Source organism: Dendrobates tinctorius, unplaced genomic scaffold, assembly GCF_039654945.1.
Source record: "Dendrobates tinctorius isolate UK_male_01 unplaced genomic scaffold, ASM3965494v1 ptg000196l, whole genome shotgun sequence".
NCBI lineage: Eukaryota > Metazoa > Chordata > Amphibia > Anura > Dendrobatidae > Dendrobates > Dendrobates tinctorius.
This window is the reverse complement of record NW_027361863.1, coordinates 6,919,158-7,063,336: the sequence shown is the minus strand read 5'-3', so window position 1 is coordinate 7,063,336 and position 144,179 is coordinate 6,919,158.

The window sequence follows — 144,179 nt, the reverse complement described above, 5'->3', positions numbered from 1 at the left end:
AACTTATCTAGATGTGTGGTGAGCACTTTGAACCCCCAAGTGCTTCACAGAAGTTTATAACGCTTGGACGTGAAAATAAAAAAATCATTTTTTTCCACAAAAATGATATTTTTGCCCCCAATTTTTTATTTTCCTAAGGGTAGCAGGAGAAATTGGACCCCAAAAATTGTTTTGCAATTTGTCCTGAGTAGGCTGATACCCTATATGTGGGGGTAAAACACTGTTTGGGCGCATGGCAGAGCTTGGAAGGGAAGGAGCACCATATGACTTTTTCAACTCAGAATTGGCTGGAATTGAGATCAGATGCCATGTTGCATTTGGAGAGCACCTGATGTGCCCAAACAGTGGAAACCCCCAATTCTAACTCCAACCCGAACCCCAACACACCCCTAACCCTAATCTGAGCCCTAACCCTAGCCCTAACCCTAGCCCTAACCCTAGCCCTAACCCGGGCCCTAACCCAAGCCCTAACCCTAGCCCTAACCCTAACGGAAAAATGGAAATAAATACATTTTTTCAATTTTATTATTTTTCCCTAACTAAGGGGGTGATAACGGGGGGTTTGATTTACTATTTATGGCGGTTTTTATGTTTGGCGGCTGTCGCACGCTAAAAGACGCTTTTTATTGTAAAAATAGTTTTTGCATCACCACATATTGAGAGCTATAATTTTTCCGTATTTTGACCCACTGAGTCATGTGAGGTCTTATTTTTTGCGGGACAAGTTGACGTTTTTATTGGTACCATTTTCGGGCACGTGACATTTTTTGATCGCTTTTTATTCCGATTTTTGGGACGCAGAATGAACAAAAACCAGCGTTTCATGAATTTCTTTTGGGGGGGTGCGTTTACACCATTCCGCGTGCGGTAAAATTGATAAATCGGTTTTATTCTTCGGGTCAGTTACAGCGATACCTCATTTAGGTCTTTTTTTATGTTTTGTCGGTTTTATGCAATAAAAACTATTTTTGCATCGCTTTATTCTGCGAGCTATAATTTTTTTATTTTTTCGCTGATGATGCTGTGTGGCAACTCGTTTTTTGTGGGACAAGATGACGTTTTCAGCGGTACCATGGATATTTATATGCGTCTTTTTGATCGCGCGTTATTACACTTTTTGTTTGGCGGTATGATAATAAATCATTATTTTTTGCTTCGTTTTTTATTTTTATTTTTTAAGGCGTTCGCTAAAGGGGTTAACTAATGGGACAGTTTTATAGGGCGGGTCGTTACAGATGCAGCGATACCTAATATGTGTACTTTTATTGTTTTGGGTTTTTTTTATTTTCAAAAAATGAATTTATTGGGGAATATTTTTTTTTTTTTACTAATTATTTGGCGATTTTTTTTTTTTTTTTTTTTTAATTATTTTTACTCTTTTTTTAATTTTTTTTTTACTTTATTACATAGTCCCAGGTGGGACATCACTGTCCTGTGACAGATCACTGATCTGTCACATCACAGATCACTGTGAAAGATCAGCAATCTGTCACAGGCATTGAAGAAGACTTCCTCTTGCCTGCGCTTTGCAGGCACTGAGGAAGCCAGCTTCCTGCAGGCCCCCGAAGGCCCCCGTGGAGGAAAGGAGTCCCCCGCAGCAGCACTGCACATTGCGCTGCCGTGGGGGGCTCAGGGAAGCAAGGAGGGAGCCCCCCATCGGCTCCCTGCCGATGCTTCCGTTTAACTCCCGGTACACCGCGATCATGTTTGATCGCGGTGTGCAAGGGGTTAACGTGTCGGGGGCGGTCCGTAACCGCCCCTGACACATTGTGCCGGGTGTCAGCTGTGATAATCAGCTGACACCCGGCCGCGATCAGCGGCGCTCACCACGTGGGCGCCGCTGATCGCGGTAGACGTACTATCCCGTCCATGGGCATAGGGGCCCGGGTCCCATGGACGGGATAGTACGTCGGATGTCAGGAAGGGGTTAAAGCACACTGTCTACACAGGCAATAAAAGGAAGCGAGTCTCCAATATTTCGTCTTCAAAAGGAGATTTGTTTTAGATAATCGTAAATAACTAAAACAAAAAAAAAAATTCTCTTTAACAAAATTACATCTAATGAAACTTGCAAAACCGTACTACTGTTCGGAGCATTAGTGGCTCCCACAAACCGCAACCGCCCTGGAGCCGGAAAGGAGATTTGCCTTGTTCAGCTGTGCCGGACTGTAAATCTCGGAAATGTAGGTTGTAGATCATCCTGACAGCGCACACATAGCAAACAGCAGAATTATTTTAATTTGCAACTGGAAGTGTCACAGTTGGTTAATGTGCATTGTATGTGTCCAGGAACGGGGTGAGGAAAAATACAAGTTCTGTGCCGTCTAAATGGGTGTGCTGGAACAAACAGCTGGAAGACGCGGGCCGGTGGAGCTAAATGGCCCCAATTGCTGCAAAACTGTCAGCGTGTTTAATGTCGAAATAATCCATCGGTTCAGGCTAAATGGTAACGCTAGACGCTCACACAGCATATTGTTTCAAATGTAACTAGGAAGATTAACATGATTCATAAGACCGAGTTTCTTCCAAATACTTACAAGATATGGTTTAGCCTAAAATTTGTCAATTTTCAAAATATAAAGTTGTTCTTAAAGGGTTTGTTTCGTCATACACATGGATGACATTCAACACTCACAGGTGCCCTCCTACAATATTGTATCAAGGCATAGAATTCTTTTTAAATTTTAAATGTTGTTAAAGGTCTAACCCATACATGTAAAACTCAGGCCCCCGGGCCAAATCAGGCCCGCAGTGTAATTATATGTGACCTGTAACATAAAGCCTAATTTGTACTGGAGGTGGCCCGCTAATACTTCATATCGCTACCCATCTCCTCCTACTTTGTCATAATCTGCCACCACACCTATACTGTCCTCATACACGTTAGCAGGGTGCGCAATGAGACATGTAGCTAAACCCCCTGTCTTCTTGAAGAAAAAGAGGCTGTAAAATTGTAACCTTCTTTTATTGATTGCAGATGTGACAGGAAAGGGTGAAACTATAGGATGCAATAACAGGAGCATTTCAGAATATATAACTGCACAGAGCATAAAATACAGATAGTCTGCAATAATGTCACGATGACCTTATGCCGGTAACTGAAACTACAAGACGCGGCACGTGATACTGTCTTGTGTGACACGGCCAGCCGGCCAGTACTGCAACAACAAGACACGGGGAAAGGGGAAACAGTTACAATGGTGGGCCCTGCGATAGGGAATGGGGATGTGGAGACCTCCTGCACTCCCCTGAGTAAGTGTCCCTAACGCTCCTAACGTTCCCTATGCCGGTTCCGCACCGGGCGCCGATCAGGAACCTGTATCCCTAGCACACCCTACACCTATCCCTTGCTAGGGAGCTGGGTGGCATAGGCACTGGCCCCACCGCTGTACTAATACACACTTAGGAAAAACACAAACAGGGAAACACCACTTAGCTTTACTCTGCTGCACTTGCTCCTGGCAACAGAGTCCACCACCAGAATGCAGCTCGCCTCCTGAATAGCTGCCACCAAGCTCTGTCAGAACTACAAGGAAATCCCCTCTGACTCCTTCCACACCAGGGCTAAGACAATGCTGCAAGGATCACTCTCCAGCTCCTTCCTCTCCAGCTCCTTCCTCCACCACGGATGGTTGAAATGAACACTATCACCAACACTGATTGCAAGACCTGTGACTCTTTTATAGCAGAGCCAGAGCAATCACACCTGCATTATAATCATGTGCACAAACTAAAGAAACCAGAGTGCAATGACGTTCACACCACAGGGGGCAAATTTAGAACAAAAGACACCAAAGTGCAATAATCCTAATGGCCACTAGGGCAAAAACCAAACTTAAGCACAGCTTAAGAAAAAAAAGGTTACCTGTGCTTTTTATCAGTCCTGATCCAGCATGGATCATGACAAATACACAGTAACATGAGGTAATACATAGGTTCCATGAGGTAATACATAGGTTCCATGAGGTAATACATAGGTACCATGAGGTAATACATAGCTGATGATTTCCTATTTAATATAACAAACGTTATAAACACAGGATTAGAACACCTAGATAGTGCTTACCATCTATGCTTAGAGCAGGCTGTTTAAGAAGCATGAAGAACACGAATGGTATAGTTTCTCCTAAGACACATGGAGGAATAATGGCTGCTGTTCCCTTCACAGTGTCATAAACAAGACTATGATGTAACAGGAACAATCCCACAATACATTGCAAATTAAACTAGAATCTATGCATTAAACGGCCAGCAGGTGGTGCTGTTACCTTACAGTATGAAATATATGAAGGATTAATACACACAAAAATACAATGTCTGTAATAATCGAAGACATAAAAAATGACTAGACCTTCTAGACAGCAATTATATGGCTGGACAGAAAACTCCCCGCTTGACGTCAGCTGACGCCACTATTGTATTTATTAGACGAGAACAGCAGAACGAGTTCTACTGGCCTGAGGAACAATTTGGTCTCGCCTTGTTTTCCTATTTTTACTTCCACCTTACATACGATTCCATCCTTACTTGGGAATGTCTGGGTAATGAGACGTAATGGCCATTCATTTCTTCGAGACTGACAGTCTTTCATTAGTACTATATCGCCAGGCTGGAGGTTAGGCTTGCTGGTTTGCCACTTTCTCTGTTGCAGAGTAGGCAGGTACTGTTTTTTCCACTTGTCCCAAAAGGCATTGGAGAGACTCTATTTGTCTCCATTGACTCCTGTAACGGTCTTTAACATTAAATTCTCCAGGTTGAGAGCAATTAGGGTCGGTCTTCTGCGTAAGCAGCAGGGCTGGGGTGAGAACAGTTAGGTCATCAGGATCACTGGAAATTGGAGTCAACTGTCTGGCATTTATAATGGCTGACACTTCGACCATGAATGTTGTCAAGCTTTCGTGTGTCAGTCTTGCAGATCCTTCCTGTAAGAAGATTGAATCGAGGATTCTCCTTGCGACACCTATCATTCTCTCCCATACACCTCTCATGTGTGAAGAATGTGGTGGGTTAAAAGTCCAAGTACACCCATGTGCACTTAGGTATTTTTCTACATCATTCATATCCAAGTTGGAAGAGAGTTGCAGTTCTCTTGCTGCGCTGAGTTTCCTCAGAACACTATCTTTTGGTATTGGTCATTGATTAGTTAAACAGTCGATTTCTTTGGCATAGTTTTCCCGTTGTACAGCTCGGATAATTGTATTCTTCGACTGCTCTAGCTGTAGAGCTGTGTGGACGTGTTTACCATGGTGCCAATGGTCCTCAAAGTCTTGAAGTGTAGGTGCTAACTCTGCATGACCGTTCTTACATATCTTCTCCATGAAGGTTAAGAAATGGTCTTTCATCTTTGGTCTACTACAGAAGCTGTGCATGAGGGAGACAAAGTGTTTGTAAACTTGTTCTCTGTTGTTAGGCAAGCGTTGTCTTTGAGGCTTGAAGGGTAGAGATGCAATCCAGCTCTTCATTTTGTCCTGCACCATTCCTTGCTCCATCATCTCTAGGAACAGTCTATCTTCAAATGACATTGCTGTATGATTATCTTCTTTGGTCTTGTGGAAGACCGTACACCCAAGGTGATCTTGGTCACAATTCTGAATGCAATCATCATTGACACGACTCGCTAAGATACTTTGTGCTGAAGTGCTGTGTAGCAACTCTTTTATGAAGTAGTGATTTTCACATGGTTGAAGGAGAGATGGACGTCCATTCTCGAGAGTACTGGTAAACATGTTGTTAACCACTGTCGGCTTGTGTACACCTTCTAAACAGTCCTCTCCTACAATGACCCACCCAAGGTCAAGTCTCTGAGCATATGGAGAAATGAGTGAGCCATTGATCTGTTGTCTAACCTTGTGAACTTGTAGAATATCTCTCCCTAGCAGCAAGATTATTTGAGCCTCTGGGTCGAGGTTGGGAATCAGGCATTCTATACGCTTCAGATGACAATGATACGATGCCACTTCAGGCGTTGGTATCTCTTACCTGTTGTCAGGAATCTGGTTACATTCCAATATGGTTGGTAAGGGCAGACGCTTTTGGCCATCTATAGACTAAACTACATAGCCTGTTGCTCTCCTACCAGCTGTCTCTACTGTACCTGCACAAGTTTTCAAAGAGTAGGGAGCACTGGGTCCTCTGACGCTAAAGCTATCAAAGAAGGCAGACTTGGCTAATGACCTGTTACTCTGATCATCTAAAATCGTGTATACTTTGATGGCTTTGTCCTTTTCGTCTGCTGGGTAGACTCTCACTAGGGGAATTTTAGAGCAGGACTTGCCTCCTATGAGATTTCCACAAACTTCTGTACACTTAGAAGTAATGGTTGGAGTGTCAGTATTTGAGTCATTCAGCTCCCCGCTATGCTCTTATGGCAAAGCATCCGATGGTGGTCCAGGGTGTAGAACTGAGCTATGTTCGGTGCTGTCACATTCGGTACACCTTGCATTAACCTCACAGTCCCTGGCGAAGTGGAATGTTGAAGAGCAGCATTTGTAGCAGATGCGGTTCTCCTTAAGGAAGGCCTTCCTTTCTTCCAATGACTTTTCTCTGAAAGCTCTGCACTTAAGTAAGGAATGTGGCTTCATGTGTAAGGGACACTGCCTGCTTGGGTCCTTGGATTTGTCTTCTCCTTGACTGGAGCTGAACTCTTTGCGAACTGAACCTGTGGAAGAAATGTTAGTTTTGTGGACCTCTACAGTTGTTCTACGAGGTTTACTAACAGAGTTATTGGCACATGACAGCATTAAATCAAAGCTAGGATCATTTCTAATTTTTGCTTGTTCTGAGACAAAATCTACAAACACATTGAATGGAGGAAATGGTACATTGTAAGTCTGTTTATACCTAGAACCATATGTAACCCATTTGTCTTGCAGGTTATATGGGAGTTTTTGAACTATGGGGTTCACACCTCTAGCAGTGTCGAGATATGTCAACCCCACACGATCTCCTTCTGCTTTTGCTACACACAACTCCATTAACAAGTAAGTTAATTCTCTGAGCTTTGAATAATCCTTGTTCGCTATTTTAGGAAAGTCCTCTATTCTTTTAAACAAGGCACTTTCTATAACCTCTACTGAGCCATAGCATTCATCAAGTCTATTCCAAATTCTTTTGAGGCCGACATCTGGATAATTTACATTAATGTCTCTGATTCTCTTCGCGTGTTCTGCAGACTCACTTCCTAGTCATTTTACCACGAGATCCACTTTTTCACTACATGATAGACCTATGTCTCTTATGGTATTTTTGAAGGAGGCGCGCCAAGCCCTGTAGTTTTCAGCGCGATTGCTGAACTTTACAAGTCCCTTAGTGCCCAACTCACGTCGAGCAAGGAACTTGGCAAAGTCCATCGTGGCTTGATTGGCACTGATGCCAGCTGATGGAGTGTTGTCAGAGTACATGTGTGCTGTGCGATCATACATATTAGATGTCTCTGGTTTGGTCCAACTGCTGTAGTACCTTTCTGAAGCAAAGGGATTCTCTTTAAGCCGGGACAGATTCCGGATCTTCTGTTCTGGAGAAAGATTATTGTAGTCAGTATCATCCCAATGTGTATTTCCTTGCTTTTGGTAGGGAGACTGATAGTTGGCTTTCTGGGGGTCTGAATTATCTGGTTGGCTTGGCTTGTTGACAAAATGCTCTGTCTTCGCCTGTGGGTCTGGATCGTCATTTGATTTGGAATGCTGATGGACGTACTCTGCAGTACACTGCAATGGATCGTGAGTAACTTGCTGTAGGCCTAGCACACTGCTGCGTCTGCTGTGTTCATCATCAGAATATACGGCAGCTTCTAAGGCTTCTGCTTCTGCTATGGCAGCTGCTGTTTCTTTTTCAATAGCAAGTTTCTGTAATGTTGCTTCAAGGAGCGCTTTCTCTGCATCCAGGCATGCTTGTTGGCGTGCTTTCTCTGCATCCAGGCATGCTTGTTGGCGTGCTTTCTCTGCATCCAGGGATGCTTGTTGGCGTGCTTTTTCTGCATCCAGGGATGCTTGTTGGCGTGCTTTTTCTGCATCCAGGCATGCTTGTTGGCGTGCTTTCTCTGCATCCAGGGATGCTTGTTGGCGTGCTTTCTCTGCATCCAGGCATGCTTGTTGGCGTGCTTTCTCTGCATCCAGGCATGCTTGTTGGCGTGCTTTCTCTGCATCCAGGGATGCTTGTTGGCGTGCTTTCTCTGCATCCAGGGATGCTTGTTGGCGTGCTTTCTCTGCATCCAGGCATGCTTGTTGGCGTGCTTTCTCTGCATCCAGGGATGCTTGTTGGCGTGCTTTTTCTGCATCCAGGGATGCTTGTTGGCGTGCTTTTTCTGCATCCAGGCATGCTTGTTGGCGTGCTTTCTCTGCATCCAGGCATGCTTGTTGGCGTGCTTTCTCTGCATCCAGGGATGCTTGTTGGCGTGCTTTCTCTGCATCCAGGGATGCTTGTTGGCGTGCTTTCTCTGCATCCAGGCATGCTTGTTGGCGTGCTTTTTCTGCATCCAGGGATGCTTGTTGTAGTTTCAATTCTATCTCTTGCTCAGCAAAGGTGCTTCTTGCTTTTGCCGCTTCAGCTTTTGTGCGGGCAATAGCGGAGGCATTGCTGATGGATGATGTCTTGGAGGAACCAACTTGTGACCTCGTCTTGAAAGAGGATGCTCATCCTTGAGACATTCAACAGTTAGGCGACCGTTGGGATATCCCTTTGTCGGCTCTGCGTGGATAATGGCGGGCTCCGTATGGTCCGATTATTCGGTCCGACCGTTAGGAGGTTGCTTCAATATCCGTATGCAATAACCATATGCTTGGATAATGGCGGGCTCTGTAACGTCAGATCTTCTGAGCTTGTTCTCAGCAGTTGTTTCACTATACTTTCCTCATACACATTAGCAGGGTGTGCAATGAGACATGTAGCTAAACCCCCTGTCTTCTTGAAGAAAAAGAGGCTGTAAAATTGTAACCTTCTTTTATTGATTGCAGATGTGACAGGAAAGGGCAAAACTATAGGATGCAATAACAGGAGCATTTCAGAATATATAACTGCACAGAGCATAAAATACAGATAGTTTGCAATACACAGAAACATGAGGTCATACATAGGTACCATGAGGTACTACATAGCTGATGATTACCTATTTAATACAACAAATGTTATAAACACAGGATTATAACACCTAGATAGTGCTTACCAACTATGCTTAGAGCAGGCTGTTTAAGAAGCATGAAGAACACGAATGGTGTAGTTTCTCCTAAGACACATGGAGGAATAATGGCTGCTGTTCCCCTCACAGTGTTATAAACAAGACTATGATGTAACAGGAACAATCCCACAATACATTGCAAATTAAACTAGAATCTATGCATTAAACGGCCAGCAGGTGGTGCTGTTACCTTACAGTATGAAATATATGAAGGATTAATACACACAAAAATACAATGTCTGTAATAATCGAAGACATAAAAAATGACTAGACCTTCTAGACAGCAATTATATGGCTGGACAGAACAACGTCCACTCCAATGATGCAGTACACCCATTCCCTCCCTTGTAAACGCCTCCAACGTCTCATGTCACTCCCTTGATAACGCTGCACTGTGAACCCTTTTGTCTCCAAAATGTGTCGCAACCCCAGAGCGACAGACAAGGACTGCCAGCTGGAGCTTTACTGGAGGCACCTAAATCCACAGTCCAGGGGCTGGGCACCAAGAAGGGTCAAAGCCAAAAAGGCTGTGATCAGGAAACAACTGGAGGAGGACCGCAAGGAGGACAATGATCACTTCTCACAGCTGGACCGGCGAGCACAGAAAGATCACTGGGTCAACTTCATCAGATAGTAGCGTCTCAACACCGAAAACGTGGCCAAATTTTTGCTGAACTCCTGGTAACCTGGTGGCACTGAGAACTTGCTATGAATATGATGTATAGACGTTTATTTAACCACTTAACGATTGCCGAAATGCCTTTCAATGGCAGCAGTTAAGGGTACTTATTCCTCAGCCCTAGTGATGAGCGAGTATACTCATTGCTCGGGTTTCCTCCGAGTATTTTAGCGTGCTTGGAGATTTAGTTATTGTCGTCTCATCTGCATAATTAGTGACTTGCAGACAGGCTGAATACATGTGTGGAATGCCTGTTTGATAGGGAATTTCCACATGTATTCAGCCTGTCTGCAAGTCGCAAATTATGCAGAAGAGACGGCAAAAACTAAATCTCCGAGCACGCTAAAATACTCGGAGGAAACCTGAGCAACAAATATACTCGCTCATCACTACTCAGCCCTGCTTTATTAACGGTGCTGAAAAATAAGGCTGTAGTGCCTCCCTATTGTCAGAAAATCTCCAGGGGTAGCGGAGACCCTGGAGAACATGATCAGGGCCGGTTTTTATGGTCCTCTGTCATGTGATCGCCGTTATTCACTGAATAACAGCAATCGCAAAAAAAAAATCTGATTTAAAATTAATTTCTCTCTCTTTTGATTTAATCTAACATATCAGAGAAGAGAGGAATGGGGTTCCCTGAGCCCCCTATGATACCCCCACCATCTACAGGCCCTCCAGCTCTGTCTCCCGGCCCTCTGTATCATCTTCCTGCAAAAAAATGGTGGGTGCATGAGCAGTGTGCCCACCAAAATCTGCCGGCCGGTTCCCGGCAACAGTAGGTGATTTTTCCTATTGGTTCCTTTTGATCACTGTGATATACCCTATCACAGTGATCAAAATAAAAAAATAATAACTCAAACCCTCTTTCACACTACCTAAGATAAAAATGCTAAAATCATTTTTTAAAAATTTGTTGTAATCTTTGCAGTTAGGGTTGAGGTTAGGGTTGTGGTTAGGGTTGTGTTGGGGTTAGGGTTGTGTTAGGGTTTAGGTTGGAGTTAGGGTTGGGGATAGGGTTGTGTTGGGGTTAGGATTGTGGTTAGTGTTGTGTTAGGGTTAGGCTGTGTGCACACGCTGCGGAAAAGGTGCGGATTCATCCGCGCGGATTTTGTACAATCCGCAGGTGAAACCGCAGGTCAAAAGACCTGCGGTTTTACCTGCGGATTGCTCTGCGGTTTTGCCCTGCGGTTTTTCATCTCCTCAATGGAGGAGATGGCAAACCGCAGGAGAATCCGCAGAAAGAATTGACATGTCAATTCTTTCTGCGGATTGAAAACCGCAGATAATCCGCGCGGAAAATTCCGCACCGTCTGCACTGCGGTTTTTGATTCCCATAGGGAATCATTGTACTGTACACCGCAGCAGAAACTGCTGCGGGTCCGCAGCGGCCAAAACCGCTGCGGAACCGCAGCAAAATCCGCAGCGTGTGCACACACCCTTAGGGTTGGAGTTAGGGTTGGGGATAGGGTTGTGTTGGGGTTAGGGCTGTGTTAGGGTTGTGGTTAGGGTTGGAGTTAGCATTGGGCATAGGGCTGTGTTAGGGTTGGGGATAGGGTTGTGTTGGGGTAGTGGTTAGGGTTGTGTTAGGTTTTGAGATTGAGTTAGCGTTGGGTATAGGGTTGTGTTGGGGTTAGGGCTGTGTTGGGGTTAGAACTGGGGTTTTTTCAAAAGTAAAAAAAATGATATGGCAGCTAGGGTTGAGCGCAAGTGCTCGCTACTCGAGTTTGTATCAGATGCTGGTGTATACAAGGGAACCGCAAAACATGCAGGGCAGGGACTTGAGCATGTCACTCGAGCACCCACTATATTTGGTGCATACCCGTGCGCCCGATGCAAACTGGAGTAGCGAGTACTTGTGCTTAACACTAATGATGACATATTCAATAGGATGACCTAATGTTATCAAGTTCCATGTCGTACCTTTGGGTTAAAATGTGGGATTAAATCATTGAGGGGTGTAGTTGTAAGGGGTTGGAGATTTTACCCCTTTAAAGCCCCCATGTTGTTGCTAAATATGTATATGTGTTTATACTGTTGTGTAATATCGTGTTTAATGTGTATATTTCATGTTGCTGTATTATCCTTGTATAATATACTGTTCTGTTGCTGCACCATTTACATGATAGGGACAGTGCAGTCTGTGATTGGGCCACTAAATGGGGGCACTGAGTCCACTACTTGGTGGATATAGCTGTAGTACACATAAGAGTAAACTGTAGGAGGGGTTAGCTGGGGAATAAGTCAGGAAGATCTTCCTGTAGTAGTCAGTCAGGGGCCTGACCCCTGTGTGCTTGGGTGGGCTATATGCCCAAGCTGCATAACTACCCCGTAATGTTAAAGCATATGCACAGTCATCCAGGGGGTACATAGAGAAGAACAAGGTACAGCAGAACCAGCAGTAGAGAGGAAAAGAAGGAAGTATAGGAAGATTGAAGGTCACCGTAAAAGTGTACGGGCAGGTCACTCCAGAATGTGCTGGATAGCTACGTGTGCTGAATCTCTGATGTCTGGGGAGAAACAGGCAGGAGAGTGCTTCAACGTGGTGACACTTTACAGGGAGGATATTGAGGAGCTGTTTGAGACACTCTGTCCCGCGGAAACAGTAATGCAAGGAGCAGTGAAGGGAAAGATGAAGTAATGTGCCATCTTTATTGTGATGAAAATGCTGTGTCCTGAAGTAAATAAATTTGTTCAGTTAAGAGATGCCCTGGACTGTGTCTCTACTCATTGGGATCCAGGATCAGCTTCAAGTCAGCGCAGCAAAGAAGACATTGACAGCACCGTGAGTACTGATTGTGCCATGCTAGAGAAGAGGTACTGATTTCCTGTAGAGGGAGGCCAGGATATACAATGCCTGAGATACTCAGCCACGACTACTGCCCTGGCCAACCTTTACATAGTTTCCAAAATGGTGTCAGTTGTGGGGAGTTTCCACTGTTTAGGGATATCAGGGGCTCTCCAAACCTGACATTGCATCCGCTCTCGATTCCAGCCAATTTTGCGTTCAAAAAGTCAAATGGCGCTCTTTCCCTTCCAAGCCATAGGGTGCACCCAAACAGTGGAATTCCCCCCACATTTGGAGTATTAGTGTACTCAAGAGAAATTGCACAACAAATTTTGGGGTCCATTTTCTCCAGATATCCCTGTGAAAATAAATAAGAAAATTTTGGGTCTAAAGTAGAGTTGAGCGAAACGGGTCGAAAAAATTCAAAAGTCGCCGACTTTTGGCAAAGTCGGGTTTCATGAAACGAAACCCGACCCTAGGATGAGGTCGGCTACGAGGTCGGCGACTTACGCGCCAAAGTCGCATTTCAAAAGTTTGTTTTGCGCTCTTTTTCAGCCAATCAGGATCCACGGACACTGTGGGCAACGTGATGACATAGGCACGGGTCACCACCATCTTTCAGAAGGGCATGCAAGTGATTGGCTTGCTTTGGTGGGCGTCACAGGGGGTATAAAAGGGCGTGCACGCCGACCGCCATCTTACTTCTGCCGATCTTAGTATAGGGAGAGGTTGCTGCTGATTCTGTAGGGAGAGCGTTAGGCAGGGAAGAAGACAAAAAAACTGCTTCTGCTGCTAGCGATTTGGCCTGCACAACACACCAGTCACTGTGTGTGCAGTGCAAGGGGAGGCTATATAGTGGTGTATCAGTGGTGTTGGTTAGAGTTGAGCGAAACGGGTCAAAAAAATTCAAAAGTCGCCGACTTTTGGCAAAGTCGGGTTTCATGAAACGAAACCCGACCCTAGGATGAGGTCGGCCACGAGGTCGGCGACTTACGCGCCAAAGTCGCGTTTCAAAAGTTTGTTTTGTGCTCTTTTTCAGCCAATCAGGATCCACGGACACTGTGGGCAACGTGATGACATAGGCACGGGTCACCACCATCTTTCAGAAGGGCATGCAAGTGATTGGCTTGCTTTGGTGGGCGTCACAGGGGGTATAAAAGGGCGTGCACGCCGACCGCCATCTTACTTCTGCCGATCTTAGTATAGGGAGAGGTTGCTGCTGATTCTGTAGGGAGAGCGTTAGGCAGGGAAGAAGACAAAAAAACTGCTTCTGCTGCTAGCGATTTGGCCTGCACAACACACAAGTCACTGTGTGTGCAGTGCAAGGGGAGGCTATATTGTGGTGTATCAGTGGTGTTGGTTGTTGGGCTGCCTTTTAAGGCTTCCTGACACGCTGGCATTGCTGTTTACCCACTGCTCCGCAAACTGCTTTTTTAAAAGCAATCCAATCTCCCTTATCCTCTCGTCACCTTGGTCACAGGCAGCTGTGCCATCGAGCGTGTCACATAGCGCTCAGATATCAGTGGGCCGCACACAATCCACAAGTGTCCACTGTCCACAAGTGTACGCAGAGATTCAAAATCTCCATTATCCTCTCGTCACTTTGGTCACAGGCAGCTGTGCCATCGAGCGTGTCACATAGCGCTCAGATATCAGTGGGCCGCACACAATCCACAAGTGTCCAGTGTCCAAAAGTGTACGCAGAGATTCAAAATCTCCATTATCCTCTCGTCACTTTGGTCACAGGCAGCTGTGCCATCGAGCGTGTCACATAGCGCTCAGATATCAGTGGGCCGCACACAATCCACAAGTGTCCACTGTCCAAAAGTGTACGCAGAGATTCAAAATCTCCATTATCCTCTCGTCACTTTGGTCACAGGCAGCTGTGCCATCGAGCGTGTCACATAGCGCTCAGATATCAGTGGGCCGCACACAATCCACAAGTGTCCACTGTCCACATGTGTACGCAGAGATTCAAAATCTCCATTATCCTCTCGTCACTTTGGTCACAGGCAGCTGTGCCATCGAGCGTGTCACATAGCGCTCAGATATCAGTGGGCCGCACACAATCCACAAGTGTCCACTGTCCACAAGTGTGTGCAGAAATTCTAAAACTCCCCTGTCCTATAGACACCTTGTACCTTGTTTTACATTACTATATAGTTTGTTGGATTTTGTCTACATTTCTACCAAAAATGAGGAAGGCTGGTGGAAGAGGCCGTGGAATTGGGCGGGGGTTGGCAGCTGGTAATGATGGTGTTGGTGGTGGATCTGATGGTAGTGGCAAGAGCAAAATAGGACCGAATGCAGGAGGTGCTGACCCTGCGTCATCGTCTGGCTACATAAGGCCTCGAACGCTTAGTTTTCTAGGAGTTGGCAAACCGCTTTTAAAGGCAGAGCATCAGGAAAAAGTTTTGTCTTACATTGCTGACTCAGCCTCCAGCTCTATCGCCTCCTCTTCAGTTGTAAAAAGTAAAAGCACTGAGTCGTCATTGGAGGCTCATGTTCATGAACCACACCTTTCCTTGTGTCCTTCACCCCAACCAAGATTGAAGGATGACGCAGGCCATACTACTGATTACTCCATGGAGCTGTTTTCACATACCATGCCTGGATTATCAAGTCAAATGGTGAATTACCCAGGCCAAGATGAATCTGACATGGAGTGCACTGATGCACAGCCGCTGATGGATGATTCTGCTGGTACATTCACTCAGAGCACTACATTGTCCTCGCAGTGTACAGAGCCAGATTTTGACCCTGATGAGACTCAGGTGCCCCTTCCCGCACACTATACCACCATACACGGTGACACAGAGAAAGGTGCACATGACATAGAAGAGGAGGTGATGGATGACCCAGTTGTTGACCCAGATTGGCATCCATTGGGGGAAGAGGGTGCTGCTTCCAATAGCTCAGATGAGGAGCATCCACAGCAGACATCGACATCGCAACAGTTGTTATCTGGCAGGCCCGGAGCACTCCAAAGACAGGTTCCAAACATCAAAAGAGTTGCTGGACAGCTTGTCCAGAGGGTCAAAAGATCACAGCGTGCTAGGCCGCAAAATGTCTGCCAAAGTAGGAAGAGTGCAGTGTGGCACTTTTTTGAACAAAATCCTCATTATCAGGCCAAGGTTATCTGTAAGAAGTGCGCAAAGACCTTTAGCCGAAGGAAAAATCTGAAAAATTTGAATACCAGTTGCATGCTTAGACATTTAACCAGCATGCACTTGCAAGCGTGGACACAACACCAAACCTCAAGTGCCACATGTGCAACTGATCACAACGAAGGTAGTCAGCAACGCTACATTGTTTTCCCCACTGTAAGCCCACCGGTTAGCACAGCAGCAAATGTTGAGGTGTCGTTGCAAGGCCACAGCAGTCAGGGAATCCCACTGTTATATCAACGAAAGACTGATTCTAGGCCATCAGAAAGAACACCAACTCCATCACCATCATCAACCCTCTCTCAGTCCGCCCTGTCCACCGCTACTTCCACCATATGCAGCTCTCAAGTCCAGCTCACCCTCCCAGACACTATGAGTAGGTCAAGAAAGTACTCAGTCTCTCATCCGCGTACACTGGGTTTGAACGCCCACATTGCCAAACTAATCTCGTTTGAGATGATGCCCTTTCGGTTGGTGGAAAGCACAGCTTTCCGCGAGCTCATGGCCTATGCAGTACCACGCTATGACCTACCCAGTCGCCACTTCTTCTCTCGCAAAGCCATCCCAGCCCTCCACCATCATGTGAAAGACCGCATTGTCCATGCACTCAAGCAGTCAGTGAGCGGAAAGGTGCACCTCACAACTGATGCATGGTCCAGTCGGCATGGCCAGGGCCGTTACGTGTCCATCACTGCGCACTGGGTTAATGTGGTGGATGCAGGGTCCACAGGGGACAGCGGTGGTGGGACAGTGCTGCCTAGCCCACGGTATAGGAAACAGTTGGCTGTAGGCGTTCGACCCTCCTCCTCCTCCTCCTCCTCCTCCTCCAGAAGCGACAGCTCGTCCACAGAGCGCAGTCGTACGAGCACTCCATCTGCAGCTGCCACTGTTGCACACGATGTGTCCCCCTATCGAGCAGCTAGTGGAAAGCGTCAGCAGGCTGTGTTGCAGATGATGTGTTTGGGCGACAGACACACCGCCGAGGTGCTGGCCGAGTACTTGAAGTGACAAACTGAGTCATGGCTGGGCAGTGTACATCTTGAGGCAGGCAAGGTAGTTAGTGATAACGGCCGTAATTTTGTGGCAGCCATAGCCCTTTCAAAACTCAGCCACATACCTTGCTTGGCTCACACCTTAAACCTGGTGGTGCAGTGCTTCCTCAAAAATTATCCGGAGTTAACAGCCCTGCTCCAGAAGGTGCGAAGACTGTGCGCGCACATCCGCCGGTCGCCTGTACACTCCGTTCGTATGCAGAAGCTGCAGCGATTGCTCCACCTTCCCAACCACCGCCTCATTATCGACATTGCAACAAGGTGGAACTCCACCCTGCACATGGTGGAGCGGCTGTGCGAGCAGAGGCAGGCCATAATGCATTTGTGGGAGGATACACGGCCAGGCACTTTGAGAGCAGACATGGAGTTGACAGGCGTGCAGTGGTCGAAGCTGAAAGACCTTTGTAAAGTCCTTCAGTGTTTGAAGGAATGCACACGGCTGGTAAGCGCAGACGACGCCATCCTAAGCATGAGCATCCCACTTATGCGTCTGCTCATGCAAACTTTGACGCACCTTAAGGAGCAGGCGTCTGCAGCCAATGTTGATGAGGAGGAAGAGGAGGAGGGAATCCTTGATGACATTCAGCCATTGTCTGCTCAGGGACCTCTCCTGGACGAGGTGGAGGAAGAAGAGGAGGAGGAGGAGGAGGATGATGGGGATGATTACTTAGGGGAGGAGGATGCATCTCGTGGGGCAAGTGAAAATGTTGGCGTGGCAAGGTCTGGTACAGGGTTTGTGCGTGACTGGAGGGATGTGGATTTGCCAGAAAGTGCTCCTCCACCCAGCACTCGCAGTGTATCATTGACACCGGGAACATTGGCCCACATGTCAGATTATGCCTTGCGGATCCTAAAAAGGGACCCCCGCATTGCCAAAATGATGAACGATGACGACTACTGGTTGGCCAGCATCCTGGATCCACGCTATAAAGGCAAATTACAAAACATCATGCCACAGGAGAACCTTGACCTAATATTGGCTAATAAACAAGCAACTCTGGTAAATCGGTTGCTTGAGGCATTCCCAGCACACAGCAGCGGTGATGGTTCTCACACGAGCCGTACGGGCCGGGGGCAGCTTGGCAGAGGTGTTCGTGGTGCACACAGCAGAAGTGGCGTTGGAGACAGGGGTTTCATGTCAATGTTGTGGACTGATTTTTCAAATACCGCTCACACAACTGGTAATACTGCATCGATGGAAAGTGACAGGAGACAGCAGTTGTCAACTATGGTTACAAACTACTTTTCCTCCCATATCGATGTTCTCCCACACAGGTCATTCCCCTTTGACTATTGGGCCGCTAAACTGGACACCTGGCCTGAATTGGCCCAATATGCCTTACAGGAGCTCGCTTGCCCAGCTGCAAGTGTGCTATCGGAAAGAGTCTTCAGTGCAGCTGGATCAATCCTGACAGAAAAAAGGACCCGTCTGTCAACCCAAAATGTGGATGATCTAACCTTCATTAAAATGAACCACGCATGGGTTTCCAAGGATTTTGTCCCACCTTCCCCTGATGACACATAGGGTGACAGAAAAATGGCTTGCTTTGGTCCACCTCTTCCTGGTACTTCACGTATTTCGCCTTTTGCATCAGTTGAATGTCCAACATCAACATATGCCACTTTCTAAAACTCCCTAACTGTGCTGCCTCCCCCCCCATGGCCGGGGTCACCACCTAGCGCACGACACCGTGCGAGTGCCGTTGCCCTGGACAGGTGGGTAGGCCGACTCTTGGGCGCGGGCACTGGCACAGGGTCCCTCATAGTGCAATCAAGTGTCTCTGACGGTGGTGGTGCACACCCGCCGTCAGACACACCGCTGTACTATGAGGGGCCCAGTGCCAGTACCGACGCCCACGAGTGGGCCCCCCTTGCTTGGCCAGGGCCCCAGCATTTGCAATCTTTACCTCTTCCTGCTCCTCCGCTGTGTAATCTGGGCCGTCAAATCCATACTGTGCCTAACACCGTCTGAGCCTGTCTCATGCTGTATAGACATATATTTTGAATGTGTACGCTATCCATACATGTTATCCGGGGATACGGTACCCCTTCTAACCTTTGTGCAATGACGTGCAATCCATACTGGGCCTAACACCGTCTGAGCCTGCCTCATGCTGTATAGACATATATTTTGAATGTGTACGCTATCCATACATGTTATCCGGGGATACGGTACCCATTCTAACCTTTGTGCAATGACGTGCAATCCATACTGGGCCTAACACCGTCTGAGCCTGCCTCATGCTGTATAGACATATATTTTGAATGTGTACGCTATCCATACATGTTATCCAGGGATACGGTACCCATTCTAACCTTTGTGCAATGACGTGCAATCCATACTGTGCCTGACACCGTCTGAGCCTGCCTCCTGAGACATATATTTTGAATGTGTACGCTATCCATACATGTTATCCGGGGATACGGTACCTCTTCTAACCTTTGTGCAATGACGTGCAATCCATACTGGGCCTAACACCGTCTGAGCCTGCCTCATGCTGTATAGACATATATTTTGAATGTGTACGCTATCCATACATGTTATCCGGGGATACGGTACCCTTTCTAACCTTTGTGCAATGACGTGCAATCCATACTGGGCCTAACACCGTCTGAGCCTGCCTCATGCTGTATAGACATATATTTTGAATGTGTACGCTATCCATACATGTTATCCGGGGATACGGTACCCCTTCTAACCTTTGTGCAATGACGTGCAATCCATACTGGGCCTAACACCGTCTGAGCCTGCCTCATGCTGTATAGACATATATTTTGAATGTGTACACTATCCATACATGTTATCCGGGGATACGGTACCCCTTCTAACCTTTGTGCAATGACGTGCAATCCATACTGGGCCTAACACCGTCTGAGCCTGCCTCATGCTGTATAGACATATATTTTGAATGTGTACGCTATCCATACATGTTATCCGGGGATACGGTACCCCTTCTAACCTTTGTGCAATGACGTGCAATCCATACTGGGCCTAACACCGTCTGAGCCTGCCTCATGCTGTATAGACATATATTTTGAATGTGTACGCTATCCATACATGTTATCCAGGGATACGGTACCCTTTCTAACCTTTGTGCAATGACGTGCAATCCATACTGGGCCTAACACCGTCTGAGCCTGCCTCATGCTGTATAGACATATATTTTGAATGTGTACACTATCCATACATGTTATCCAGGGATACGGTACCCCTTCTAACCTTTGTGCAATCACGTGCAATCCATACTGGGCCTAACACCGTCTGAGCCTGCCTCATGCTGTATAGACATATATTTTGAATGTGTACGCTATCCATACATGTTATCCAGGGATACGGTACCCTTTCTAACCTTTGTGCAATGACGTGCAATCCATACTGGGACTAACACCGTCTGAGCCTGCCTCATGCTGTATAGACATATATTTTGAATGTGTACGCTATCCATACATGTTATCCGGGGATACGGTACCCCTTCTAACCTTTGTGCAATGACGTGCAATCCATACTGGGCCTAACACCGTCTGAGCCTGCCTCATGCTGTATAGACATATATTTTGAATGTGTACGCTATCCATACATGTTATCCGGGGATACGGTACCCCTTCTAACCTTTGTGCAATGACGTGCAATCCATACTGGGCCTAACACCGTCTGAGCCTGCCTCATGCTGTATAGACATATATTTTGAATGTGTACGCTATCCATACATGTTATCCAGGGATACGGTACCCCTTCTAACCTTTGTGCAATGACGTGCAATCCATACTGGGCCTAACACCGTCTGAGCCTGCCTCATGCTGTATAGACATATATTTTGAATGTGTATGCTATCCATACATGTTATCCAGGGATACGGTACCCTTTCTAACCTTTGTGCAATCACGTGTAATCCATACTGGGCGTGAGAATGGCTGGCGAGCTGTTAAGCAAGCTACAGCACCTGTCCAGACAAGTACAGGGATTCCCTAGCGAGGAGACTTATTTGATTGTTTCCAATGTTGGGACAGCAATTTTTGGGGAGCACTATCCTCTGGAGAATGATAGATGGGGCCCACCATACACTGGAACATTCCAAAGGTGGACATCAGACACTGGAGCAGCATTTACAGGGCCCATTATACACTAGAGCATTAGAAATGGGGCCCATTATGTTTGGAGCATTATTTGGGCCCATAAGACAGTGGAGCTTCATCCATGGGGACCAACATATACTGTAGCATTATGTGGAGCTCATCATATACTGTTTCAAACATTATATGGGACCAATGATTCTGTATGGAGAAATAGATGGGCCTCGTCATGAGATGTAAAAAGTGAGGTATTTTTCATTGGACTATACCGCTATTTCTCTGCCGTATCGGAGCATGATGAGTTGTGGTATGTGTTAAAGGGGCGCTCTTTCGCCCAGGGCACATGAAAACCTGGAGCCAGCCCTCCCCCCCCACAGTTTGTAGCCAAATAACCCCCATTTTTCAGTGCGTAACTTGTATTATGAAGTTAATTAAGGTTGACAAGCTTAAGAAAGAAGAATTGATGCTTTTGGCATTCAAATGGGCACTGTAGGTGTGTTTCCTGTCCTCCTCTCACTGCCGACTTTTATTCCCCATTGACTTACATTGGGTTTCGTGTTTCGGGACGACCCCGACTTTTCCCTATAATCGGACGATCTTGCTCGACCCGACTTTTGGAAAAGTCGGGTTTCACGAAATGAAACGCGACCCTAAAAAACCAAAAGTCGCTCAACTCTAGTCTAAAGTAAATTTTTGTGAAAAAACTTAAATGTTCACATTTCCCTTCCACGTTGCTTAAGTTTTCGAGAAGCACCTGAAGGATTAATAAACTTCTTGAATGTGGTATTGAGTACCTTGAGGGGTGCAGTTTTTAGAATGGTGTATTTTCTATCGTATAGGACCCTCAAACTCATTTCAAATGTGAGGTGGTCCCTAAAAAAAATGATTTTGCAAATTTTGTTGGAAAAATGAGAAACTGCTGGTCAACTTTTAACCCTTATAATGTCCTAACTATATATTTAAAAATTGTGCTGATGTAAAGCAGACATGTGGGAAATGTTATTTATTAACTATTCTATGTGACATAACACTGATTTAAGGGAACAAAAATTAAACGTTTGAAAATTGTAAAACTTTCAAACTTTTTGCCAAATTTCTGCTTTTTTTCACACACGAACTCAAGTCATATCGAAGAAATTTTACCACTGTCATGAAGTAAAATATGTCACAAAAAAAACTTTCTCAGAATCAGTGTGATCTGTTGAAGTGTTCTAGAGTTATTACCACTTGAAGTGTTCTAGAGTTATTACCACATAAAGTGACAGTGGTCAGAATTGTAAAATTTGGCTTGGTCATTAAGGTCAAAATTGGCTCGGTCACTAAGGGGTTAAATAAATGTCAAGGTTGGCCGGTGACTTTTTCCAAGTTTTTAATTTTGGCGCACTGTGTATTTGAGTTTGACATCCCTGCCAAATGGAGCCTAAAGGCTCATTTACACTGCCCGATCCACCAATTATCACTCGAAGCAAGGATCACCGAGCTACAACTTGTGTTATGATTGGGTCACCGAGGAGGAGAGCAAGCCCAAGCTAAGCCACAGAAAACCAGAGAGGTTGGTAACTAAGCGGATTGCAGACCCCTGATCCTATCCACACACCTAGTAGTAGCCGTGGAGCGTGTCTACGATGATCCTAGATGCCTTGGCACAGCCAGAGAACTAAATAAGCCTAAAGCAAGAAAGGGGAAATCTAAACTGCCCCAGAGCAGACCCCAAAGGAATAGATAGCCCCCAAACATATATTGTTGGTGAGACAAGATGAAAACATAAACGCAAATAGACTGAGCAAACGATGGGGCCCACACTGACTAGACAGGACAGGAAAGGAAAGACACTGTCTGCAATCATGCGAAAAACCCTGCAAAAAAGTCCAACACGTCTGATGCAAACAATACTGAAATCGCACGACTTCGCCCACTATATCAGCACTCTGGTCTGTTCTGAAAGCAGAATCAAAAGAGGCCAATCTAATAAGGGACAAAAACAAACTGGCACAAGCAGTAACATATGGATGGTGATTCAGTACAGCCCCAGCCGGAGCTGGCTGACCCACACAAAACTGAAATAGACAAAACCAGATCAAATGTAAAAAGAATAGCAAATGAACACTTAGCTGAACATGCAGGGACTGAGCTGGAAACTAAGACCTCAGAAGGCAGGAAGAAAATCACTAGCAGGGATAGAGGGAGTCGGCTGTCTTAAATCCAGTCTGAAACCCCAGATCTCCAATCGTCGTCCTCATTATCAGGTGGTAAGCCTCTGTTAATCAGATCAGCTCCATTACCTCCAGTAACCACCAGATGGAGCCCATAAGAGAACTCGCCACCCCTCTGTCAATTTGACCAGCTCCACAACCTTCAGTGGTAACCAGAGGTAGGCCAGAAAGCGAATTCACAACAGTCTTGCCTACTTTTGACACATCATACAAAGAGAAAAATCACTGGAGAAGGACGATGGCTTGGTACTATCAAGATAACGGCTGAGAAGACCCTGATGGACCTATCTAGGCTTGTACAAGATCGATCTTCCTACAAAGCATTCATTCATCAAGTCACCATATATCGAGACTGAGGCTGATGGTCATTAAATACGGTAGCTATAAATTAGACCAATAATCAGGAGTCAAGTGATCCTATGATTTCTCATTCACAATTATAGCCAATAATAGCTGTCTACCAATTGGTGGTCGTTTCATAGCATGTTTATGATGTAAATGTGCTGCTGAGAACGATGATTTGTAAGGCTAGTTTCACACTAACGTTTTTTTGCGCTGCGTTTTTGCGCAGTGCAAACGCATACAAAAAATGCATCATGCATTTTGTATGCGTTTGCTGCTTTTTTGCGCACGTGTTTTAACCATTTTTAGCCATTTTTACTCTTCCATGCGCACATCTGCGTTCCCATATACTGTAATGTGTTTTTTTGCGCATTCCGTGCGCATACGTTTTTTTTGAGACCGGTCGGACGGACCAAAAATGCAACAGGTAGCATCCGGCTCTTTTAGGCGCACACTACAAAAAAAGCATGAGCACGTAAAACGCGTACAATTGAGTGCAAACGCTAGACCATGCGACCCCATGTTAAAGATAGGGGAAAAGGACGCATGCGCATGTATGCGCAAAAACGCAGCGCAAAAAAAACGCTAGTGTGAAACCAGCCTAAGAAGACTTTAAAAATCATTTCCCCCTAGGATCAAGCATCTAAAGAATGCGTGTTCACAATAATCGGCCAGTGTAGATACACCCTATGTCTACATAAAACATATCTCCATAACATTATCAAGACTAAAGAAAAAAATTAAACATTCCCAGGAAACAGTTGCTGGTAAATAATCAAATCAAGTGATTGACAAATGGTCTGGTTAGGGCCTGGAAGTGGTTAGATGTGCAGCTGCTCTGATGATCAATCTTTTAATAGAAAAAAAACAAACCAAAAAAATTGTGTCACGTAACCTTCGTAATAGGGAAAAGGGATAATAACAAGAAAAAGAGCTCCTGTGTCCTTTTATCCAAACCCACCCCCCCTCTCCCCACTGGATGACTGTACAGGGAAGAAATGAAGACTATGATTGGTAAACTAAAAGATGTGATAACATGAAGACAAGTGCTTTCCATATCAGCCCTTGAAGAATAAACACATGTTGCTTATATATCAGCCTAATATAAACAAAGCAGCAAATCACAATGAGGTGATTATTATGGGGGACTTCAACTACCCCGACATAGACTGGGAAACTGAAACCTGCGTATCTCAGAAAGGAAACCAATTTCTGTCAGTGACCAAGGATAATTATCTGTCACAACTTGTGCAGGGCCCAACTAAGGGGGTTTTACACATAGCGATATCGCTAGCAATATCGCTAAAACGTCACTGATTTTGTGACGTTATAGCGATATCGCTAGCGATATCGCTATGTGTGATACTTACCTCCGACCGGCTCCCCCGCTGTCCATTGCTGATCGCGCGCGATCGGGCGGCTCCATTTCTCGTCGTCAGCTTCCTGCTGTGACGACGAGCGACGCGTGGAGGCGGGCGGGAGGACGTCAGGATCGCTGTGTGTGAAAGGTGAGTATCGTGCGCTGTGTCGCTGCTGCATCGCTATGAGGTCTTTCTATGTGAAAGCTCGCTAGCGATCATTTAGCGATGCACCAGCGATCCTGACCGGGTCGGATCGCTGGTCGGATCGCTGGTGCATCGCTAAATGTAAAAGGGCCTCTAGACGGACAGCCCTTCTGGACTTAATTTTAAGCAACAGGCCAGTGTCACGGCTCCTCCTCACCTATTTGCGCGCTCTGCCCGGCGCACTCCTGCTTTTCAGCGTGTTCCCGCGCCCGGCCTCCGGCTCCCTTGGCGTCGGGTACGTGCACACAGCGCGCGGCCTCCTGGGTAGTGTGACGCGCTGGGCCCGCCCCCAACATGGCGGCGCCCACCGCTACATATGCTCGGCGTCTGCTCTGGTAAGGCGCCTGGTTATCATATGTGGTGATGCTGTCTGGTGCGGCATCCACTGTGTTCTCAGGCCCCCTCTCGTCCTCTGTCTGTGCTGTGTTTAGTTCCTCTGGTTCTCCCTTGTCTGCTGCCTTCTTCGTCTCGGCCAGTCTCTCCTGTACTCTGCACTCCAAGTCTCCCTAGTGCTTTCCCTCCTCTGTCCTGCCTCCTGCTCTCCCCTCTCCATCTCTGCTGTCTGCCTTCCTACGCCTTGTACTTCATCGTGCTTCTTTGCCTTTACAGCATCCAGTTCTGTGCTCCCCCGACTCTCCGGTCCAGTAACCCTCTTGGTCTCTGCGTTGCCCGGTGCTCTGCTTATCGGACACGTCTGTGCCTTCTTACCCTCTATTGCCTCAGTTGTTCCTTTGGTTCCGGCTGTTGCGGCTCTATCCCCTGGAGGTCTGTCTCTAACACTCACTGTATAGGGGGTGGTCCTCACCTGGGCACTCGCCCCCAGGGGCTCTGGAGCCGTGACCCAGAGGGTCCACTTTCAGGTACATCTTTATTTTTCCTCTTAACACCGTAACAGCATAACCAGGCCATGGACCCCGCTGGAGCCACGGCCGCTCAGAAAGAGTTTGTTTTCCTTCGGGAGAACCAGACGCGCATGATGTCCTTCATGAAATCTATGGACTCGCGTCTTTCCACCATCCAGTCCTCTGACCCTGGAAACGCCGCCCAGTTGGCTGGCTTGCAACAGGAATTGGCTCAGCAGCGAGACACCCAGTCGCATATTCTCAGCTACATGGCTTCGGTGGACAGTCGGTTGCTTGCTTTGCACTCGGCCGCATCTGCTCCTCCTGCTTCGGGTTCCCATCCTCCTCCACGGTTATCCAAGCCACCCCGATATAGCGGAGACGCCAAATTATGCCGGGGTTTTTTTAAATCAGTGCCGTCTCCATTTTGAACTGCTGCCCCAGCAGTACCCCACAGACCGAGCCAAAGTGGCCTTCCTCATTTCTCATCTAGAGGGGGACGCTTTGGCTTGGGTCAACCTGCTCTGGGAACGTGATGACCCAGTAGTTACTCAGCTTTCCGTTTTTCTGGATACCTTTCGTCGAGTTTTTGACAAACCAGGCCGTTTAGCCTCCACCACTGAGGCTTTGTTTAACTTATGTCAGGGTTCTTTAACTATGGGCCAGTATGCTATCCAGTTTAGGACTCTCTCCTCAGAGTTAGGTTGGAATAATGATGCCTTGGTGGGCGCTTTCTGGCGAGGCCTCTCAAGTCGTATAAAGGATGAGCTCGCTGGTCGTGACACCCCAACAGCTCTCAAGGATTTGATCTCTTTAGCTACCCGAACTGATCTCCGCTTTCAAGAGCGTGCCAGGGAGAGAAGGGTCTCTCGCTCATTTTCTTCTGTCCACAGGCCACCCAGTCCTCGACTTAGGAGTCTCCCTTCACCTCCGGCACCCGAACCTATGCAGGTGGATCGCCTGAAGCTCTCTGACCAGCGTTGTAGGGAGAGGAGCCTCCACGGTCAGTGTTTCTACTGCGGTAGCGGTTCCCATCTCATTCGAACTTGTCCAGAACGTCCGGAAAACTTCTCCACCTAGGCTAGATAAGAGAGGCCTCCCTAGGTGTATATGGTACCTCTCTCCTTCTCACTTTGTCTGTCCTCTTGCATGTTGGCGGAAAGCGGGCTTCTCTGGTGACCTATGTGGACTCGGGTGCCGCCGGGAATTTTATTAGGCTAGAGGAGGTTAACAAGCTTTCTGTTCCCGTGAGGACCGTGCAAAAACCACAAGTTCTCGCCTCCGTAGATGGTTGACCCCTGCTAGAGACTGTTACTTTAGTTACTCATGAAGTGGAGTTGCAGGTGGGGGCACTGCACAAGGAGAAAATTACGCTTTACGTGTTAGCAAGTATGTCTCACCCTATCCTGCTTGGTCTTCCTTGGCTGTGGCTCCACGAGCCCACCTTAGATTGGCATAGTGGCAATGCGCTGGGGGGGGGAGTCTTGTCAGGCTCGGTGTCTGCTGTCAGTGCGTCCCGTAGGTGTCACTCATCCTCTTGTTCCCCATGGATTGCCATCGGTGTACCATGATTTTTTGGATGTTTTTGACAATAAAGAGGCTGAGACTCTTCCTCCGCACGGTCCCTACGACTGCCCCATCGAGCTCGTTCCTGGTACCATTCCGCCTCGTGGTAGGATTTATCATCTCTCCCCGGCTGAGACCCAAGCCATGTCTGAATACATCCAGGACAACTTGGCCAGAGGCTTCATTCGGAAGTCTTCGTCCCCTGCAGGAGCAGGCTTCTTTTTCGTAAAAAAGAAAGATGGGTCCCTGCGCCCGTGCATCGATTATCGTGGCTTGAATCGTATCACGGTGAAGAATAAACCATTCATCTCTGAGCTTTTTGATCGCTTGTATCGGGCGTGTATGTTCACTAAGCTTGATCTACGAGGGGCCTACAATCTGGTTCGCATACGCTCCGTGGATGAGTGGAAGACTGCGTTTAACACGCGAGATGGACACTACGAGTATTTGGTTATGCCCTTTGGGCTTTGCAACGCACCTGCAGTATTGCAAGAACTCGTTAATGATGTCTTTCGAGATCTCCTCTACTCCTGTGTCATAGTCTACCTAGACGACATCTTGGTCTTCTCTCCTGATCTGGCCACACATCGCCGAGACGTCCGCCAAGTCCTTCTACGTCTCAGAGAGAACCACCTTTTTGCCAAGTTGGATAAATGCCTCTTTGAGCAAACTTCATTGCCTTTTCTTGGTTTCATTGTTTCGAACTTGGGATTAGAGATGGATCCTGAGAAAGTATCGGCAGTTCTCAATTGGCCACGTCCCCTCGGAGTCAAGGCAATTTAGCGGTTTTTGGGTTTTGCCAATTATTATAGGCAATTTATCCCTCATTTCTCTTCTTTGTCTAAACCCATCTCAGTTCTTGTCCGCAAAGGGGCCGATCCCAATCTTTGGCCCTCTGAAGCAGAGGCTGCCTTCGAGGCCCTGAAGCAAGAATTCGCTAAGTCTTCTGTACTTCATCGCCCGGAGGCCAGCAGGCCATTCATCCTCGAGGTTGACGCATCCTCGGTGGGAGCTGGAGCAGTTCTCCTGCAGAAATTCTCCTCGGGCCGCACTCTTACCTGCGGATTCTTTTCTAAGGTTTTCTCCGCTCCCGAACGTAATTATGCCGTTGGAGATAGAGAACTCTTGGCCATAAAGATGGCTCTTGAGGAATGGCACCATCTTCTCGAGGGTGCTCTCCATCCGTTCATCATTTTCACGGATCACAAGAATTTGGCCTATCTTCAGTCCGCCCAGAGGCTCAACCCTCGACAGGCCAGATGGTCACTGTTTTTCGAAAGATTTGACTTCGAACTCCACTTCCGACCCGGGGAGAGGAACATCAAGGCGGATGCTCTTTCACGGTCCTTCCTGTCTATTGACAAGGAGGAGGGTCCAATCCATCTCATTGACCCTGCCAAGATCCTTACAGTGGCTCCAGTAAGCCTGGTCTCCCCACCATCTGGCAAGACCTTTGTTCGGAGTGGAGATAGATTAAGGGTTCTACGCTGGAGTCACTCATCAAGATTTTCTGGACATGCCAGAGTTAACAAGACTCTCTCGCTTGTCTCCCGCCATTACTGGTGGCCTTCGCTTTGCAAAGATGTCCAAGACTTCATCGTCTCCTGTCCTTCTTGCACCCGGAACAAGGTTCCCCGGCATGCTCCTGCGGGACTCCTGCATCCGTTACCTATACCTGCAAACCCATGGACTCATATTGCCATGGATTTTGTCACTGACTTGCCTCCTTCGTCTAGATGTACTGTGATATTGGTGGTCGTGGATCGATTTTTCAAAATGGTCCACTTCATCGCTCTGCCTGGTCTACGTACCGCTCCCGAGTTGGCAAAGATCTTTTTGCTTCACATTTTTCGCCTCCATGGTTTCCCTCAGCATATTGTCTCAGATCGAGGAGTCCAGTTTACCTCCTGTTTTTGGCGAGCTCTCTGCAGATTGCTGAAGATAACATTGGATTTCTCCTTAGCCTATCGCCCTCAGTCGAATGGTCAAGTCGAGCGAGTCAACCAAGTGTTAACATCTTACCTTCGGCATTTTTCCAATGCTCATCAAGACGACTGGGTCTCTCTCCTTCCTTGGGCGGAATTCGCCTACAACAATCATCCAAGTGAAGCCTCCTCCAAATCTCCCTTTTTTGTGGTTTTTGGTCAACACCCTGGCATTCCTCTTCCCGTGTCCCCCACCTCGGGTGTGCCGGCAGCAGATTCCTTGTCTGTGGACTTCTCTCAGATTTGGAGGGAGACCAAAGTGGCTCTTGAGAGTGCCAGCCTCAGAATGATGCAGTATGCCGACAAGAGACGGCTAGACGTTCCCCCGTATCGCCCTGGGGATAAGGTTTAGTTAGCTTCACAACATATCAGGTTGAAAATTCCCTCCTACAAGTTAGGTCCACGTTACATTGGTCCCTTTGAGGTCTTAAGCCGCATCAACGATGTGGCCTACAAGTTGAGATTACCCGCCTCACTAAAGATTCCCAACACCTTCCATGTATCTCTCTTTAAACCAGCCGTGTTTAACCACTTTCATTCTACACCTTCTCAAACCTCCCAACCATGTAGCTCGGATAGCACCTTTGAGGTACGAGATATTTTGGCTATGAAGACTGTTAAAGGAAAGACTTTGTTTTTGATTGATTGGAAGGGCTTTGGTCCTGAGGAGAGATCATGGGAACCCCAGGAGAATATTGATGCTCCCCGCATCATGAGACGGTTTCTCTCCAACGTTAGGAGGAGGGGGCGTAAAGAGGGGGGTACTGTCACGGCTCCTGCTCCTGCTCACCTATCTGCCCGGCGCGCTCCTGCTTCTCGGCACGTCCCCGCGTCCGGCCTCCGGTTCCCTTGGCGTCGGGTACGTGCACACAGCGCGCGGCCTCCTGGGTAGTGTGACGCGCTGGCCCCGCCCCAACATGTGGCGCCCACCGCTACATATGCTCGGCGTCTGCTCTGTAAGGCGCCTGGTTATCATATGCGGTGACGCTGTCTGGTGCGGCGTCCACTGTGTTCTCAGGCCCCCTCCCGTCCTCTGTCCGTGCTGTGTTTAGTTCCTCTGGTTCTCCCTTGTCCGCTGCCTGCTTCGTCTCGGCCAGTCTCTCCTGTACTCTGCACTCCCAGTCTCCCTAGTGCTTTCCCTCCTCTATCCTGGCTCCTGCTCTCCCCTCTCCATCTCTGCTGTCTGCCTTCCTACGCCTTGTACTTCATCGTGCTTCTTTGCCTTTACAGCATCCAGTTCTGTGCTCCCCCGGCTCTCCGGTCCAGTAACCCTCTTGGTCTCTGCGTTGCCCGGTGCTCTGCTTATCGGACACGTCTGTGCCTTCTTACCCTCTATTGCCTCAGTCGTCCCTTTGGTTCCGGCTGTTGCGGCTCTATCCCCTGGAGGTCTGTCCCTAACACTCCCTGTATAGGGGGTGGTCCTCACCTGGGCACTCGCCCCCGGGGGCTCTGGAGCCATGACCCAGAGGGTCCACTTTCAGGTACATCTTTATTTTTCCTCTTAACACCGTAACAGCCAGATAGAATAACAGAAGTACGAGTCAATGTGCACCTAGGGAACAGTGACCAGTTCCACAATATAATACAATTCCACTTGTCCTTCAGTAAGGTGCCCTGGAAGGGGGTAACGAAAGCGCTGAATTTCAGGAAAGCAAAGTTTGATCAGCTTAGAGAGGACCTTTGCCGAATTGACTGGGACAGTGACCTCAAAAATAGGAGCACAGAAAATAAATGGGAAATATTTAAATCAGTTTTACACACCCACTGCGAGCTAGCCATACCGTACAGAAATAAAAGGGCTAGGAACAGGAGAACACCAATGTGGCTAAATAAGGATGTAAAAAGGGCAATAAATAACAAGAACAAAGCATTTAAGAAGCTAAAACAAGAAGGCAATGAAGAAGCATTAAAAAGTTATAGAGAAAAAAATAAAATGTGTAAAAAACAAATACATTTAGCAAAAGTGGAAACTGAGAGACTCATTGCTAAGGAAAGTAAAACAAACCCCAAACTATTCTTTAATTATATAAACAGTAAAAAGATTAAAATTGATGGTGTCGGCCCTTTAAAGAGCAATGAGGGTGAAATCATAGAGAGCGATGTGGGAAAAGCAAATGTTTTAAATACTTTTTTCTCAACAGTGTTCACAAAGGAAAAGGATTTGCCAGGGGGAATGCAGAGTGATAATGTAAACTCTCCATTAAGTATTACCTGCCTAACCCAGGAAGAAGTGCAGAACCGCCTTAGTAAGATTAAAATTGACAAATCACCAGGCCCTGATGGCATTCACCCTCGGGTATTAAGGGAGTTAAATAATGTGATAGACAGGCCTCTATTCCTTATATTTAAAGACTCTATAGAAACAGGGTCTGTTCCTTTTGATTTGCGGCAAGCAAATGTGGTACCAATATTCAAAAAGGGGAGTAAAAGGGAACCTGGAAACTATAGGCCGGTAAGCTTAACATCTGTTGTGGGTAAAATTTTTGAAGGGTTTCTAAGGGATACCATTATGGAATATCTCAATGTTAATAAATGTTTAACTCCATATCAACATGGATTTATGAAGGATCGCTCCTGTCAAACTAACCTGATCAGCTTCTATGAGGATGTAAGCTCTCAAATGGACCAAGGAAAATCATTGGATGTCATTTATCTCGACTTCTCTAAAGCATGTGACACTGTCCCACATAAAAGATTGGTAAGTAAGATGAGAAAGCTTGGGCTAGGGGAAAAATGTGTGTAGATGGGTAGGTAGCTGGCTAAGTGATAGAAAACAAAGAGTGGTTATTAATGGTGCATACTTAGACTGGGCCAGGGTTACTAGTGGGGTACCACAGGGTTCTGTATTGGGCCCCCTACTATTTAATATATTTATTAATGATCTAGTGGATGGCTTACACAGTAAAATATCAGTATTTGCAGATGATACAAAATTATGTAAGGTAGTTAACACAAAGGAGGACAGTTTGCAACTACAGACAGATTTGAGTAAATTGGAGAATTGGGCTGAAAAATGACAAATGAGGTTTAACACAGATAAGTGTAAGGTTATGCACATGGGAAGGAGAAACAGATGCTATAATTGCTTACTAAATGGGAAACTGCTGGGGAAATCAGACATGGAAAAAGACTTAGACATCTTAGTCAATAAGAAGCTAAATTGGAGCGCCCAGTGTCAGGCAGCTGCCACCAAAGCAAATAGGGTCATGGGATGCATTAGAAGAGGTCTGGGGACACGAGATGAAAACATAATTCTCCCTCTGTACAAATCAGTCGTCAGACCACACTTGGAGTATTGTGTGCAATTTTGGACGCCGGTGCTCAAGAAAGATATTACTGAACTTGAAAGGGTTCAAAGGCGGGCTACTAAAATGATAAATGGAGTTGGTTCACAACAATACCCAGAAAGGTTATCAAAATTAGGTCTATTTACTCTAGAAAAGAGAAGACTTAGGGGAGCTAATATATATGTACAAGTATATCAGAGGGCAATACAGAGATCTCTCCAATGAACTGTTTGTACCAAGGACTTTGACAAGAACAAGGGGGCATTCTCTTCGTTTGGAGGAAAGACAATTTCTGCACCAGCATAGAAGAGGGTTCTTCACGGTAAGAGCAGTGAGGCTCTGGAATTCTCTTCCTGAGGAAGTGGTGATGGCCAACTCACTGAATGAATTTAAGAAAGGAATGGATGCTTTTCTTGTGAGTAACAGTATAGAAGGTTACGAATAACAGAATATTATAGGTAGATGGTTGACCAAGCTTAGGGGAAGGAATTTTTTTTCCCTATGGAGAAAATTGGCTTCTACTCTGTGGGTTTTTTGCCTTCCCCAGGATCAACAATGCAGAACACCTGCACTAAAAATAGGCTGAACTATATGGACATAAGGTCTTCCTTTAGCCTTCAAAACTATGTTACTATGTTACAATGTTAATGGATCAAGGGACTTGTAAAGTGGCAACTGGTTTTCAGAGCCAGAAATGTGCTGTGAGATTTTGTCACTTCTTCAGTAGGGGGCAAATAATGAACACAGGAAAACACATAAAATCTGTAATGCATCCTCATCCTCAGAGTGGTGTCGAGAAAATGAGCTTTTTTTTTTCATATGTTTGCATAGTATCAGTTAGACGTTTTTTCATAATGTTGACGTGGAGAAATTTTCTAATGAATCTAAATGCAGGCAAAACTCTATTTTTCTTATACAAATTTTCAATTCCTTGCATTGTTTCGCATAACCAGAGAATAAGTTGAGAGAAAGCTCATGCAAACAAATTTCTCCTATCTCATAAACTCATTAAAAAGTGCTTCAATTGGGTCATTTGTAGAACAAAATGGGTCAAGATGTGTCCCCATTATGGTGCCCAATTTTACCAACCAGGGCATGGTTGTTTATGTTTAGCCTCCACACTCTTGAATAACCACCAGGGGACATCCCCAACCTCTTATTTGCCAACAATTCAGTTCCCCAGGGGTGGGGCATCCTGAGCAGTTTTTAATTTTCAGTAGTAAAAGAGGTGGAACCAACCACATCTGGGCAAAAATTCTACCAGTCATATGGAACTCCGTTATAATACTTATATTATTTCATCTGTTGATACTAAGGTCCTTTTCTTAGGGTGTATTAAGGATTATGTCATTTAAAGGGATTGTGTATCTTGATTGATACACAATAAATGTTTCTTTGTGCCAATAATACAGGTACTTCTCACAAAATTAGAATATCATCAAAAAGTTTTTATTTCAGTTCTTCAATCCAAAAAATGAAACTCATATATTCTATAGAGTCATTACAGAGTGATCTATTGCACGTGTTTATTTCTGTCAATGTTGATGATATTGGCTTACAGCCTATGAAAACCCAAAAGTCATTATCTCAGTAAATTATAATACTTTATAACACCAGCTTGAAAAATTATTTTAAAATCCGAAATGTTGGTGTTGCACCCTCCAACGCTCACCTGGGGACCTCCTCCTCCCGGCGCCCTCCCTCTCCACTCTCGCACCGTCCCCTGTCTGGCTTTACAGGGTCACGATGCGTCAGAGGCCCGCGCTTGCGCGCTCGCCCTTCCCCGGCCGCTGGGCATCCTGGGAGTACGTGACCCGGTGGCTCCGCCCCATCATGGTGGCGCCCACCGGGTATTTCTGCTTGGCGTCTTGGCAGGTAAGACTCCTGTTTGTCATTGTCCGTGGCGCTTAGCAGTCCTTGCGCAGCGTCACCCCCGGCTCTCAGGTCCCTGCGCACCCCCTGTGCTGTGCTCTGCTCTCTGCCTTGTTTCTCGTCTGGTATTCCTGTCCGGTGTCTCCCTGCTATTGCTTCCCCCTCCGTTCTCCCGTCCTACCTTCCTCTCCTGGTCCTCTGTTCGCCATCCTGTATTCTCCTGTGCCTGCTTCCCGCCTGTACCGCTGCTTCTGTAATTGTCTGTCTTCCCCCTATCTTGTGCTCTGCCAGAACCCCTAGGTCCAGTGTCTCCTAATCTCCTTGTGTCCTTCTTCCATTCCAGCTATTGGCCTTGGCTCCGTCCTGATCCTTCCCGGTTCCCACAGCCTGTTTCCTCCTGCCTTGGGTCCACTCAATCCCTCGTATACCCTCCCACACTCTGATCTGCTCTCCTGTATACCCCCCGGGTCGTCCCTTTGGTTCCGGCTGTCATGGTTCCATCTCCCTTGGGCCTGCCCCTAACACTTCCTGTATAGGGGGTGGTCATCACCTGGTCCGCTCGCCCTCGGGGGCTCTGGAGCCACGACCCAGAGGGTCCACTCTCGGGTTTCTACCTAGAACCCTAACAGATGGCCTACTGAAATGTATGTTCAGTAAATGCCTCAATACTTGGTCGTGGCTCCTTTTGCATCAATTACTGCATCAATGTGGTGTAGCATGGAGGCGATCAGCCTGTGGCACTGCTGAGGGGTTATGGAAGCCCAGGTTGCTTTGATAGCATCCTTCAGCTCGTCTGCATTGTTGGGTCTGGTGTCTCATCTTCCTCTTGACAATTAAGGTCAGGCAAGTTTGCTGGCCAATCAAGCACAGTGATACTGTTGTTTGTAATCAAGGTATTGGTACTTTTGGCAGTGTGGACAGGTGCCAAGTCCTGCTGGAGAATGAAATTTCCATCTCCAAAAAGCTTGTTGGGAGAGGGAAGCATGAAGTGCTCTAAAATTTTCTGATAGACGGCTGCGCTGACTTTGGTCTTTATAAAACACAGTGGACCTACACCAGCAGATGACATGGCCCCCCAAACCATCACTGACTGTGGAGACTTCACACTAGACCTCCAGGAGCTTGGATTGTGGCCTCTCCACTCTTCCTCCAGACTCTGGGACCTTGATTTCCAAATGAAATGCAAAATTTACTTTCATCTGAAAACAACACCTTGGACCACTGAGCAACAGTCCAGTTCTTTTTCTCCTTGGCCCAGGTAAGACGCTTCTGGCGTTGTCTTTTGGTCATGAGTGGCTGACACAAGGAATGTGACACTTGTAGCCCATGTCCTGGATACGTCTGTGTGTGGTGGCTCTTGAAGCAATGACTCCAGCAGCAGTCAACTCCTTGTAAATCTCTCCCAAATTTTTGATTGGCCTTTTCTTCACAATCCTTTCAAGGCTGCGGTTATCCCGGTTGCTTGTGCATCTTTTTCTACCACACTTTTCCTTCCACTCAACTTTCCATTAATCTACTTGGATACAGCACTCTGTGAACAGCCGGCTTCTTTAGCAATGACCTTTTGTGGCTTACCCTCCTTGTGGAGTGTGTCAATGACTGTCTTCTGGACATCTGTCAATTCTGCAGTCTTCCCCATGATAGTGGAGCCTATGGAAACAGACTAAGGGACCTTTTCAAATGCTTAGGAAGCCTTTGCAGGTGTTTTTGTTAATTATTCTAATTTACTGAGATAATGACTTTTGGGTTTTCATTGGCTGTAAGCCATAATCATCAACATTAGCAGAAGTAAACACGTGAAATAGATCACTCAGTGTGTAATGACTCTATAGAATATAGGAGGTTCACTTTTTGTATTGAAGAACTGAAATAAACTTTTTGATGATATTCTAATTTTGTGATAAGTACCTGTATATCACAAAATTTTTTGTCTAGTATTGAAACCTCCAATAGAATTTTCATCCACTAACAATGTTTTAGCCCCTCCATTATTAATGGACCCATCCATCACTTTAATGCAACTTGTATATTTAACAGGCGACTCATGAGACCTAATGCAGTGGTGTTGAGGGTCTCCACAGAGCACACACAGTGCCTGCTTCTGTGAACGGAAACCGCTTACACCAACATAACCTTTTAAACTGTGACCCTCACCCTATACTTTAATATTTGTGGCTTTAGTTCCCATTTGCTGGGCTGTAATTTCTGCTGGAATTGCTGATTGATGGTGATTTTGCACACGGTTGCACTTTATGGCGAAGCTTCACACATATCTCATTGTTAATGTAGTGCAACAGATGTCATGGAGAAACATCCTACATCGATTATATTTATGGCCATGTGAACCGCACAGCCTTGTCCTATGGCGAGCTGTAACACCTTGAGGCAAAGCTACAGAATCTCGACAAAAGGAACTTCCACTATCAAATGTATGTGTACAGATGCTGATCATAAGACATAAGTCACTTTTAAGGAATTTTTTTTTTCCAATGCCAATTAATTTGGGGTGAAATTTACCAAAATGTCTCACAGAATGGGCACAAATCAGCGGAAGCTCAAAACAACATGAGAACTTATAGAAACACTGATGGTCAGAAGAGCGTCATACAGGGAGGAAGGAGACACCGTTATTGTGGCTAAAGAGGAAGATTGAAAATATCAGAAATGAGATTTGATAAAGTGTCAATACCAGCTGAATATTAAAATTAGAGCTGCAGTTTGTATGAAACCAAGTTGTCAAAGAAAGTAGAAATCTGTATGTACACTGGGTACGGAAAGTATTCAGACCCCTTTAAATTTTTCATTGCAGCCATTTGGTAGATTTAAAAAAGTTAATTTTTTCTCATTAATGTACACTCTGCACCCCATCTTGACTTAAAAACATCCAGAAATGTACAATTTTTTGTTAATTTATTAAAAAATAAAAACTGAAATATCACATGGTCATAAGTATTCAGACCCTTTGCTCAGTATTGAGTAGAATCACCTTTTGAGCTAGTACAGCCATGAGTCTTCTTGGGAATGATGCAACAAGTTTTTCACACCTGGATTTGGGGATCCTCTGCCATTCTTCCTTGCAGATCTTCTCCAGCTCCATCAGGTTGGATGGTGAACGTTGGTGGACAGCCATTTTCAGGTCTCTCCAGAGATGCTCAATTTGGTTTAGGTCAGGACTCTGGCTGGGCCAGTCAAGAATGGTCACAGATTTGTTCTGAAGCCTCTCCTTTGTTATTTTAGCTGTGTGCTTAGGGTCATTGTCTCGTCGGAAGGTGAAGCTTCGACCAAGTCTGAGGTCCAGAGCACTCTGGAAGAGGTTTTCATCCAGGATATCTCTGCACTTGGCTGCCTTCATGTTTCCTTCAATTGCAACCAGTCATCCTGTCCCTGCAGCTGAAAAACACCCCCCATAGCATGATGCTGCCACCACCATGTTTCACTGTTGGGATTGTATTGGGCAGGTGATGAGCAGTGCCTGGTTTTCTCCACACATACTGCTTAGAATTATCACCAAAAAGTTCTGTCTCCATCTCATCAGACCAGACAATCTTATTTCTCATAGTCTGGGAGTCTTGCATGTGTTTTTTTAGCAAACTCTATATGGGCTTTCATATGTATGGCACTGAGGAGAGGCTTCTGTCGGGCCACTCTGCCATAAAGGCCCGACTGGGAAGGGCTGCAGTGATAGTTGACTTTGTGGAACTTTCTCCCATCTCGCTACTGCATCAGTGGAGCTCAGCCACAGTGATCTTGAGGTTCTTCTTTACCTCTCTCACCAGGGCTCTTCTCCCACGATTGCTCAGTTTGGCTGGATGGCCAGGTCTAGGAAGACTTCTGGTGGTCCCAAACTTCTTCCATTTAAGGATTATGGAGGCCACTGTGCTCTTAGGAACCTTGAGTACTGCAGAAATTCTTTTGTAACCTTGGCCACATCTCCGCCTTGCCACACTTCTGTCTCTGAGCTCCTTGGCCAGTTCCTTTGACCTCATGATTCTCATTTGGTCTGACATGCACTGTGAGCTGTGAGGTCTTATAGAGACAGGTGTGTGCCTTTACCAATCACGTCCTGTCAGTTTAATTAAACAGCTGGACTCCAATGAAGGAGTAGAACCATCTCAATGAGGATCACAAAGAAATGGTCAGCATGTGACATAAATATGAGAGTCTGAACAAAGGGTCTGAATACTTATGACCATGTCATATTTCAGTTTTTCATTTTGAATAAATTTGCAAAAAAAATTGTTTTTTTCAGTCAAGATGTGGTGCAGAGTGTACATTAATGAGAAAAAAATGAACTTTTCTATTTACCAAATGGCTGCAATGAAACAAAGAATGAAAAATTTAAGGGGGTCTGAATAGTTTCCAAACCTACTGTATCAGGCAAAATTTAAGCGGAATTAAAAAAAATTAAGTAAACTAAAATTGAATTTTTTATTTTTATTACATTTTTATTTTTTGTATTAAAAAATTGCAAATGTCAGAGTAATTTATGAAGAAAGCAAGAACTACAGAAATGTAGGTGGAAGAGGCACTCAGATACAGCCTGTATTAGACATAAAGGTGGGCCTCATACATGTTATGTTCAAATTGTCATGTAGTGGTTCTCCTAGACTCATAAAGGCTATGCAATAAATGCAAAGCCTTCCAAAAATTACAAGCAGGGTCATCCATACACCCAGTCACAAACTGTAGTACCTCATTCAAATATTGTGAACAAAGTGTAGTTGTGATATTTCTACACTCATAACAGCTTTGTACACAATGCAAAGCCAGAAAAAAATTATAAGGAGTGTCATCCATACACCTTTGAAGGCATCAAATGGAGTGCCTCTTAAAAAATTAAAGTATAGTTGTGGCACATTTACACTCATAAAGCCTTTGCACATATGTAAAGCCAGAAAATATTTATAAGGAGGGTCATCCAGTCATCCATAGACCTTTGAAGGCAACAACTGTCAATCATCAATCAACTATTTTGAAAGTATAGTTGTTGTACTCCTACACTCTTAAAGGCTTTGCACAAAGCTCAAACTCAGGAGAAAATTATAATTAGGGTAATACAATAATCCTCTTCAGGTGTCCACCTCTTCTTCTCCTTCCTCGGCAGGCAGGGGAGACTGCCTCCATCTGGTTCCAGGAACCCAAATCCCAGATGACTCAGCTGTAGGTGACCCATCATCTGGTAGTGATGGAGCCCCCCACATGTAGAAATGGATGACAGCCCTCTGTGTCACCTTCACCATCACCTGCTCTGGCATAGGTGGTGGGGAACCCCAAGGACAGTCAGATCTCTCGGAGGGTGATAGCCCATCTCAAGTTACCTTGAAGAGCCTCTCCCAGGCCCGTTAATTTTCCAAGAAGGCTTCATCCTGCTCCTTTCCTTCTCAGATCACAACCACCAGCAATGTCGCTCTTCCATTTTGGGGAATGTGTCCTTGGTTCCAGCCATTGTCTCTTGCAGCCTTCGAGCCAAGTGTTCCATCTCTACTGTCCACTAGTTGAACAAGATGATGGGTCCCAAACTCTTCTATGGAACTCCATTTCCGCTACCGATCATATGTAACGACCCCCTGGGATGCCAATTCTCGATACCTTGTGGCTAGCGGGCCAGCTAGCATAGCCCTGGCTTACCTCCTTCTCTCTTCCGACCAGCCAAGGCCCTGCAGTCCGCTCACAAGTTGCTGGATCCTGCTCCGATATTCCTCCAGTTGCTCCCTTGGGAGCCTCATAGGATTCTGCCATCTTTGTCACCTTGTCACCCGCTAAGCACGTTACACTGTATGGATTACTAATTGAATCCAGAAAGACATTTGAACGCTTTTTTGAAGTGTTATATACCATCAAAATGTAACTCAAACTCCGTAATACTCTATGGATGACAAATTCAATCCAGAAAAACGTTTAAATGCATTTTGGAGTGTTATATACCAGTAAAATGTAAAACAAGGGATGTAATATTCTATGGTTGACAAATTCAATCCAGAAAAAATTTTGAATGCTTTTTGTGTTATATACCACTGAAATGTAACACAAAGCACGTAATACTTTATGGATGATTAATGGATTCCAGAATAATTTTTGAACTTTTTTTTGAGTGTTTTACAGTGGGGAAAATAAGTATTTGATCCCTTGCTGATTTTGTAAGTTTGCCCACTGACAAAGACATGAACAGTCTATCATTTTAAGAATAGGTTAATTTTAACATTGAGAGATAAAATATCAAAAATAAAATCAGAAGATCACATTGTATAAATTATACAAATTTATTTGCATTTTGCAGTGAGAAATAAGTATTTGATCCCTCTGGCATACAAGACTTAATACTTGGTGGCAAAACCCTTGTTGGCAAGCACAGCAGTCAGACTTTTTTTGTAGTTCATGATGAGGTTTGTGCATGTCAGGAGGAATTGTGGTCCACTCCTCTTTGCAGATCATCTCTAAATCATTACGTTTTTGAGGCTGTCATTTGGCAGCTCAGAGCTTCAACTCCCTCCATAAATTTTCTATGGGATTAAGGTCTGCAGACTGGCTAGGCCTGTTGTGAGTTCATTTTTCCCTTCACCATTGAGGTCTGATGAACTCCCTCCTCTGGTGAAGGAAGATAGTGAGGTTTATTACCAAACACATGGGCAGCTAGATGATGACTGGGTGGCTGGAATTGAGGACTGGATATAAGGCTGCCGACGCCCTTCTTCCTGGCTGGTGATTTTCCTGCTGGATTCTTGGAGACCAGTCTGATTCCTGCATCTCAAAGCTAAGTTTTATGCTTTTCTTTGTACTCTTCAGTTTTGTTTTTGCTTTTGCCTTGTTTTTTGGGAGTTCTGCCAACCCCGGCCGGGGGTTAGCTGAACTCCATTTTTGTCTCTGATCTGTTGATATTTTGCTCTGTCTTCAGAATATACCTGAGTGCTGATATAGTCTTTTGAAGCCTAGCGACTTCAGGGCCTGTTTTTCCTATCAGTCGGTTGGCTCATTTTGATAGGGTTTTTGCGGATGGCAGACAGCAGCTTTCCTATCCTGTCCTATGTAGTTAGCTTGGGCCCCATCATTTGCTCAACCTATCTTTCTATCTGTGTTAGTGTTTTCATCTTGCTTCACCGTCACTATATGTTGGGGGCTGCCTATTGCTTTGGGGTCTGCTCTGGGGCAGTTTAGTTTTTCCCCTTTCTGTCTTTAGGCTATATAGTTCTCCGGCTGTGATCGAGGGGTCTAGGGCACTGTAGGAACCCCCGATGGCTACTGCTAGTTGTTGTGGATAGGTTCAGGGGTCTGCAATCCGATAGCTGCCAACCTCTCTGTTTTTTCTGGACTTAGCTGGTATTTTGTTTTTTCCTCCTTCGGTGACTCATCATAACATAGGCCACTCCATAGCCTTAATGTGCTTCTCTTTGAGCCACTCTTTTGTTGCCATGGCTGTGTGTTTTGGGTCATTGTCTTGCTGGAAGACCTAGCCACGACCCATTTTTAAAGTCCAAGCAGAGGGAAGGAGGTTGTCACTCAGTATTTTATGGTACATGGCTTCATACAGTCTCACATTGATGTGGTCAAGAAGTCTGGTGCCCTTAGCAGAGAAACACCCCAAAACATAATGTTTCCACCTCCATGCTTGACAGTGGGAATGGTGTTCTTTGGGTCATAGGCAGCATTTCTCTTCCTCCAAACATAGCAAGTTGAGTTAATGCCAAAGGGCTCAATTTGTGTCTCCTCTGACCACAGCATCGCTCCCAATCACTCACAGAATCATCCAGGTGTTCATTGGCAAACTTCAGACGGGCCGGTACATGTGCCTTCTTAAGCAGGGGGACCTTGCGGGCACTGCAAGATGTTAAAACCTTTACAGCGTAATGTGTTACCAATGGTTTTCTTGGTGACTGGGGTCCCAGCTGCCTTGAGATCATTAATAAGTTCCCCTCATGTAATTTTAGGCTGATCTCTCACCTTTCTCATGATCAAGGATAGCTCACGAGGTGAGATTTTGCATGGTGCCCCAGATTGATGTTGATTGACAGTCATTTTGTATTTCTTCCATTTTCTTACTATTGCACCAACAGTTGTCACCCAGCATCTTACTTATGATTTTGTAGCCCATTCCAGCTTTGTGCAGGTCTATGATCTTGTCCCTGACATCTTTATAAAGCTCTTTGGTCTTGCCCATGTTGTAGAGTTTAGAGTCTGACTGATCAATTGAATCTGTGGACAGGAGTCTTTTATAAAGGTGACTATGTAAGATGCAGGTAACAAGTTGATTAGAAGCATCTAACTGGTCTGTAGGAGTCAGAACTTTTTATGGTTGGTAGGGGATCAATTACTTATTTCTCACTGCAAAATGCAAGTAAATGTATATAAATTATACAATGTGATTTTCTGCATTTTATTTTTGATATTCTATCTCTCAATGTTAAAATTAACCTACCCTTAAAATTATAGACTGTTCATGTCTTTGTCAGTGGGCAAACTTACAAAATCAGGGATCAAATAATTATTTCCTTCACTGTATATACCACCATAATGTAACACAAAGCACATTATACACTATGGATGACAATATAGTCAATGTTTTCATTTAAAAAAAAAGAATGTGGTCACATGCAGCAGCTAGATATTTAGCAATGGACTGCAAAGCCCTAAGCCCTGCCTAGAGGCAGTATTCTGCTGCTCTCCCTGCTCCTGCAACTGTTCATAGGCTAAATGAAGAATGTATCTGATACAAACAGCAAACCACAGGATTAGCTTGTAGCAGGACTGTTAGTATGCGAATCAGCACCAGTATCAATACTAGAGGACTCTGATTAGTTATACTGTGCATACATAGGCCTGGATAACTGCTCTAACCCTACAATCACAACTGTTCCTGAGTTGTGCAATGGTGTCAGTGTGCTGTGCATGGCAGAGCGTGTCCTTTTATAACCTCTGATGGGGTAATGAGGCCAGCCAATCACAGTAATGCCACTACCAAGACAGCTATGGCATTACATGACTGGTAGGCAATCTCCATATGCTTATTGGTTGTGTAACAGGCGCCAAACATGTGGGGTGGGGATTTGGGGTTCAAATCCAAGCACCGGCTTAAGCTGGTCGAGTGCCGAGCACCCAGATACTCGAGAGATGTCCTAGAATCACTGAGCACGCTCGCTCATCAATATGATGATAATGTGTTCAAACTTTAAAGAGCTGCGGAATATGATAGCGCTATATAAAAATAAAATTATTACAAAATAAAGATTATTTATTATGCCCCCACACTTTGATGCCCCCATACGTTTTAATTAAAATCAAAAACATTATATACCCACCTAATCCAGAATTCTAATGAGTCATTTTGCAAAGCGCCGGAGCACACACTGAACATCAGAGTCCCCTCGCTGCGCGATGACATCACCGCGCTGAACGTATCAGGTCAGGCATCCGGTGGAGCTCCTAGTACCCGCATGCTCCTGAAGCAATTGCTGTTATTCTATTGAGTCACGCTGGGCCTCGGTGAGTGAGTGCTGGCTTGACTGATGTATATACAGGGGCTGGGCTGATGTATATACAGGGGCTGGGGGCTGGCTGGGCTGATGTGTATGTGGCGCCCCCAGGAGTATGGTCGCCACAGTAGCTTTGCCTTCCTCCAGGGGAGGGTAATGCCAGGCTTGGAGGCAATGATGGGTCTATCTCGCAGTCAATCTATGCATGCAACACAGTTCCACTCCAGGCCAGCAGGAGGAACTCTGAACCGGGATTAAAGGGAGGAGTGCTCTCTGAGGGCCAAGAGGAAGGAGTGGTCAGTTAGTTAGTCTGTGGAGGGTGAAATGTGCAGATGTGGAGAGAGAAGCTGGAGGTTGAGCTAGGAAAGGAGAGCTCCCTCGCAGTGAGAGTGCAAGAACTGGAGCCTGGTCTCCATGGCTGTACGGATACTAACGGTCCTACAGCAGATACCAGAGGAGTAGGAGGCTGTATTTGCCCTACTCCCATCTAAGACTTGAGGCACAACAGCAGCTTGGATAGAGAGCCAGGACTCAAGAGAGGAGTCCCCGAGAGAGGCAACAGCTGTCTGCTGTGCAAGTAAGGTTCTTGGGAACATCTGACAGAAGGAACTTCAGAGTAACTTAGTACTGGAGTACTTCATTCAAACAAGCGCTAGGAAGGAGACTGCACAGCCCGTCTGCTGAGAGAGAATCCCTGAGTTGCTTCCAGGCTAGCCTGCTCCGTTACTATCTGTAATCAGGACCCTGGACTGCAGTTATCAAGTAAAGGTACAGAAATTGCACCCCGCTGTGTCTTGTCTGCTTCCTACCTTTCCGGCACTGCTACATCACCGTGCCATCCACCTCTACACTGCCCTGGGACTATAGCTTCACCTGTGGGGAGCTTTTGCACCCTTGCTGCACCTACCATCAGTCCCAGCGGATCTGCATGCAGCGTCGGCTTAACACCTCCCTTGCCGAGCACCACAGGTGGCGTCACGAACTATTCCATTCCGTTAACTACATTTCCCCATTACTTGGGCGCCCAGGGCCACGGACCGGGTCACTGCTGCTGTGACACATTCCCCTGACACCGGCCCAGTACCGAGTACCCCACAGCCCTGGGAGGGCGACCCAATTTGGCATCACGAACAGGATTACGGAGCCCGGTATCCCTGGGTCCTGTGCGCCATAGACTGTGTTTGTGTAAAAGACTGTGGGAAATTGGCGCCAATTGCCGCCATTGCCGCGCTGCTTGGCGTGCGCGGGGTGAAGAAGGGGCAGGCCTTCATGGGCGGAGCCTGCCGCAGAGCGCGAAGAAGCGAAGTGCCGCGCGGGAAGAGAGGACGGCACGCGAGAGAAGGAGGAGCTGAGGCCTACAGCCCGGAGCGTCGGGCCTGTGAAGCGGCCGCCGGTGAGCTCCCATAACTCCCGGCTCTGGCTAACGTTAACTAGGGGGGCGAGAGGATGTCCGTGCCCAACGGCGATGCAGCGGCAGGTGCCAACCCCGCAGTACCGCCAGGAGGAGCGCCTGCCACAGTGGTCTCCATAATGCCGCTGTCTATGCCCTACATACCGGGAGCGGCCTGGCTACCGCAGTACTCAGGTGAGTCAAATACCATGAGTGAATTTAAAGAGAGACTGTGCAGTTTGTTTAAAGCATACCCTCTGACTGAAAGCCAGAAAGTGAATATCCTGATTGGACAGCTAACAGGTGCAGCACAGAGAGAAGTGAAAGCCTGGCAGGACACTGATAGAGAGACTGTTGCAAAGATCCTGGCCAAGCTGAGGAGCACCTTTGACACACACTGCAGCTGAAATCAAGATGAGGTTCTTTGGCTGTAAACAGAAGGCGCAGGACAGTATCAGGGATTATGCTCTCAACCTGCAGGAGACATTGCGAGTAGTTAAGCAAGTTAATCCTGACAGTGTGAAGGAGGAAGATAAACTGTTAAAGGAGCAGTTCATTGAAGGACTCCTAACCAGTACCCACAAAGGACAGTTGCGTATTATAACCCTGCAAAACCCTGATCTGGACTTTGCTGATTTTAAGGACAGGGCTATTCGGGTACTGCAGGAGTCGACTGACAGCCGTCTAGCGCCCCCTAGGCGCCCAGCGATAACCTACCATCAGGAAGCAACATCTTTTCCTTCCATCCCTGTGGAGGCTGATGCACAGACTCTGGATAAAGATCCAACTGAGGAGCTGCATCTTCAAGTCCAGGAGTTGACCAAAGGGATGGCTGCACTTACCAAAACCGTGTAGTCCCTACAGGTGTCCTCCAAAGAAAAGATCCAGCTTGCTTCCAGTCCAGAGGATGTCCCGTGGCTCCAGAGGAGGAGAGCCCAGCCATTTCGAGGGAGGAACAATGATCGCTATGACTAGGACGGACGTCCCATCTGTCGTCGCTGCTACAAGGCCGGTCATCTTGCAAGATATTGTCCTTTAAACAAGCAACCCCTGGGGCAGAGGCCCAACCCCCAGGAATAGGATCCCCAGGCCCAAGGAACTGGAGAGCCAAGTATGTGGGAGAGAGACCGATCCTTCCTGTGGTGATTGACGGCATCCCCATGAACGCTTTGCTGGACACTGGCTCCCAGGTGACCATGATGCCGTACATTCTGTGCAAGAGATATTGGGCTGATTCAGAGCTTACCCGTGGCCCAACTGATGAACTGACAGTAGTTGCTAGTAATGGTCAGTCTTTACCGCAGATAGGATGTAAAGAAATTACTGTCAAAGTGGGGCGGGTAGAGCTAAAGTCTCAAGGTTAATAGTTGTTGATATTGACCAAAGTGAATGTAATCCCATGATGACTCATGGTACAAATGTAATTGAAGACTGTCTGTCCGAGGTTATTGTCTTGTTGCAACAGGTGGCTGAGACTGCTGGTTCCGGAGAACGAGTCCTGCAGAAGGAGATCCGAGCTCTGATGCAAAAGCAACAGGTAGAACTCTCTGGTGGAGAGATTGGCAGCGTCAGAGTGAGTGATGCTTTTCCCATTGCAATAGCCCCCAGATGTGAAATGTTGGTATGGTGTCGGGCAACTATAGGTCTTAGAGGGAGAGATTACCAGGCGTTGGTAGAACCAGTATACTCCGAGAGCAGGCCGACTGTCCTGACAGCCAGAGGGGTGGTTGATGTACGAAAAGGGAGAGTACCTGTACGTCTTTTAAATTGTGGGGAAGAGGAAGCCACAATACCTCGGTACGCCACAGTTGCTAAGCTGCTCACCGTTAGTAACAACTCTTTGCAGGCAGCGGAACCCTTGGTCTCATCCTATCAGGTGGAGGACAATGGCTCTGTGAAGCAGCCAGATGAGTGGTGTTAGCAATTGCAGGTGAGAACTGACTCTACACCTTCATACCAGAAAAATGGGGTTTACAGAGTGACACAAGAGTATGAGCGGGTATTCAGCAAACACCCACTGGATTTTGGGCAGGCAAAAGGGGTTCAACATCATATCCCCACGGGAGACCATCCACCCATAAAGGAGAGGTACAGCCCTATACCCCCAAAACAATACCAGTGTGCTAAGAGTATGTTGAGGGAGATGAAGGCGGCAGGGGTCATCAGAGACAGTTGTAGCCCCTGGGCAGCTCCAATAGTGTTTGTAAAGAAAAAGGATGGTAACCATGAGAATGTGTGTTGATTACAGGAAAATTAACAGCATTACACATAAAGATGCCTACCCATTACCTAGAATTGAGGAATCATTGGCTGCACTTAAAACTGCTAATTACTTTTCCACCTTGGATCTCACTAGTGGGTATTGGCAGGTTCCCGTGGCAGAGGCAGACAAGGAGAAAACAGCATTTACCACTCCAATGGGTCTCTGTGAGTTCAATTATATGCCATTTGGGCTCTGCAATGCTCCAGGAACATTTCAACGGCTGATGGAGTGCTGCCTGGGACACATGAACTTTGAGACAGTCCTGTTGTACCTGGATGATGTCACTGTTTTCTCCAAAACCTATGAAGATCATCTGGAGCACCTGGCTGAAGTGTTTGAAGCTTTGTCCAATTTTGGCCTGAAGGTGAAGCCTTCCAAATGCTTCCTCCTGAAGCCTAAGGTACAGTACCTTGGTCATGTGGTCAGTGCAGAAGGTGTGGCACCAGATCCTGATAAGGTCACAGTCATCCGGGACTGGCTGAAGCCCAGTAACCTTCATGAAATACGCCAATTCCTAGGACTGGTAGGCAACTACCGAAGATTCATCAAAGGCTTTACTGAAATAGCCACCCCAATGCAAAATCTCCTGGTGGGGCAGTCCAAGAAGACCAAACAGAAAAATTCCACCTTTGAATGGACTGAAGAGTTGGAAAGGTCCTTCACGAGATTGAAGATGGCTCTCACAGGAGACGAAGTTCTGGCCTACCCAGATTATGACAAACCCTTTGTGCTGTACACAGATGCCAGCAACGTGGGACTAGGAACAGTACTGTCGCAGGTCCAGAATGGGAAAGAAAGAGTGATCTCCTATGCCAGCAGGAAGCTGCGCCCCACGGAAAGGAACCCTGATAATTACAGTTCTTTCAAGCTGGAGTTCCTTGCCATAGTCTGGGCTGTCACCGAAAGGTTCAAACATTACCTAGCCTCTGCCAAGTTCACTATCTTCACGGACAACAATCCGTTGATGCATTTGGACACTGCAAAACTAGGTGCACTGGAACAGCGATGGATGGCTCGGCTATCGAACTATGAGTTTACCATCAAGTACCGGGCAGGGCACAAGAATGCCAATGCTGATGCGCTGTCCAGAATGCCTAACCTACCAGATACCGGAAAGACCCTGAGGCTCTTGAAGAGATAGAGCTACCTCCCTTCCACCGGCCACTTGCGGCCCAGTGTGCTCAAGGAGTGAGAAACAGATGGTCTGGCTTGAACCCATTGCCCCATCATGATTGGGCAGAAGCGCAAGATAGTGACCCTACAGTCCACCTGGTGAAGGAGCTGCTGACACGAGCTGACTCACGTCCAGATTCGGATGCTCCTGAAGAAACTCAGCAGTTGTGGAAGGAGAGAGGCCGGCTGTTCACTTATGAAGGGAAGCTGTGTCGGAGGAGTATCAAGGCCCGCACTCATGACCTGGTTTGGCAGGTGATAGTCCCAAAGAGAGAGGCATCAATGGTCCTGGAAGCATACCACAATGGAGCTGGACACTTCGGATGGAAGAAGTTGGAATTATTACTCCGATAGAGGTTCTACTGGGCTGGTATGAGGAAAGCCATTGAAAGGTGGTGCCGGGAGTGTGGACAATGTAACCTGCGCAGAAAGGATCGGGACAGCCAGAGAGCTCCTCTGCAGCCAATCATCACCAAACAGCCCCTTGAGTTGGTAGCCTTGGACCATGTGAAGCTGGTTCCAAGCCGGTCAGACTACATCTATGCTCTTACCATTGTGGACCACTACTCAAGATTCCTGGTAGTTGTGCCTGTCAAAGATCAGACGGCCAGGACAGCAGCCAGAGCATTCCAACAGCACTTCTGTAGACCACATGGATATCCTGAAAGAGTGCTGACAGATCAAGGTCCAGCTTTCGAGGCAGAAATGTTCCAAGAATTCTGTAACCTGTATGGTTGTAAGAAGATCCGGACAACACCGTACCACCCACAGACTAATGGCATGTGCGAGAAGATGAACCAGGTAGTGATTGACCTCCTGAAGACTTTGCCCTTGGAGGAGAGGAATCTGTGGCCAGAGAAGTTGCCCGATCTGGTGGACCTCTAACCATATCCCAGTGAACTCCACCAACTGTACCCCAGCCTATTTGATGAGAGCCAGAGCTGGTAAGCTGCCTATTGACTTAGACATGGGAGTCCTGACACTTGAAGTAGCGTCACCAGATGCTGATTGGGACACGGAGAGGCAGCAACAGTACCGGAGAGTTCAAGAATGCGTGGAAAGGAGTTTGGCTCATGCAAGGCAAAAGCAGGAGAAGCTTTACAATCAAAATGCACCTGCCGTTCCTTTATCGCCGGGGGAGCAAGTCTTGAAAAGGAAGAGAAGATTGCACAAGTTGGATGATCAATGAGAAGCTGAACCTTATACCATTCTGCCCTCGAACTTCAATATTACTAAGGTATGCCTTGTTAGTAAAGATGGAGGAGCGGTATCGAGAGATCACTTGAAGTTGTGTCCTGACCAGTTGAAGGAAAGGAAAGAAGAACCAGATAAAATCCAGCCCATAGTGGAAGAAGAGAAGGTCAGCACAGTGCTTGGAGAATTCCCTGCGAATTGGACTAAAGTGAACAATGCTATAGTGGTGCCAGTGTTGCTGTTTCCCCAATAGGTAGCACAGGAAGATGTGACTCAAGAGAATCAGGAAAATCGGGTAGCAGATGCCACACCAGCAGTGGAGCCAGAGAACCCTCGTCCTGCCAGTGGTGAACCTGTTGTACCCTTGGTGAGTCTAAGAGTTCGCAGTCAGTCTAGTATCCCTGTGTTACATAGAACCCCCAGTGGTGTATCCAGTACATTACCCACTACACCAGTCTTATGCAGGTCTACCCGCATTACACAAGGTATACCACCCCTTAGATATCGCATGTAGCAAAATAAATGTAAATGTTGAAATTGTGTGTGTAAGGCCTGGATCATACTTCTGTTTTTTAAAATCCGTCCAAATCTGTTGTTTTCCGTTAAAAAACGGATCCGCCATTTTTTTGGAGGATCCGTTTTTTGGTCCCATAGACTTCCATTAGCAGTTACCGCGGATCCATCAAAAAACGGATCCGTTTGCATCCGTTTGCGGTAAAACGGAAACGGATCCGTTTTTTCACACAAAATCGGATGCAAAAAACGGATGGCGGATGCCAAAAAACGGATGTGTGAAACAGGCCTAAATATGTAACAGTTTTTCAAGCTTTGTGCCTACAGGTAACCTGTAAGAATTTCCTTTGGAATTTATTTTATGGACACTGAACCTCAGGACTTGTGTGTGGTCAAAAACTTTCACCATTTGCCCAGGAATGGACCATGGACATTGATGCTTGGACTTGCCATCATAGGACCATTTTTGAAGCACTTGGTTTTTGTACATTTTTCATTTTTAAATCTTGTGCAATTGTTATTATTGTAACTGTTTATATGTTCATGGTTTTGTTCAGCCTAGGAGTGCTGACTTGCACTAGGGGGAATGTGGTGCCCCCAGGAGTATGGTCGCCACAGTGGCTTTGCCTTTCTTCCAGGGGAGGGTAATGCCAGGCTTGGAGGCAATGATGGGTGTCTCTTGCAGTCAATCTATGCATGCAACACAGTTCCACTCCAGGCCAGCAGGGGGAACTCTGAACCGGGATTAAGGGGAGGAGTGCTCTCTGAGGGCCAAGAGGAAGGAGTGGTCAGTTAGTTAGTCTGCGGAGGGTGAAGTGTGCAGACGTGGAGAGAGAAGCTGGAGGTTGAGCTAGGAAAGGAGAGCTCCCTCGCAGTGAGAGCGCAAGAACTGGAGCCTGGTCTCCATGGCTGTACGGATACTAACGGTTCTACAGCAGATACCAGAGGAGTAGGAGGCTGTAAATGCCCTACTCCCGCCTAAGGATTAAGGTACAACAGCAGCTTGGATATAGAGAGCCAGGACTCCAGAGAGGAGTCCCCGAGAGAGGCTACAGCTGTCTGCCATGCAAGTATGGTTCTTGGGAACATCTGACAGGAGGAACTTCAGAGTAACTTAGTACTGGAGTACTTCATTCAAACAAGCGCTAGGAAGGAGACTGCACAGCCCGTCTGCTGAGAGAGAATCCCTGAGTTGCTTCCAGACTAGCCTGCTCCGTTACCATCTGTAATCAGGACCCTGGACTGCAGTTATCAAGTAAAGGTACAGAAATTGCACCCCGCTGTGTCTTGTCTGCTTCCTACCTTTCCGGCACTGCTACATCACCGTGCCATCCACCTCTACACTGCCCTGGGACTATAGCTTCACCTGTGGGGAGCTTTTGCACCCTTGCTGCACCTACCATCAGTCCCAGTGGATCTGCATGCAGCGTCGGCTTAACACCTCCCTTGCCGAGCACCACAGGTGGCGTCACAAACTATTCCATTCTGTTAACTACATTCCCCCATTACTTGGGTGCCCAGGGTCATGGACCGGGTCACCGCTGCTGTGACACATTCCCCTGACACCGGCCCGGTACCGAGTACCCCACAGCGCTGGGAGGGCGACCCATATACATAGGGCCTGGGGGCTGGCTGTGGCTAGGCTGATGTATATACAGGAGCTGGTGGCTGACTGTGGCTAATGTATATACAGGGGCTTGGTGCTGGCTGTGGCTGATGTATATACAGGGGCTGGGGGATGGCTGTGGCTGATGTATATACAGGGGCTGGCTGTGGCGGGGCTGATGTATATACAGGGGCTGAGGGCTGGCTGTGGCTGATATATATACAGGGGCTGGTGGCTGGCTGTGGCTGATGTATATACAGGGGCTGGCTGGGCTGATGTATATACAAGGGCTGGGGGCTGGCTATGCTGATGTATATACAGGGGCTAGGGGCTGGCTGGGCTGATGTATATACGGGGCTGGCTGGGCTGGTGTATATACAGGGGCTGGGGGCTGGCTGTGGCTGGGCTGATGTATATAGAGGTGGTGCTGGGCTCAGTGGGCTAGGGCTGGACCTGGTGATGATGTGTATACAGGTGGTGCTGGGCTCAGTGGGCTGGGGATGGACCTGGTGATGATGTATATACAGGTGGTGCTGGGCTCAGTGGGCTGGGGCTGCACCTGGTGATGATGTATATACAGGTCGTGCTGGGCTCAGTGGGCTGGACCTGGTGATGATGTATATACAGGTGGTGCTGGGCTCAGTGGGCTGGGGATGATATATACAGGTGCTGAGACTAGTGGGCTGGGGCTGGTGATGATATATACAGATGCTGGGCTTAGTAGGCTGGGGCTGTGATGATGTATATACAGGTGTTGGCCTCAGTGGGCGAGGGCTGTGATGATATATATACAGGTGCTGGGCTCAGTTGGCTGGACCTGTTGATGTGTATACAGGTGCTGGGCTCAGTGGGCTGGGGCAGGTGATGTATATACAGGTGCTGGGCTCAGTGGGCTGGACCTGGTGATGATGTGCATACAGGTGCTGGGCTCAGTGGGCTGGGGCAGGTGATGTATATACAGGTACTGGGCTCAGTGGGCTGGACCTGGTGATGATGTGTATACAGGTGCTGGGCTCAGTGGGCTGGGGCTGGTGATGATTTATGTACAGGTTCTGGGCTCAGTGGGCTGGGGCTGGTGATGATGTATATACAGGTATTGGACTTAGTGTGCTGGTGATGATGTACATACAGGTGCTGGGCTTGGTGGGCTGGTGATGATGTATATACAGGTGCTGGGCTCTGGTCTGGGGCTGGTGATGATATATACAAGTGGTGCTGGGCTCAGTGGGCTGGACCTGGTGATGATGTATATACAGGTGGTGCTGAGCTCAGTGGGCAGGGGTTGGTGATGATATATACAGTTGGTGCTGGGCTCAGTGGGCTGGGGCTGGTGATATATACAGGTGGTGCTGGGTTCAGTGGGCTGGGCTGGTGATGTATATACAGGTGCTGGGCTCTGTGGGCTGGGGCTGGTGATGATGTATATACAGGTGGTGCTGGGCTCAGTGGGCTGGGGCTGGACCTGGTGATGTATATACAGGTGGTGCTGGGCTCAGTGGGCTGGTTCTGGTGATGATTTATACAGTTGGTGCTGGGCTCAGTGTGCTGGGGCTGCTGATGTTATATACAGGTGTTGGGCTCAGTGGACCGGTAATGATGTGTATACAGGTGTTGGGCTAGTGGGCTGGGGCTGTTATGATGTATATACAGGTGTTGGGCTTAGAGGGCTGGGGCTTGTGATGATTTATATACAGGTGCTAGGCTCAGTGGGTTGGGGCTGGTGATGATGTATATACAGGTGCTGGGCTAAGTGGGCTGGGGCTGGTGATGATGTATGTACAGGTGCTGGGCTCAGTGGGCTAGGGCTGGTGATAAATGCAGGTGGTGCCGAGCTCAGTGGGCAGGGCTTGGTGATGATATATACAGTTGGTGCTGGGCTCAGTGGGCTGGGGTTGGTGACATATACAGGTGGTGCTGGGCTCAGTGGGCTGGGGCTGGTGATGTATATGCAGGTGCTGGGCTCTGTGGGCTGGGGCTGGTGATGATGTATATACAGGTGGTGCTGGGCTCAGTGGGCTGGGGCTGGACCTGGTGATGTATATACAGGTGCTGGGCTTAGTGGGCTGGGGCTGGTGATGATGTATATACAGGTGGTGCTGGGCTCAGTGGGCTGGGGCTGGAGCTGGTGATGTATATACAGTTGGTGCTGGGCTCATTGGGCTGGTTCTGGTGATGATATATACAGTTGGTGCTGGGGCTGGTGATGATGTATATACAGGTGCTGGGCTCAGTGGGCTGGGGCTGGTGATGTATATACAGGTGCTGGGCTCAGTGGACTGGGGCTGGTGATTATGTATATACAGGTGCTGGGCTTAGTGGGCTGGTGATGAGATGTACTGTATATACAGGTGCTGTGCTCTGGGCTGGGGCTGGTGATGATGTATATACAGGTGCTGGGCTTAATGAGCTGGGGCTGGTGATAATTTATATACAGGTGCTGTGCTTAGTGGGCTGGGCCTGGTGATGTATATACAGGTACTGGGCTCTGGTCTGGGGCTGGTGATGTATATGCAGGTGGTGCTGGACTCAGTGGGCTGGGGCTGGTGATGATGTATATACAGATGGTGCTGGGCTCAGTGGGCTGGTGATGAGATGTATATACAGGTGCTGGGCTCAGTGGCCTGGGGCTGGTGATATATACAGGTGGTGCTGGGCTCAGTGGGCTGGTGATGTATATACAGGTGCTGGGCTCAGTGGGCTGGGGCTGGTGATGATGTATATACAGGTGGTGCTGGGCTCAGTGGGCTGGGGCTGGACCTGGTGATGTATATACATGTGGTGCTGGGCTCAGTGGGCTGGTTCTGTTGATGATATATACAGTTGGTGCAGGGCTCAGTGTGCTATGGCTGTTGATGTTATATACAGGTGTTGGGCTCAGTGGGTCGGTAATGATGTGTATACAGGTGCTGTGCTCAGTGGGTTGGGGCTGGTGATGATGTTTATACATGTGTTGGGCTTAGTGGACTGAGGCTGGTGATGATGTATATACAGGTGCTGGGGCTGGTGATGTATATACAGGTGGTGGTCTCAGTGGGCTGGGGCTGGTGATGAGATGTACTGTATATACAGGTGCTGTGCTCTGGGCTGGGGATGGTGATGATGTATATACAGGTGCTGGGCTTGATGGGCTGGGGCTGTGATGATGTATATATAGGTGCTGGGCTCAGTAGGCTGGGGATGGTAATGATGTGTATACAGGTGCTGGGCTTGGTGGGCTGGGGCTGTGATGATGCATATATAGGTGCTGGGCTCAGTGGGCTGGGGCTGGTGATGATGTATATATGATGATGCTGGGCTTAGTGGGCTGGGGCTGGTGATGTATATACAGGTGGTGCTGGGCTCAGTGAGCTGGGGTTGGTGATGAGATGTATATACAGGTGCTGGGCTCAGTGGGCTGGGGCTGGTGATGACATATATATACACAGATATATATACAGGTGCTGGGCTTAGTGGGCTGGGGATGATGTATATACAGGTGCTGGGGTCAGTGGGCTGGGGCTGGTGATGATGTATATACAGGTGCTGGGCTCAGTGGGCTGGGGATGGTAATGATGTGTATACAGGTGCTGGGCTTGGTGGGCTGGGGCTGTGATGTATATACAGGTGCTGGGCTCAGTGGGCTGGGGATGGTAATGATGTGTATACAGGTGCTGGGCTTGGTGGGCTGGGGCTGTGATGATGTATATACAGGTGCTGGGCTCAGTAGGCTGTGGCTGGTGATGATGTATATATGATGATGCTGGGCTTAGTGGGCTGGTGATGTATATACAGGTGGTGCTGGGCTCAGTGGGCTGGGGTTGGTGATGAGATGTATATACAGGTGCTGGGCTCAGTGGGCTGGGGCTGTGATTATATACATACAGGTTGTGCTGGGCTCAGTGGTCTGGGGCAGGTGATATATATATATATATATATATATATATACAGGTGCTGGGCTTAGTGGGCTGGGGATGATGTATATACAGGTGCTGGGCTTATTGGGCTGGTGATGATGTATATACAGGTGCTGGGTTTAGTGGGCTGGGGCTAGTGATGATTTATATACAGGTGCTCGGCTCAGTGGGCTGGGGTTGGTGATGAGATGTATATACAGGTGCTGGTGTTATGAATGAGTCACCGTAGGAGGCAAAAACAGAAATGCTAGCTAAGTCCAGAAAACCAGAGAAGTTGGCAGCTATCGGATTGCAGACCCCTGAACCTATCAACAACAACTAGCAGTAGCCGTGGGGGGTTCCTACGATGCCCTAGACCCCTCGATCACAGCCGGAGAACTGCCTAGACTAAAGACAGAAAGGGAAATCTAAACTGCCCCAGAGCAGACCCCAAAGCAATAGGCAGCCCCCAACATATAATGACGGTGAAGCAAGAAGAAAAAACACTAACACAGATAGATAGAAAGATAGACTGAGCAAATGATGGGGCCCAAGGTAACTAGACAGGACAGGATAGGAAAGCTGCTGTCTGCAATCCGCGAAAAACCCTATGAAAATAAGAGCCAACAGACTGACAGGGAAAAAGGCCCTGAAGACGCTAGGCTTCAAAAAGACTATGTCAGTACTCAGGTATTTTCTGAAGACAGAGCAACCGACAAAAAAGGAATTCAGCTCACCCCAGCAGGGAATGGCAGAATCCAGAAAAGCAAGGCAAACTAAAACCAAAACACAAATGCAAAAAGGCAAAGCAGAAAACTTAGCTTTTGGGGAGCAGGAATCAGACTGGTCTCCTAGAATTCCACATAGAAATCACCAGCGAGGAGGAAGGGCGTCGGCTGCCTTATATCCAGTCAGAGATCCCCGTCGCCCAGTCATCCTCTCCCAGCTCAGGTGCTTGGTAATCAGCATCACTACCTTCCTTCACCAGAAGAGGGAGTTCATCAGACCTCAATGGTGAAGGGGAAAATGAACTCATAACATGCTGGGCTCAGTGGGCTGGTGATGATGTATATATAGGTGCTGGGCTTAGTGGGCTGGGGCTAGTGATGATTTATATACAGGTGCTGGGCCCAGTGGGCTGGGGCAGGTGATGATATATTTATACAGGTGCCGGGCTTGGTGGGCTGGGGATGATGTATATACAGGTGCTGGGCTTATTGGGCTGCGGCTAGTGATGATGTATATACAGGTGCTGGGCTTATTGGGCTGGTGATGATGTATATATAGGTGCTGGGCTTATTGGGCTGGTGATGATGTATATACAGGTGCTGGGCTCAGTGGGCTGGTGATGATGTAAATAAACAGGTATGGGGCTCATTATACTGTATGGAGCAGTTTCATTCACCTTTTTCATTCTAAAATTTTACAACCTGAACGACCATGGCTTGCTCCCCCCAGGTTTGATCCTGGGTACGACCATGTTTTCTACATCTGTGTTTCTCCAGAATAAACTTTAGTAACTGAGTGATTGGATTCTGTTTGCTCCATTTCTTGATAACCTTAATGGCTGCTGGAATATTGGCAGCGGCAGCGACTGGCACCGATCCCCGTGTGGCAGCAGGTTGTATGGATCAGCATGAGACGATGTGTTCTGGTTTACAGGGGATGACTCTGCTGCCATTACCGCACATCTCCGTGTTCACAGACGGATCACAGATGACGATTTTCATGCTCATTAAGGAAATATTTAGTGGTTTATTACATTCTCTATTATCACTACTGAGGACACAGAAAAGGCTCAGGCTATGTAGCTCATCCCCTATGGGAGCACAGGGATGCCCACCCTACAGTATTTTCTCATTTTTACTTCACCATGTTATAACAGCCATATGCTATCTACATATCCGTCGCTCTGACTGTTTGTCTGTCTGTCTCTCTCTGTTTGTCCGTCTGTCTCTCTCTGACTGTGTCTTTGTCTCCCTTTCTTTATTTCCCTTTCTCTTTCTCTGTGTCTGTCTCTCTGTGTCTGTATCTTTGCCTCTCTCTTTCTGACTCACTATCTCTGTCTCTCTTACTGTGTCTGTATCTCTGTCTATCTCAGTCTGTCTCTCTCTCTTTTTTTTTTGTCTCTCTCCATGTCTGTCTATCTCTGTTTCTTTTTGACTCTATCTCTCTCTCTCTGTCTCTCTCTGTCTGTCTCACTCTTTCCCTGTCTCTCTGTCTGTCTCACTCTGTTTATCTCTCTGTCTGTCTATCTATCTCACTGTCTCTTTCTGCCTCTCTATCTCTCTCTATATCTGTCTGTCTCTCTCGGTGTACGTATCTCTATCTCTCTCTGTCTGTCTTTCTGTCTCTCTGTCCGTCTCATTCTATCTCTCTTTCTCTGTCCATCTCTCTCTATGTCCATCTGTCTCTTTCTTTCAGACTCTCTCTCTCTGTAGTTCTCACTGTGTCCCTATCTCTATCGCTCTCTGTCTGTCTCTATCTCTATTTATCTAGCTCTTTCTATGCATGTCTGTCTTTATGTCTTTGTCTCTGTTTCTCACTGTCTATTTTTTTCTGTCTCTCTATGTCTGTCTGTCTTTCTCTCTCTTTGTCTCTATGTCTGTCTGTCTCTCACTCTTTCTCTCTGGCTCTCTCTTTGTCTATCTCTCTCTGTGTCTCTCACTCTCTCTCTCTCTGTGTCTCGTAGGATTAATAATTTAATTTATATTAATATTAATAAAAGACTGCGCAACACTGTCTATTGTGTTCGGCCAACTATTGTTTCTTTTACTATCTCTGTACATACTTTTAGGGTGTGTGCACACGTTGCATTTTTTAAGCGGTTTTACCGGCAAAAACGCTTAAAAAATGCTTACAAGAAGCATCCCATTCATTTGAATGAATTCTGCACTTTTTGTGCATATTGATGCGTTTTTTTCCCAAAGAAAACGCATCGCGGTAAAAAACTCAGCATGCTCATTACTTTCGCGGAAAAATCTGCATTTCTAACTAAATTCTATGAGACTGGTGATGCTCCGGAAAAAATCGCAGCAAAAGCGCGTGGAAAAAAACTCGCATTTTCTAGGAAGGAGTCCGTTTTTTTGTCAGGAATTTTCTGCATACGTGGGTACATAGCCTTAAGTGTTCAACTTATAACGATACTTATGTATTTTCTGTGTGTCAAGACATTTATTTAATATTTTATTAAAAACAGTGTTGATTTTGTTTTCATGTTTGCTTGTTTTTTTTTGCTCCTTGTTACTTTATTAAAGTTTCTTAATCTATTCAATTACTTTTTAACCCCTTCCTGACATCAGACGTACTATCCCATCCATGGGACCAGCCCCTATGCCCATGGACGGGATAGTACGTCTCAGCGATCAGCGGCGCCCACGTGGTGAGCGCCGCTGATCGCGGCCGGGTGTCAGCTGATTATCACAGCTGACACCCGGCACAATGTGTCAGGGGTAGTGTTGAGCATTCCGATACCGCAAGTATCGGGTATCGGCCGATATCAGCGGTATCGGAATTCCGATACTTAATTCCGATACTTTTTTCATATCGGATTCCGGGATCGGAATCGGAATAGGAAGTTCCCATCATGCTATGAGCCTGCTTGCTTTGATTAAGCCAATGGGAATCCTCCGAAGTGTGGGCACATCCTGTTAGGCATGTAGGCATGTTAACTATTGGCATGGCTGTGATTGGCTGCCGAAATGATGTCATGATGCACTATAAAAGCCACCGCAGCCGCCATTTCTGGTCACTCTGCTGTGAATTCAGTTAGGGACAGGCTGCTGTAGAAGACTGTGAGGGACAGTTAGAAATAGCGATTCTAAAAACAATATTGTGCTTTATCCAGGCTACATAAACCACCACTGTAGCTTGCTTTTCCCTAGCAGCGCTGTTTTCACAGCTGTCTGCAAGGGCTGTGTGAGTGCAGCTCACGCTGTGGAGTGGGTCCTGCAGCCACGTCAGGCTGTAGGCCACCCAGTGTGATCACTGCTGCCTCATACATCTTTTATTTTTTGAGCTGCATTTTTTAAATAATTTCAATCTAGTGTGCTTCCATCCGTATCCATATACGTTGGTTGCAAACACTAGTAGTAGACAGCGGAGCCTTTCTGCAGCCTTTCAGTGCTAGTGTCCACTTTGCTGCACTGTTCACGGCTGTCTGAGAGGTCTCTGACTGTGTGTGAGTGCAGCTCATGCTGAGTAGTGTGTCCTGCAGCTACGTCTGGCTGTAGGACGCTCAGCGTGCGTCACTGCCTCACACATATTTTTATTTGAGTGCAGCTCATTTTTTCTTCTATTAGTGTGCATCCATCCGTCTCCATCTACGGTGGTTGCAAACACTATATAGGAGTACACAGCGGAGCCTTTCTGCAGCCTGTCAGTGCCAGTGCCCACTTAGCTGCACTGTTGACGGCTGTCTGAGAGGTCTCTGACTGTGTGTGAGTGCAGCTCACGCTGAGTAGAGTGTCCTGCAGCTACGTCTGGTTGTAGGACGCTCAACGTGCGTCACTGCCTCACACATATTTGTCTCTGAGTGCAGCTCATTTTTTCTTCTCCTATTAGTGTGCATCCATCCGTATCCATCAACATTGGTTGGTTGCAAACACTATATAGGAGTAGATAGAGGAGCCTTTTTTTCTGGCTTGTGCCCTGCCGGCGCAGCCAGATTAGTATTACCCAATTTTTTTGGAGCCTCATCTTTTGCATTGTAGGTTACCTGCCTGCATTGTAATAGCTCCAAAAAGTTGGTGATACTATCAGTTTCAATTCTTTGTTCTCATACTTTGAGTTTGTTTCAAACAAAGAAACCACATAAAAAGTTCACCAAACACTACATTTTGAACTTGTGTAGGCCACATCAGCTCCTATTAAAGACTAGTCCACACACACACACTTCATAAAATTAGTGTTTCTTGTACCTGTAACCAGCTGTTCAGGAATAAGCACACTAAGGCCCCCCTTTGTCCTTTTTTGCCTATCTTAAGCAGTCTTGCAAGATGAAGAAGGCAGGGAGTAAGGCGCGGGGGCGTGGGCGTGGGCGTGGAGTTTCAGCAGGGAGAGGACGTGGGGATTCTGCAGGGAGAGGACGTGGGGATTCTACAGGTAGAGGACGTGGGGATTCTGGGCCTGCTGCGGGCACCAGTGGATCAGCATCCCCCAGTTTTAGCAGGCAACAGTCCTTTATGCGCAGCTTTGTAGGACCTCAACGTACCCCACTGCTGCGGGAGGAACAAATTGAAGCCGTTGTCGGATGGATGGCAGCTAACGCATCGACTTCAATTACTTCCGCATCCTCTCAGGGTCAGAGCACCGAAGAGCAACCATCTGTCTCTTCACCACCTGCCAAAGTGCCCAGGCAGTCAGAGAGACATGGACAGGAGCCATCACAATCTCTACTTCTGTTCTCGGAATCTGTTGGCTTGGAAAGAGGGGGCCAGCCAAGCAGCATTCCTGAATGTGAAGAAGAGGGAGTATGCAGTGATGCGCAACTTCTTTGTCCCTCTGAATCTGAAGAGGCGAGTGGGCCAGTGCCTATGGTCAGCACACCTCAGTACGCATCAGATGATGACGAGACTCAGTTGCCACTTTCTGGTGCGTACGGTGCTGGCGAGACAACCCCGGAGAAGCAGCTGTTTGAAGAGGGGAGGGAAGATGATGAGGTCCTTGACCCATCATGGCGTGAGCAACAGGAAGGTGGTGGGAGCAGCTCGGAGGAAGAGATTCCCCTACCGGCCAAAACAGGAGGCAGAGGGAGGGGGAAGACTTGGTTGCCTGTACCCTCCACTTCGGCACCCGTTAGGAGCATTCCTCCTTCCAAAGGCAAACCGGGCGCTCACAAGAGTTGCAGTGCGTGGTCCTTTTTTGACACAGTTGCAGATGACATTTGCTTTGTCAAATGCAAGCTGTGTCATCAGAGAGTCAAAAGAGGGAGAAATGTCAGCAACCTCAATACCACAAATATGTGGAAACATGTGCGCACCAAGCACGAGTTGGAGTTGCATAGACACCCTCAAGACGTAGGCCAACGTACAGCACCACCTACCACCTCTTCAGTTCGTGTTGGGCCCTCTTCCTCCAGCTCACACACTGCTGGTTCGGCTTCCTCACAGGATCGCCAAGGAAGAACCTCTGCCACTGTTGTCCGGAGACCCTGTCAGATTCCACCCATAACAGCACGTTCCCATCCATCACAGCCATCGGTAGCACAGGCATGGGATAAAAGGCGCCCTTACTCGGCAAACCATCCCCGAGCACAGTCTCTGAATGCTGGCATTGCCAAACTTCTGGCAGTTGAAATGCTGTCATTCAGGCTGGTGGACACTGACACCTTCCGGGACTTAATGGCATTGGCAGTCCCCCAATACAACGTGCCCAGCCGCTTTTATTTCAGCAGGCGAGCCGTCCCTGCCCTGCAGAAACATGTTGAGGGCAAAATAAAACATGCGCTACTAAACGCCGTTAGTAGCAAGGTCCACCTGACCACCGATGCGTGGACCAGTAACCATGGACAGGGACGATACCTTTCCCTCACTGCCCACTGGGTCAATGTTGTGGAGCCGGGTACGGATCTGGAGAGTGGCGCTGTACGTGTTCTTCCAACGCCACGGATTGCAGGACTCCAGTCTGTACACATAGACTCCTCCTCCTACTCAAGTTCCTCAGAAACAGCAGAGCAGGAGCCTGTTACGACCGATATGAGCACAGCCGTGGCCAAACGTCAACAGGCTGTACTCAAATTAATTTCTTTGGGGAATCGAAGCCACACAGCGCAGGAGCTCTGGAATGCTATCAAGCTGGAGAGCGATGTGTGGTTTGGGCCAGCGAATCTCCAGCCGGGCTTGGTAGTGTGTGACAATGGCCGAAATCTGGTGGCAGCTCTTGGCCTAGGCAACCTCACACACATCCCATGTCTGGCACATGTTCTTAACTTGGTCGTGCAGAGCTTTCTGAGGGACTATCCGGATCTTGATGCACTGTTGCACAAGGTCCGCATAGAGTGCGCTCACTTGCGACGTTCCAGCACGGCAAGATCGCGCCTCGCTGCTCTGCAGCGACGATTTGGCCTTCCAGAACATCGCATCATATGTGACCTACCCACCCGGTGGAATTCAACGTTACATATGTTGGAGCGGTTGTGTGAGCAGCAGGCAGCAGTCATGGAGTACCAGCTGCATCAGGCGCAAACAAGTCGCACTGTGCGCCGTTCACACTTCAGCACCATTGAGTGGGCCTCTATGAAGGACATCTGCCTCGTTTTGCGTGCCTTCGATGAATCCACGCGGATGGCGAGTGCAGATGATGCACTAGTCAGCATGACTGTCCCCCTTATCTGCCTGCTTCAACAAACACTGCAAGCACTAAGGGATGAGGTTTCAGAAGAGGTGGAGGATGAGGAGTCCCAAATGCCATCTGCTTCTGGACAGTCTGCGCTACGTGTTTCCTCACAAAGGCCTAGGCAGGGGACACTTTGTGAGGAGGATGAGGAGGAGTCGATGGAGGAGGAAGACATCTCTCCAGAGGAGGGAGGTACACAAACCTCTACTCAGTATGTACAGCGAGGGTGGGGTGATGCAGAGCAGGTCGAGGTCACGCCTCAAACAGGGGACAGCGGTTCTTTGGCAGTTGGGAGTCTGCAGCACATGGTTGATTTCATGCTGCAGTGCCTGAGAAACGACCGCCGCATCGCCCACATTCTCGTCTCGGCTGATTATTGGGTGTACACCCTCCTAGATCCTCGCTACCGGGACAGCGTACAAAGGCTCATACCAACGTTGAACCGGGAGCGTAAAATGCGGGAGTACGAAGAGTCACTGGTGCAGTCCATAATGTTTTCCATTCCACCCGACAGCATTGTTGCAAGTGCTTTACAAAGCAGCTCTGTGCGTCGAGGCAGTGGAGGAAACTCTGCACAAAGAGGGAGCAGAGGCAGTGCCGCAGCACAAGGCAAGACCACTATGGCCCAAATGTGGCAAAGTTTTGTGTGTCCACCACAATTGTCTACACCATCAGCGACGCCTCGAGTCAGCAGGAGGCAACGCTTCCGTCAGATGGTGTCAGACTACATGTCTTGCCCTGTCGCTGTACTCCCAGATGGCTCTTCCCCCTTCAAGTTTTGGGTCTCTAAGCTGGATACATGGCCAGAGCTTAGCCAGTATGCATTGGAGGTGCTGGCTTGCCCTGCTGCCAGTGTATTATCGGAACGTGTCTTTAGTGCCGCAGGTGGTGTACTAACAGACCGTCGCACGCGACTATCTTCCGATAATGTTGACCGGCTGACTTTTCTGAAAATGAACAAGGCCTGGATCTCCAAAGACTTTGCCATTCCTCTTACAGACTAAATTAGTGGTTGGCAACTGTATCCAGGTCTGCTGGTGTGTTCATTTTTCTACCACCTGAACTATAATCCCTGTGCTTCAACACAGCCAGTTGTCGCTCAGATGTGTCGTCTGCACAGAGAAACACACTAGCTCCTGTGTTACTGGGGTTCAGTAATGCCAGCTGATCCCCTGCTGTGTGGACGGCAGAGTCACCAGCTCCATCAACATTCAAACCACTACTGATTTTTAACCGTGCCCAACTTAGGTCTCTGGCTCCACTGTCTCTACTATTTCCCCTGACCTCCAACCCCGCCATCTACATCTCTGAAGTGGCGTCAGCACAATCTACACTTGTTCCTGTGTTCCTGTGGCTCAGTCCCATCAGTTTATCCCCTGATGTGTGTCCGGCAAGGTCTCCTGCTCTGTCCACATTCCCATAACCAGTAGTGGGAATGAGGACAGAGCTGGCGAACTTGCCGGACAAACATCAGGGGATCAACTGATGGGACTGAGCACCAGTAACACAGGAACAAGTGTAGATTGTGCTGACGCCACTTCAGAGATGTAGCTGGCGGGGTTGGAGGCCAGGGTAAATAGTAGAGACAGTGGAGCCAGAGGCCTAAGTGGAGCATGGTTAGAATCAGTAGTAGTCCACAACCTCCATAAAAACCGCTGCCCATTGGCCTCTGCATGCGGCATGCGTAATCCTGGGCACCAACAGCGTCAGTTGGTGTTCAGAAGTGTCGTCTCCACAGAGCCAAACACATTCGTTCAAGTGTTAGTGGGGTTCAGCACTGCCAGCTGTTCCCCTGCTGTGGAGATGGCAAGTCTCCTGCTGCCTTCACCTGCCCAAATCCAGTAGGCCCCAGCCTGCTCCTCGCCTAATCCTGGGCTCCAACAGCGTCAGTTGGTGTTCAGAAGTGTCGTCTCCACAGAGCCAAACACATTCGTTCAAGTGTTAGTGGGGTTCAGCACTGCCAGCTGTTCCCCTGCTGTGGAGATGGCAAGTCTCCTGCTGCATTCACCTGCCAAAATCCAGTAGGCCCCAGCCTGCTCCTCGCCTAATCCTGGGCTCCAACAGCGTCAGTTGGTGTTCAGAAGTGTCGTCTCCACAGAGCCAAACACATTCGTTCAAGTGTTAGTGGGGTTCAGCACTGCCAGCTGTTCCCCTGCTGTGGAGATGGCAAGTCTCCTGCTGCCTTCACCTGCCAAAATCCAGTAGGCCCCAGCCTGCTCCTCGCCTAATCCTGGGCTCCAACAGCGTCAGTTGGTGTTCAGAAGTGTCGTCTCCACAGAACCAAACACATTCGTTCAAGTGTTAGTGGGGTTCAGCACTGCCAGCTGTTCCCCTGCTGTGGAGATGGCAAGTCTCCTGCTGCCTTCACCTGCCAAAATCCAGTAGGCCCCAGCCTGCTCCTCGCCTAATCCTGGGCTCCAACAGCGTCAGTTGGTGTTCAGAAGTGTCGTCTCCACAGAACCAAACACATTCGTTCAAGTGTTAGTGGGGTTCAGCACTGCCAGCTGTTCCCCTGCTGTGGAGATGGCAAGTCTCCTGCTGCCTTCACCTGCCAAAATCCAGTAGGCCCCAGCCTGCTCCTCGCCTAATCCTGGGCTCCAACAGCGTCAGTTGGTGTTCAGAAGTGTCGTCTCCACAGAGCCAAACACATTCGTTCAAGTGTTAGTGGGGTTCAGCACTGCCAGCTGTTCCCCTGCTGTGGAGATGGCAAGTCTCCTGCTGCCTTCACCTGCCAAAATCCAGTAGGCCCCAGCCTGCTCCTCGCCTAATCCTGGGCTCCAACAGCGTCAGTTGGTGTTCAGAAGTGTCGTCTCCACAGAGCCAAACACATTCGTTCAAGTGTTAGTGGGGTTCAGCACTGCCAGCTGTTCCCCTGCTGTGGAGATGGCAAGTCTCCTGCTGCCTTCACCTGCCAAAATCCAGTAGGCCCCAGCCTGCTCCTCGCCTAATCCTGGGCTCCAACAGCGTCAGTTGGTGTTCAGAAGTGTCGTCTCCACAGAACCAAACACATTCGTTCAAGTGTTAGTGGGGTTCAGCACTGCCAGCTGTTCCCCTGCTGTGGAGATGGCAAGTCTCCTGCTGCCTTCACCTGCCAAAATCCAGTAGGCCCCAGCCTGCTCCTCGCCTAATCCTGGGCTCCAACAGCGTCAGTTGGTGTTCAGAAGTGTCGTCTCCACAGAGCCAAACACATTCGTTCAAGTGTTAGTGGGGTTCAGCACTGCCAGCTGTTCCCCTGCTGTGGAGATGGCAAGTCTCCTGCTGCCTTCACCTGCCAAAATCCAGTAGGCCCCAGCCTGCTCCTCGCCTAATCCTGGGCTCCAACAGCGTCAGTTGGTGTTCAGAAGTGTCGTCTCCACAGAGCCAAACACGTTCGTTCAAGTGTTAGTGGGGTTCAGCACTGCCAGCTGTTCCCCTGCTGTGGAGATGGCAAGTCTCCTGCTGCATTCACCTGCCAAAATCCAGTAGGCCCCAGCCTGCTCCTCGCCTAATCCTGGGCTCCAACAGCGTCAGTTGGTGTTCAGAAGTGTCGTCTCCACAGAACCAAACACATTCGTTCAAGTGTTAGTGGGGTTCAGCACTGCCAGCTGTTCCCCTGCTGTGGAGATGGCAAGTCTCCTGCTGCCTTCACCTGCCAAAATCCAGTAGGCCCCAGCCTGCTCCTCGCCTAATCCTGGGCTCCAACAGCGTCAGTTGGTGTTCAGAAGTGTCGTCTCCACAGAGCCAAACACATTCGTTCAAGTGTTAGTGGGGTTCAGCACTGCCAGCTGTTCCCCTGCTGTGGAGATGGCAGTCTCTCCTGCTGTCTCCGCATTACAAAGACAGTAGGCCTCTGCCTACACCCTCCTATTTCCTGGGCTTCAACACAGCCAGTTGTAGTTCGGAAGTGCCGTCCACACGGAAAGAGATACTTGCTCCCGTGTCTCAGTGGGGTTCAGTAACGTCAGCTGATCCCCTGCTGTGTGGATGGCAGTCTCTCCTGCTGTAAACTCATTCAAAATACAGTAGGCCTCTGCCTACACCCTCCTATTTCCTGGGCTTCAACACAGCCAGTTGTAGTTCGGAAGTGCCGTCCACACGGAAAGAGACACTTGCTCCCGTGTCTCAGTGGGGTTCAGTAACGTCAGCTGATCCCCTGCTGTGTGGATGGCAGTCTCTCCTGCTGTAAACTCATTCAAAATACAGTAGGCCTCTGCCTACACCCTCCTATTTCCTGGGCTTCAACACAGCCAGTTGTAGTTCGGAAGTGCCGTCCACACGGAAAGAGACACTTGCTCCCGTGTCTCAGTGGGGTTCAGTAACGTCAGCTGATCCCCTGCTGTGTGGATGGCAGTCTCTCCTGCTGTAAACTCATTCAAAATACAGTAGGCCTCTGCCTACACCCTCCTATTTCCTGGGCTTCAACACAGCCAGTTGTAGTTCGGAAGTGCCGTCCACACGGAAAGAGACACTTGCTCCCGTGTCTCAGTGGGGTTCAGTAACGTCAGCTGATCCCCTGCTGTGTGGATGGCAGTCTCTCCTGCTGTAAACTCATTCAAAATACAGTAGGCCTCTGCCTACACCCTCCTATTTCCTGGGCTTCAACACAGCCAGTTGTAGTTCGGAAGTGCCGTCCACACGGAAAGAGATACTTGCTCCCGTGTCTCAGTGGGGTTCAGTAACGTCAGCTGATCCCCTGCTGTGTGGATGGCAGTCTCTCCTGCTGTCACCTCATTCAAAATTCAGTAGGCCTCTGCCTACACCCTCCTATTTCCTGGGCTTCAACACAGCCAGTTGTAGTTCGGAAGTGCCGTCCACACGGAAAGAGATACTTGCTCCCGTGTCTCAGTGGGGTTCAGTAACGTCAGCTGATCCCCTGCTGTGTGGATGGCAGTCTCTCCTGCTGTCACCTCATTCAAAATTCAGTAGGCCTCTGCCTACACCCTCCTATTTCCTGGGCTTCAACACAGCCAGTTGTAGTTCGGAAGTGCCGTCCACACGGAAAGAGATACTTGCTCCCGTGTCTCAGTGGGGTTCAGTAACGTCAGCTGATCCCCTGCTGTGTGGATGGCAGTCTCTCCTGCTGTAAACTCATTCAAAATACAGTAGGCCTCTGCCTACACCCTCCTATTTCCTGGGCTTCAACACAGCCAGTTGTAGTTCGGAAGTGCCGTCCACACGGAAAGAGACACTTGCTCCCGTGTCTCAGTGGGGTTCAGTAACGTCAGCTGATCCCCTGCTGTGTGGATGGCAGTCTCTCCTGCTGTAAACTCATTCAAAATACAGTAGGCCTCTGCCTACACCCTCCTATTTCCTGGGCTTCAACACAGCCAGTTGTAGTTCGGAAGTGCCGTCCACACGGAAAGAGATACTTGCTCCCGTGTCTCAGTGGGGTTCAGTAACGTCAGCTGATCCCCTGCTGTGTGGATGGCAGTCTCTCCTGCTGTCACCTCATTCAAAATTCAGTAGGCCTCTGCCTACACCCTCCTATTTCCTGGGCTTCAACACAGCCAGTTGTAGTTCGGAAGTGCCGTCCACACGGAAAGAGATACTTGCTCCCGTGTCTCAGTGGGGTTCAGTAACGTCAGCTGATCCCCTGCTGTGTGGATGGCAGTCTCTCCTGCTGTCACCTCATTCAAAATTCAGTAGGCCTCTGCCTACACCCTCCTATTTCCTGGGCTTCAACACAGCCAGTTGTAGTTCGGAAGTGCCGTCCACACGGAAAGAGACACTTGCTCCCGTGTCTCAGTGGGGTTCAGTAACGTCAGCTGATCCCCTGCTGTGTGGATGGCAGTCTCTCCTGCTGTCACCTCATTCAAAATTCAGTAGGCCTCTGCCTACACCCTCCTATTTCCTGGGCTTCAACACAGCCAGTTGTAGTTCGGAAGTGCCGTCCACACGGAAAGAGATACTTGCTCCCGTGTCTCAGTGGGGTTCAGTAACGTCAGCTGATCCCCTGCTGTGTGGATGGCAGTCTCTCCTGCTGTCACCTCATTCAAAATTCAGTAGGCCTCTGCCTACACCCTCCTATTTCCTGGGCTTCAACACAGCCAGTTGTAGTTCGGAAGTGCCGTCCACACGGAAAGAGACACTTGCTCCCGTGTCTCAGTGGGGTTCAGTAACGTCAGCTGATCCCCTGCTGTGTGGATGGCAGTCTCTCCTGCTGTCACCTCATTCAAAATTCAGTAGGCCTCTGCCTACACCCTCCTATTTCCTGGGCTTCAACACAGCCAGTTGTAGTTCGGAAGTGCCGTCCACACGGAAAGAGATACTTGCTCCCGTGTCTCAGTGGGGTTCAGTAACGTCAGCTGATCCCCTGCTGTGTGGATGGCAGTCTCTCCTGCTGTAAACTCATTCAAAATACAGTAGGCCTCTGCCTACACCCTCCTATTTCCTGGGCTTCAACACAGCCAGTTGTAGTTCGGAAGTGCCGTCCACACGGAAAGAGATACTTGCTCCCGTGTCTCAGTGGGGTTCAGTAACGTCAGCTGATCCCCTGCTTTGTGGATGGCAGTCTCTCCTGCTGTAAACTCATTCAAAATACAGTAGGCCTCTGCCTACACCCTCCTATTTCCTGGGCTTCAACACAGCCAGTTGTAGTTCGGAAGTGCCGTCCACACGGAAAGAGATACTTGCTCCCGTGTCTCAGTGGGGTTCAGTAATGTCAGCTGATCCCCTGCTGTGTGGATGGCAAAGTCTCCTGCTGCCTACACAGTCGTACCACTACTGATTTTTAACCGTGCTCCAATTAGGCCTGTGGCTCCACTGTCTCTCGTATTTCCCCTGTCCTCCAACCCTGCCAGTTACAGCTCCGAAGTGGCGTCTGCACAATCCACACTTGTTCCTGTGTTACAGGTGTTCAGTCCGATCAGTTAATCCCCTGATGTGTGTCCGGCAATGTCGCCTGCTCTGTCCACATTCCCATTATCGGAATGTGGACAGAGCAGGCGACATTGCCGGACACACATCAGGGGATTAACTGACCGGACTGAACACCTGTAACACAGGAACAAGTGTGGATTGTGCAGACGCCACTTCGGAGCTGTAACTGGCGGGGTTGGAGGACAGGGGAAATACGAAAATCAGTGAATCCACAGGCCTAAGTGGAGCTTGGTTCAAATTAGTAGTCTACAACCGATCTTAAAATTTCTTCAATGCAGCCTAAGCCTGCTCCGTGCTTGTCCCTGGGCTTCAACACAGCCAGTTGTTGCTCGGAAGTGCCGTCTTCACAGAGTAAAACACTAGCTCCTGTGTTTGTGGGGTTCAGTAACGTCAGCTGTTCCCCTGCTGTTTTGATGGCAATCTGTCCTGCTGCCTCCCAATTGACAGCACATCAGGCCTCAGCCTGCTAAGTGCTTGTCCTGGGCTCCAACATCGCCAGTTGCTGCTCATAACTGACTTTGGCACGGGTACTCCCTCCTGCCCAGCTTGGTTCCAGCCCTGCCTGCTGTTTCCGGGAAGTGTCAATGTCAGTTTGCCACCCCAAGTTGCCATGTCGTGTTGCGGTTGGGTTAGCCGAGGCTAGGGTGCCAGCAGTTTAGGTGCTTCCTATGTGGACTGCGGGTTCTGGTAAGAAAGGTTTGTTCCATAGTGCCAGTAGGACAAGCACCCCCTGTAGGACTGTGTGATTCGGTAACTGCGGCCAGCTTGCGGCATGCCAACTTTGCTTTTCAGGGGTAACTTCTGATACCCCTCCGGGTTCCAGCACCGTCAGCTGGTTCTCATCAGAGCCTTTGGCCTAGGTGCCTCCATCTCGGTATCCGAGTTCCAGCAACGTCTGCTGGTCCTTGGTAGTGCTTTGTAGCACAGGTACCTCCTGCTTAGTAACCGGGTTCCAGCACCGTCAGCTGGTCCTCGGTTGTGCCATTGGCTCTTATTCCTTCTGCTGCCCCTCCGGGTGCCAGCACTGTCAGCTGGTCCTCGCTATTTCCATTTGCTCTTGCAGCTTATGCTACCCCTCCGGGTTCCAGCACCGTCAGCTGGTTCTCGTCAGAGCCTTTGGCCTAGGTGCCTCCATCTCGGTATCCGAGTTCCGGCAACGTCTGCTGGTCCTTGGTAGTGCTTTGTAGCACAGGTACCTCCTGCTTAGTAACCGGGTTCCAGCACCGTCAGCTGGTCCTCGGTTGTGCCATTGGCTCTTATTCCTTCTGCTGCCCCTCCGGGTGCCAGCACTGTCAGCTGGTCCTCGCTATTTCCATTTGCTCTTGCAGCTTATGCTACCCCTCCGGGTTCCAGCACCGTCAGCTGGTTCTCGTCAGAGCGTTTGGCCTAGGTGCCTCCATCTCGGTATCCGAGTTCCGGCAACGTCTGCTGGTCCTTGGTAGTGCTTTGTAGCACAGGTACCTCCTGCTTAGTAACCGGGTTCCAGCACCGTCAGCTGGTCCTCGGTAGTGCCATTGGCTCTTGTTCCTTCTGCTGCCCCTCCGGGTGCCAGTACCGTCAGCTGGTTCAAGAGGACAAAGAACAGGAAGACAACCACCAAGATGCAGAACAACAAGAGAGAGAAGACAAAGAAGCATAAAAAAAACAAAGCAGAAGAACATTAAGCATAAGACTAATACTCTGAGCAAATGATATTATCTTATTTATAAGCAGAAGAAGACTAAGCAGTGTATGGGGGTGAGTCCGTTCCTCCTCGTGGTGCCCCTGGAAAAGGCCTGCTTCTGCAGGCCAAACTGAACGCGGACAAATCCTGTTGTAAATCTTTTGTGACAGGCAGAACGGAAGGTGTAAACTTCTAACTTTTCTAGATAACAACTACAGGAATGCCTGACACAAACAAGAATATGATGAAGAAGAATAGGAAGAAGATGAAGAAGCTGAATATGTAGAATAATAATTGTTGAATAAGAAGAATATGAAGAATGTAAGAAAAGGAAGAAGAAGAAGAAGAAGAAGAAGAAGAAGAATGTAAAAAAAGGAAGTAGAAGAAGAAGAAGAAGAATGTAAAAAAAGGAATAAGAAGAAGAATGTAAAAAAAGGAAGTAGAAGAAGAAGAAGAAGAATGTAAAAAAAGGAAGTAGAAGAAGAAGAAGAAGAATGTAAAAAAAGGAAGTAGAAGAAGAAGACATACATGTCTGGCAAAATATAAATGAGGCTAACATAGTCAATATCTTTGTAACTCCTAACATCTTTAAAAAAAAAAGTTTAATTCCTGCTATTCCATTTGATTGGGCTAAACCTCTATGGCTTTAATGTCTCCTCCACCTCCCACAATACATTCTACATTATTCTTAGTTGTTTTTCTTCATGTAGAATTAACCTACAAGGAAAGAAAGGTTTTTTTTTAATTCCGATATTTTGGCCCCATTGACTTGCATTGGTTCCCGGTATCGGAATCGGCGATACCGATACTTTTTTTTAAGATCGGCCGATCCATTCCGATCCGATATTTTCAAGTATCGGCTGGTATCGCTCAACTCTAGTCAGGGGCGGTCACGGACCGCCCCCGACACGTTAACCTCTTGCACACCGCCATCAAAGATGGCGACGGGGGCCTGCAGGAAGCTGGCTTCCTCACTGCCTGCAAAGCGCAGGCAGTGAGGAAGTGTGCAGCAGTGCCTGTGACAGATTGCTGATCTGTCACAGTGATGTGACAGATCAGCGATCTGTCACAGGACAGTGATGTCCCACCTGGGACTATGTAATAAAGTTAAAAAAAAAGTGTTAAAACAATTTTTAAAAAAATCGCCAAATAAATTAGAAAACAATAAAAAATTCCCCAATAAATCCATTTTTTGGAAATAAAAAAAAACAAACAATAAAAGTACACATATTAGGTATCGCTGCGTCCGTAACGACCCGCCCTATAAAACTGTCCCATTAGTTAACCCCTTTAGTGAACCCCTTAAAAAATAAAAAACAAAGCAAAAAATAGTGATTCATTATCATACCACCAAACAATAAGTGCAATAACGCGCGATCAAAAAGACGCATATAAATATCCATGGTACCGCTGAAAACGTCATCTTGTCCCGCAAAAAACGAGCTGCCACACAGCATCATCAGCGAAAAAATAAAAAAGTTATAGCTCGCAGAATAAAGCGATGCAAAAATAATTATTTTTTATATAAAAGTTTTCATTGCATAAAACCGACAAAACATAAAAAACGACCTAAATGAGGTATCGCTGTAACCGTACTGACCCGAAGAATAAAACCGCTTTATCAATTTTACCGCACGCGGAACGGTGTAAACGCACTCCCCCAAAAGAAATTCATGAAACGCTGTTTTTTTTTCATTCTGCGTCCCAAAAATCGGAATAAAAAGCGATCAAAAGATGTCACGTGCCCGAAAATGGTACCAATAAAAACGTCAACTCGTCCCACAAAAAATAAGACCTCACATGACTCTGTGGGTCAAAATACGGAAAAATTATAGCTCTCAATATGTGGTGAAGCAAAAACTATTTTTACAATAAAAAGCGTCTTTTAGCGTGTGACAGCTGCCAAACATAAAAACCCGCCATAAATAGTAAATCAAACCCCCCGTTATCACCCCCTTAGTAAGGGAAAAATAATAAAATTAAAAGAAAATGTATTTATGTCCATTTTCCCATTAGGGTTAGGGCTAGGGTTAGGGCTAGGGTTAGGGCTGAGATTAGGGTTAGGGGTGTGTTGGGGTTAGGGTTGTAGTTAGAATTGGGGGGGTTCCATTGTTTAGGCACATCAGGTGCTCTCCAAATGCAACATGGCATCTGATCTCAATTCCAGCGAATTCTGAGTTGAAAAAGGCAAATGGTGCTCCTTCCCTTCCAAGCTCTGCCATGCACCCAAACAGTGTTTTACCCTCACATGTAGGGTATCAGCCTACTCAGGAAAAATTGCAAAACAACTTTTGGGGTCCAATTTCTCCTGCTACCCTTAGGAAAATAAAAAATTGGGGGCAAAAATATCATGTTTGTGGAAAAAAATGATTTTTTTTATTATCATGCCCGGGCGTTATAAACTTCTGTGAAGCACTTGGGGGTTCAAAGTGCTCACCACACATCTAGATAAGTTCCGTGGGGGGTCTAGTGTCCAAAATGTGTCAGTTGTGGGGAGTTTCAATAGTCTAGGTACATCAGGGGCTCTCCAAACGCACATGACACCCGCAGACCATTCCATCAAAGTCTGCATTCCAAAACATCACTACTTCCCTTCCGAGCCCCGACGTGTGCCCATACAGTAGTTTTCTCCCACATATGAGGTATCAGTGTACTCAGGACAAATTGGACAACAACTTTTGGGGTTCAATTTCTCCTGTTACCCTTGGGAAAATAAAAAAAATTGGGGACTAATTGATCATGTTTGTGGAAAAAATACATTTTTTTTATTTTCATGCCCGGGCGTTATAAACTTCTGTGAAGCCCTTGGGGGTTCAAAGTGCTCACAACACATCTAGATAAGTTCTTTAGGGATGTAGTTTCCAAAATGGTGTCATTTGTGGGGAGTTTCCACTGTTTAGGTACATTAGGGGCTCTCCAAAGGCAACATGACACCCGCAGACCATTCCATCAAAGTCTGCATTCCAAAACGTCACTACTTCCCTTCCGAGCCCCGACATGTGCCCATACAGTAGTTTTCTCCCACATATGGGGTATCAGCGTACTCATGACAAATTGGACAACAACTTTTGGGGTCCAATTTCTCCTGGTACCCTTGGGAAAATAAAAAAAATTGGCGACTAAAAGATCATGTTTGTGGAAAAAATAAGAATTTTTTATTTTCACGCCCGGGCGTTATAAACTTCTGTGAAGCCCTTGGGGGTTCAAAGTGCTCACCACACATCTAGATAAGTTCTTTAGGGATGTAGTTTCCAAAATGGTGTCATTTGTGGGGAGTTTCCACTGTTTAGGTACATTAGGGGCTCTCCAAAGGCAACATGACACCCGCAGACCATTCCATCAAAGTCTGCATTCCAAAACGTCACTACTTCCCTTCCGAGCCCCGACATGTGCCCATACAGTAGTTTTCTCCCACATATGGGGTATCAGCGTACTCATGACAAATTGGACAACAACTTTTGGGGTCCAATTTCTCCTGGTACCCTTGGGAAAATAAAAAAAATTGGCGACTAAAAGATCATGTTTGTGGAAAAAATAAGAATTTTTTATTTTCACGCCCGGGCGTTATAAACTTCTGTGAAGCACTGGAGGGGTCAAAGCGCTCACCACACATCTAGATAAGTTTCTTGGGGGGTCTAGTTTCCAAAATGATGTCATTTGTGGGGGGTTTCCACTGTTTTGGTACATCAGGGGCTTTCCAAACACGACATGGTGTCCGATCTCAATTCCAGCCAAAAACGTCAAATGGCGCTGCTTCCCTTCCGAGCTCTGCCATGCACCCAAATAGTGGTTTACCCCCACATGTGGGGTATCAGCGTACTCAGGACAAATTGCACAATAACTTTTAGGGTTCTGTTACCCTTGGAAAAATAAGAATTGAGGGTGAAAAGATCATTTTTGTGAAAAAATATGATTTTTTAATTGTACGGCTGTATGTTATAAACTTCTGTGAAGCCCTTGTGGGTTCAAAGTTCTCACCACATATCTAGATAAGTTCCTTGGGGGGTCTAGTTTCCAAAATGGGGTCACTTGTGGGGGGTTTCCACTGTTTAGGTACATCAGGGGCTCTCCAAATGTGACATGGCGTCCGATCTGAATTCCAGCCAATTTTGCATTGAAAAAGTCAAACGGCGCTCCTTCCCTTCTGAGCTCTGCCATGCGCCGAAACAGTGGTTCCCCCCCACATATCAGGTATCAGCGTACTCAGGACAAATTGCACAATCCAATTTCTCCTGTTACCCTTGGTAAAATAAAAAAAATTGAACCTGAAGTATTTTTTTTGTGAAAAAAGTTAGATGTTCATTTTTTTTTTAAATATTCAAAAAATTCCTGTGACGCACCTAAAGGTTTAATAAACTTCTTGAATGTGGTTTTGAGCACCTTAAGGGGTGCAGTTTTTAGAATGGTGTCACTTTTGGGTATTTTCTATCAAATAGACCCCTCAAAGTGGCTTCAAATGTGATGTCATCCGTAAAAATAAAATAGTGTTGCAAAATGAGAAATCGCTGGTCAAATTTTAACCCTTATAACTTCCTAGCAAAAAAAAAATTTGGCTCCAAAATTGTGCTGATGTAAAGTAAACATGTGGGAAATGTTACTTATCAAGTTTTTTGTGTGCCGTATCTCTGTGATTTTTAAGGGCATAAAAATTCAAAGTTGGAACATTGCGAAATTTTCAAAATTTTCGCCAAATTTCCATTTTTTTACCAAATAAACACAAGTTATTTGAATGAAATTTTACCACTAACATGAAGTACAATATGTGATGAGAAAACAATGTCAGAATCATCAGGATCCATGGAAGCGTTTCAGAGTTATTACCTCATAAAGGGACAGTGGTCAGAATTGTAAAAATTGGCCCGGTCATGAACGTGCAAACCATCCTTTGGGGTTAAAGGGACAATTTTACTACTAAAACTAGCGATATCACCTTATAGGTCTTATTGCAACAATAAAAATGATACCTGTCTTGTAGTAATCGGATGTGCCAGTGCTGAGAAATCAAGCTTGGAAGCAACATGCAAATTAGCCTGGAAGTGTATGTAAATGTTGCCACTCCCCCAAAGCACTTCCAGGTCTAATTTGAATTCTTCATTCGAAGCTTGATATCTCAGCATTGGCACATCGGATTTCTACAAGACAGGTATCATTTTTATCATTGTACTGGTACCTATACAGCCAGACTACTTGTTTTAGTAAGAAAACGATCATAATGAATTCCTTTAAAATATTTCCTTTGCTCTAGAGTTAAACAAAACAACCGGCGGTTGAGATTTCTCCATTACTCCTATCTGCAATGGGAAGAGTCACAGCACAGGGAAGAATCGCAGATGTGTACTGCGCCTCATGATAAGTGACATCCCCCAGCTCTCCGTATTTACAGCACTAGGGTTAAAATAGAAAGCTGATGCTGGTTCCTGGAGCCTTCTGCATGATGTAGTGGCTGAGCGTCAGGTCCTGGCACCACTGCCATGGACTGCAGCATTTGGCTAGGAAAGCGTAGAGTAGAATGGATGCTCAAATGAAATGCCAAGGGAGAATCCAGACCAAATGGTTGGCGAGAAAACGGGCAAGCGTGGCCAATAATAATTCAGAGCTCAGGCTAGGTGGATATAAACAGATAATGAGCTCGGGATCCGAACCAAAACACAAGCTAAAATCAGTAAGCTGCTACAAGAAGGAGGATTGTGAATAACCAGTCCTCGAAGAGCAAAAATCCGTGACACGTGTCAGCGGTCAGGCTAAACACTTGGCGCCCGCCTCCTTTAAGAAACAGAGAATCAGCCTTCGGCTTGGACTTCCCAGTGGATGCATCTGTTTCTAGATCTGTTTGTACGATGTAAGATGTGCCGGATAGAAGAAGATAAATACAGACAGTTGCAAATAAAATTATTTTTATTTTAAATCCGGCTTATTATCAAAATTTATAAACTTTCTTCTGTTTACAATAAACTAATAAAACAATAGTAATGCAGATAGCAAAACGCAACTAATATCACAGGTAGCGTCTCCAAATTCAGCTCAATAGACCACTGTTAGGCTATGTTCAGATGTTGCTTTTTTGCTGCATTTTTTTTATTTTGCAGCCAAAACCTGCTCTCTTTGGCAGTAAAAAAGCTGCTGACAAAAAGCAGGTTTTGCGGCTTTTTTTTTTGCTGTATTTTGGTGCAGATTGTCTGTGTCATTTATCTACAATACATGTTTAATAAAGTTAGTTTTATTCACCAAAATTGCTGCAAATATATAAAAAGAAAAAAAATACCAAAAACCAAAAATGCATAGTTGCGTCATTGCCAGTGTTTTTGCACTTTCTCATTAATTTTTCTGGGTACAAAAACACTGCAAAAATGCTGAAAAAAAATGACATGCTGCAGATTTAAAAAAAAAAAAAAAAAAAAAAAAATGCAGCAGCTTTCCAGTGCAGTCAGGAAAAAAAACAAAAAACAAGCATTTGCAGGAGATTTCTGAAATGTTGCAGCTTTTGCTGGTTCTGTGAAAAGCAGCTTTTAATTTGCATAAACTAAGCTGCAAAAAAGCATAAAAAAACGCAACATGTGAACATAGTCTAAGAATTGATGCAAAGTGCCGGTCACTAGGTGTCTCCCTCCTGTGTAACTTGCTGTTTACTGCCTGTTGTCGGGTGTAATCCATCTCTAGCAGAAGAGAGGCCGAGATGACTTTATTTCTCCACAAAAAGTTGGGTTGAGTCTTTGCCATGACTATGTGCTGAATCACAGACAGGAGAGCAGAAGAAGACAGAGAGGTGAACTTTCTGTGCATAGAAGGCAAGCCACTAGACAATGCATGCTGGGAAAGTAGGAGGAAGGAAGCTCCCACACCTATAGTGCTGGCAGAATTCCTCTGAAGAAAGACTACTCGATCTGATAGAATGGACAGTACATTACAAAGCAAAACAATCTAGACAGCACCAGTATATATTAGACTGCACCAAATAGATGGGGGATGAAGCAGAAATATAATTCTTTGACTCTGGTTATCTGTTAAATGGCAGTCCCTTTAATAGGTTGGGACCTGGCCCTTACACACACACCTGAAACAAATGAAGCAAGAGGCCAGGCACCTCCACAGGGCGGTTGGGGTCTTGTCACATCTGCCATCCGACATGCTACTTTTGCAGCCTCCAGAAACACGTGGCGGCACAATATGACCCCGAATTTCAGTGACTGCTGCTGGTGACAATGTTATTGCAGAATCTGCACAAAACGTCTGGAGTCTTGTGAGGAATTAAAGTATAAGCCGGCGCAGACAATAGTTTTCAAGAATTTCATCTATTCCCATAAGCTGTTAATATGTTTATTTCATGATTTTCTGTTGTCTCTATGGGAACTAGGAAAAATGAGCTCCTAGCAGATGTCCAGAGTGACCAGGGTTTGGGGGATGTTTTACTACTATTAGTAGTGCGAGCTGCAGATTTAACACTTCTAACAATGGAGCTGGGTGCACCGAGAGCCTGGAGCCTGGAGCCAAGACCACGAAGCCTGGAACCTGGAGCCAAGATCACGAAGCCTGGAACCTGGAGCCAAGATCACGAAGCCAGGAACCAGGAACACGAAGCCTGGAACCTGGAGCCAAGATCACGAAGCCTGGAACCCAGAGCCATGAACCCAGAACCAGGAACCTGGAGCCAAGATCACGAAGCCTGGAACCTGGAGCCAAGATCACGATGCCAGGAACCAGGAACACGAAGCCTGGAACCTGGAGCCAAGATCACGAAGCCTGGAACCCAGAGCCAGGAACCCAGAACCAGGAACCTGGAGCCAAGATCACGAAGCCTGGAACCTGGAGCCAAGATCACGAAGCCTGGAACCTGGAGCCAAGATCACGAAGCCTGGAACATGGTGCCAAGATCACGAAGCCTGGAACCTGGAGCCAAGATCACGAAGCCAGGAACCAGGAACACGAAGCCTGGAACCTGGAGCCAAGATCACAAAGCCTGGAACCTGGTGCCAAGATCACGAAGCCTGGAACCTGGAGCCAAGATCACGAAGCCAGGAACCAGGAACACGAAGCCTGGAACCTGGAGCCAAGATCACGAAGCCTGGAACCCGGAGCCAGGAACCCAGAACCAGGAACGAGGAGCCAGGAACACGATGCCTGGAACCCGGAGCCAGAAACCAGGAGCCAGGAACACAAAGCCTGGGACTTGAAACCTGGAACCCAGAGCCAGGAAACTGGAGCCTGGAACAAGAAGCCAGGAACCCGGCCCTTCTCATACCAGAAAAATGGATTCACTCCAAGCAAATCACAAAATATTTGTATTCCGGGGAATCAAAATTTTTGGTCAAATATAAAACAAATTTAATTTGCCTCCAGTTGTTTCTCTCATCTCTATTTCACTTCCATGGATAAAGTCGAATAGAGACATACAGCACTTTATTATTTAGGGTATTTTTCTTTTATATTATTATATATTACAATATATTATTTTCCTTTTCTTTTCATCTTTTATCTCTTCTGTTGTGTTGCTCTCTATCCCTATTTTTCTCCATCTTTTTTCTTTTTTTGTGTTTCTTTTTATCTCTTTTGCTATGTTGCCCGTTATCCATATAATTATTATTATTATTACAGTGCCATTTATTCCATGACACTTTAGGCCTCTTTCACACATCAGTTTTTTTACATCAGTCACAATCCGTCTTTTTTGAAAAAAAAAAATTATCCAGTGAATGATGCCACTGGATCCGTTTTTTTTTCTCATAGACTTGTATTGGTGACGGATTGTGACGGATGGCTGTCCATTTCATCTGTCGTTTGACGGATCCGTCATAAATTCTTTGCCCGTCAGCCGGAGGCAACGGACAAAGTAACGCTTTTGTGTTTGTCGAAAAGTCAGACAGCAACGGATCCAGCGCCGTCCGTCGTTGGCTATAATGGAAGCCTATGGGCGCAGGATCCATCAAAAGACGGAATCCAGCGACGGACTCCGTTTTTTGCAACTGAGCATGCCCGGAATAACTTCTATTCCTTTAACCCCTTTCTGCCATGTGACGTACTATCCCGTCCATGTGCCCTGGGACTTAATTCCCATGGATGGGATAGTACGTCACAGCGATCAGCGGCGCCCACTTGGTGAGCGCCGCTGATCACGGCCGGGTGTCAGCTGACACCCGACATGTTAACCCCTTACACACCGCGACCAAACACGTTCGCGGTGTACCAGGGGTTAAAGGGAAGCCTCGGCAAGGAGGGGGCTCCCTCCATGCTTCCCTGAGCCCCCCCACAGCAGCGCAATTTGCAGCGTTGCTGCGGGTGGCTCCATCCCTGCAGGTCCCGGAATCCAAGATGGTGACGGGGACCTTCGGGGGCCTGCAGGGAGCTGGCTTCCTCAGTGCCTGCAAAGCGCAGGCAAGGAGGAAGCCTTGTGCAGTGCCTGTGACAGATCGCTGATCTGTCACAGTGATCTGTCACATGACAGTTATGTCCCCCCCTGGGACAATGTAATAAAGTAAAAGAAAAAAAAAAGTGTAAAAATAATTTTTAAAAAATCGCCAAATAAATTAAAAAAAATATATATTCTCTAATAAATTCATTTTTTGGAAAAAAAAGAAAAAAACAATAAAAGTACACATATTTGGTATTGCCACGTCCATAACGACCCGCCCCCTAAAAAACTGTCCCATTAGTTAACCCCTTTAGCGAACCCCTTAAAAAATAAAAATAAAAAAACGAAGCAAAAAATAATGATTTATTATCATACCGCCGAACAAAAAGTGCAGTAACGCGCGATCAAAAAGACACATATAAAAAATCCATGGTACCGCTGAAAACGTCATCTTGTCCCGCAAAAAACGAGCCACCACACAGCATCATCAGTGAAAAAATAAAAAAGTTATAGCTCACAGAATAAAGAGATGCAAAAATAATTATTTTTTATTTAAAATTGTTTTCATTGCATAAAAGCACCAAAACATAAAAAAAGACCTAAATGAGGTATCGCTGTAACCGTACTGACCCGAAGAATAAAACCGTCTTATCAATTTCACCGCACGCAGAATGGTGTAAACGCACCCCCCCAAAAGAAATTCATGAAACGCTGGTTTTTGTTCATTCTGCGTCCCAAAAATCAGAATAAAAAGCGATCAAAAGATGTCACTGCCCGAAAATGGTACCAATAAAAACGTCAACTCGTCCCGCAAAAAATAAGACCTCACATGTGGTGATGCAAAAACTATTTTTACAATAAAAAGCGTCTTTTAGCGTGTGACAGCTGCCAAACATAAAAACCGCCATAAATAGTAAATCAAACCCCCCGTTATCACCCCCTTAGTTAGGGAAAAATAATAAAATTACAAGAAAATGTATTTATTTCCATTTTCCCATTAGGGCTAGGGTTAGGGCTGAGATTAGGGTTAGGGGTGTGTTGGGGTTCGGGTTGGAGTTAGAATTGGGGGGTTTCCACTGTTTGGGCACATCAGGGGCTCTCCAAATGCAACATGGCGTCTGATCTCAATTCCAGCCAATTCTGCGTTGAAAAAGTCAAATGGTGCTCCTTCCCTTCCAACTTCTGCCATGAGCCCAAACAGTGTTTTACCCCACCTATAGGGTATCAGCCTACTCAGGACAAATTGCAAAATAACTTTTGGGGTCCAATTTCTCCTGTTACCCTTAGGAAAATAAAAAATTGGGGGTAAAAATATCATTTTTGTGGAAAAAAAAAATGATTTTTTTATTTTCACGCCCGGGCGTTATAAACTTCTGTGAAGCAATGGGGGGTTCAAAGTGCTCACCACACATCTAGATAAGTTCCTTAGGGGGTCTAGTTTCCAAAATGGGGTCACTTGTGGGGGGTTTCCACTGTTTAGGCACATCAGAGGCTCTCCAAACACAACATGACTCCCGCAGACCATTCCATCAAAGTCTGCATTCCAAAACGTCACTACTTCCCTTCCGAGCCCCGACGTGTGCCCATACAGTAGTTTTCTCCCACATGTGGGGTATCAGCATACTCAGGACAAATTGGACAACAACTTTTGGGGTCCAATTTCTCCTGGTACCCTTGGGAAAAAAAAATTGGTGACTAAAAGATCATGTTTGTTGAAAAAATACGATTTTTTATTTTCACGCCTGGGCGTTATAAACTTCTGTGAAGCACTGGGGGGTTCAAAGTGCTCACCACACATCTAGATAAGTTCCTTGGGGGGGTCTAGTTTCCAAAATGGGGTCATTTGTGGGGGGTTTCCACTGTTTTGGTACATCAGGGGCTTTCCAAACGCAACATGGTGTCCGATCTCAATTCCAGCCAAAAAAGTCAAATGGTGCTGCTTCCCTTCTGAGGTCTGCCATGCGCCCAAATAGTTGTTTACACCCACATTTGGGGTATCAGCGTACTCAGAACAAATTGCACAATAACTTTTAGGGTCCTGTTACCCTTGGGAAAATAAAAATTGGGGGTGAAAAGATCATTTTTGTGGAAAAAATATGACTTTTTAATTGTATGGCTGTATGTTATAAACTTCTGTGAAGCCCTTGTGGGTTCAAAGTTCTCACCACATATCTAGATAAGTTCCTTGGGGGGTCTAGTTTCCAAAATGTGGTCACTTGTGGGGGGTTTCCACTGTTTAGCTATATCAGGAGCTCTCCAAACGTGACATGGCGTCTGATCTGAATTCCAGCCAGTTTTGCATTGAAAAAGTCAAACGGCGCTCCTTCCCTTCTGAGCACTGCCATGCGCTGAAACAGTGGTCCCCCCCCCACATATCAGGTATCAACGTACTCAGGACAAACTGCACAAAAACTTTTGCAGTCCAATTTCTCCTGTTACCCTTGGTAAAATAAAAAAAATTGAACCTGAAGTATTTTTTTGTGAAAAAAAGCTAAATGTTCATTTTTTTTAAATATTCAAAAAATTCCTGTGACGCACCTAAAGGGTTAATAAACTTCTTGAATGTGGTTTTGAGCACCTTAAGGGGTGCAGTTTTTAGAATGGTGTCACTTTTGGGTATTTTCTATCATATAGACCCCTCAAAGTGGCTTCAAATGTGATGTGATCCGTAAAAATAAAATGGTGTTGCAAAAATGAGAAATCGCTGGTCAACTTTTAACCCTTATAATTTCCTAAGAAAAAAAAATTTGGTTCCAAAATTGTGCTGATGTAAAGTAAACATGTGGAAAATGTTACTTATTAAGTTTTTTGTGTGCTGTATCTCTGTGATTTAAGGGCATAAAAATTCAAAGTTGGAAAATTGCGAAATTTTCAAAATTTTCGCCAAATTTCCATTTTTTTCACAAATAAACGCAAGTTATTTGAATGAAATTTTACCATTAACATGAAGTACAATATATCACGAGAAAACAATGTCAGAATCACCGGGATCCATGGAAGCGTTTCAGAGTTATTACCTCATAAAAGGACAGTGGTCAGAATTGTAAAAATTGGCCCGGTCTTGAACGTGCAAACCACCCTTGGGGGTTAAGGGGTTAATTTAGCCCATTTTTCCTTTCTGGCACTTAAAAATATCTCTCTCTAGTATAATATTCTTGAACAAAACGAGTCACCGACTAGTACAGGAGGAGAGAGGATCCTTCCTCACAATCTACAAGGGATGGGTGAGGATACATTAGGTGAGGGCAGAGCTGGTCGTGAAGTGGTTTGGTCGATCGTTGGCTACTGCAAGTTGTAGACAAACTCAGTGATGAGCGGTGACATCACCGCTAGTTACTGCGCATGCGCTGGCTGCTTCCATTCATTCCCCAGTAGTTTACAGTCGGAGCAGCTGTATTAGCATCGCTCTACCTGTAAACTGATTAACCCGAGATTGATTTAGCTGTGGGACGTGACTGAGTGCTGGACAGGTAATGGATATTGTTGGTTTATTTTTTTATAATTTTTTACAGGAGAATGATGGCGTCGATATGGAATTAGGAGTGAAATAAAGATTTAAACAATGTGTGTAGTGTATTCTTTCATTAAAATAATTTGCTCATACTGTGTGTGTGTTTATTTAGCCCTTTAAATACTGTAGGATTAGTAATGGATAAATGTCTTATTGACACCTCTCATTACTAAGCCGGGCTTGATGTCACCTTACAATAGCAAGGTGACATTAATCCCTTATTCACCCCACTTGCCACCGCTACAGGGCAAGTGGGAAGAACCCGACAAAGCTCCAGAATAGGCGCATCTAATAGATGCGCCTTTTCTGGCAGCCGGGTGCTGCTGTTTTTAGGCTGTGGGGGGCCAAGAACAATGGCCCCTTACCAGCCTGAGAATATCAGCTCTCAGCTGTGAGCTTTGCCAGGTTGGTTACAAATATAAGGGGGACCCCACGTTGTTTTTTTTTTTATTGTTTCTCTCCTGCTCACTGTTGCTGGCAGAGCAAGAGAGAAGAATGACAGCCGCGTTCAGCACCAGCCGTAGGGGAACAGCGCTTACTGTAGCGCTTCTTCCCTGGTGGCCATCCGTGTGGTCCTGATGCGGCACATGTGTGCCACATGGAGGTACCACGTATCCACACGGACACGGATAGCTCCGGTACAATTTTTTCCAGTACCGGAATTATCTGGACGTGTGAGACTGCCCTTACTGAGCTTTATTTTCTTTTTATCTGAGGCCCATGTGGAAGTCCCAATTGAAAAAACATTATTTTCCCCAAATTTCAAATTTTTAAAAAATGACTTAAAAAAGTGTGTGTATATGTAGAGTACTGTGCAAAACTTTTGTAAAGTTAGAAACTTTCAAAAATAGAAATGTTAACAGTTTATTTCTTAGCAATAGACAAAATATAAAATAAATGAGCAAAAGAAAAATCTAAATTACATCAATATTTGGTGACCACCACCCTTTACTTTCATCAACTCTTCTAGCCACACTTGCACATATACAAAGATTATGCAGGATTATAGTCAGGGGTATGAGTAACAAGTTATACCAATGAGCATCATTTTCATAGGTTGAAACACAGTCATTAAAGAAAGCATAAACTGCCTGTGTAGGAGGTTAGAAACTGGGTGAGTAACAGACAAGCTCTGTTAAAAAGGTGAGGTTGTGGAAGACAGTTTTCTTTTCATATAAACTATGTTTTATTCTTTTATTATATACATATAACAAATGACATAGTAATGTAGATGCATTCTAAAACAGCGCTAAAAAAATAATATAATATTCATACAGCTACGTCAGTGAAAAAAAAAATATGGCTGCTGAAAAGCAAAAATGGCAAAAATGAAAAAAAAGAAAAAAAAATGTCCGGTCATTAAGGCCCTTCCAGACAAGGTTAAGGTAGTAAATGGACTTACTGTGAATCATATCATTGTAGGGTCTGGGTAGACCCCTGGTGTTAGTCTGGGTGGGAAGGGCTAAAGAGGAGCCAGCAGGCAGATAGCCCTATTAGAGAGGTCAGTAGGGGATCGTAGCCCTGGGTGGAAGAACGCCGCTCTGTTTTCCACAAGGCTGACTATTAGGGAAAATAATGATGCATTGAGCAGAGGCTGCTGAGCGCGGCCGACAATACAGACCGACGTAATTACATTCTGTGTGAGTGGTGCTCGCAATAATTCCTCAACTGGAGAAAAGCATGAAGCAGCTTTGATTTCATCCCGTATCTGAGCCTCTCGTGGAGGAAATGCTTTGATCACTTGACAACGCGGTAATAGCATTTTCAGCTCTCCGTGGCATATAATAATGTTGTCTGGGGGTACAGACTATTATTACATTTACAAATTTGCGGAGACCAAATACAAAAAAAAACTCATCGCAGTGTATTCTCCCTGCTCTACGGTGGCTCCTTACATCCTTACATTCTAAGTGATGTTTACTGATATAGCAGAGCTGGATTTGTCATAGAGTTGGTGGCTTGATACCGTTTTCTGATGATGGAGAAAATAATTGAATAAAATCAAATGTGTTAAAGTGTTACTCCCAGCTTCACACTTTATTTGTTGGAGATGGCTACTCTTAGTATGCACCTGTTCACACATGATTTCTGTTTGGAAGTGACGGTCAGCCTTTTGATATTTGTATACATAGGCTTTCCGACTGAGCATTCCAGGATTATTTGGAAAGTACTGGTAATGTCATAGAGAAGGACATTTTTATTTGGAGTGGACTGATGACGTAAGAAGAACAGAGTTATCTGGGGAGGATTAATGATAAAAAGAAAGCGAAAGAAAAGATTTTTTTTTTGGGGGGGAACTGAGGACTTCACTGAGTAAAAGACAGGATTATTTGGAAAGGACTAATGATGTCACAGAGAAGGGCAGGATAATTTTCAGAGGACTGAAGATGCGATAGACTGAAAGAAAATGATTTTTGGGATCACGGATTGTGTCTGTCAAGGGACTATGACAAAAAGGGTGCCAGAAGGCCGCGGTGTCTGCTTTCATGAACTCCTGCACTGGTTAGAAATGTTTCACCACCATATTAAACTGTGCAATTTTTTATTCCTTGCTAGCAGTGCAAGGATTAAACTGTTCAGTTGGAGCTCCTGGAGCTTGCCTAATTGAATGGTCTCAGCTGTTCAGTGCTGGCCACTCCCCCTGCTATATATGATTGCCTCTGGAATTTGAGGATTTCCAGGGTTAGTTCTTACTGCCTGGTTCTGGAGTTGGAAGTGTAGTTCATGGTGGTAGTTGGTGTTTGGAGTTTGTTCATGAGATTGTTGCTTGGAGTTTTGTCTGCGTGAACCTTGTGATCCTCTCCTATTTAGTTTCTTTTTCTGTGACCCACTCTGTTGTTTGGTGTGTGTATTTTGTATGGTTATTTTTATTTATCCCTGCCTGTCTTACTTTCTTTGTCAGGTTAGTATGTTCCTATACACTTCAGCTTCCCACTACCCTGGGAGGGAGATGCGACAGATCAGGGTTGGTCTAGAACAGGGGTGGGCAATTAATTTTCCCAAGGGGCCACATGAGAAACTGGCACTGCTGTGGAGGGCCAAACTAATCAGCTGAACTTAAAGGGGCAGTCCGAAACCAAAGGTGAATTTCATATTAAATGTATACACTCACTGGCCACTTTATTAGGTACACCATGCTAGTAACGGGTTGGACCACCTTGTGCCTTCAGAACTGCCTCAGTTCTTCGTGGCAGAGATTCAACAAGGTGCTGGAAGCATTCCTCAGAGATTTTGGACCATATTGACATGATGGCATCACACAGTTGGCGCAGATTTGTCGGCTGCACATCCCTGATGCGAATCTCCCGTTCCACCACATCCCAAAGATGCTCTATTGGATTGAGATCTGGTGACTGAGGAGGCCATTTGAGTACAGTGAACTCATTGTCATGTTCAAGAAACCAATCTGAGATGATTCGAGCTTTATGACATGGCGCATTATCCTGCTGAAAGTAGCCATCAGATGTTGGGTACATTGTGGTCATAAAGGGATGGACATGGTCAGCAACAATACTCAGGTAGGCTGTGGCGTTGCAACGATGCTCAATTGGTACCAAGGGGCCCAAAGAGTGCCCAGAAAAAATTCCCCACACCATGACACCACCACCACCAGCCTGAACCGTTGATACAAGGCAGGATGGATCCATGCTTTCATGTTGTTTACGCCAAATTCTGACCCTAAAAATCCGAATGTCGCAGCAGAAATCGAGACTCATCAGACCAGGCAACGTTTTTCCAATCTTCTACTGGCCAATTTCGATGAGCTTGTGCAAATTGTAGCCTCAGTTTCCTGTTCTTAGCTGAGAGGAGTGGTACCCAGTGTGGTCTTCTGCTGCTGTAGCCCATCTGCCTCAAAGTTCGACGCACTGTGCGTTCAGAGATGCTCTTCTGCCTACCTTGGTTGTAACGGGGGGCAATTTGAGTCACTGTTGCCTTTCTATCAGCTCGAACCAGTCTGCCCATTCTCCTCTGACCTCTGGCATCAACAAGGCATTTCCGGCCACAGAACTGCCGCTCACTGGATTTTTTTTCTTTTTCGGACCATTCTCTGTAAACCCTAGAGATGGTTGTGCGTGAAAATCCCAGTAGATCAGCAGTTTCTGTAATACTCAGACCAGCCCTTCTGGCACCAACAATCATGCCACGTTCAAAGGCACTCAAATCACCTTTCTTCCCCATACTGATGCTCGGTTTGAACTGCAGGAGATTGTCTTGACCATGTCTACATGCCTAAATGCACTGAGTTGCCGCCATGTGATTGGCTGATTAGAAATTAAGTCTTAACACACAGTTGGACAGGTGTACCTAATAAAGTGGCCAGTGAGTGTATCTATTCAGTGTAATAATTTAATCTTGTTTTCTAATATAGTTCAATGAAAAATTCCTTAACGTACCCTCTACATTCTGACTTCCTGTTTTTTTGTTTATCTTCCCATGACATTTTCTTTGAGATTCACCAGTGCATGCTGGGATACTCGAATGAGCTGTCATCAAGGGGCAGAAGCTGCGGTCACTGTCGCAGCCTCTGCACCCTCTCTGAAATTAGGCGCCATCAGTGATGTCTGTTTTGGAGGCTCTGCTAGTCCTGCTCACCTGATAATGCGTTGTTTGTAAATTCTGATGCATACTCAGTATGAGTCTTCTGTGCTATATTCCTTTGAATGCACAGTAACAGTGCGCTCCCTTGAAGGCTCTAAGGAGAAGAGATGACCCAGCAGGGACCAGTCCAGTCTCTGAAACAGATGATGCTTTATTTCATGGTGGGGAAAACAGCTGTGCCAGTGACCGCAGCCTCTGCCCCCTGATGATGTCCCATGTGAGTACCCAAAAATGCACTCGGATTCTCAAATAAAATGTCATTGGAAGTTTAAAAAAAAAAAAAAAAAAAGCAGATAGGAAATTAGAGTTGAGAGGGAAAAGTAGAATTTTTTTTAACTGAAATATGTTATAAAAGTGATTAGATTATGATTTAAAGTTAGTATGAAAGTCACCTTTGGTTTTGGGTCACCTTTAATTCTGCATAATATTAATTTTGTCACTTTATAAAAAGCAGTTGCTTATGTGATGAAGTTTACATGAGCATATAAAAAAAGTATCCTGTGCTAGTAATGGAAATGCATTCGTAAAAATCGGATGCTATACGAATGATTCATATGGGATCCAATTTTTTTTATTTTTGCACACCCATAGACTTCAACAGGCAAGTCTGATCCAAAATACAGAAAAGACCGATGGGTGCTGTGATCTTTCTCACACAGACATTTTCAAGCTGTAATTTAAATAGCTCAGTTCCATAACATTGCTCCTAGTGCTCTGTCTGAGGTCGGATTTCTTTTTTTCACGGTCAGCACTTGGATAAATATTACAGTCGTGTGAACATAGCCCGACAATACTTGTTGCAATGAAGCTTATCGTAACACGTAATAGAAGTTGATCAAGCAATAAATTGGGAACATTGGAAAAAAGTTTTCTCCCACCTCTACTCCACATGCAGAGATCTACATCACATATGGGCAGGAGCTGAGATAAGCCACAGATCACAGGGGGAGAACTGTGGGGGACTTATCCCTTACCTGTCCTGCACAGGACATACAACAGTACAAGCTGGGAATGAAGGGTTAACTCTCACATACAAAGGTGAGGATTCCAGCCCTCTGGCTGTGAGTGTCAGCCGGCCACACAGGAACACTCAGGGGGCCGGACGTGGCCCGCGGGCCGCAGTTTGCCCATGCCTGGTCTAGAAGCATAGCAAAGCATGAGAACCTGACATCTTCACTTTCCAGAGTAATCCTGGGGACCCCTAGTTCTAGGCACCTGGTTAGCGCCCACAGTCCCAACAACATCGTGACAGTGTCACTGAGGAAAAGGTAGGATTATTTTTGGAGGCAGTAGAACTTGGAGAGACCTGATGAAGTCAGTGATTGAAGGGCAGGTTTTGTTTGTGGATGACTGATAATGACTTTAAGTGAAGGGCAGGTTTATTTTGAGAGGACTGATGATGGCACAAAATAAAAGACTGCACTTTTTTTTTTTGGGGGGGGTGCTTAAAAACATTGATACATTGGCCAATCATCACTCTGATACCATGGCCTAAAAACAATGCTTTACAGTATCGCCACACCACACACTGTGGAACCAATATACTGTAAAATGCCATGTGCAAGAACACGTGGACCTGAGTCAACTTTTTACGTCTTTTTTTTTTATTTTACTTTAATTTCCTGTTCATGGCAATTGGGGTAACTTAAATTTGGACCAAATGTTTTCAGACCAAATCTAAATTTAAGCGAATCTGCTCAAATTGGATTTTGGGAGATTCGCCCCTCTCTGAAGCCTGACCACATGGAGAGCCTCCTTGAGCATAATGGGCAGAATCACCCTGTGTACGGATTGCACTCCCCTAAGGCGACCCTTGTGCCCGCTTATTCTTTTGGGATTGCAAAGTATTTTGCAAATGCAAAGTCCTCTTTTCAGCGCTGTTTATGTACAGCTTCTTAGGAAGATACAATGCCACCAGACTGGCTTCTTTATATCCGGCTGCAGCCAAGCATCGGGATAAAATAAAAGTTTGTTGGGCCGTTGGACTCTCTAATATGTTGCAATTCACCAAATAATTGCCCTTTCTATCCCTGTTTGACCTGGATTTAAAGAAGGAGCATCAATGAGTTAATTTCTTCCTGAAGTGAATAAAGCCGGGCCGAGTGCGTGCCTGAGTGTATGCGCCTTTCCATGCAGACAGTCCCCTTTTCACATGGGAATGGAGCAAATTAGCAAAACATGGGCCCCCAGACTGTGAGGCAGACAGGCATCCAAAGACCCCAAATGAGGGGGACCGGGCCTGGGTAATAATAGAGCCACAGAATCCCCATTCCAAAGAGTTTTTGGAAACGATGGTGGTTATAAGCCTTGGACCGGTGCCATTCTCCCTCAATAAGCAGATTAGCCGGGTGAATAGCGAGGACAAACTGGTATTTAAAGATTATGTCAATTAATGTTCTCTCTTTTCCACAATGGTTCCAGTATTTAACCCATTAGCATCATTTGAATGTTCCTGAACCGGAATAATTTGTGACTTTACAGATCCACAATCCGTTCTGTGCCGGTCACTGTTTCTAGAAATCCTTCGTAGATGTAGAGGAGCTGTGACTCCATGGTAGTCCTTCATTAAAGGCAATGTGTCAGCACAAAATTAACCAATCATGTTTTCAGGTTATATACTGTATATTTTATCTTTTGTATATTTTCCATATCACTATTTTATAATCAAAAATTTAACTTTAATTTTCACAGGCCTAATTTTAGATCATGTACCTTTTCCTTTTCAGCAGCCACATGGACCACAGGGACCCATCTGCTGAATCTGATTCAGTGACCGAAATCTATTGCAGTGATCTGAGCAAATGTCATTATACAATGGGGGAGGAGGTGTGCTGTGACATCATCTATTGTGAATGGTGGATCCTGTGTTATCTACTGTATATAGAGGTGTTAGAGTCACTGTACAGGAGGAGGAGGTGAGCTGTGATATCACCTATTGTGAATGGTGGATCCTGTGTTATCTACTGTATATAGAGGTGTTATCAGTCATTGTACAGGAGGAGGAGGTGAGCTGTGATATCACCTATTGTGAATGGTGGATCCTGTGTTAAATATTGTATCTAGAGGTGTTATCAGTCATTGTGCAGGAGGAGGAGGTGAGCTGTGACATCATCTATTGTGAATGGTGGATCTTGTGTTATATACTGTATAGAGAGGTGTTATCAGTCATTGTAAAGGAGGTGAGCTGTAACATCACCTATTGTGAATGGTGGATCCTGTGTTATCTACTGTATATACAGTTAGGTCCATATATATTTGGACAGAGACAACATTTTTCTAATTTTGGTTCTAGACATTACCACAATGAATTTTAAACAAAACAATTCAGATGCAGTTGAAGTTCAGACTTTCAGCTTTCATTTGAGGGTATCCACATTAAAATTGGATGAAGGGTTTAGGAGTTTCAGCTCCTTAACATGTGCCACCCTGTTTTTAAGGGAACCAAAAGTAATTGGACAGATTAAATAATTGTACATAAAATGTTTATTTCTAGTACTTGGTTGAAAACCCTTTGTTGGCAATGACTGCCTGAAGTTTTGAACTCATGGACATCACCAGACGCTGTGTTTCCTCCTTTTTGATGCTCTGCCAGGCCTTCACTGCGGTGGTTTTCAGTTGCTGTTTGTTTGTGGGCCTTTCTGTCTGAAGTTTAGTCTTTAACAAGTGAAATGCATGCTCAATTGGGTTGAGATCAGGTGACTGACTTGGCCATTCAAGAATATTCCACTTCTTTGCTTTAATAAACTTCTGGTTTGCTTTGGCTTTATGTTTTGGGTCATTGTCCATCTGTAGTATGAAACAACGACCAATCAGTTTGGCTGCATTTGGCTGGATCTGAGCACACAGTATGGCTCTGAATACCTCAGAATTCATTCGGCTGCTTCTGTCCTGTGTCACATCATCAATAAACACTAGTGACCCAGTGCCACTGGCAGCCATGCATGCCCAAGCCATCACACTGCCTCCGCCGTGTTTTACAGATGATGTGGTATGCTTTGGATCATGAGCTGTACCAAGCCTTCGCCATACTTTTCTCTTTCCAACATTCTGGTAGAGGTTGATCTTGGTTTCATCTGTCCAAAGAATGTTCTTCCAGAACTGTGCTGGCTTTTTTAGATGTTTTTTAGCAAAGTCCATTCTAGCCTTTTGATTCTTGATGCTTATGAGTGGCTTGCACCGTGCAGTGAACCCTCTGTATTTACTTTCATGCAGTCTTCTCTTTATGGTAGATTTGGATATTGATACGCCTACCTTCTGAAGAGTGTTGTTCACGTGGTTGTTTGTTGTGAAGGGGTTTCTCTTCACCATGGAGATTATTCTGCGATCATCCACCACTGTTGTCTTCCGTGGGCGCCCAGGTCTTTTTGCATTGATGAGTTCACCAGTGCTTTCTTTTTCTTTGTTTCTCAGGATCTACCAAACTGTAGATTTTGCCACTCCTAATGTTGAAGCAATTTCTCAGATGGGTTTTTTCTGTTTTTGCAGCTTAAGGATGGCTTGTTTCACCTGCATGGAGAGCTCCTTTGACCGCTTGTTTCCTTCACAGCAAAAACTTCCAAATGCAAGCACCACACCTCCAATCAACTCCGGGCCTTTTATCTGCTTAATTGAGAATGACATAACGAAGGGATTGCCCACACCTGTCCATGAAATAGCCTTGGGGTCAATTGTCCAATTACTTTTGGTCCCTTTAAAAACAGGGTGGCACATGTTAAGGAGCTGAAACTCCTAAACCCTTCATCCAATGTTAATGTGGATACCCTCAAATGAAAACTGAAAGTCTGAACTTCAACTGCATCTGAATTGTTTTGTTTAAAATTCATTGTGGTAATGTCTAGAACCAAAATTAGAAAAATGTTGTCTCTGTCCAAATATATATGGACCTAACTGTAGAGGTGTTATCAGTCATTGTTCAGGAGGAGGTGAGCTGTGACATCACCTATTGTGACTGGTGGATCCTGTGTTAAATACTATATATAGAGGTGTTATCAGTCATTGTGCAGGAGGAGGAGGTGAGCTGTGACATCACCTATTGTGACTGGTGGATCCTGTGTTAAATACTATATATAGAGGTGTTATCAGTCATTGTACAGGAGGAGGAGGTGAGCTGTGACATCACCTATTGCGAATGGTGTATCCTGTGGTACCTGCTGTGTATAGAGGTGTTATCAGTCACAATATTGGGCGCCTGTGTTGTGTCACAATAACAGCACGGGAGCCCCGGTAGAGTGAATGCCAATACTGTGGGAAAGGCAACACACGTTAGATGAGTATAAGCTTAATTATTTTATGGGGGCTAAGCGAGGGGGGTATGACAAGAAGTTGTCCAAGCAGTGGACAACTTCTTTAAGTTATGCTCTTTTAATGGCCACAGTGTGAATGCACATCCATGCATTGCACTTATACCAACATAGGTTATGGCTCAATATTTTCTATTTTGTTTCAGTTTTTGTACTTTGTAAATACAGAGGCATGACTCCCCCTTTTCGGGCCGCCTATTTTGGGCAGGTGTCTTAAGAGTTGGGGCCCAGGTCCTGCTGTGCCTTTATTTATGTGGACGTCTGCTGACACATAGAGGGGTGAACTACAGAAGCCAGGTACTTTCCTGATGGGGTTCACCTAGTCGTGGTGGGACGGCTTTTACACTTTTTTGATCAAAACAATGTTAACTAAGTACCTTATATTATTTACATTTACTATTACTATTTATTAACTTATTACAGGGTATTCGCTCATTTTGCTATTACAGTGGCATGTGAAAGTTAGTGCACCCCTGGTTAAAATTACTGTTATTTTAAACAGTTACAAAAGAAATGCCTTTTAGAGATCATTTCATGTTCAACTTGCGTAACTGTTCACAATAACAGTCATTTTGATCAGGGGTGCACAAACTTTTGCATGCCACTGTATCTTAGGTTCTGCTTGTTAAACAGTAACTGCTGTAGTAGAGTGCCCTTTAAAGAATACCATAGAGTGCATAAAGACAGTAAGTTAAAGAGTAAATAGTGAGGGCTGCGGTAGAGCGCTGCCGAGAGTGCATGAAAGACAGTTTTCCAAAGAACTCGGAATTTACCCAGAAGTTCATTGATTGTAGCAGGTTTATGTCATGCATTTCCTATAAATGAAAGCTGAGATCATCTGATAATCCTCATGCCCCGGAGATAATACAAAGCTTATTTGAGTGGAGCCACCGGTCTTCTGTACATCCTCACGGAGACGTGTTGTGCTCGAGTCTGTGTCGGCTGATTTATGTTAATTGAACCTAATTAGACACTTGACTGTTTCGCTTCATTCTTTTGCTGCTGTCTAATAGTATCTGACATGTAGCAGACGTGACGGTCATGTTTATGCTCCTTTCCCGATATGTAGCCTTCATGATGATGTCACCTTAAGGCAACGATGACTTCACCTGGTCTCTGTTCATGCTACATGGGCTGCAGTCAGTCCCATACACATCAAGAACTCACTACCTATAAGAAGCCCTGAATGAGTCGGTGAAGGAGTAGGCAAGTCTGAGAAAATGTCTGAATATGGCTGGGTTGGTTATGATTACACTTTCTATGGCCGCTTTCATCATTGTGTATCTTGGTCAGTACTTTACCAGAATTAGCTTAAACAAAATTTTTAACAGTACATTTTGTTATTGGAGGATCTACTTCTTCGATGTGTAGACATAATCCGCAGGTGTGAATGATGATATTGTTTAGACTTTATTCTATATTTAATAGTGATGAGCGAAAATGTTTGAATAATGTGTGATCAAAGTGTGGTAGGGGCCGGATTGGGGGGTGGACCGCTGTTTACCAGACGAGGCAAAGACGAGACGGAGACAGATTCCATTTGTAACAGTTCTGGATTTTATTCGTCGTCCTCCTGTCGACCACAACCACGCACCGCAGCTTCTTTACAGCACTCTATCTCCAGGCCCGGGTACCTGCACCTTTGCTCCAGTCGAAGTAACGTCCCTCACGGATCTTTCGCTGGGGCTGTCCTAGACCAATCTACCGCCAGCGCTTCACCTGCCCGAGGTTGTCGTCCAATCGGTACCCCCGGGGCCTCGTCTGTCCTGCGGTCCATCGGGTCAGGGTCACCCCCCTGACTGTCTCTTCTCTGTCAGTCCCCTGGTCAAGCTCTTCCACTGTTTCCGGTCTTCTGTCCTGAGTCTTCCTTTCCTGAGCTCCTCCCGGGACTGTCCTGTCTGGAGCCCCAGCCAGTTCTATTTATCCCCTCTCTCACTGGGGAATTCCCCTCTTGGGTTCCTATCTCCCCGCCCCCCATGACTAAGCGTTTTCTTGAGCCATAAGCTGATGTTCAGTCCTCAACTACTCTCCCTTGCCATCTTGTGGTCATTTCTCGGTACTACACCCTCCTATCTACCTTTCCCAGCTGTCACCCTTCAATCCTGTCAATCTCCGTCTCTGCTGCACAAACCATCCCCTCCTACTGCCAGTCACGTCTGTCCATCAAGTCATCTTCCCCACACTCCTCCTCCCTTTGTCCATTGTCATCCCGACAATCGTACTCCCTACCTACGTTGTTCTAAAGCTTATCCGCAGTCTGTTGTCGGACCAGTCGTTGGGCCAAAACCCGCCGCCCACGGGGCCGAACTAAACCGGGAGCACCATGCTCCGTGCAGCCTACTGCTACTCGCCAGCGCGCACACCACGTGACAATTTCTTTCGGGTTGGCGAGGTCGACCCGGACTACTCTACGGCATGAACATCCCACTGCTCTCCCCTTCCACTATCTTCAGTTGTCCGGAATGCCATGACCGAGGTCTTTCGCCTACCAGGTCATCGACGCCCGCTCGTCCTTTTGGGGTGTCCGTGGTGTGGGGGACCTGACTGGTGGACCACTGTCTGGTTCAGTGTTCTCCGTTTCTTTGTCCTTCACCTACAAGAGTCATGGTCGGCGTATTCGCCACTTCTACCTCGTACCCGGAACCTGTTACACACATTTTTTTTTTAAAACATATTATTCACTAAATCAACTCTTAACATACGGTTACTCTTACTTTAATAACATGAGGAGTTACTCAACTGGAGTAACCCCATTTCCTTTTTTTTTTTTTGTTTTTCTCTTTTTTTTCCCAAAACACGTTAAAATTCTTTTTCACAATACTTCCCGTACAGCATCTTTAAAAGACTCCCCCTCCCTTTAACATTAATACTCCCTTTTTCGCATCCCCGCTATGTCCGCCCGAAGTCTGGAGGACTGTTCGTGACTCCAAGAAGCAGGTCTCCCAGCGAGACTCGATCTCCCGGCGCCATCGCCACTCCAGGCGTCCGGGGCCACGGCAACTGCAGCGTCGCATCCCGTCGGGTGGGCAACAGTCGAATGGCGCCAAGCAGCCGCAGCCGGTATTCTCTCCCTGGCCACTCCCGCTCCTGGGTGGGGTGATGGCCGACTTCTCCACCCAGCTGCCCAGGTCCAGTATGAGGGGGCGGCGGTCTCCAGACACACATCGCTCCCCCCAGGGGTACGTTGGAGGGGACCCCAGTCCGTCCAGAACAACTGCAAACGCCCGGGCCTCTCCCAGCATTGGAGTACCACCGCCATATTGGACGGAATCTAGTGCCGTCCAGGATTCTCTGATGGCAGCGATGATCCGGAACAACGTCCCCAATTTATAATCCACAGGTGTTTGTAATTCACAGGTATTTGTATTCCACAGGTACTTGCAATCCACAGGTATTTGTAATCCACAGGTACTTGCAATCCACAGGGGAGCGGTCCAAGTCCTTCTAGCTTCTCCAGTCGCAGGCCTGCCGCGGAAGGTGTTGTATTAGCAGCGGCGATCCTGCCGACTACGCCAAATGTGGTAGGGGCCGGATTGGGGGGTGGACCGCTGCTTACCAGATGAGGCAAAGACGAGACGGAGACAGATTCCACTTGTAACAGTTCTGGATTTTATTCGTTGTCCTCCTGATGACCACAACCACGCACCGCAGCTTCTTTACAGCACTCTATCTCCAGGCCCGGGTACCTGCACCTTTGCTCCAGTCGAAGTAACGTTCCTCGCGGATCTTTCGCGTCGTAGACCAATCTACCACCAGCGCTTTACCTGCCCGAGGTTGTCGTCCAATCGGTACCCCCGGGGCCTCGTCTGTCCTGCGGTCCGTCGGGTCAGGGCCACCCCCCTGACTGTCTCTTCTCTGTCAGTCCCCTGGTCGAGCTCTTCCACTGTTTCCGGTCTTCTGTCTTGAGTCTTCCTTTCCTGAGCTCCTCCCGGGACTGGCCTGTCTGGAACCCCAACCAGTTCTATTTATTCCCTCTCTCACTGGGGAATTCCCCTCCTGGGTTCCTATCTCCCCGCCCCCCATGACTAAGCGCTTTCTTGAGCCATAAGCTGATGCTCAGTCCTCAACTACTCTCCCTTGCCATCTTGTGGTCATTTCTCGGTACTACACCCTCCTATCTACCTTTCCCAGCTGTCACCCTTCTATCCTGTCAATCTCCGTCTCTGGTGCACAAACCATCCCCTCCTACTGCCAGTCACATCTGTCTGTCAAGTCACCTTCCCCACACAAGCACGCTCAGGTGTCATCTAAGTGTTTTGGGCGTGCGCAAATAATATGTTTGAAATTTCGTGACTCCATGATTCGCAGCTGTTAGACAGCCGCAACACATCTGGGGATTGCCTGTTTGTTAGGCAGCCGGTGAGTGAGTAAGACAGTCGGTGAGTGAGTGAATAAACCAGTCAGAGAGTGAGTGAATAGGTAACGGACTCGGCTAATGAGTCGGTAAGGCAGTCAGTGAGTAGGCACAGCAATCAGCGAATGAGTGGGTAAGACAGTCAGTGAGTGAGTAGGTAAGACAGTCGGTGATTGAGTGAATAGGTAAGGGTCTTGGCTAATGAGTAGGTAAGGCAGTCGGTGAGTGAGTGAGTGAATAGGTAAGGGTCTTGGCTAATGAGTTGGTAAGACAGCCGGTGAGTGAGTAGGTAAGACAGCCAGTGAGTGAGTTGGTAAGACAGCCGGTGAGTGAGTTGGCAAGACAGTTGGTGAATGAGTAGGTAAGACAGGCAGTGAGTGAATGAATAGGTAAGGGTCTTGGCTAATGAGTTGGTAAGGCAGTCGGTGAGGGAGTGAATAGGCAAGGGTCTCGGCTAATGAGTAGGTAAGGCAGTCGGTGAATCAGTAGGTAAGACAGTCGTGAGTGAGTGAATAGGTAAGGGTCTCAGCTAATAAGTAGGTAAGGCAGTCTGTGAATGAGTAGGTAAGACAGTCGTGAGTGAGTGAATAGGTAAGGGTCTCAGCTAATGAGTAGGTAAGGCAGTCTGTAAATGAGTAGGTAAGACAGTCGTGAGTGAGTGAATAGGTAAGGGTCTCGGCTCATGAGTAGGCAAGGCAGTCTGTGAATGAGTAGGTAAGACAGTCGTGAGTGAGTGAATAGGTAAGGGTCTCGGCTTATGAATAGGTAAGGCAGTCTGTGAATGAGTAGGTAAGGCAGTCGTGAGTGAATAGGTAAGTGTCTCGGCTAATGAGTAGGTAAGGCAGTCTGTGAATGAGTAGGTAAGACAGTCGTGAGTGAATAGGTAAGGGTCTTGGTTAATGAGTAGGTAAGGCAGTCTGTGAATGAGTTTTACCGGCAGTCGTGAGTGAGTGAATAGGTAAGGGTCTCGGCTAATGAGTAGGTAAGGCAGTCTGTGAATGAGTAGGTAAGACAGTCGTGAGTGAGTGAATAGGTAAGGGTCTCAGCTTATGAATAGGTAAGGCAGTCTGTGAATGAGTAGGTAAGACAGTCGTGAGTGAATTTGGGTCCGTGGCCCTGGGCGCCCAATATCAATGGCGGTGATGTTAATGGTGTTAAAGTTTATTAGAATAGTTCGTGACGCCACCCGTGGTGTTTGGCAAGTAAGATGTTGAGCCAACGCTGCATGCAGATCCGCTGGGACTGATGGTGTGGTGCAGCAAAGATGGTGTAGCTCCCCACAGGTGGAGCTGTAGTCCCAGGGCAGTGTAGGTGCAATGGATGTGGAGAGGCGCAGAATGGTATGGATGCTGGTACCCAGGTGTAGTGGTGCGGGAATAACTGGAGGACACCAGGGTATGCGGTTCCAAAGCTTTACTCACTGTTTGCAGTTCACACCACTGCCTGCCTCCGTACTGTGTTCTCCAGGTCAGGGCTCCAGCCAACCTCCAGGCAGGACAGGACTCTCCCTTCCACACTCCGCCAACATGTACCTTACTGAACAACTCCTCCAATGCGCCTTTAGGTGCGAAGCACTCCAGTACTTAGTTACCCTGGAATGCCTCTCTCTAGGTGTTCCTAGTCTTTACTTGTATGACAGACAGCTGTAGCCTCTATCGGGGACTCCTCTCAGAGTCCTGGCTCGCAAATCGGTTGCTGTTGTGTCCCAAGTCTATGATGGGAGCAAGGCGTTAGCGGCTCACTACTCCTCCGGTGTCTATTGCCGGACATGAAGATCCAATCAACCTCGGGGACCGGGCCCCGGCCTTTGCGCTCTCTGGACTGGAAGGGTTCTCTCTCTTTCTCCACCTTCTTCCCACCGTCCTTCTATTTTCCTTCGTTCCGATCTGTTCTATCTCTCTTATGGAATCTGTAGTCTTCAGTCTACGTCTCTTTCTCCTTCTCTTCCCTGAGGAGCTCGTTCCACTAAGACCAGTCCTTAGCCTCTCCTGACTGACTGTCTTCCTCCGCCTTGAGCCCCTCTCAGGCTGACCTGCTGTCCTCCTGCTCTCTCTCTCTCAGACCCTCGTCTGACCGACCTTCTCTGGGACTCACCCCAGACTCACTGACTGACTGACCTGAAATCCTACACCTTCCCTCTCTTTTGTATCATCTCACTCCACCCGCCTCCCAGCACATCTCGTGTTACGAAGCAGGGTTCCATGAGGGGTGCTCTGCTAACCCCCAGCCTGAAGTTGTTAGGTGGCCCCACTGAACTGTCTTGTGTGTGGAATGCAGGTGTGGAGCGTGGTCCGGAGTTCCCACCTTACCCGGATGGTGGGGCACTACACCTTAGGAGAAGGTGTAGTACCTCTGTGGCGACTGAAGCCTCAGGAGCGCCACATATCCCCCCATTAAACACAGCACGTCCGCGGGCTGTAAGACAACAAAAGGTACAGTACAGGAACACACAAAAATTTTACATGCTGTTTAACAATACTTATCTAATCTTCCTAGTATAGGAGGCACATTTCTTAAATGTTACAAACATTCCTATCTAAATATCAAAAGTTTACTTAAGTGCAATTCTCAATTCAAAGTGCTATACTCAACACATTTTCTTTATTACATTTTCTATCAATTATTCTCTTTTCCTTTTTCTCTTTCTTTCTACTGGATGCAAGGCACTGACCATCTACACTTGGCCTGTCACCTGTCACTTTCAATTCTTCAGTCTTTATTCAATTCTCACATTCTATCTCAAAACGTTTCTAATTCTCTGTATCAAATATTCTATAAAAGACATTTACTTTTCATAAGACACAACATTATCAAATACGTTATCATAAAACATCCAAAATTCTTGTAAGGTGCTCAACACTGCTCCCAGCCGGGATTTCTTGCAATGTCCCTTGAGGTAGACATCATTCTTCGAAAAGTGTCCATGCAAAAACATTATCTTCGCAAAGAGTCTTTTTATGTAAAACTAAGAAAGGGCACCTAAAGAGGTGCAGTCTATTTACAAGAAAGTTTTGGATCATACAGCGTTCATGATCTCCTCAGTTCCATTATAGAAAAACATTGCCAATCAAAAACAGGGCAACAAAAGTGCTACCGTAAAAACATGATAGTAAAACAAAGCACAACTGGTGCAACAAACTATCCTGGGTACAAGATTTAGTAAATTGTAAAGTGTAATTCTTAGTGCTGATCCCCTCCTGGGGTTCTGGAAGCTGAACTGGAACTGTTCTCAGAGGTGGTATCTTCATTCCGCTGACTACTTGCTAAAGGGCCTTGAAACTGCTCCTCCTCAATAGGTGGTTCCATTGCTCGGGTGCGAGGTCTAGTTCCTAAGGCCTCCGCAGATTGTCGGCTCTGACAATCCACTGCCTGGGGACTTGGCAGTGAAGGAACCTCAAGATCACTGTCCCAAAACGATCCAAACCTCCTTCTGGCCTGTAGATGTCGAATCGGGCATGCCGGCTTCAACCGTACCCCCACCAGCATGGTCCTCCTCCTCCCCATCAACCATTAGGAATGCCGGTGTATATACCTGGGAGTTCCCCAGTGGTGCTGTCTCGGCTCCAGTGCAGATGATGAAGGAGCAGTTGCGGGTTCTGGATCCGCAGGGGTCTCTGTGGGGACCGGCGCAGCCGCGCCAGGTCCAGGCGGGAGCTCTGCTTCCACTCCCGGGTCCTCCGGTAACTTCTCCGTGCCTGTGGTGCTCAACCGCACGGTCAAAGTGGATGTGTAGGTCAGAGCCGCCTGGGGACAGTCCAGTGCAGTAGCAGCGGGTACCGAGGAGAGGGTGGTACCGCCGGTGTAGGCCCTGCCGGGGCGCGCTGCCATCTCAGCTTCTCCAGCGCTTCTCTTCGTAGCTGCAGATGGGTAGTCAGTTCAGCGATTTCATCTTCTAATTGCTGGCGGTTCATTCTGGAGTTCGGGTTGGAGCCGTCAGCTATGGCGCCGGGGGTTTGCACTTCCCCGCACTCCGCAGGCCTCCTTCCCTCACTCTCCAAAATGGCGTTCTGGTGTTCTCCTTCTTGCTCCGCCCTTCTGCTCGCCACTGGCTTTCTCTGCTCCTCCTTCCGGGGGCGGCGCCTTCTTCCAGCGCCTCCATACCAAGCCAGTATACGAACCCTCGGGGGGTGGGCCATGCATCTGTCACATAGTAATTCAGGCAGGGAAGGCCCAAGACTCTTCGCGGTCTTTTCTTAGGACCTCCCATCTCTTCACGCCCTTCTTCTCCGTGCCAGCGGCCATTTCTAATGTCCATTTTACAGTCTATTAAATTTGGTCTTTTGCACATTTTGAAAAGTTGTAAATCCAAGGCACACAGAACCCAATGGCATCTGGTCTCGTCATCCTGTTCGTGACGCCAAAATTGGGTCGCCCTCGCACACCCAGGGCAGCGGGGTACTTGGTACGGGGCCAGTGTCAGGCGGGAATGTGTCACAGCAGCGGTGACCTGGTCCGTGGCCCTGGGTGCCCAATATCAATGGCGGTGATGTTAATGGTGCTAAAGTTTATTAGAATAGTTTGTGACGCCATCCGTGGTGTTTGGCAAGTAAGATGTTGAGCCAACACTGCATGCAGATCCGCTGGGACTGATGGTGTGGTGCAGCAAAGATGGTGTAGCTCCCCACAGGTGGAGCTGTAGTCCCAGGGCAGTGTAGGTGCAATGGAAGTGGAGAGGCCCAGAATGGTATGGATGCTGGTACCCAGGTGTAGTGGTGCGGGAATAACTGGGGGACACCAGGGTATGCGGTTCCAAAACTTTACTCACTGTTTGCAGTTCACACCAATGCCTGCCTCCGTACTGTGTTCTCCAGGTCAGGGCTCCAGCCAACCTCCAGGCAGGATAGGATTCTCCCTTCCACACTCCGCCAACATGTACCTTACTGAACGACTCCTCCAATGCGCCTTTAGGTGCGAAGCACTCCAGTACTTAGTTACCCTGGAATGCCTCTAGGTGTTCCTAGTCTTTACTTGTATGACAGACAGCTGTAGCCTGCTTCGGGGACTCCTCTCAGAGTCCTGGCTCGCAAATCGGTTGCTGTTGTGTCCCAAGTCTATGATGGGAGAAAGGTGTTAGCGGCTCACTACTCCTCCGGTGTCTGTTGCCGGACATGAAGATCCAGTCAACCTCGGGGACCGGGCCCCGGCCTTTGCGCTCTCTGGACTGGAAGGGTTCTCTCTCTTTCTCAACCTTCTTCCCACTGTCCTTCTATTCTCCTTCGTTCCGATCTGTTCTATCTCTCTTATGGAATCTGTAGTCTTCAGTCTACGTCTCTTTCTCCTTCTCTTCCCTGAGGAGCTTGTTCCACTAAGACCAGTCCTCAGCCTCTCCTGACTGACTGTCTTCCTCCGCCTTGAGCCCCTCTCAGGCTGACCTGCTGTCCTCCTGCTCTCTCTCTCTCTCAGACCCTCGTCTGACCGACCTTCTCTGGGACTCACCCCAGACTCACTGACTGACTGACCTGAAATCCTACACCTTCCCTCTCTTTTGTATCATCTCACTCCACCCGCCTCCCAGCACATCTCGTGTTACGAAGCAGGGTTCCACGAGGGGTGCTCTGCTAACCCCCAGCCTGAAGCTGTTAGGTGGCCCCACTGAACTGTCCTGTGTGTGGACTGCAGGTGTGGAGCGTGGTCAGGAGTTCCCACCTTACCCGGATGGTGGGGCAGTACACCTTAGGAGAAGGTGCAGTACCTTTGTGGCGACTGAAGCCTCAGGGGCGCCACAAATAGATAAGGGTCTCAGCTTATGAATAGGTAAGGCAGTCGGTGAATGAGTAGGTAAGACAGTTGTGAGTGAATAGATAAGGGTCTCGGCTTATGAATAGGTAAGGCAGCAGGTGTGTGAATAGATAAGGCTGTCGGTGAGTGAATACAGGAATGTGTCAGTGAGTAGATGAGTAGTGAATGGTTGAATGAGTGAGTGGATGAATAGGCACAGGAGTGAGTAGGTGAATGAGTAAGTGAATAGATAAGTATTACGGTAAATAGTTGGTTCAACAGGAAAACACTGCAGTTGGATGAGTAGGAAAGTTGAGTATGATTTATAATCTGATGCGCTGACCAGTTTTCCCATGGATTCTGCACAGATTTTCTCTGCAGCCCATGGTTCAGATTTGGTAGCATTTCGTCCACGTTGCGGCTACTGTAATACACTGTGGATTATCATAAGCAAGCCATAAGAGTTATCTGCTGAGGTCTCACTTATTTTTGTTTCTATTCTGGAGAATCACTAGTCATTTTTTCCTTGTGAGTTTACTATGACAAGTCCATTAGGTGCAACATTTCATGAAACTATTAACGAAGCAGAGAATCCTACTATACATTTCACTTGTTCCAGTAGCAGAAAGGACAAACACCAAATTACCATCTCGTCAGAAGGATGATGAGCTAATTAGCAGCAAACAACCCATTCCGCGGGTCATTGAGTCGCGTCTCCCACCGGCGGGATCCTGCGGAAAGATATTGATGACTTGTATTCTGTCGCTAATTAATTTTATATGTTTATGTTTGCAAAGAGGAGTTTTCTATCGGTCAGCAAAACCATCCAACAGCTCGGAGGAAATCCAGAGACGGCAAACAACGAGCAAGTGTGTATTGTCTGTATGGATTACAGATGGCAAAATATGTTAAGACATGAACTCTCGTCAGCTATTAAGAGACGGTTCCCATCTGCTGCCGACTTATCAGAGCGGACGACGCTCTATGTCAATCACATACTTATAGGGAGGCTTCTACAAAGCTTTGGTAGCTCTATTAATTCTGCAAGTTGCTTGGATTTGTTGGTTCCTATCTTCTTCTGCTCTTTCTCAGTTATGGCTCTTCCTCACAACGCCAACGCAAATATTCCTCTATGGATTACAGTTGATTTTTATTTTAGTATCTGTTTTTTTATGTAGACTCTTAATAGATTTATTGGAATTAATTGAATTTTGATAGACTTCTAGGCAAGTAGGTCAGTACTGTGCCCATAGTTTGTCCACTGACTCTGATCTAGTAGGGGTTGGAGAAAAGTGTCCGATTTCTACAAGTAGGGGCGGACATATCATTGGTGCAACCAGTGCAGCCATAAAGGGACCCGAGAGTTCAGGGGGGCCACTTCTGCCTCCAAAGCTGGTGAAATTGTGCATTATTCTGAGCTATTGAACTGAAAAGGGGCCAAATATTGTTGTTGCACAGGGGCACTCTTGTGTCCGTGTCCGCGAGTGACTACAAGTAACAGCGTCATTCCTGTTCAAGGATTGTTGTGTTGTAGCAAAACTCAACTGAAGTGAATGAAACTGAGCTGCAATACCGCACATGACCTGTGAACAGGGATGGTGCTGTTTTTGGAAAAAAACACAGTATCTTGGACAAACCCATTGACTGCTTAAAGCTGAAGCATGGAGAAAAATTAAGGTTCACTAAAGCCAAACTTGAAGTCTGTGATGGTGCTAGTCCATATCTTCATGTAAGGGGTCATAAAACCTGTCTTATGCCCCAAACACGTCCCGGGTTGAAATGTATATACTATTTATCAGTATGTATTTAATTGTCTGGAATGTGTATTTTAGGGAAAGTGCAGTACCTCAATTAGGACACTAGATGGGGTACATTAGTGTGCATAGTTAGATAGGAGTGCCACTGTGGGTAAGCTAGGAACATTTCCTAATTGTGAACAGTAGGGCCAGGGAGCCCATAACGGTCGGTCGGGCTTTAGAGACCGAGACAGAACAGTGACCACGTAATGTTAACAAAGAAGGGCCAAGACATCCAGGGCCTGTAGTGGCCAGAAGCTATAGAAAGGCTACAGGAGAAACTACAGCAGAAGTCACAGCAGGATAGTAACACAGGTTGCCCCAAGATGTGGAAGCTTATGACGTGGGCAGATTCCCTTATGTCTGGGGCAAAACGGACATGGGAGCTCCTAAAAGTAGTTAAGCCGGACAGGGAAGATGCTGCAGCACTGAGCGAGGTGGTCTGCCCCGAGAGCATTCCCGGAGATATGAGGAGGAGCACAAAGAAAGTGAAGGATGTGAACTGTGTGGAATCCCATGTCAATGCTGTAACTGATCTGGACGTGCTGTGTATGGATACAAGTAAAGTTGTTCATTTGTAGTTGGAACTGGAATCTGTCTTTTTTTTCCAAAATGAGGAAGAAGGTTATCTGTGACTAAGGGAGGCCTCTGAGAACCAGGCAAGTAAGACAGTGAGACTTTGTGTATGAGGGGTGGTCAGGGGTGGTCAGGGTGTGCTTAAGCAGACACCTTTGCGGGCCATGACTACGGCCCTGGCTGCCGCTCACATTCACATGCCACCATATAATGGCAGCAAAAACCCAGCATTGGTTGCCATATCTGCTATCCCTTTGCATCCTCTGTATGAGAAAATAGGGAGGTGACCCAGAAGACAGAGAACCAGATTTTTCTCTATTTATCCTTTCTAGTAAGTAATTAGTGTTAGATAGGGGGGTGGCCCTGGCACCCAGCACCAAAATCAATTGGATTATTAAAAAATGATGCATCGGACATGGTGTATTGGCAGTGATTGCTCTGCCCTATTCATGTCAGATTGCAGTATTCTTCACTTTCACTGCCCAATATATGGAGCTGAGCGGCTTTTGGTGCACCGCAGCCCCTCTAATCCCCTGATTAATGGGGGTGCTGCTGGGAATCAGATGCCCACCTCCTAAGAATAGATCATCAATATAAAAGCCACAGTAACGCCCTTTAGATACTTTAAGGGGTTGTCCACTATTGGATAACCCGTTTTTAACTGCTAAAGTGTCCATAATAAAATAAAATAACAACAACCGAAAATATAACTTACCTCCTCCTAAACCGGTCCCCGTTCCTGCAATTTCAGCACTTTGTCTTCCAAAATTGGCATTTGACGTAACCGCTTCAGATAAACAGCAAATCAGCTCCAACTATTCCATCACGGTAGATAAGAATGCTGAAATGCTGCAGCCAATCAGCAGAATCTGATTGGCTGCAGTGGTCACTAGACATAATAAAACGCAGTACCAACATTGCGGGAGAATCACTGGTCTTAAAGAAAATCTGGAGGATCCTTGAGCAATATTTTTTTTTAGGTCTAGTTTGCGTTATTCTTCCCAGATATGAATAAATAAATTAACAATTTTAGCAAGTAACAAGATATAATTTCCCTTGGGGATATGTTTGAACAGTCTGTGACTGTAACAAGTAGAATTATTATTTTCCGCGGAATGTAAATATTTACCATTATTTACGGTGCTTGAATAGCGCTCACATTATGCACAGCGCTGTACAACGAGGTTCGCCAACGAGGTTCGCCAATCCCATCAGTCTCTGTTACTAAGTAATGTTTCTCCTTGCAGAAACTGACATGTCAAGTCTGACATGCTGTTACGCGGGGCTTAGGTCAAAGAAGGCTGAAATACCCGGGGCCCCTGCGGAGTCCCTCCAACTAGGGAAAACCCTGTCTGACCCTCAACCCAGGGTTTTTGCTAATGGTGCAAATGCCTGAGCCTCCAACCTTACCTTATCTCCTGCTCAGCCCTAAGCTGAACCCTCCACCCGGTGATTCGTCAAACCACCAAAGACCACACAGTAATGACAGGCAGGGAGAACTTAAACCGCACCGCGCCGCATACACACAGGACAATACCGTAATGTGAACAGGGCAAAACAAAACACAAATATAGGAAGGCGAAAAGGTAACAACGGATCATACGCCACCAGCTACGAATTTCTCTCTTCAACACCTCCTCTCCAGACCGGAACCACTTGGCATAAAACACAAGCTATAATCGGCGACGCCCATAGGCCAGCATGACTATTTAAAGACCGTGGGCATGACCAAACATCCCACCTGATTTCCAGCTAGATTAACCCCCAATAACCTGAGTAAAATCAAGCCGGCGCCACTGAGGCTATAGTGGACGGAGATGGAACTACCGCTGCCTGCCAGACGCTGTGGTGTGAATAGCGTCCGACATGACAGTACCCCGTCTTCTACGAGGGACCCCAGGGCCCTCAAGACTCATAGGACCCGGCTTGTCCGGATGACTGCGGTGAAACGAACTGACCAGCCGATCCGCATGTATGTCCGTGGCTGGTACCCAAGACCTCTCCTCCGGACCATACCCCCGCCAGTGTACCAAATACTGAAGAGTACGGCGCAGTACTCGAGAGTCCACCACCTTGGAGACTTCAAACTCTAAATCGCCATCCACCATGACTGGAGGTGGCATCGGCGTCGTGTCCACAGGGCCTACCACCTTTTTCAATAAAGCCCTGTGAAACACGTTGTGTATCTTGTATACTGCAGGAAGTTCCAACCGATAAGCAACCGGGTTAATGATGGCAGCAATCTTAAAAGTGCCAATAAACCTTGGACCCAATTTTAATGATGGAATTTTGAGTTTTATGTTTTTAGTAGCTAACCACACCCAATCACCCACACACAGGTCCGGACCTGGCACGCGTCTAGCATCAGCCACTCGTTTGTACCTTGCACTCATGCTCAGCAATCGCTGTTTCACACTCCTCCAGACCGATGATGGTTGAACTCCTAGCTGGTCCTCCTCCGGGACGCCCCCAGAGCCACCCTGACGCAAGGTACAAAATTGAGGATGGTGCCCATAAACACAAAAGAACGGAGACTCTCCCGATGATTCTTGGCGGTGATTATTTAACGCGAACTCGGCCAAGGGAAGGAATGTCAACCACTCCTCTTGGTTGTCAGACACAAAACATCGCAAATACTGCTCCAGATTTTGGTTCATGCGCTCAGTTTGACCATTTGACTGCGGATGAAACGCCGACGAATGAGACAACTTGATCCCCAATCATGAGCAAAAAGCTTTCCAAAACTTCGCCACAAACTGGGTACCCCTATCAGACACTATGTCCGACGGAACTCCGTGTAGTCTGACCACCTCCTGCACAAAAACCTGAGCCAACGTCTTCGCGTTGGGCAAGGAAGGCAACGACACAAAATGCGCCATCTTCGAAAATCGATCAACGACCACCAGGATGACCGTGTTCCCCGACGAGGCAGGCAAGTCTGTGATAAAGTCCATGGAGATTTCTGTCCATGGCCTACTAGGTACCCCCAGAGGCTGTAGAGTGCCAGCAGGACGGGATCTGGGCAACTTGGCCCTGGCGCACGTGATGCAAGCTGCCACGTACGAGACCACGTCCTGCTTGATCTTTGGCCACCAGAAGCGGCACGATACCAGCTCCAAGGTGCCACTAACCCCTGGATGACCGGCCAGGACAGAGTCGTGGTGTTCCCCCAACACCTTAAGATGAAGATGAAGGGGTACGAATGACTTGTTAGCAGGAAGTCCTGGCGGTACCTCCTCCTGGGCCTCGGCAATCTCCGCCTCTACCTCAGTCGTGAGAGCCGAAATCACTACACCTTCCTGGAGGATGGGTACCGGATCTTCCCAAGGTTCTCCCCCCGGAAAACACCTGGACAAGGCATCCGCCTTGGTGTTTTTAGCCCCAGGACGGTAAGTCACCAGAAAGTTAAATCGGGTAAAAAACAATGCCCAGCGAGCCTGTCTGGGAGACAGACGCTTGGCCGACTCCAGATAGAGCAGGTTGTTATGGTCGGTGATGACTGTGACCTGGTGGACCGCCCCCTCCAAGAAGTGTCGCCTTTCCTCAAAAGCCAATTTGATGGCCAACAACTCCCTGTTGCCGATATCGTAATTCCGTTCGGCAGGCGACAGCTTCTTGGAGAAGTAGGCGCATGGACGCATATTGCTCAAGGACGAGCCCTGTGACAGTACTGCTCCCACTCCCACCTCAGACGCATCGACCTCCACAGTAAAAGGTTTAGATACGTCCGGTTGCACCAGAATGGGGGCTGAAGCAAAACGGTTTTTCAGAAGCTCAAATGCACGCACCGCCACCTCAGACCAGATAGCGAGATTGGTACCTTTTCTCGTCATGGCCGTGAGCGGTTTGGCTATAGTAGAAAAATTCTTAATAAACTTCCTATAATAGTTGGCAAACCCAAGGAACCGCTGGAGCGCTTTTAGATTATCAGGCCGTTCCCATCGCAGCACCGCTTGCACCTTCGCGGCGTCCATTTTAAACCCTGCGGCGGACACAATATATCCCAAGAAAGGCAACTCCTGAACAAAAAATACGCATTTTTCAAGCTTAGCATAGAGCTTATTCTCCCGGAGCAACTGTAACACCTGCCTGACATGCTCTAAATGAGTGTCCCAGTCGCTCGAATAAATCAGGATATCATCCAGGTACACAATCACAAATTTCCCCAGCACATGAGCGAATACATAATTTATGAAATGTTGGAAAACAGCAGGCACGGTTGTCAACCCAAATGGCATAACTAGGCTTTCAAAATGACCCTCAGGGGTATTAAACGCCGTCTTCCACTCATCCCCCTGACGGACCCTTATGAGGTTGTAGGCCCCCCCTGAGGTCAAGTATGGAAAACCACTTCGCACCAGCCACCTGGTTGAACAAATCAGGGATCAGAGGCATCGGGTAGGGATCACGGACCGTAATCTGGTTTAACTCCCTGAAATCCAGACACGAGCGTAACCCCCATCTTTCTTCTTAATGAAGAAAAACCCCGCTACTACAGGCGAGGATAAAGGCCGGATGTGCCCTTCACTTAGACTCTCTGCGATGTAGTCTTTAAGAGCTTGTCTCTCCGGACCAGAAATACTAAACATCCTCGCCTTTGGCAATTTGGCCCCGGGGTTTTAACCTAATCACACAGTCATAGGTTCGATGTGGAGGTAGTTCTGAGCAACCCCTCTCAGAGAATACGTCCGCAAAATCCAGCAATGCCTCCGGAAGGCTGGACTTCACGGCGGACACACATGTGGCCAAGCAATTTTCCTGGCAGAAACTGCTCCACTGGACTATGTCCTGGGTTCTCCAGTCAATCACCGGGTTGTGCTTGGACAACCATGGGAAACCCAAGACCATTTGTGCTGGGAGATTATTGAGTACCCTACATGTAACCCACTCAGAATGTAGGACCCCAATGTGGAGTTTAACCTCAGCTACAAACTCAGTAATCTCCCCCTGTGGGAGGGGAGCGGCATTAATGGTAACCACGCGAATAGGATGAGGGAGTTTTTCGATCTTAAAACCGGCCGTGCGTGCAAACTCCTCATCCATGAGATTGGTGGTGGAACCGCTATCCACAAACACTGATATTGGTAGCTCTCTGCCCGCAATAATAACACTGGCAGGGAGCATACATTGAGATACCATCATGGAGGATATGCGTACGCTCAGTTGGGCCTCCTCCATACCCTCTGAGCTTACTAGTTTTCCGCCGGTGCGACTTTCTTAGGTAGCACAGGACAAGCATTTACATAATGATCTCTTTTACCACAGTAAAAACATGCTCTTTGCTTCCTGAACCCAGGAACGCGACGCTTAACATGTGATACCCCAGCGATTTGCATAGGTTCCGTGGGCTCACCTGCAGCAACCACACTTGCACCCCTGCTTTCCCCCAGGGGCAGCGTCTCCTGCGCCCCCTGACGCAAATGGCAATCAATACGAATAACCAAACTCATGGCAGATTCTAACGATGCAGGAGTCTCATACATCAGGAGGGCCTGTTTAACTCTTTCTGAGACCCCATGAATAAACTGACTCCGCAGCGCTGGGTCGTTCCACTGTGTGTCTACTGCCCAACGGCGAAATTCTGAACAATAGTCTTCCGCCATACGTTCCCCCTGACGGAGGGCGCAGATTTTAGATTCCGCTAAAGCCAATCTGTCTGGATCATCATAAATGAGCCCGAGTGCTGAAAAAACATTCTCAACCGAATGAAATGTAGCAGAGTCAGCTGGTAAGGAAAACGCCCATGCTTGGGGGTCCCCACTCAGTAAGGATAACACCAGACCCACCCGCTGAGCCTCATTACCTGAGGAGACAGGGCGCATGCGAAAGTATAACTTGCAGGCCTCCCGAAAGATGACAAATTTGCTGCGTTCCCCAACAAATCGTTCAGGCAGCGGAATCTTCGGCTCTGCACCTGCACCTGCAGAAGCCGCTTGCACATTAGCTACAACCAGGCCCTGCTGCTGAACTGTCACCTTCAACTCGGTGACCTGTAAGGACAGCGCCGCCAACTGGCGGTTTATGGAAGTCATGGAATCCATGGACTACCAAAATATTGAGGGCCGATTATAATGTTACGCGGGGCTTAGGTCAAAGAAGGCTGAAATACCCGGGGCACCTGCGGAGTCCCTTCAACTAGGGAAAACCCTGTCTGACCCTCAACCCAGGGTTTTTGCTAATGGTGCAAATGGCTGAGCCTCCAACCTTTCCTTATCTCCTGCTCAGCCCTAAGCTGAACCCTCCACCCTCCACCCAGTGAGTCGTCAAACCACCAAAGCCCACACAGTAATGACAGGCAGGGAGAACTTAAACTGCACCACGCCGCATATACACAGGACAATACCGTAATGTGAACAGGACAAAACAAAGCACAAATATAGGAAGGCAAAAAGGTAACAACGGATCATACGCCACCAGATACGAATTTCTCTCTTCAACACCTCCTCTCCAGACCGGAACCACTTGGCATAAAACACAAGCTATAATCGGCGACGCCCATAGGCCAGCACGACTATTTAAAGACCATGGGAGTGACCAAACATCCCACCTGATTTCCAGCTAGATTAACCCCCAATAACCTGAGTAAAATCAAGCCGGCACCACTGAGGCTATAGTGGACGGAGATGGAACTACCGCTGCCTGCCGGACGCTGTGGTGTGAATAGCGTCCGACATGACACATGCCTAGGTGAGGAGACTTTTAGGTCTTGCAATGCTTCTCTGGGAAATATGTAAATTGTCTCATCAGATGGTCTAATTATCCTTTGTCAGATGGGCACACAAACTAATATGCTAGTATGTTTTTTGGGGAAAAACATAAACCACATGGAAAAAACACGAGGAGAACTTACAAACTCAATGGAAGATGCTTTCCTTGGATGAACTTGACCTCAGATCCGGGAACAGACATGTCAGGAGATCAGGAAGCTCCTCTTTACCTGCACTGGAGTTATTAATCTTTGCAGATCTTCTTTTTTTTATTTTGGACAAGTAATGTATTGTGAGACAAGGCACATCACCATTTATTTTTTATGATACTTCCATCAAGACTCGGAGATAAAGATCTGCAGTTATATAGCTGGAGGACTGCAGCCGTGGAGAGGAATTCTGCACGCTGCACTTGACATTCCCTAGTTAAGACCTAGTTTCTTGTGGGTTTAGGTGGAAGTGATTTATTGTGGAGCAGACAGTCGTAAACCATTACTGAGCGCATGTAATATGGGATGATGAATGACAATGGAGGACTGCTGATGTACATAGGCCACTTTGTGTCAAGAGCTGCTCACACGTCTCCAGAAAAACAACGGTTTGATGTCGGCGCTGTCAGAATCCTCGGCTGTTATCATTTATCACGGCAGCTTGTTAGGGTTGGGTTATTAATATTTTGACATACGGGTTTCTTTAAGTATAATTCATATTTCGTAGCAGGAAGAAAGGGCCTAACTAGAGCAATGGCATCCATTCCACAGCCTGATCGGCCTCTTTGGGGCCTAGAAGGTCTTCTAGGGTGCCAAGATATTTTTCTCTTTTTTAGGGGGTGGGGGTCCGTATCTGACTTTTCTATAGGACCCTTTGAATTTTTGTTATGCCCCTTTAACTGTTGAGTAGGTCAATTCAAGAAAGTCTGAGAATAATAGCGGCATGGAACAGTTATTCGTGGTCGAAAAGTTGGGAACTTCTTTAAATTGGAGCTATATATTACTTTATTTATTGTACGACGATGACGGGATTCCTTATATTGACTTGTTCAAAAATCTTGGGCAAATAAGTCTCTAAGCAGGAAGAATGGGATCTTCTTATCTCAGGGTTACATATAGTCATTGAAAGGTATCTGCTGCCTCACACTCAAAGAGTCGGAACTTATTGCCAGTGTTGTTGATGGTACGCCTGGTGCCATTGGTATGCCAGGTGCCCTGAAAATGCAATTAGTTGAAAAGTCCTGGTACAAAAATGTTCTACTAATACCGTGGAGTATTACATTACAGTTCTGTTTAAGTTTTACTTAAAGTTGGCGTTCAGCAATGCAGAGATCTCTGAAGTCTGTTCCTGGCACATAACTGTGGTACAAAGTTTCATGAGCAGAGCCAGATCAAGATCATACTTACCAACTCTCTTGAAACCCCTTGGAGACTCCCGAAAAAAAATGAGATATCTCCGGACTACTGGAAAAGCTGATAAATTTCCCAAGAACTGACAACATTTCTTGGAAATCAGCACTTATATGTTTTTTTCATGTATGACACCAAGATGCTCCATCATTAAACAGATCCTCAGTGTACAAATGCACCTCCAAGAAGCCGGCAATGGGACTGGCCTGAGAAAACTTGGATAGTCACTCGAAAAAAAGTTTTCATCAGCTCCCTGGACAACTATCGCTGAAAGCTGGCATGTGTGAGGCTGTAATTCAGAGCCATGCAGTTTCATAGTTACAGCACCAAAAATGCATTCTTGACACATTAGCATTGACGTGGTAGGTTTACCAAGGTGGGGAGTCCTGTATTGAAAAGTTGTTTTTTTATGTCAAAGGTACAGTCTTTATAAAGCTCAGTTTAATTTAGACCACACATCAATTTTCTCCAAGGCAGATATTCTGTGGTGGTCATTGTAGTTGTCAGTATGCCAGGTGCCCAGCTAATACAGTCAGTATGCCAGGTGCCCAGCAAATGTAGTCTGTATGCCAAGTGCCCAACGAATGCATTCGGTATGCAAGGTGTCCAGCCAATGTAGTTGGTATACCAGGTACCCAGCGGATGTAGTCGATATGTCAGTTTCCCAGCGAATGTAGTCTATGCCATGTATCCAGCGTATGTAGTTGGTATATCAGAGGCTGGAAAATATAGTCTGTATGCCAAGTGCTCACCAAATCTAGTCTATGCCAGGTGCCCAACAAATGTAGTCAGTATGCCAGGCGCCAAGCAAATGTAGTCAGTATGCCAGGTGCCCAGTGAATATAGTCAGAAGACCAGATAATGTAGCCGTTATGCCAGGTGCCAAGCAAATGTAGTTGACATGTCAGGGGCCCAGAAAATGTAGTCAGTATGACAGGTGCCCTGCGAATGTAGTCAGTATGCCAAGTGCCCAGTGAATGTAGTCGGTATGCCAGGTGCCAAGCAAATGTAGTCAGTATGCTAGGTGCCCAGTGAATGTAGTCAGTAATGTATGCCGGTGTCCCGCAAATGTAGTTGTTGTGCCAGGTGATGAGCAAATGTAGTCGGTATGCCAGGTGCCCAGTGAATGTAGTTGGTAATGTATGCCAGGTGCCCTGCAAATGTAGTCATTGTGCTAAGGGTCCAGCGAATGTAGTTGGTATGACAGGTGCCCAGTGAATGTAGTCGGTATGCCAAGTGCCCCGCAAATGTAGTCGGCATGCCAGGTGCCCAATAAATGTAGTTGGTGTGCAAGCTCCCCTTGGCAGATCTTGCAATTTTGTCTTCATCTTTTGGGTATAAGAACCTAGCCGGCATGTGCATGTGAACCTAGCTGGCCTAAAGAACTGGGAAAAAATGCATCTAAGACTTGTGCTGGAGATTTTGAGAACCATAGAAATCTCTTATATTCCCTGAAAAAAACCAAACAAACATTTTTTTCCTCTGTAAAAACCTATACTGTAAAATACTATAGTGTGTCCAGGAACCATTTGGCATAATCTGCGACACCAACTGATCACATTGGTTCCATTTTCTTCCAAACAAGAGTAATTGTTTATTATTATTAGATTGCAAACATTCATGGAAAGAACCATTGTAGATGTGAGCGCATTTCATGTGATTGAATTAACGGAGTATAAGCTTAAAAATAAATCTCCCCAAAGTGTGAGATAACAGCCGACTCTAGGAAAGTCCTGAGCCTTAAAAAAATATTGCTCCATCTTCAGCCAAACATTGAGCATCACATATTATTTGCTTTCTCAGTTAATAAATATTCCCGTAACACTCACTGCCCAACGAAGTTCTAATAAATATCTCTCCGCACAACGGGGTTATTGAGCAATTGCAATAAATACACGTATGTCTAGCATAGTCCTTATTTCTGCGATTTCATGTCTGGATATTCACTATAGACCCAGATGCTTTTGTCATATCCACCTTTTTTTGCAATGTGTTAAGTGATTTTCTACCTGGACATAATTGTATCTGCGAGCAATTAACTAGATGAGGACAGTTAACTAAATGGCGAAAAATAGGAACAGTTATTTTTCGTAAATGATTTAGGGGAGGAAAATGTAATGGGCTTTAAAGATTTTGACATGAATTGGAAGTCCAACTTAATTATAGTGCAACGTGGTCACGGAAAATAAAGGATTGCCATACGTATAAATTTGGCCAAAAACATATATATAACTTTGATGAGGGTCTGTGGTGGAGCAAAACAAATATGTGGGCTCCTTGTTGTCCAACAGCTTAATTTTTGAGAGTGGCCTTGTATAAGGGCTCATACTCTCATGCGAGAAACTTGCATGAGTCTCGCACGTCAATACCCGGCACTGCCGCCGGTACTTGGACTGGAGCGTTCAGCTGCATGTTTTTCTATGCAGCTGAACGCTCCAGTCCCGAGTGCCGGTGGCAGTGCCGGGTATTGACGTGTGAGACTCGTGCGAGTTTCTCGCATGTGAGTATGAGCCCTAAAAATCAGCCACAGAGAGTGCCTCCATGTAGAGAGCAGCGAATAATTCCTAATAGGGAATAAAGGAAACAATTACCAGCATTTGCTTTGGTAAAATAGAGATGTTTGAAGCCAACCCCCAGGACCTTCCACAAGCCAATATAAAGGTCTTAAAGATCTTAATAGGGCTTCCTTTGACAGACATTCATCAAGCCATTCTGTTTAGCAGGTCATGGAGGAACCCTTGCCTTCACTATTTACCGTAACTCCTGGACTCACTACAGGGATCTCTGGGTTGTATCCACGGAGGAGCTACTCACTAGAGGAGCAAGCTGGCAAAGGAAAGTTGGTCATGTCTCAAGTAAGCCTGGGTTGGCCCTATGCATGTACTGAGACACCAGGCTTAGCCTTGCCCAGAAGTCTGGTTTAGTGTGAAGATGCTTGGGGCTTCACTGCTCAGTAGCGGTAAGAAGAGGCTCTGAACACCATAGAGAGAGAAGAAGAAGAAGCTGGAGTGATGAGTGGTGGGATAAGTATCATTTATTTATTTTAATCTTTTGTTGGACCACTACATGGAGTAAATTAAATAAGAAATCCACATCTGTGGGTATATGGATTTTTTTTTGGTTTCTATGACTAAGATTTCGAGCCAAAATTTTCCCAGATTTTAGAAAAAAGAGCCTCCTCCCATTATGTTTACTAACCTTCTCGATACAAATAGGCTTCTCATGCGATGCCAGGGTTCATAAACTTTAATTTATGCTACTGGTAAATGTTTGTTGAATAGCCAATACCCCATGAGTTGGTGTTATAGTTTCTAGGAGCATAGCAAAATTACAATTTTCCCTACAACATTTCGAGCTGATATTTCCACTGGAACATTTAAGAACACAACTTAATCTGAGCACGAAGCAGGACATAAAAAACATGAATGTTTTGGCTTTTGTGAAAATCCAGAGATTAAAAAGCGTTGACTAATGAAGGAAGGGCAAGCTCTCAAGAATGTCGGAGGTCTGAAAGAGACATTTGTAGACCAGGCTCTATCTTCTGTTGCTTGGGTGGTATGTTAAGATACATCCATAGTGAAGATTTCATAACACATTTCGAGAAGATTCGGAAGAAGGATGATGATCACTGGGTAAAGGGTAAACAGAATTGTCTTATGTAAACCAGAAGGAATGGGCAGTAGACCTTCTGCTTTTGTCCATTTATCCATCTTGACGTAAATGATGAAAAAATTCCAGTCTTGATTCCTGAAAAAATAGTTGAGAAATGACACCAGTCTTCATCCTTCACGCCAGTTGGCAGAACGAACCAAAAAAAGGCTTCTTAGGAGTCTCTGTATTGAAGACTCTCGAGAAAAAAACCTCCTGTATACGTGCCTTACTATTGATAGATTCAAAGACGTGGAATCTTCATCCTTCTTTGTCAAGACAAATGAGCTGTTAAAGCAAGGAGTAACCTGGCACATGGATGTCTTAATAGTCGCAGGCTACTGTTCACTCTCTGTGTTCTGTCTTGGCAACGTTTACTCGAGATATACACAGTTTATTTCTGGCTGTTTATGTTTGACTTGTCTTAATGCACTATCTTGACTTTTAGGAGAGAAAGCCGTTGTTTGGTTCAACTATCATAACATTGAAGTGAAAAATGAAATCTTCTGCATGTCTGGTAAAGTAGCGTACGAAATACATTCGGAAAGGACATGGGTGTTGTGAGATTAAAGGTGTAGATGAATGCTAACAGTCCAAGCATGCTAACAGTTCAAGGTGAAGTTCTGTTCTGTACATGGACCGATCTCATTCTACACAATGGAAATAGTCAAGTCTTAAAAAGTCTTGCAAGGCAAAGTTTTGCAAAGTTTCTTTGTGCATTTGTCTATGGTTTGACTGATTTCTTTAATCATAAGTCATGGGTTGGATATTAACTTTATAGTAACCACACAGAGAGAATTTTCTTCCTTAGGGCTCATGCAGACAACCATAGTTTCGCTCCGAGTGCCATCTGTCAAAACATCAGATCGCACTCGGGCCAATGTTATTCAATCAGTCATTGCACATGTCCGATACATGTCTTGCAAGGACTGAGTGGTCCGATGAAAAAAATCACAGCATTCACGATTTCCCTCCGATAATCAACTGGCGCTGGCCCATTCATGTCTGTGGAAAACAATGGGTCGGACTCGGATGAGATTCGAGTGTGGTCTGATTTTCACTGACGGACTAGAGAAGATTGAGAAACCTTTTTTTCCACACTAGAGAAAAACCGATCCCACTCTGATCAGAGTCTTATTAGCATAATTGGATAAATTTTCTTGGATGGTGAACATACTGTCTTCTGCACTTGCCCTAAGGGTATGGGCACACAATGTCAAGTGAGTCCAATCCAAAACCCACCGGCAAAAGCTCCCAGAAAAATCCCAAAAGAATGAACATAAGCATCTCAATGTAAAAACGACTTGCCATTCATACATTCAGTCTTTTGAGCATCTTTTAAGAACTTCAAGTTTCTAAAAAAAACACTAAGTGCTTAAAAGAAGTGAGTGGACCATTCTTCGGATGTTTTTGGCTCTGAAGACAGTTCATACTTTACAATGGGAAGGCTCGAAAGACGCAATTTTGAGCATTTTGAAAGCATTCTTTTCTTGTTGAATGGAACTAAATTAAAGAGGTTGTCCGCTGTGGTGCTGAGCGTTGGACCCCGGCGGTTCAGACATTGATGCCCTATCCTAAGGATAAGGCAGAAATGTAAAGGTAGATAAAAAATGAGGCAGGTTTCCTACTTGTAAATGATGTTATGTTAAGTGCACATACCCTTAGACACACTTTTTCCCAATGGATGCATCAGTTGGCACTCCTCACCAAAAAACTTGAAAAAACTGATTTCACACCAGCAAAAGGGAACATAGTGAAAAAAATAAGCTTTGCCTCCTTCTGTTGCTCGTTCACGGTTCGGATCAGTGCACCAATGTGTAGGAGAGATGGGGGGCCTTCCAACACTGTCTACCTGGCTGAGGGGCTTACCGGGGAAATCCACCTGCTTCCTGGTGGGCCTGCTTATCCCCCATAATGCTACTTATTTTGTACACACTATAACCAATTTCAGAGGAAGCCAATGTATATATTAGAATGTTTTTTGGAAAATAGAAGGAAGCCAACACAAACCTGAGCAGGTCTTTTGAACTTTATGTAGATTTTACCCTTGCATTCGAACCCAGGACACCAGACGGGTGAATAGGGTTTAAGAACATGTCTTACAGTGACTGCCTGATGACGATTTTACTCTACAAGAGCAAAGACTCCAGATCAGTATTCATTAAGTATAAACATGTCTGGAAACAAACAATATTTATTTGGGTATGACCGGCACGAAGGGAACGGCGCTAAATTCCCATCTGATGGAAAGTTGTGTTTCCTGAATGTGAGAGCGCTATTCTTTATTTATGCTTGACCTTCTATGCCAACGGTTCTGTGAGAAATGGCGGAATGACTAATGGCGGTGATAAAACGATGCAGAAGCTCCATTTAAAAAGAATTATAAGACCTTTAAACAAGCGAGTCTCTCGAAAGCCAAAACAGAAGAGAATCATTGGAAAAATGATAGGGCGCTATAAACCCATGGGGATCAATCACTGCTAATCTCTTATGTAAATAGGGTCTAAGAAGCCAGAATTTATAGAGAAAAGTATCTCTAGTAATAGTTTTCTTTAGCATTTTTATTATTTTTTTTTATTTTTTTATTATACATTTAGAATCACGTTATAGAATTTTTTATTTTTTTTTGTGTGGTTAGGAGTGAAGAATAATACTAGCTAAGATTATGTTCAACTCTCTGTTGGAGGCTTCACATCAGCACGCCGTGAATTTTTCTTGATAAAATCACAGACACCGTGAAGGAAACCCATTGAACCTCATTATAATCTGTGGGACCTGTAACCTGCCATTGATTTCCATCATTTTTCTGTTTCATTTATTTACACCATGCTGAGTGAGATACTGGCCCATACGAATAGCTGGTATCTTGGGGGTTTCCGGGAGATTTTCTGACTCTTCCAGGAGGTTTCCAGTTTATTCCGTAAGCCTCCAGGACTCTCGCAGGAGAGAATCGCAGCACAGGTGCGGAGGAGATGAAGAAAGTAATTTCTCCATCTGCTCCATTGCCGGCACTGGTGGGAATCGCACTGCAGCTCAGCTCTATTTATTGATCTTAGTTGCTGGAAGGGGCAAAGCAAACCAGGGGAAGAGTCCTGAGGAGAGAATTTGCATATTCCCAGTGCCTTCTGGGATAAGTGAAGAGTCTCCGCGAGCTCAACGATCACTGGATTTTGTCCGTTGCAGCTGAAAAGATGATTTTTCATCGCTTTGAAATCTCTTTAACAATAAATATGGAAGAGGCCAGGAGCCATTTGGTGAGCTGCATTTCTTGCTACATGTTCACAGATTTACCAGTGGAAAAGCCAAACTTCACATGCCACAAATGCAGCTTGTGACCCTGTTGGAGGAAAAGTTGCAAAATCTCGAAGAGAGGTTAGCTATGTTGAAGATCATTAAGGAAGGTGAAGAGTTCTTAGACAGAGCAGAATTATCTCTTCATGTTACAGAAAGAGAAGAAATTCGAAGTGCACCTGAAGAAACAGAGGATGTGACCCAGAGAAGCAGGAGGATCGGGAGGCAGTCAGCACCCATACTTCTCAGGAACCAGTACCAGGCTCTCACGCAGGAAAACGATGAAGAAATACATCAGGATAAGACTTTGCCAACAAGCAGCAACCTTGTACGCCTTCAGAGTCCTCCTGGATGGAGAAAGAAAAATGTTGTGAAGAAGAAACGAAGAGTGGTGGTCATGGGGGATTCCCTGTTGAGAGGAACAGAGGCCGCTATCTGCAGACTGGATATAACCTCAAGAGAAATGTGCTGTCTTCCAGGTGCAAAAATTAAAGATGTGTCTGACAGGATATCAGGACTCTTCAGACCTACAGATGACTACCCATTCCTGCTACTACATGTGGGGACAAATGACACCGCAAGAAACGACCTGGAAACCATCTGCAGAGACTTTGAAGACTTAGGCAAGAAAGTGAAAGAACTGGGAGCGCAGGTGGTCTTCTCTTCCATCCTCCCAGTGGATGGCCATGGAACAAGGAGGTGGAATAAGATTCTGCAGGTGAACAACTGGCTATGTCGATGGTGCCGTCAGCAACGATTTGGATTTCTGGATCACGGAGTGAACTACTTATACGATGGACTACTTGCTAGAGATGGGGTGCACCTTACGAAGACTGGAAAGCAGGTATTTGGAAGTCGCCTTGCTACACTTGTAAGGAGAGCTTTAAACTAGAACAACATGGGAAGGGAAGCAAAAGACCAGAAAAAGCCATACACCTGACAAATGCTATTGAGAACTCTGCTATTAGAAGTGGAAAGGAAGAACAAAGACAAAAGAATCTAATTAATAAAAATATTGGAGAAAGAGAAACCAATCACAAACTAAAATTTTTCTATACTAATGCACAAAGCATGGGCAACAAACAAGGAGAATTGGAACTACTAACACAGGAAAAGAAATATGATGTCATTGGAATCACTGAAACTTGGTGGGACAATACACATGATTGGAATACAAGACTAGAAGGATACAACTTATTTGCAAGAAACAGACTTGATAAACGAGGAGGGGGTGTCGCATTGTATGTTAGAAACGCGTATATCTGCACAGAGATTGAAGCTTCAGAGACTGGGAATTCTGTGGAAACTGTTTGGGTAAGAATACAAGGACAGAACAATGGAAAGGACACCATTGTAGGCATTTACTACAGGCCGCCTGTGCAAGCTGAAGATATGGATGAACTCTTTATGCATCAAATGGTCAAGTTCTCCCAAAAATATGACATAGTTGTCATGGGAGATTTCAACTATCCAGACATTTGTTGGGAATCTCTCTCAGGCAAAACTAACAGGTCAAGGAAATTCTTATCCTCTCTTGCTGACAACTTTATCTTCCAAAAGGTAAGGGAGAAAACAAGGGGAACTGCTACCTTGGATCTAATCCTTATAAACAGGGAGGAAATGGTTGAGGAGGTAAAAGTGGCTGGGACCCTAGGAGGTAGCAACCATGCCATTTTAGAATTTTGGATAACTAGAGGAGGAAGACCTGTGAAGACTCAGACGTCAAGGTTAGATTTCAGAAAGGCAGATTTTAAGGGATTCAGAAAGAGAATTGGAGGGATCCAATGGCTGGATATCCTTAAAGACAAAAATGTCCAGGAAGGATTGGAAATCTTGAAAAATGAAATTCTCAAAGCACAATTGTTAACAATTCCGAAAAGAAGGAAGAATAGAAAGCATTTAAGGAAACCAGGATGGATGAACACAGAACTTATACAGCATACAGTCTAGATCACGTGAAGTCATTATTGCCCTCTACTCCTCTTTGGTCAGACCTCATCTGGAATATTGTGTCCAGTTTTGGGCACCACATTTTAAAAAAGACATCAACAAACTGGAGCAAGTTCAGAAAAGAGCGACCAGAATGGTGACTGGTCTGCAAACCCTGTGTTATGAGGAAAGGTTGCAGGATTTGGGAATGTTTAGCTTGCAGAAGAGAAGACTGAGAGGAGACTTAATAGCTGTCTACAAATATCTCAAGGGCTTTCACATTGCAGAAGGATCATCTTTATTCTCTTTTGCACAAGGAAAAACTAGAAGCAATGGGATGAAACTGAATGGGAGGAGACACAGATTAGATATTAGAAAAAACTTTTTGACAGAGTGATCAATGAGTGGAACAGGCTGCCACGAGAGGTGGTGAGTTCTCCTTCAATAGAAGTCTTCAAACAGAGGCTGGACAGACATCTGTCTGGGATGATTTAGCGAATCCTGCTTTGAGCAGGGGGTTGGACCAGATGGCCCAGGAGGTCCCTTCCAACTCTACAATTCTATATTTCTATCTACAAACGATGCTCTTAATCAGCACAAGCATGGCCCACTGGTGGGTGGTGCTTGTACAGATTGAGTGTATCACAAGCGATAGATGCTACTGTGCAAGCGCTGCTGCCATTTTGTTGAAGTTACATCTTTTTTAAAGACCACAACATGAACTGCGCAAGTGCAGTATTTCAAATAGGAGGCAGGTCACCGAAGGTTCAGTGACCTGACATTTATGCCCCAATGATGATGATGAGGCCAGAGCACGGAAAAAGAGCCACTAACAGTCCTAACCTGTAGCATGAGCATCTCATTAACTGAAAACTTATAACATTGATTACACAAGAACCACAAGACGGATTTCATCACCAGGTATCATTTTAATCAGTATAACAGCATCAAGCTGACAATGCCTGTAGTTTAATTCTGATGACAGGTTAACTTTAATATTCCCCACACTAGTCCTCTCCATAATATTCTCCCTACACAGCTTTTATAACCCCCCATACTGCCCCTCTCAAAAATATCCCCTCCTTATACTGCTCCTCTGCAAAATATTCCTTCCACATTGCCCCCCTCTCCCACAGTGCTTCTCTCCAAAATGTCCCTCCACACTGGTCCTCTCCATAATATTCCCTCCATGCTGCCCCTCTCCATAATGTCCCCCCACACTGCCTCTCTCCATGACATACCCCCCACTCCTCTGCAAAATATCTCCATCCATGCTGTCCCTCCCAAATATATCCCCCTCCACACTGACTCTCTGAATAAAGTAACCCTCACACTGCCTCTCTGTGTCCCCTTTTACAATTGTCCACCCATTATATCCCCTAATCTCCTCCCACTCACATGCTCAATGATAAAACACTTCATTTTGTGCTCCTTCATGGAGCTCAGTGGGCCTGATATAGAGGCTCGATCTATCGTCGCCTCGACTCTCTCTTCAGCAGCTTGTAAGGCAGCAATAGCTTGCCTTACTCACGCGATTTCGCTGCCCAACTGAAACCACCAGGGTCAGGGGGCTGCACAGAACAGCACAGCGCGCCGCCCCCCGGTCCTGCTGGTTTCAGCTGTGCAGTGCGATCATGTGGGCAAAACAAGATAATGCTGGATGGCCTTCACGCTGCTGAAGAGAGAGCCGAGGTGACAATAGATTGAGCGGCCCAATAGGGAGACCGGCCCTACTGGTATTTGCCAGAAATTCCCGATGGCCAGTCCAGCTCTGGCTATTCTCTTTTTTTTGTAATATATTATAACATTTTTGTACGTCAAACAACCCCTCTAAGGATAGTTTACACAATGATCTTGTATATCTGGAGAACTATCAGCCTTTCATCATCTGCAATAACTGCAGCGTTCGTAGGAGAAGTCCTGGCGATGACAGGACTGTCATGTCTGGTTTCATAATCAAATGTTCAGACTGGAGAGTGATGACAAGTGAAGTTTGACCCTTTAAGCTCAATGTACCAAAATAAAAAATACCGTATTTCTTGTACCTAAATTATGTAACAGCGAGGAACCATAAATATTTAGTGTTTTCAAGAAGCAACACAAATGAAATGCTGAGTATCTTGGATTGCGATGTTCACAGAAAGACCGAGGAAGGCAAATATTTCTACATCCAGAGAGTCTAAAAAAATATTGTTTCAATATCTGCTCTCAGCCCTTCCAGCGAGCGTTGTCATCGATCAGTCAGTGCCACATTTTTATCCAACATCAACATGGTGTCACCAGAGGGTAATCCCCCGACCGCTCCGCGGGAACATCTGGATCTAATACTTCTGCACTTACAATGTATGACTGCAGTTATCAGGTAACAAGTTGAGAAATTGCTCTGAATTCCCAACTAGGTAATGGCGTTAATTTGGCTTAACTACTTAATGACTGCTGGATGGAGACATACGTATCATTTCCTGACAGCGCCACCTTCACCGGACCTGCCAAAGTTTGGAATCGCTTGCCACAGTGGATGCCTGGAACTTTATAAAAAAGACTAAAATTAATGTAAGGAATAAATAAGTGCAAAAATGGAATACAGCTGACATATCATCAACAATATATAGGAGAAATTAGAAATCTTGTAATGGCCCCTTGTGCTAGGCTTTTTAGCCGTCTCATTATCATCACTATCATCACAGACAAGATTACAATGACTGATAAGATAACACCTCTATATATAGTAGGTTACACAGGATCCACCATTCACAATAGGTGATATCACAGCTCACCTCCTCCTTCTCCTGTGCAATGACTGATAATATCTCTATATACAGTAGATAACATGGGATCCACCATTCACAATAGGTGATGTCACAGCTCACCTACTTCCCTCCCAGTACAATGATTGATAACACCTCTATATACAGTAGATAACACAGGATCCACCATTCACAATAGGTGTTGTTACAGCTCACCTCCTCCTCCTGTACAATGACTGATAACACCTCTATATACAGTAGATAACACAGGATCCACCATTCACAATAGGTGATGTCACAACTCACCTCCTCCTGTACAATGACTGATAACACCTCTATAATACAGTAAATAACACAGGATCCACCATTCACAATAGGTGATGTCACAACTCACCTCCTCCTGTAGACTGACTGATAACACCTCTATATACAGTAGATAACAAAGGATCCACCATTCACAATATATGAATCATAACCAACCAAGATTTAAGGTGATTAGAAGAATAGAGCACAGTACTATAATTTGATATGCAATAATGTAACACATATCCAAAATAGTTATCAAAGCTTATCCTGCAACATCACAAATAGAGATGGCAATAAACACTGTTTTCAACTCGTGTTTCGCTGTATCGAAGCTTCATCAGGAGACTTCTCTGTTGTTGTGGTATTTGCATTTTTTTTTTAACCTTGCAGTTTTTTTTGCTTTGTTACATATATTATTGTGATGCTTTGTGCTATAATAAAGTCCTTTGTGCACTTTCCTTTCCTACTAGTAAGAGCCCGCAAAGCCTACTCACAGTAAATGCAGAACTTATGGAATTTATACAAACCTTAAGACTTTACACACTTACTATGTAAAATGAAGGTTTCCCTTTCTCTATTACAGATTTATTGTATTTTACTTTTGAAAACTTACCATAATAAAATGTTTTTCTGAAAGGGTGGAAATTGCATTATTCTTGGAAAGAGTGGTGACCACTAGAGTGGAGCGAAACAGGTCGGTCAGATTCAAAAATCGCCGACTTTCGCCAAAGTCGGGTTTCGCCGATTGAAACCCGACCCTAGCGTGAGGTTGGCCATGAAGTCGCCGATCAACGCGCCAAAGTCGAGTTTCAAATGATGCTTTCAGCGCCTTTTCTCACCCAATGGTGGAGGACGCACACTGTGGGCAACGCGATGACATGCGCAGCGGCCAGCACCATCTTAGAGAAGGGCATTGAAGTGATTGGCTGGCTTTGTGTGGCATCACAGGGGTATAAAAGGCTGTGAGCGCCGACCGCCATCTTACTTCTGCCGATCTTAGAATAGGGAGAGCTGCTGCTGCTGATTCTGAACAGGGAGAGCGTTAGGCAGGGAAGAAGAAAAAAAAAAACTGCTTCTGCTGATCGCGCTTTTCACTGTACAGTTAGGGTGCAGTGAAAGGGGAGGATTTTTGTTGTGTGCAGCAGCGCTGGTGGTGATTAGGCTGCATTGTAAGGCTACCTGCTAGCTGCATTGCTGTGTGCACACTGCTGTTCAAACTGCTTTTTTCAAAGCACTCCAAATTTTATTATTTTGTCCTGGTGAGTTACGGAACGTTCTTTTTTTCACACACCGTCTAGCGGTGCATGCTCCTCACAAACTACCGTGTACCGGCTGGTAACACAGACAAATAGAAGCTACCTGTGTGTGACTCTGGAAAAAAAAAACGAGGAGTTTGTCCATTTTTCCAGACCTACACCTTAGAGTCGTGTCCGTTTTTGAAACAGTTACGTATATCTGCTTGTTGGATTACGGTCCAATACATACTGTGAGAGCGTCTGTGAGTAACATAATATATACGCTGATTTAATTTTTTTAATACACCTTACACTGCTGGACGCTCCTCATACAGTACCATCTCTCTGCTGGTATTTTTAGTACATTTTCCCAAACATGAGGAAGTATGATGGAAGAGTCCGCGGACGTGGCCAGGGGAGCGCAGCTGGTACTGATGGTGGTGGTGCATCGGCTGGTTCTTCCAAAAGCACAATAGCAGCTAAGGCAGGTGGTGTTGAGCCTGCGCCATCCTCTGGCCCAAGAAGGCCTTTAAGGTTGCCTTTTCTTGGAGTCGGAAAACCGCTTTTAAAGCCGGAGCATCAGGAACAGGTTTTGGCGTACATTGCCGAAACAGCCACCAGCTCTATTGCCTCCTCTTCTGAACGGTCGAAAACTGCAAGCATGGAGTCGTCAGTGCAGGGTTCTGGTCATAAAAAGCCCCTTTCCTTGTGTCCTTCATCCCCACCAAAAGTTAAGGATGCGGCAGCCCACACTTCAGATTACTCTATGGAGCTCTTTTCACATACCATGCCTGGGTTATCCAGTCAAATCCTGAATTCCCAAGTCCAAGATGAACCTGACATGGAGTGCACTGATGCACAGCCACTGCTAGATGGTTCTGCTGGTACATTGACCCACAGCAATACATTGCCCTCGCAGTCTATTGAGCCAGAATCTGACCCAGATGAAGCCCAGGTACCCCTTCCTGCATACCATACCACCTTACACGCTGACACAGAGGAAGATAAAGAGGAAGGTGCAGATGACTTTGAAGAGGAGGTGATGGATGACCCAGTTCTGGACCCGGATTGGCATCCATTGGGAGAGGAGGATGGCGCTGGCAATAGTTCAGATAAGGAGAAGGATCCGCAGCAGGCATTGACATCGCAGCAGCGGTTATCTGGCAGGCCCGTAGCTGTCCTAAAACGTGGAACAAAAACTAAAAGAGTTGCAGGACAGCTTGACCAGACGGTCAACTTAGCACAGCATGCAAGACCAGAAAATGTTTACCATAGTAGGGAGAGTGCAGTGTGGCACTTCTTTGTCCAAAATCCTACTGACGATGCAAAGGTTACCTGTAAGAAGTGCGGAAGGACCTTTAGCCGAGGTAAACAACTCAGAAATTTGAATACCAGTTGCATGGTTAGACATTTAAACAACATGCTCTTGCAAGCGTGGACGGACTACAAAACCTCAGGTAGCACATGTGCACCTGCTCCGACTGAAGGTAGCCAACAACGCTCCATCGCTACCCCCACTGTAAGACCACCGCCACCATTAAGCATACCACCAGCACTAAATGTGGAGGTGTCATCACAAGGCCAAAGCACTCAGGGAATCACAATGGTTTTGCAACACAACACTGAATCTAGCCCATCCCCACCAATACCATCACCAACCCACTCTTACTCCATCCGGTCCACCGCTACTTCCCCCATATGCAGCTCTCCAGTCCAGCTCACCCTACCAGACACTCTGAGTAGGACAAGAAAGTACTCATCCTCTCATCCGCGTACACAGTGTTTGAACACCTACAATGCCAAACTAATCTAATTAGAGATGATGCCCTACCGTTTGGTTGAAAGCGAAGCTTTCCGCGACCTCATGGCCTACGCTGTCCCACGCTATGACCTACCCAGTCGTCACTTCTTTTCTCGAAAAGCCATCCCTGCCCTCCACCGGCATGTGAAAGACTGCATTGTCCATGCACTAAAACAATCAGTGAGAGGAAAGGTGCACCTCACAACGGATGCATGGACCAGTAGGCATGGCCAGGGCCGTTACGTGTGCATCACTGCGCACTGGGTTAATGTGGTGGATGCAGGCTCCACTGGGGACAGCGGCGGTGGAACAGTGCTGCCTAGCCCACTTTATAGGAAACAGTTGGCTGTAGACTTTCGCTCCTCCTCCTCGTCTATCAGCGAAAGCTCGTCCACAGAGCGCAGTCGCACGAGCACTACATCCGCAGCTGGCAGTGTTGGACACGAGGTGTCCCACTATCGAACAGCTAGTGGTTAGCATCAGCAGGCTGTGTTAAAGATGATGTCTTTGGGCGACAACAGACACACCGCAGAGGTACTGGCTGACTACTTGCAGCGACAAACAGAGTCATGGCTGGGGAGTCTACATCTTGAGGCTGGCAAGGTAGTCAATGATAAGGGCCGTAATTTTGTGGTGGCCATAGCCCGTGCAAAACTCACACACATACCTTGCCTGGCTCACAATTTGAACCTGGTGGTGCAGTGCTTCCTTAATAATTATCTGGAGTTAACATCCCTGCTCCATAAGGTGCGAAGACTGTGCTTGCACATCCGTCGCTCAGCCGTACATTCCAGTCGTATGCAGAAGCTGCAGCGATTGCTCCACCTTCCCAAGCACCGCCTAATCATAGATGTTGCAACAAGGTGGAACTCCACCCTGCACATGGTTGAGAGGCTGTGCGAACAGAGGCAGGCTGTAATGCATTTGTGGGAGGATACACGGGCAGGCAGTTTGAGGGAAGACGTGGAATTGTCAGGTGTGCAGTGGTCAAAGCTGAAAGACCTCTGTAAAGTCCTTCAGTGTTTTGAGGAATGCACACAGCTGGTAAGCGCAGACGACGCCATGATAAGCATGAGCATCCCACTTATGCGTCTGCTCATGCAAAGTTTGACGCACATTAAGGATCAGGTGTCTGCAGCGGAGGAGGAGGAGGAGGGAAGCCTTGATGACAGTCAGCCACTGTCTGGCCAGGGAACTGTCCTGGATGAGGTGTAGGAAAAAGAGAAAGAGGAGGAGGATGAGGGGGATGATTATTTTGGGCAGGAGGATGTTTCTGAGGGGGCAAGAGAAATTGTTGGCATTCCAAGGTCAAGGGCAGTGTTTGTGCATGACTGTAGGGATATGGATTTGCCAGAAACTGCTCCTCCACCCACCATGGGCAGTGCATCATTGACACCTGGAACATTGGCCCACATGTGCGATTATGCCTTGCGGATCCTAAAAAGGGACACCCGCATTGCCAAAATGATGAGGGATGACGACTACTGGCTGGCCAGCATCCTCGATCCACGCTACAAAGGCAAATTACACAACATCATGCCACAGGAGAACCTAGAGATAATATTGGCAAGCAAACAAGCAACTCTGGTAAACCGTTTGTTTGAGGCTTTCCCAGCACACACCAGCGGTGCTGGTTCTCCCACGAGCCGTAGTGGGCACAATGGAAGAGGTGTTCGTGGTGCACACAGCAGAAGTGGCGTCAGAGATGGGGTTTAATGACAATGTTGTAGAATGATTTCTCAAGTACCGCTCACACGACTGCTAATACTGCATCGATTAAAAGTGACAGGAGGCAGCAGTTGTCAACTATGGTTACAAACTTCTTTTCCTCCCATATCGATGTTCTCCCTCACAGGTCATTCCCCTTTGACTATTGGGCCTCTAAACTGGACACCTGGCCTGAATTGGCACAATATGCCTTACAGGAGCCCGCTTGCCCTGCTGCTAGTGTGTTATCTGAAAGAGTCTTCAGTGCTGCTGGATCAATCCTGACAGAAAAAAGGACCCGTCCGTTGACCCAAAATGTGGAAGATCTAACCTTCATTAAAATGAACCATGCATGGGTTTCAAAGTATTTTGTACCACCTTCCCCTGATGACACATAGGATACCAGAAAAGTGCCTCGGTTTTTCCCTCCTCTTCCTCGGACTTGCCCAATTACGCCCTTTGCAGCAGCTGAATGTCCAGCCAACACATCTACATATGCCAATTTTTAAACCTCCCTAACTGGGCTGCCCACCCCTCCCCCAACGGCTGGGGTCAAGACCTGGCGCACCCGGGCAAGTGCCGTTGCTCTGAACAGGTGGATGGGCCCACTGATGGCCGCCGGCAATGGCACAGTTCCCCTCATAGTACAATACAGTGTCTCAGATGGTGGGAGGGCCCAATCACCGTCAGACACATCAGCGTACTATGAGGGGCCCTGTGCCAGTACCGTCGACCACGATTGTGCCCCCTCTGCTTAGTCATGGCCACAGCACTTGAAAGTTGCAATACTTACCTCTCCCTGCTCCACCCCTGTGTAGTCTGGGCAGTTAAAACCTTCACTGGGACGGCCACTAGAAATTTGGTGTATTTATCAATGATGGTTAAGATGTAGCTATGGCCTGTCCTGCTGGCCTCTACCTTCAGATGATCAATGGCTACCAATTGTAATGGACGTCAACTTACAAGCGGATGCAGTGGTGGTTTATGATCACCTTTCACAGTTGTGATAGTCACAGACGTATGACATTCCTGCCACCATTTTTAAATGTCTCCTCTCATGCCAATCCAATAGAATTGCCTACGGCCTGTGACTTCTGTCTTTTGCACTCCAAAATGACAAGACACATCATGATAGGCAGTGAGGACCATGTCTACATCTCTCCCTGTGATCACAATTTGATGGAGACGAGTAACGGTGATGTGATCCACGCTACTGCGGTAAAGCAATCCTTTCTTCACAAAGAACCTTTTTCGCTTTCTCCACAGACACAGTAATTGAGGGTCTGCATCGCCTCTGCAACATATACTGGGAGGTTTTCCCGCGATGAGTAATTCCAAAATTCTGCTAACACTCGACTTTGCGTCTGTACTTGTATCCATGTAGTTTCCAGTAGCGGAGATTCTTGACTGGCTTACTGAGATTGAAATATATACGAACATTTAAATGTGCCACAACACTGTATACTGATGTACGCTATGAATACCTTTCCCTTTCTCTACTTTTGTAATTCTGGTGTAATACATAGTGAGCCTGTGAGTGTCTGTGTCTGACTCTGGAAGTATAGACGGAAATTTAACCCTAGACTGGACACACCTGGTATGTGCTGATACAGTACCTTGTTTCAAAAATTTGTATTAAGGTATCATCTGTAGGATAACCAACTGTGGGGGGGGACCTTCTTCTTGCCACAGACAAACACGAGACTGAGACAGAGTTTGTATTGAACAGGTCCGTTTTTAGTGCCCATCCTTCTGTCGACAACAGCAATTCACCACAGCCGTTTCACATTTCTCTGTACACAGGCCCCGGTACCTTCACTTCCTTTGTAACTATAATCGTGGCGTCCTCTGTGGCTCTTCCACTGTGGCTGGCCTAGGCTCAACCACCACAGCACTGCACCAGTCTGAGCACACCGTCCGTATGATAGCCCCAGGCCGTCTTCATCTGCGGCTACCGTCCTCTGGGCCACCCCCCCCCATGACCACCTCAACTGTCAGTCCTCTCTGGAGCCTTTCCACTGTCTCTATTTCCTCAGCAGAACTTCCTCTTTACTGTGCTCCCTTCGCTGACTGACTCTTCCAGAACCTTCCCTCAGCCTTTTATACTTCCAGTTCTGGTAACTCCGCCCACCATCACCTAACAGTTTCTCTGACCAATGGCAGTTATTCAGTCCCACTCCTACACTCTCCACTGCCCTCCAATGGGCAAGCTAAAACACTGCACCCTTTCTCTTTATCTTTGCGTTTTCACACCTACACTGCGCTACACCTCTGCTTCTCACTACAGGCTGGTTTGACTGTCAGTCCACCTCCCCTACATCATCCATAGTGAGTGAGTGCGTGTGGGTTACGCCTTCTATATATACGGTGAATCGGAGAAACAAATTTTTATACTATACTCGATACAGCTTGTATCTTGTTATACAGTACCTTTGTTCGACATTTATCATTGCGGTCAAATCCATACTGTGTAAGCATCTGAGAGTGATTACGGGACTATTTATACAGAGATTTCACTTGTACCCTAAAAAATATATACTTGATATCTTGTTAGCCAGGAACTTTTTCACAACATTTTTTATTATGGTCAAAACCAAACTGAGTGAGCGTCTGAGGGTGACTACGGAAATATATACCGATATTTTCAATTTGGCCAACACTGTATATAGCAGAACGCTTCTGATACAGTAACATTTTTAGCTATTTAGATTCTGGTGTAATCCATAATGAGCCTGTAAACGTCTGTCTGTTACTCCGGCAATATATTTGGAACTTTAAAATTACCACAACTCTGTATACAGCTGTACGCTTGTGTTACATAACCCATTTACAGCTTTTCATATTCTTGTGTAATCCATACTGGGCCTGAGAGCGTTTTTGTCTGCCTCCTGAAATGCATACAGAGAATCAGAATGTTTACACTATACTATATATACCTTGTATCTGGTGATACTGTTCCTCTTTTTCAACTTGTTATTTTATTGGGTAATCCATACTGAGCCTGTGAGCGTCTGTGTATGCCTCATAAAATATATACGGAGATTTACTGTTATCCATATACTGTATAGAGCTGTACGCTTCTGATACAGTACTATATATCTGCTGGTATTTTGGGTCCATTTTAAAAAACATGAGGAAGTATGGTGGAAGAGGACGTGGATGTGGGCGTGGAGGGCCACCTGGTACTGATGGTGGTGGTGGTGAATCTGCTGGTAGAGCCAAAAACACAATAGCAGCTAAGGCAGGAGGTGTTGAGCCTGCGTCATGGTGTAGCTCTGGAAAGCCTGTAAGGCTCCCTTTTCTGGGAGTAGGTAGACTGCTTTTAAAGCCGGAGTATTAGGAACTGTTTGTGGCTTACATTGCTGAAACAGCCACCAGCTCTATCGCCTCCTCTTCTGAAGTTGTAAAAAATACAAGCACTGAGTCGTAACTGCAGGTTTCTGGTCAGGAGCAACCCCTTTCCTTGTGTCCTTCACCTACACCAAAAGTGAAGGATGTGGAAGCACACACCTCAGATTACTCCATGGAGCTCTTTTCACATACCATGCCTGGGTTAATTAACCCCTTACCTACAATTGACGTAATATTCCGTCCATGTGACCATGGACCTAATTACCATGGACGGAATATTACGTCATGCCCTTTAATGCGACATCGCGACTTAAGTCGCGGTGATCGCATTAAAATGCCGATGCCATCTTACCTCAGGATAGATGACCTCGGCATCCCGGGCAGTCTCCGCCCTGGCCCGCCCCTCTCTGAGCTGTGATTGGCTGTTCAATTCAGAACAACCAATCACAGCAATTCTCTTTGTTTCAGCCAATCAGATTGGCTGAAACAACAGGAATCTAGGCTAGGATCGAGTACAGATGCACTCGATCCTAGGACCAGGCACCGGAGAAAAGCCCCCAGATTGGCGCGATCGCCGATCTAATCGATCGCGCCAATCGCAGCGCACAGCGGCGCAATATCGCCGCTGTGCCCTGCCGGTACCGGCCCGGATCGGTGCTGTAATAGCACTGATCCTAGGCCGGAGCCTAGGACAGGCCCAGCAGGGCCTGCAGGAAGTGGTTGGCGCGATCGATTAGATCGGCGATCGCGCCAGCCACAGGGCACAGCTGCTGTCACCATGTGACCACTCTGTGCCCTGCTGATGACCTGGCCATGACCTGCCTAGGAATCGGAGCTGTGAGCTCCGATCCTAGGCAGTTACCATGGTCACCAGGCAGATCAGGGATTGGTGGGATCGATGTAATCATTCGATCCCACCAATGACAGGTCACAGCAGCGATGTGACCGCTTTGTGACCTGCCCCTGACCTGCCTCTGACCTGTCTAACCTGTCTGCAGGGGTCCTCACTCTAGCTGAGGATTCCTGCAGAGAGGTCGGACGCAGCAAGAGCTCCTGTGCTGGGTATTGTGGTGCCACAGCTTGTAGCATCACAATCCCTGCAGAAGAAAGAAGAAGAAGAAAGAAAACTACAACTGTAAGTATTAATTGATCCCTGATCCCCTGCCCAATCTATCTTCACCCCCCCACCTATCTTCATCCCCCCCATCCCCCGTCCACCCCCCCTTTTACCCCCCTCACCCCCCTTTTAACCCCCCTCACCCCCCTTTTACCCCCTCCACCCCCCCTTTTACGCCGCCTCCGTGTGCAGCCGCCAAGCGTTGATCGGTGACGCAGTTCACCGATCAACACTTGTGCTCGCTTTTTTTTACTCCGCACACACATCCCGTTTTTCATTTTTTTCTCCCCCCCCTTGTGCCACCTAACTACAACCCTAACTGACCCCTGCCCAATCTTTCTTCATCCACCCCATCCCCCTTCCCCCTATTTTTACCCCCCTTCACCCCACTTTTGCACCACCTCCGTGCGCAGCAGCCGAGCGTTGATTGGTGACGCAGTTCACCGATCAACACTCGTGCTCGCTTTTTTTCCTCCGCACACACATCCCGTTTTTCATTTTTTTTCTCCCCCTTGTGCCACCTAACTACAACCCTAACTGACCCCTGCCCAATCTCTCTTCATCCACCCCAATCCCCCCATCCTCCACCCCCCTCCACCCCACTTTTGCGCCACCTGCCTGCCGTTTTAAATTTTTTTCTCCCCTTTTTGTGCCACCTAACTACAACCCTAACTGTTGATCCCTGTCCGATCTCTATTCATCCACCCCTATCCCCCCAGCCCCCTCTTTTTACCCCCCTTTGTGCCGTTTCTGTGTGCACATTTAGCAGCCGCTGAATTTTGATAAGTGACGCAATTCACTTATCAAAGTTCGTGCCGGCTGTTTTCCATTTTTCTTTTTCACCTCCCCCCCTCCTTTGAGCCACCCCTGTGCACACATCCAGCAGCCACTAAATTTTGGTAAGTGACGCCGTTCACTTACCATATCTAGGTCCTGCTGTTTTAGACTTTTTTTTCCACATTTCCTTTTAGCTTTTTCTTTCAGGATAGTGTGCACCAATCACTAGCCCCCCACCACATACACAGTTTTAAATAAAGTACACCCAAGCACCATATTTACACAAAAAAAAAAAAAAAAGCTGGCCGTGCACATCGTCCAATTGGCAATGCTCAACGCATTCCTATTGTCACAATGTGCATGCCCCAGCGATACGTCGTACCTTCAGTTTCAGGAGGTAGTGGTTAAGGCCCTGATGTTTGGCACTCTGGAAGGAGCGGGCCCCAGAACTTCCGGAACTGAAGGTGCTCGTATTGTACCAGGTCAGCATTTCCCGGGGGAGGTCCCGCAAACTGGAAAAAGAGGTAAATCGCAAAAAAGGTGCCGAGTGTGTTACAAAAACGGAATACGCAAGGACACCATTTATCAATGCGACACCTGCCCCGAAAAACCTGGCCTGTGTATGAAGGATTGCTTCAAATTGTACCACACCTCAATGCACTACTAAATTTCGTTACCGGAAACATTAGATTAGTTGGGGCACATCTAGATAAGTTCCTTGGGGGTCTAGTTTCCAAATCAATGTCACTTGTGGGTTTTTTTTACTGTTTAGGCACATCAGGGGCTCTGCAAATGGAAAATGATGCCCGCAGACCATTCCATCTAAGTATGCATTTCAAAACGTCACTCCCTTCCGACCCTGCCGTGTGCCTAAACAGTTTTTTCCCACATATGGGGTACCAGCGTACTCAGGACAAATTGGACAACAACTTTTGGGGTCCAATTTCTCCTGTTACGCTTGGGAAAATTGAAAATTGGGGACTAAACGATCATTTTTGTGGGCACAAAATAGGATTTTTTATTTTCACGCCTGGGCAGTATAAACTTTAGTGAAACACTTGGGGGTTCAAATTTCTCACCACATATCTAGATAAGTTCCTTAGGGGGTCTAGTTTCCAAAATGGGGTCACTTGTGGGGGGTTTCTACTGTTTAACCACATCAGGGGCTCTGCAAACGGAATATGACGCCCGCAGACCATTCCATCAAAGTCTGCATTCCAAAGCGTCACTTCTTCCCTTCTGAGCCCCGACGTGTGCCCAAACAGTAGTTTTCCCCCACATATGGGGCACCAGCGTACTCAGGACAAATTGGAAAACAACTTTTGGGGTCCAATTTCTCCTGTTACGCTTGGGAAAATTAAAAATTGGGGACTAAACAATCATTTTTGTGGGCACAAAATAGGATTTTTTATTTTCACGCCTGGGCAGTATAAACTTTAGTGAAACACTTGGGGGTTCAAAGTTCTCACCACATATCTAGATAAGTTCCTTAGGGGGTCTAGTTTCCAAAATGGGGTCACTTGTGGGGGGTTTCTACTGTTTAACCACATCAGGGGCTCTGCAAACGCAACATGGCGTCCAATCTCAATTCCAGCCAATTTTAGGTTGAAAAAGTCAAGCGGTGCTGCTTCCCTTCCGAGCCCTGCCGTGCGCCCGAACAGTGGTCCCCCCATATATAGAGTATCAGCGTACTCAGGACAAATTGGACAACAACTTTTGGGGTCCAATTTCTCCTGCTACCTTTGGGAATATAAAAAATTGGGGACTAAACGATCATGTTTGTGGAAAAAATATGATTTTTTATTTTCACGCCCGGGCGTTATAAACTCCTGTGAAGCCCTAGGGGGTTCAAGGTGCTCACCACACGTCTAGATAAGTTCCTTAGGGGGTCTAGTTTCCAAAATGGGGTCACTTGTTGGGGGTTTCCACTGTTTGGGCACATTGGGGGCTCGTCAAACGCAACATGGCGTCCAATCTCAATTCCAGCCAATTTTAGGTAGAAAAAGTCAAGCGGCGCTGCCTTCCTTCCGAGCCCTGCCGTGCGCCCAAACAGTGGTCCCCCCCACATATAGAGTATCAGCGTACTCAGGACAAATTGGACAACAACTTTTGGGGTCCAATTTCTCCTGCTACCTTTGGGAAAATAAAAAATTGGGGACTAAACGATCATGTTTGTGGAAAAAATATGATTTTTTATTTTCACGCCCGGGCGTTATAAACTCCTGTGAAGCCCCAGGGGGTTCAAGGTGCTCACCACACATCTAGATAAGTTCCTTAGGGGGTCTAGTTTCCAAAATGGGGTCACTTGTGGGGGGTTTCCACTGTTTGGGCACATTAGGGGCTCGTCAAACGCAACATGGCGTCCAATCTCAATTCCAGCCAATTTTAGGTAGAAAAAGTCAAGCGGCGCTGCTTCCCTTCCGAGCCCTGCCGTGCGCCCAAACAGTGGTCCCCCCCACATATAGAGTATCAGCATACTCAGGACAAATTGGACAACAACTTTTGAGGTCCAATTTCTCCTGCTACCTTTGGGAGAATAAAAAATTGGGGACTAAACGATCATGTTTGTGGAAAAAATATGATTTTTTATTTTCACGCCCGGGCGTTATAAACTCCTGTGAAGCCCCAGGGGGTTCAAGGTGCTCACAACACATCTAGATAAGTTCCTTAGGGGGTCTAGTTTCCAAAATGGGGTCACTTGTGGGGGGTTTCCACTGTTTGGGCACATTAGGGGGCTCGTCAAACGCAACATGGCGTCCAATCTCAATTCCAGCCAATTTTAGGTAGAAAAAGTCAAGCGGCACTGCTTCCCTTCCGAGCCCTGCCGTGCGCCCAAACAGTGGTCCCCCCCACATATAGAGTATCAGCGTACTCAGGACAAATTGGACAACAACTTTTGAGGTCCAATTTCTCCTGCTACCTTTGGGAGAATAAAAAATTGGGGACTAAACGATCATGTTTGTGGAAAAAATATGATTTTTTATTTTCACGCCCGGGCGTTATAAACTCCTGTGAAGCCCCAGGGGGTTCAAGGTGCTCACCACACATCTAGATAAGTTCCTTAGGGGGTCTAGTTTCCAAAATGGGGTCACTTGTGGGGGGTTTCCACTGTTTGGGCACATTGGGGGCTCGTCAAACGCAACATGGCGTCCAATCTCAATTCCAGCCAATTTTAGGTTGAAAAAGTCAAACGGCGCTGCTTCTCTTCCGAGCCCTGCCGTGCGCCCAAACAGTGGTCCCCCCCATATATAGAGTATCAGCGTACTCAGGACAAATTGGACAACAACTTTTGGGGTCCAATTTCTCCTGTTACCCTTGGGAAAATTAAAAAATTGTTGCTAACAGATCATTTTTGTGACTAAAAAGTTAAATGTTATTTTTTTCCTTCCATGTTGCTTCTGCTCCTGTGAAGCACTTGAATGGTTAATAATCTTCTAGAATGTAGTTTTGAGTAGCTTGAGGGGTTCAGTTTTTAGAATGGTGTCACTTTTGGGTATTTTCTGCCATATAGACCCCTCAAAGTGACTTCAAATGTGAGGTGGTCCCTAAAAAAAATGGTTTCGTAAATTTTGTTGTAAAAATGAGAAATCGCTGGTCAACTTTTAACCCTTATAACTTCCTAACAAAAAAAAATTTTGTTTCCAAACTTGTGCTGATCTAAAGTAGACATGTGGGAAATGTTATTTATTAACTATTTTCTGTCATGTAACTCTCTGGTTTAAGGTCATAAAAATTCAAAGTTTGAAAATCGCAAAATATTCTAAATTTTCGCCATATTTCCGGTTTTTTCATAAATAAACGCAAGTTATAGCGAATAAATTTTACCACTAAAGTGAAGTACAATATGTCACGAGAAATCAATGTCAGAATCGCCTAGATCCGTTGAAGCGTTCCAGAGTTATGACCTCATAAAGGGACAGTGGTCAGAATTGTAAAAATTGGCCCGGTAGTTAACGTGCAAACCACCCTTGGTAGTGAAGGGGTTAAAAATAGGGCCCATCATGTACTGGAGCAATGTAAATGGGGCAGATCAGACACTGGAGCAGCATCTAAGGGGCACATTATACACTGGAGCATTACAAATGGGGCCCATTATATATGGAGCATTATGTGGAGCTCATCAGATACTGTATGGAACATTATATGTGACTAATTATTTGGTATGGAGAATATATGGGGCTCATTATTCTGTATAGCGCACAATGTGGTGGCCATAACACTATATGGAGTAATATACTGTCCTTTTTTTGAGCTATTGTACAATTTAAAATAGATCAGTCATGTCTTGTAAGCAGTGAATTATGTGTCATTGTACTATACCTATATTTCTGTGGTGTATCGAAGCATCATGAGTTGTGGTATTATGTGTTAAAGGGGCGCACTGACACTCTTTGGCCCAGGGCACACGAAAACCTGGAGCCAGCCCTACCACCCCCCCACAACTTTAGCCAAATAACCCCCAGTTTTCAATGCCTAACTATTCTTAGGAAGTAAATTAAGGTTGAAAAGCTTCAGTTATAAGAATTGATGTTTTTGGCATTGAAATGGGCACTGTAGGTGTGTTTACTGTCCTCCACTCCCTGCCGATTTTGCTTCCCCATTGACTTGCATTGGGTTTCGTGAAACCCAACTCGATCCGAAAAAAGGCAAAGTCGCTCATCTCTAGTGACCTCCGAAGAAGCAGAGGAGACATTACCTTATGCACAATTTTGTATGATACTAGAATCCCATTTTAATAAACATATAAAAAACATATAAAAATGTATGTGGTAACACCTAAAACAATTCCCTTGATCTGCCAAGCGATTTATCATTAGTGATGTGTGCTCTTCGATTACCGGTGTGCGCTACTACTGAGTAGTATATTGAATTGCTTGTTTGGAATATAATGTGTATCATTTACAGCTCCCTCTATATTTCTACATGTTTTTTATATGTTTTTTAATTATCTTGAGTGACCTGTGCAATGATAGATGGATAATTACGGTAATTGACCTAGGAACCAGTTTTGAATAATGAATTTTTTAATCAATTATTTTAAACTTTGTGATAATTCTTTTATATATATTTTTTTTATTTAATATTTTGGTAGTTTATTTATACATTATAATTATATTTATTAAATTGTATTAATTATATTATTGCCCATATGTATTACCAGTGGAATATTTGCTTCTCTGTGACTTGATTGCGGCTCCTTCGGATGGTGGTTCCCTTTGGATAGTATTCCTTGTTTTTTGGTTCATGAGTTCTCATCCCTTCTTTCTTTTCCCCTTTTTTTCTTTTTCTTCTCTTCTTATCCTATAAATAAAGAAAAAATAATTTTATATTTATTTTTACATAATATATGAGATTTTAGTACCGTATATACTCGTGTATAAGCCGACCCCCCTAATTTTGCCTCAAAAAATGGGAAAACTTATTGACTCGTGTATAAGCTGAGGGTGGAATCTATAAACTATGCCCACATATGCTGCTCCATAGATTATGCCCCCATATGCTGCTCCATAGACTATGCCCCCATATGCTGCCCCATAGATTATGCAAATCAAATAAAGCTGGGGTATATTGACCAATATCAGGTTTTTAGCAAATAGCAAATTGGTAGAAATTACATGTTAAAACGTAGCTTTTAATTAGCCCTTTAAAAACCAATAAACAAATCAAAACAACTAAATACAAGTGGAAAAGGTGCTGGTGTGAAGTGCTCTAAAAAGCCAAACCGTATTGTACCGCCTCAATGTCCTATAACAAAGGACAGTAACTAGTTATGCAACAAATGCCACTGTGTCCCATTACATCCTTATTACAATGCGGGTATCATAACCATATAGACACGTTGATTATTGCTGAACCCATTATACAACTGTAAACCACTTACAGCATTAGGTCTCTGTTAAGGGTATATGATCTTTCAAACATGCGGAATGGATCCTCTATTATCCAACATGTCTCAACATATATTCATATGCACTACTTTTCCAAACAGCATAAATTGCATATTACCCATGGAACACAGTGTATCGGGGTATACATTCCTCCATAGGACACTGCATTGTTTTGTTCTCATGGTAATCTTTATAGCAAAAACACTGTACTTATCTTAACTTGCGCCCATTGCGGGGGGGGATAAAATGGTTCAGCATATTCTCAATGCTCACAGTAGTGACCCAATCCCCACAAATGTCACCCAACGCGTTTCATCTGTATTGGAATCATCAGGGGTATCCTGACATCTTGTCTTGAGGCGTAGCGGGCTCATTCTAAGTTACCTGCTTCATATAGATCTCGGCATACCGCGGTCTGACGCCGTTTCCGGTCGCCAGAAATGGTACTTCCGGTTTGTGTAGAACGCTGCAGTCTGCACTCGTTGTTTGCCCCAATTCCTGGGTTCTCTGCAGATTGTTGCACGTCACGTCCGGTCTGGACATCGCCGAAACAAATGCCCCACTTCCTGGGTGTGTCTACATCAACAGCGATGTAAACATCCGGACTCCGTGTTCCATAGGTAATATGCGATTTATGCTGTTTGGAAAAGTAGTGCATATGAATATATGTTGAGACATGTTGGATAATAGAGGATCCATTCCGCATGTTTGAAAGATCATATACCCTTAACAGAGACCTAATGCTGTAAGTGGTTTACAGTTGTATAATGGGTTCAGCAATAATCAACGTGTCTATATGGTTATGATACCCGCATTGTAATAAGGATGTAATGGGACACAGTGGCATTTGTTGCATAACTAGTTACTGTCCTTTGTTATAGGACATTGAGGCGGTACAATACGGTTTGGCTTTTTAGAGCACTTCACACCAGCACCTTTTGCACTTGTATTTGGTTGTTTTGATTTGTTTATTGGTTTTTAAAGGGCTAATTAAAAGCTACGTTTTAACATATAATTTCTACCAATTTGCTATTTGCCCATAGATTATGCCCCATATGCTTCTCCATAGTTTATGCCCCCCATATGCTGCTCCATAAACTATGCCCCCATATGCTGCCCCATAGACTATGCCCCCATATGCTGCCCCAT